At 44.5% G+C, this 144,179-nt stretch overlaps 1 long non-coding RNA gene across 1 annotated transcript; it reads right to left on the bottom strand.

Moving 5' to 3' along the window:
- Positions 1-23,075: 23,075 nt before the first annotated feature.
- On the bottom strand, positions 23,076-141,982 carry LOC140846351 (uncharacterized). Its single transcript, XR_012125348.1, has 3 exons — positions 141,848-141,982; positions 31,128-31,172; positions 23,076-23,187 (listed from the first exon to the last, which is right to left on the bottom strand). It is a non-coding gene; the product is annotated as an uncharacterized lncRNA (long non-coding RNA).
- Between the last annotated feature and the right edge of the window lie 2,197 nt (positions 141,983-144,179).

Raw genomic sequence — 144,179 nt, 5'->3', positions numbered from 1 at the left:
CAGGGCAGAGAGGGAGCATCTGGTCTCTCCTCCTCATCTTATAAGGATGTAAACCCGTCATGGGGACTGCACTGCACAGCCTTGTCTAATCATAATTAGCTCCCAAAGGCCCCACCTCCAGACACCATCACACTGAGAGTTAGGGCTTCAACATATGAATTTTGGAGGGACACAAACACTGAAAAATCACTACACAAGATCACAAACACAAAAAATACCCTTCAAGCAATCCCCTGGAGGTTATTTTTCACACCAGACCTTTGACAAGAGTTGGGCCACAAAAATCTCCAGTTACATTCTCTGCCAAACAGCGGGGGAGCAAATGCTGTCCCTTTAGGCAGAGATCTGTCCACTGACATCAAACGATGGGGCAGGTGGGCTTGGAGATATGAAGGAGAAGAGCTGCCCAGCCAAGAAAGGGCTCTCCTCAGAAGGAATTTCTCCAACACAAGAATGAACAGGCATCAAGGTCTTGACATATCCAGTCATGATATTCTATGTCACAATGAATCTTAGTGTAACAAAACAAGCTGCTAAACATAGACTCTTTTTAATGTGTAGAGCATCTGTGAAGCATCTACAACCCATAGAATGCTGAATTTTTAGCTCTAGAAATATATCCTTTGAAAAATCATCCTAAATGTCATAAAATGGTGCACACAAAGACATCCGCCACAGTCCTTTATAATAATGATAAGCTGGGAAAAACATGAATGGTCCTCAATAGAGGAACACCTAAGTAACTTGACCACATAATGAACAGTGATCAAGAATAGTCAATAAAAAATATTAATCACTAATTATGTTATAATGTCTAGTAAAGCAATTAATGATGAAAATAGCATTTCCAGCTATGTTTCAAAAGCCAGCCAAAACCTATGCATATAAAAAAGGACTGGAAGGATATATAGAGAAATTATGTATTTTTGGTAACAATAATTGCATCTGTATTTTCTTTATTTTTTTTAATTTACATTATCTTTCCTAAAGTTATATTATAAAAGCATTGTATATAAATAAATAAGCAAGGAAAGAAACAAAACAAGATGTGGAGAATATTGGAAGGCCTGATGGAGTTCGTAGAATTGGTGTCTAAAATGGACCCCAGCATCGAGTTCAGGAATGGACCTACTGATTGATTAAGGTCAGCACCAAAGCCTCGGGAGCCACCACCCCAGTGAGTGAACCCACACTCAAAGGAGCACCAGCATCCTGACCAGGTAGGGGATCTCCTTTTTCAACACAGCTACACCAAGATTTGATTCAAACCCTCCCAGCACCTGAGTCTTATTTCATTTCCTAAGCCAGTGTCTGAGTTGAACCACGGCTGCACTGCAGTCTCACCAAAGCCTCTGCTTTCAGAAAAAAAACACAGTAACGAAAGAAGAAGAAATAACAAATGAAAAGGGCAAGTCTCACTTTCCCTGCGTGAAATCTCACAGCAATTTCTGGAATGGAAGTAGTCCTGCTTCGAATTTCCCCCTGGGAGCCTGAAGCAGGGACGAAGTCCTTGTCCCTACAAAAATACCAGCTGCCTTCCAGCTATGGAGATACATTTTCTAAAGCAAAACTCAGAACCTATGGGTCTGACTGTTGGGAGAGGATATCTAAAGGTGGAGCTGCTCTGAACAAGCAGGACTTTGGATTCAGAGTGCAGCCACACGCCGCCGTACATCCAGAAACCCAACAGCTGGGTGTCTCAGAACTCCCTAGAACATAAACGGACAAATTGTGTTTAATTACTTCTAAGGATGAGAGTATGAGTAAAGGAGGATTGAGATGCCAAAATGGCAGAGCTTCTAGATTATGTTAACTGTTTGCATGGATGAGGAAACAAAATCTTTGAAGACGGAGCTCCTGAAGGAAATCCTCTCTGGGGAGCTGGTTACTCCCAGCTTAGCTGTGGTGCTGTGTGATGGCCAGGGAGTGGGGGACTCAGGGCATTCCTGACAGGCCTCTTCAGGGCTGCATTTCTGAGGCAATGTGCATTTGTGGGCAATATTTATCCCACAGGCCTCCACGTTTTACATCCCGGGTTCTCCTACAAACAAGTTACGCCCAGAAACGTCCCTCCTGACCACTGAGAAGCCAGCATTGGTGTTTGCTCCTCTGACTCAAGGCTTGGGTCTTTCCTCTGGTGTAAATCCCACGGACAGGGAGGGCATAAGCTTATGCTGCCATGGGCCCCTTTTGTCTAAGTTCCAGAAGCTTCCTGGCTCAAGTTTTGTGAGAGGAAAAGAGGAGGTACAATAAGGACACTGATTGCCTGAGAGGGTTGTGGAGAGTCAGGGAGCAGACTCCCAGGTCTCAGGTATAGAACATATAACTTGTAATATAAGAGCACTTGGTAAAGCTCAGTGCACCTACTGCAGTGGGGGACCCCAGCTTTCTCCACCTCCTCACTAGCAGGGGGAGGACAGCCAGGACTGTGTCCTCTGCCCATCCCTGCAAAGACTCTGCTGCTTCCTGCAAACCCTGGAACATGTATCTCTGGGGCTAAAGTCACCAGAGGACAAGTAAAAATCTCCAGTGATTCTGGAGAGGGTCAGAGGTGATGTGGCTCCCTCCCGGAAGGACAGAGCTCAGCAGGGCTAGGTGGGACCGCAGCTCTTCCCGTGGTCTAGTGATCACAGGCCCACATCCCCTCAGTCAAGTAGGAGGGCTCACAGGAACCAGGTGGCCACAGACACCACCTGAAGTGCTGTGAGGGCAGGCGCCACACCTACTATCTCACCATCCGGCTCTCTGTGGGATGGGGACCCTCTAGCGCATGGTTAGAGGAAAAAATCGGAGTGACTAGGGCTTCTCTATCCTCCCTGGTGGTCCCTGAACTCCCTCTAGAAGCTGCTGTTGAACAAAATATATGATCTTTGCAGAACACCAGCCTGCATATGTCTGCAAGGAGAGACCAAGTCTTCTAGAGGGAATCAGAGAAACTCAGTAGTGTGATAATAGAGTTATGGGGATAGCCTGATAGCAGACACCCCACCCCAAGCCCTGGATAGGACCTGCAGCCTCCAGAAGAGAGAGGCATTCCCTCCACACTCCAGCCATCAAGGCTGCCCCAGAAATGCTCCCAAGGCCCTAGTCTCCCACTGTCTGTAGGGTCGCCCCTACAGCCATCAACCAATATACTACACTCTGCTGAGCTCACTCAACAAGACTTTGCCTTTTCTGTGGTTTCCCAATTTTCCACATGAGGCCTACACTGGTTTTTATAATGGGAAAGGCCTACCCTGCTTTAAATTGTTTAAAATAAATTCAAGTTTTCTAAGGTGAAAGAGAAATTTCGCTCCCGCCTTCTTGCTCATGGCTGCCAATCCAGGGAGTTTATTTTGGCACAGTGAACACCCACTCCAAAGGCCCATATGGCCTGTGCATCAGTAAATGCATTCTACTTTTTTAAAGGGCCATATACAGTTCACCTCTGCATTTCAAATGCAAATAGAAACTTGTCCATTTTTGTGAGAAAAGAAGAAAACCTACCCAGGATCTATGGAAATTATTTTTTAAGGAATTGGCCATCGGTTCTCTGAACCACTTTGCCCTTCTCCTACAGAGCTATTCACAGATCTGTGAGGCACCCAGGGATTGCTCTCAGGGGTCTCCTTGTACATCTGTCTCCCTCAGGAGGCCCCTTCATTCTCACATTCATGCAACCAGGGAGTGAGGGGCAACTATTTGCTAGGCTAGGCCCTAGGGACAAGGTAAGGAACAAACAAACCCAAAAACACCCCCACACTGGTGGAGCCTATGGGACACACAAAGGGGCTTTCCCAGGGATAAACCCTCGGGATATTCAAACGGGACATCAGGCAACTGGGTAAAACCCAGGGTTGGGCGAGGGGTGGGCGGGGGGGAGGGGTGTTGGGTGAAATCCTTACCCAAAAAGCTGGGCTGCAAGGGAGGCATGCCAGGGCCAGTGGCTTCCAGCAGGGGACAGCGGGCCTGCATGCAGTGTCAGGCCCCCTCCAGGCCACACTCCAACTCAAGGCTCCGGCAAAGCAGGGCACCCAAACTTCATTTGTCAAAACATTCGTAACTTCGATTTCAAAAGAAGCATCAAAGGACTTAGGAACAATCAGAACCTTGCCTGATTTCTTAACACCGATTTTATAATTGTTTTCATTTTAATAAGTGACACAGGGGTAAGGGAGGAGCCATAAACATCTCTGTTCCTGGGGGCCCCAAAACCATGCCCACTGTGGCCTCCTGCTACCCTGGCTGTGTGTCTCCCTCTGCTCTCCGGCACACTGGTGACATCCCTGCCATGGACACCGAAGCTTAAGGCTCCCCTCTCTGCCTGGCCAGGCCTCCTCTGAGCCTAAGCGCTGTCCTTAGCCTGGTCAGGGCAGCTGTGTGTCTACCAGCCTGAAGTACTGACTGTACACCCTTCTCTCTCTCACAGACCCTCCTCTAAGGAGATCATATCCTGGTTGTTTCCATTTGCATGCAAATCTTAAGTAAATTTGCCTAGAATAAATTTGGCCTTTAAAAAACACACATACCCACACATTTTTCCCTCGGTCTCCCTGCCTCACCCCTCTTCCTCTCCCAAGCACCTTTCTCTCCTCCCTCTGGTCCTTCACACATGCATGTCTCCCCACTCCACGGCACCCACACCCCTGCACCATCCCACTGGGAGAACAGTCCTCTTACCCCTCGCTGCCCTCCCCTTGCCCACCCACAGCTGCTCTCATCTTTCCCTCTGTCCTGCAGCTGAACTTCTCCAGGCCACATGCCACCCTCCTGGAGTTACCACCAGCTCACACCTCACCTCTGACACACTGGCCACCCTTCCCCCACCATGGCTGCCGCCATCTCTGTAAATCCCCCAATGGTCTCCTGGCCACTGAATCACAGCACCTTCACTCAATCCCCGATTTCTCTCTGATAATTCTGACATTATCTCTGATAATGATAATAGCAACCATTTATTGAGCTCTTAAGATGTTCCAGGTGGCATGCTAAGCTTTCACATTCATTATCTTTTATAGCCCTCAACAACTCTATGAAATAGCAGCTAAAGAGGGCCATACAAGAGGACCACTCCATTGAGACGTGGGGGGTCTGTCTCCTTCCCCTGAATGATCAACAGAACACGGTAGAAGTACAGCCATGCCAGCTTCCAGCCTCAGCCTTGATAGACAGGCAGCCTCCACTTTCTGACTCTTAGAGACCTCACTCTTGGAACTCTGAGCTGCCACAATGGAGACACCACACAGAGAGGCTCTGAGACTCCATCTGAGAGGATGCCTGGCTTGCCCAGCCTAGCAAGCTGTTCTACCAGGCCCCAAGCCTCCTGCAGAAAAAGACATGTCACTCCCACCTCGCCCCACCCAAAGTGCAGATGAACAACAAGTGAGCCTTTTAACCCATTCAGTTGTGAGTGGTTTTTCGTGCAGCAACAGGACATCGGGGTTATTAACAGCTGAGGAAATGGCACGCCGAGAGGTCAGGTTAGTCATGGAGGCTGTGCAGCTCAGCCTCTCCGCCCCTTCACAAGGGCACGCCGCTTTGACACTCTCCCTCTCTTCAACCATTCCTCTTTCTTCACTGGTGAGCTGCTCTGGAGGGTGATGGTTTTGGTGAGGACAAAGCAAGGTCGTGCACGCGAAGTACTCAGCATCAGCAGGTGCATAATAAGCAATGAACAGTGGTCTGCAAATTCACACTGCCCTGGCCCCTTTTGATGGCACACTGTCACTTGGCAATCTGATCCTAGGGGCAGACAATCTAGGTGCCAGTTCGAGTGCCTGTACTGCCCATTCTGGTCCACTCTCAGCCAGATCTCAGCCCTCTACTACCAGCCGCCCCCTGGGCAGATCTCCTGAGAAGGGTTCATTCTCTGTGCATAGACCAGAAGCTCCAAGCTCCCATCCTAATCAGACGGGGCCCTCTCAGTGGCAGTACCTATCTTCCCATGTCCATGAATAACAAGAAGGCAAGTTGAGTTTTTACATCTTATTAAGCCCGGACATCCAGCTACCAGGTCCCTTTTGAGCTTCCATAGCAAAGTCTATCCTCCTGCCTCTCCATCTCGTGGGTACCACGCTGCTCGGGCCATCTTTACACCAACTGGGTACTGTGGTCTCCATACTCCTCTTTCAGCCTAGCTCAAATCCAATCCTACATGTGGCCACACAACTGGTTTTACTAAAATATAAGGTCCTTACCTTGCAGCGGTCCTCTGAAACCTTCAGCATGGCACTGAAAGGACCCGAATACCTGGGCCCCCTGACCTCACCCACACATCTTAGCCCCTACTACCACTCTGCATGCCCCCCTCTGCCCTCATGAACTCCCTCACTCTTTGGCAGTGTGCCCTCCCCCACATGAAATAGTCCATTCCTAGTCTTGTCCTCAACCCTATTTGCACTTATCTAGGAATGTGAAATAAGGAAATGGATACACATGCATCTGCTCCAGACACAGAGAACTGTGTATCTGGAAAATGTATCAGGAGTTTTGTTGGAGGTGTTAGGTTGATAATGGAGAACACTTGGAAAGAAGCATGGTGTGCTGTTCTTTTCAAAATTATTTTGTGATTCCCACATTTATTTATAAAAAAAGAAAACTACGTTATGATGTCTAGGATAAGGTGGTTATCACTATGAACCAAATGCATCCACAGGGATAGGAAACAGTAACCACGACAACTACAATAAGATGTGTTGTAGGTAAGAATTCTCAAAGGCAACTTTGGCCAAATCTCTCATGTCCAAAGAGGTACTTGGCTTCCAAGAGCTGGCTGCAAGCAACCAGGTGAAATTAATAATGGCACTTTCACACAGCAGAAGAAAAAATCATTTTTCAGTTGGTCAGGTCTCCCAAAGGGATAAGGGAAATCTCAGCTCAGGCCAGGAAGTCAGGGAAAGTGGAAAGTAGGTCTAAAGAAGAGGTTGCCGACATCAGAGCACATCACACATGTTCAATGAGTGATTGATGGTTGATTGATTTCCTCAATAGAAGGTCAAGAACAGAATTTGTAAATAGTGGGTGAGAGGTCTCCAAATGAAGAGTCCTTTTATGGAAAGATGAAGGTGACCATTACATGCTGGATGGTGCTGCAGGACTATCCCATTTCAAGGATACCAGTTTGGGGGTATTTGTGGGAACCCTACTCACCCAAAAGGGATTTGGGCCTGTACCTACTTCAAAGTATAGTCACCTGAGCCTTCCAAAAGGACCCTATCTTTCCATCCATGACTCTTTAATTTGACTTACTGATGTTAGTGTCTTATTTCCAAAATACTCACTTCCACAGGACACAGAATATGCAGCAATGGATTTGCTTCCCACCAGCAGGCATAATCCATGCAACCAAAAAGACCCTGACTGACAAAAGAGTAACCAGGGAATGGGTCTCTGAAGCCATGGGTCTCCCAGCTGTGGTGGTACCAAGTGGACTACTCCACTGGTTCTCAAAGCGTGGTTCCCCTGGGCAGGAGCACCTGCTCACACCTGGTCATACGCCAGACCTACCAGGCGGGTTCCAGCCATCTGTGTTTTAATAAGCCCCCAAGGTGATTCTGATGCACCTAATTGTAAGAGCACTTGGTGATGCTAAGTCATTACAAGGCAACTAGAATCTACCTGTTCTGTGTGGTTATACATGAGCATGGCAAGCAATTCCTCCCCAAGCTCCCAGAACCTGGTTGAGAAAAATCCTATGTAACCTTCTCATCAGGTGACCTCTTTCCTTGTCACCTGTGCTGCAGCCACAGGGCCCCAGCAGAAGCTGCTCTTCTCCCTGAAATTCCTCCCCAGTTCCAGCTCTACCTTTGTCTAGCTACCTCCTGCTCGAACATTTCATCTTGCCTCAGACATCATGTCTTTGTCATTGATGGTCTATGGTGCCTAGAATACAAGGGTGTGGGGGGCTATCTGATGGAGACTCCACTCATTGCAAGCATCTCTTCCCAATTCCATGTCCAGTGTCACAATGCTGATAGCTTGGAATTGGCCTTTATGGGAGTACTGATACCACAGAAACCGGCAAATGCTCAATGTCAGGACCATTCTATTCAGAAAGCTCGTTGGTGAACAACTGCCTACAGAACACCCAACAGCCTAGTACCTGGCACCCCATGGGGACTCCATAGTAATGACTGGGTGGGTGATTAGCAAATAGAATTAATGTATACATGAGGAAGGAGGAATTTCCCCATATATGAGGAAGGAGGAACATCCTTCCAAGGTCACGGCAATACCTCCAAGTGACTTTATGCCTAGTTGGTGTTTCAGAGCACTTGTCCCTTTTGAAAGCTACTATTTCATCAAAAGATCAAACTGTCAAAAATCTAAGCCCTTAATTCCATACAAAAATACAATAAAGTTAAATCCCATCCCTGGGAAACACAGTTCCCTGGCATCCTGTGGAATAGGCATTCTAGGTTGTCTTTAACAGTCCTTTGGATACTGAGCATGTCCTTGGGTGAAATCTCAAACACCACGGGGGCAGGCAAATAATGCAAATGTGTGAGTGGCCTGCTGATAGGCCCTGTGGGCTGCACATGGCCCACATACAGACATTCAAAGTAAGAGTGTTATTAAACTAATCACTGCATTTGACCCAGCAAAAAGTACCCATGGGCCTCACTGGGCCAGCAGCCTTGGAGGCTAGTTCAGCCTCTTGACATGGCATTCTCATTTCTTCCTCAGCCATCACAGCACTGCAGGTTTGCCACATCTCATCTCAGGGCTTTCCTCCCCTTCTCTCTCCCCTTTTCTCTTTGAAGTTCCTTTGTCCCTCTCATGTTTCCCAGAACTTAAGAAAATGAAGTCAGGTGGTCTTGGCTGGCCACAGAGCTCTCCCTACTAGTTGGGAACAAGGCCTGGATTCTTGCCACCCCATTTCAACATTGTACTGGAGATTTTAACTAGCTCAATAAGAGGAAGAAACAAAGATATAAATATTAGAATGAAAGGAATACAGTTGTCACTGTTCACTAGTGATATGATGTGTACCTGAAAAATAATCTATAAACTTTAGAATAAATGAATTTAGCAAGATTAATAAAGATCAATTAAAGACTAAAAGCTAATTGCATTTATTTATGCCAACAATTAGAATATAAAATTTTTAACCATCCCAATTTCAGTAGTATCAAAAAACATTAAATGTCTAGGAATAAATCTAAAATAATGTGTGTGAGACTTTTAACAGAAAAAGTACAAAACAGTATTGAGAAATTAAAGAAGGCCTAAGTCAGTGGAGGTATATACCATGCTCATGGATTGGAAGCTTCAATATTGTAAAGATTTCAATTTTCCCCACAATAATTTACAGATGTAAGACAATCCTTATCAAAATCTTAGTAGGTGTGTGTGTGTATGTGTGCATATGAAACTTGGCAAACTGTTTCTAAATTTATAGGAAAAATCAAAGGACCAAAAATAGCCAACAAGAACAAAGATGGAGAAGTTATACACTAGATATCAAGATTTATTACCATGCTACAGTTAATGGGGCCAGAGTGGCATTTGTGCAAGTTGGAAAAATAAACCAATGGAACAAAACAGACAGTCTAGAAGAATTCAACCATAGACAGTCTAGAAGCAGATCTATGACAAAGGTGTGAGAAGAGAGCAGTGGGAAAAAGACATTTTCAATAAATGATGCTGGGTCTGTTGGATATCCATATGGAGAAAAATAAATAATCTTGACACCTACTATAGGCAAAATCAATCCTAGCTACATTAGAGATCTAAATGTAAAAGGTGAAACAAATATATACATCCCTATATATTCCATACGAGATCCCCACACTGGCCTCCCTGAGTCATATGCTCCGCTTCAGTTTATTTTCTACACCACCAACCAAGTGATCTTAAACCATAAGTTGGATTGTTTTAGGCTAAGTTCAATGCTCTAAAAATAAAGACCAAAATACTTGGAATGGCTTATGAGGTTCTATGCAATCTAGCCTCTGCCACATTCTCCAGCCTCATCTGTCTATTTTCTTCTTTGCTCATTCACCTTTTAGCCACTCTGACTTCTTTCATCCCTCAAATACACAAAGCTCTTTCCTAGCTCAGGCCATTTGCACCTGCTGGCTCCTCTGCCTGGCACATTCTTGTTTCAAACATCCTCAACTCTTCGCCTGATTCTTTTTCCTTCTTTGAATGCCAATGAAGTACCATTTCCACAAAAAATACCAAAAACCTAAAATAATATTTCAAATAAGCAGGTCCTAATCTCTCCCTCATTTAAAAGAAATCAAATGTTAGGACTTCTCCAAATCATACAGCCATAAATGTGTATTTCTCATTCACATAATAGCAGATTGGTTGCTGTGATTCTGCCTTAGATGTTTTCTTCTTCCAGGACTGAGACTGGAAAATCAGCCCCTATTTGGGACATGCTGTCTTGTGACAAAGAGAAAAAACACAAGACTTGAAAAGGGCAGTGGCTTATAAAGCATCCTGGATGTGGCATACAGCTCTCTGCTCATATCTCACTGGCCAAACAAATCACATGGTTAGGCCTAAAAATAGAGAGGGAAGTCTTTAGGGAAGCACTGCTAATTACATGGCAATGGTTGAGAATAAATGTGTCTCCTACAGGGAAGAGAGAATGAATAATTAAGAACATTGACCACAGACAGTTTCATAAAGACATCAGGCACTCAAGATCCTTAAACTTGCTGCTACCCATGTGTGGTACCCTCAACATTGGTTTCTACACTATTTTCCATTATGGCTATACTATACCCGGCCAGCACATCTGCATCCCAACCAGTAGGAATGAGGAAGGGGAAAAAAGGAGCACACCCCCTCCCTTTCACTTACATCCCATTGACCAGAACTCATACAGATAGCTCTGAAAGAGGCCAGGAATCAGAGTCTTTATTGTAGGAAGGCACATGTCCAATGAAAAACAAAGGGTCTATAACTAAGGAAGAAAGTGAGAGCAGATTTTATGGAACAACTAGCATCTCTGCTATAGAACCCACTTCACTTCTATAGAAATCTCTTGGTTTGTGAGGGAAATAACAATCCTTCTATCTGTATCATCAGAAAAACCTCCAATGCAGAAAACCAAACAAATCACATTATACTCATAAATTCAATAAACACTTAAAAATTCACACCCTTTGTGTACTAGAACTCATAATACCTTTCCTCGGGAAGTTACTTTCTTGTGATCCTGTCTGTATCAGTTAGCTATTGCCACATAACAAACCAGTCCCAAACATAGCAATTTAAAACAAGCATTTGTTATTTCTCATGAGTTTATAGGTGAAATGAATGGTTATGCAAATCTGAGCCAGGCTTAGCTGACCTTGGCTATGCTCACTCATGTGTCTGCAGTCGGCTGCTAAGGAAAGCTTTGCTGATCATTGGTGGCCTTGTCTGAGACATTTTACTCTCTCATCCTCCAGCTAGCTTGGGCTTTATCACATTGATAGGATTGTAATAGAGATAACTGCAAGCAAAAAAGACCTCTAGAGTCCTCCATTCAAAACCAGCAACAGTCATTTCCACTAAATTCTAATGGCAAAATAAGTCCCAAGGCCGACCCAGATTCAGAAGTAGGGAAATGGGCTTCACCTCTTGATGAGAGGAATTGCAGTCACTTTGTGAAGGGCACAGACATAAAGAGAAGTGGGTAAGAGAGCATTTTTACAATCTACCACAGTACCATATTTCTTCATTTTAAAGGTCCTGCACCATAATAATATAATAGAATCAAAAGACTTGTCTGCTCCTCTAAGAACCAACCCAACAGTTCAGGTTTTTGTTGTTACTGTTGTTCTGTCCTATACATAAGAGTTACTAAAATTCTCAGGGGACTTGTAGAACAACAAAAAATATGGGATTATTGTTGTGTGTAGTGTGACCTCCTATGCAGGAACATGATACACTGGAGTGAAACTAACAATTTCTTTTGGAAGTTACTTATATATTTCATCCAAGACTGTTATGTTCCACCAGGGAAGAGTTTTCAAGTTCATATATTTTATGCATGCTTATTAAACATATTTTATTCATGTACTTATATATAAGTAACCATAATCAGTACAACAGTACAAATATACAATCAATATAAAAGCCAAAGGAATAAACTGAAAATCGATCTTTTGTGCTAAACCTTGGCCAAAATAGCTATTTGATAAACTGGAATAAAGAGGGAAGTTTGGGTTCAATATATATTTTTTTGCTATAAAAATACCATTAAAGTTGTCACCCCTAATAAAATATGCATTCCAGTTTCAAGGCTGAGATATGCCTAAACACTAAGATTAGCAGGCTCCACACAATGTCTATACAGACATTCCAGAGAAAATGCTGCCCTGTTTCATCCTAGGTCACATCAGTATCATTTTTGATAAATACCTCATTGAATTATAAAAGAAAAAGGACAATATATAAATTTTAAATCTGGAAGGGATGAAGTCTGTTTAAAGATGTGACTGGCTTCTGAACACAAGTATATTAGAATGCATTCTAGAAGGAAGAAACCAGCCCAGAGGAAGTCAAGGGAATCATAGTCTTTGCAGGCTGACCTCCAATAAAATGCCCAAAGTGCCCCAAATTGGAAGTCACTTAAACCATGGAGGAACAGAAGTTTGGAAAAAGACTTTAAAGTCACTTTCATCAGCCAGAACTGGGAACTCGGCTTGTCTCCCTTCTCCTAGCCTTTCTGATAGAGTGGAGTGCGCACTGCCTCCTAGGTCAGTTCTTCTTTACAAACATGAATAGAAAAGACGTGTGGTTGATTAATTGCAATAATGGCCTAATTTGTTCACCTCTTCCTGGTAGTACCTTCCCCTGCCCACACTGGTTCTGGGACTAGCCACGTGACCAGCAAGTGAGACAGGACCAAATGTGATCCAAGCAGAGCTTTGAAAAGCACTTTTCATAGAGCTGCTCACTTGTTGCCCTTGGATCTCTGCCACCATGTGAATAAGCCCAGGCAAGCCTACTAGAGGATGAAAGACACCCCATGCAGTCACCCCCAGTGCCCCAGCCAGGAGCCAGCCGATCGCCAGATGTGTGAGACCACGCAAGAACAACCAGGCCAAGCTGACCCACCAACTGACCACAGACTCATGAGCAAACCCAGCCAAGCCCATTGTAGATCAAAATAATGACTCCCACAAAACTATGAACTAAAAAAGTGGTTACTGTTTAAAGCTAAAAGGTTTTTGGAGTGGTCTGTTATACATCAAAGGCTGATACACATGATTAAGCTGTACCATAGGCCCTCCGTGAAGGGATACCCACCACCCCACTGCCCATTCAGAGCTGAGATAGAGACCTGTTCCGGCATGTGAAGGTGGCTGGTGGTTCTCCATGGGCCCAGTGGTTCTGGGGCTCCCTGCTCTTAGACACAGCTGCTCATCTGTGCTCCCTGGAGGTGGAACTGGACCAAGGGGTCACTTTAACCTTTCCAGCCACACCAGGGATCTCCAGGATGCATCCTATGTCCTCCATACTGATTGGACCTGAGAGGGGTTTCCTCCAGCTTCCTGGAGAATTTCATCTTCCAACCGACCCTAGACTCAAGCACCTGCGAGCAGTACCAGCTCTATCTATTCACCAGGGATACCGCAGGAACTTCCTCCTACTGGTGTCTGGCAGACTCAGACTTACTTTGCTTCTTTGTTGACTGTATTCGCCGCTCACTGGCCCCCACAACTGTGATGGTGCTCTCAGGTTCATGTCTCAGATTGGTTCCTCTCAGTGGCAGCGGGCCCCCCTATCATTCTTCTGCCCCCAATCTGACCACTCCTTCTTATTCCCAAGATTCCATCCCCTGCAAGTGCACCAGATGTTAGGATGACATTCTCCTAAACTGGTCCTGCTCAAGAACCCATGGACATCTTCTTTCACCATGAACTTTAAGTTCTTTTCCTTCCCCAGTGCAGAGCCTGCCTGAATTGACAAGGCCCGTGACCCTGACCCTGATCTTCATCTACCTGACCCTAATTTGAGCTTTACTCCTGACTGTCCTGTTTCTTTGATGTTGACTTAGTACCCTTGACCGTGAGCTGGTACTTTCATCCTAGTTATGTCTCCTATGCAGATGGACCCATAATATCACCCAACTGATTTTCACATTTATTTCACAAATAAAATGTGAAAACATGAGGCACACTGGAGTAAACTTGAGTTTGGTGATGGGGTACATCTAAATGGGACTATACAGAAAATCACCAGTTTTACTTTATTATGTAAAAATAAGAAAACTAAAACAGAAAGTGCCATGGAAGACACTAAGTATAATTGTTTATACAACTTGCAAATAAAATCTCTTTAAACAGTCTTCACAGGAAATTTGAGATCGTTTCCATAACTAAGACTTCTCAGGGTTGAGCTGGCTGTGCTCAATTTCTGATCCAGGCAATTTAATGAAGTTCTTGTCAAACTCATAATGGTCAATCGTGATACAAATCTTGATTCATGAAAGGATCCAGGTTCATACAAGTGATGAAAAAAGATATAAAATTATTTCTTAGAGTTCATCAAAAAATTACCACATTTGAAATTATGTTTTAACAATATTAAGATCCCTCCCTTTCCTTTCAGTAACCAATGTAATGTCAAAATTTCTTGTGACAACATGAATGGATTTCACATCCAGTTAAGCATTTTCATGCCAACCACAAAGGATCTATTTGCACCAGGCACTTACATTGTCAGAAGATCCATTTGGCAGTCTGAGCTCTACCAGAAGGGCTCATCAGCCACAGACAGGCAGAAGTGAGTGACATCCATGGAGGCAGAGAATCCGGGCCCTGCCTGGAGCTATACCGGGCCCTGCCTGGAGCTATACCTACCCCTGCCTGGCCATCCTAGGACTGCATACCATTGCTCCTTGGGCCTCCTGACCCCCATGGACAGGGAAGCCCTACAGCCACCTTCACCCTGACCACTGCACTGGGATAGGAGGTGTGCCAGCAGGCCCACTATGCTCTGAGCCCAGTACCCGTACAAACCCTACTCATGACAACTCACCCAGGAGAAGTCACTCTGGGCCCTCTGCCAGGCTATCATCCTTGACACCTCCCTGAGGCACAGTCAAATCCCCAGGTGGGCCTGACTTAAATCTCTGCTGTGATGGAGCACCACAGTCCAAAGGCCAAATCCTGGCAGCCCCTAGCCAAGTTAGTGAACATCCCTGAATCTCCATTTCTGCATCTTGAGGATGGGCTACATGATATCTATCTTGCAATGTGTTTGCAAGAATCATTAATTCCAGAGAGGATTGGTCATGGCTTTGTGAAGACCAAAAGATATTCCTGTGTCTAATGCACTCTGCATACAGCAGACACTATGTGTTTATGCTTTCCCTCTTCCCGATTCCCTTTCAATGGGAGCTGTAGGATCTAAACCTTCTCTATTAACATACTGACACCATTGATTTATCAAATTAGCCTAGAGGTTAACAGCAAAGACTGCAGACAGGTTTGTGTCCAGATCCTAGCACCACCATTAAATTAGATATTTGACCTTGGAGAAAGTACTTAATCTCCACCCTTAGTTTTCTCTTCTGTAAAATCAACTTAATGATAGTCTCCACGTTTTGAAGATTGAGCAAGCTAAAAAACCACACAGCAATTTGCACAACACCAGGCATACGGTAAGAATTCATCTTATAAAAGTTTGCTATTATTGCCTTTTCACTGCTGTTATTATGCTCACTTTTATTATTTTATTATTAGCGGGACCACAAGGAGCTAAAACGTAGCATGAGCAACTCAGGAAAAGCTGAAGAAGGGAAAGCCACAGACCCCAGCTATGGCCGCTTTACCGTTGTTCCCCGGGGCCCACCGTGAAGGCAGCGGAAGTTTCTAGGCACAGACGCAGGAACCGCTACTGGTCCCACAATCACGCAGACCAGTGACCTCAGATCCTGCTTTGGGGAACAAGGAAAGATAAGGATTATTCAGATCATTTCACTCCTTTGATAAAAACCCTCCAATTACATTTATTGCAATTAGGATAAAATCCAAGCTCCTAACCCTAGCCCATTTACCCTGCTTTATTCTCTTCACTGACCTTGTTCCTATTTTAAATTATCTTATTCATATGCTTCCAGCTTAAGGATCTGTCTCTCCCCACTAGAATCCACGTTATGTGAGGGAAACAATCACCATGCCTTATGCATGGCTCTGTCCTAGCACCTAGAACAGAATTAGCTCACCGCTACAGTGTGTACTCAGCACACAAATGTTGAAGGAATGAATATTAATTAATATAAGCAGCAATTCAGTAAGAGCTCTGGAAATTTCGTTTACAGGCTGCCTGGTGTGTGTTGTCTCAAAAGAACTTGGTATTATCCCATTCTCTCTAAGGAATGTTTGTTACGTGAATGACTGCATGGATTTGCAGGACAACACACAAAGGGAAGTTGTCGCAGTCGGAGTGAGTTCTTATGCAGTGTGCTCAGCTGCATCCCTGGGTATTAAAGGACCTGAGAAAGGACCAGGATGACCAAGCCAGTGGGGGTCCAGCCAGTGGCCTTAGCAAAGAGTGCTCAGTGAGACCCTGACAGCTGAGACCTGGTTCAAGACCAGCCACCTGCCAGCTCTGAAACCTCAAGCAAGTTGCATCTCTCCGTGATTCCCACTCCTCCCTCTAACACTAGGACATTTTAACCAGATTATTTCTGAAGCCCCTTCTACCGCTGAAAAGAAATTTGGCGATTCCAGCCACTCATAAAATTCCAAACGTTGATTGAAAACCGCTCGCTGTTCTTTGAAGGAAGCCCACACTCAGCCACCTGCCCCTCCCACAGCTGGAGGCTTAGTGCCCCAGCTCCCTGCCTAACACTGCAGCAGGGGTGCCCCAGATGTGCAGAGCCCCCCCCACTCAGAAGCGTGGCACCTGTCATCTAAGCCTGCTGCCACCCAGGTAATTTGTATGACTTTGTATTCCCTTTTTATGACTCTAAATAGCACTTAAAAGAAAAAAGTCGAACTTGATGACAAAGTTTTCTTTCTCTAGTAGAAGAAGCCTGTCTCCCTGTTTTTTGGCTGACCCAGAATTGCTAATTTTGCTGATTTCCCACTGTAACTGCCTCCTCATTTACCACACAGTGGAGATCTGATTCCTTCCAACTGAGACAAGTAGTTTTGCCTGCTCCTTTGGGTTTTTAGTATTCTTCCAAATTATTCTGATTGATATAGACCTCCATCCATGCTAATTATGCATAGCTTCACTTATAAAGTGTGGTTTCCATGGCAACAGCAAAGGGAGAACAGGTGTGTGGAAAGCTGTGCTATATTAAATGACAGTTACCCTCTGCCTTTCCTATGCAGATTGCTTTTCTCTGCGTTTATTTATAGCAGGCAGTAATTAATCTGTGTGAATCTCATTCTGGGGGGTGGGGCAGAGAGAGAGATACAGAATGATTAACAAGAGTCCTAATTATCCTCATACCTTTGAATCTGAGAATTTCATCACCATCGGATAATTCCAAAGTAGCATTGTTGAACTTTCACTTGTACAGAGATGCTGTTGCATAATACTGGAGGCTGTCCTCTGTGAAAGGAATGTTCTACCTGCTATAGAGCTGATGTGGGCAGCTGTGCTGTGGAATTTTGCAGAAGGCTCCAAAAGTGGACCCCTGGGCTCCCTCAAATGACCTGTCAAGGTATAAAATTAGAGCAGGCCAGTAACCCAGACTCCAGGGACAGCCCAGCCCACACACTCTGCAACAGAAATGCTGCCACACAGCAGAGAGGAAAATCAGGGCAGCATTGTGCAAGGCTGGCGACATGCAGAGCCCAGGATACTGCTGAATGGAGAAAAGTGGTTCACAAGACGGTGGACCTGGGCTCCAGCCAAGTTCCAGTACTGACAGGCCATTGCCCCTCTCTGAGCCTTAGTTTCTCTATCTGTAAAGTGATGGTGTAAAACCAGAGAATCACTCACATTTTCTCTAACTCCCAACAGTTGCAATCTACATCTCAGATTAAGCTAAGGTTTCCTGCAGTAACAGATAAACCCAAAATTTTAATGGCATACAATAAAGCTTTGTTTTCTCACTCCACACCGTGTCCCTCAGGGGTCTTGCGGGGTCTCCTCTGTGCCATTACCTCACTCAAGGACCAAGGTTGCTGACATAGCCATGAGCAGAGTGCTCTGGGGCAGGAATGAGTAATTGACAATTGGCCAGAACGGGTTACATGTCCTTGCTTCACTGCAGGGACCTAGGAAGTACAATTCCTGCCAGGAAGGCAGACAGCTGAAAATACTTGGTGAACAACATTAATGGCTATGATGCAGGCCTTTGCATTACTGCTGAGAAACTGTGTGGTCTGGGTGGACTTCTGGGGTAACAATGACAACTTTGTAAACCACATATAAAACAAGAAGCAGGAAAACCAGTGAGAAGATGTACCAAAGTCACTGAGACAGTGCACTGGGTGGTAGATTTATGTGTGAAATTTTTCTTTCTTCTGTGTACTACACTTGTAGCAATGGGGCCCGATTGTACCTACTAGAGGATGAAAGAGACCCCATGCAGTCACCCCCAGTGCCCCAGTCAAGAGCCAGCCAATCGCCAGATGTGTGAGACCACGCAAGAACAACCAGGCCAAGCTGACCCACCAACTGACCACAGACTCATGAGCAAACCCAGCCAAGCCCATTGTAGATCAAAATAATGACTCCCACAAAACTATGAACTAAAAAAGTGGTTACTGTTTAAAGCTAAAAGGTTTTTGGAGTGGTCTGTTATACATCAAAGGCTGATACACATGATTAAGCTGTACCATAGGCCCTCCGTGAAGGGATACCCACCACCCCACTGCCCATTCGGAGCTGAGATAGAGACCTGTTCCGGCATGTGAAGGGGGCTGGTGGTTCTCCATGGGCCCAGTGGTTCTGGGGCTCCCTGCTCTTAGACACAGCTGCTCACCTGTGCTCCTTGGAGGTGGAACTGGACCAAGAGGTCACTTTAACCTTAATTTCTTTCAACTGAACATGTATGTACTGAAGGCCTATTTAACATACGCACAGTGTCAGTCGCTGTGAGAAATGCAAAAATGATTAAGTCATGTTCACCAATGACTATTTTCAATGATGTGTGAATGCGTGGCACCAGCAGAGGGGTAGAGAAAAGTTAGAACTCAGCAAGAAACAGCCAGGGTGAGGGTCTAAACTAGACAACAGGAAATGCTATAGAGGTGGACAGAGGCAAAAACATTGAAGACAGCAGTTGCAGAGAGAAATAAGAGGAAAAGAAGGTGATCTGGGGAAAACAGTGACAATTTTGGTTCAGGTCATATTGATGCACAGAGGCCAGAGGGAAACTCAAGGCCTGGAGCACATGTCAGAACTGGAAACAGAGACATGTGACCATCTGTTCCCGAATGGGAGGTGACATGCTTAAGGTTCCCAAGAGAGAGAATGTCCGTGGGCAGGACAGGCATTTAGAGGCAGGGATGGGCAGGAGCTAGTCACAGGGCCAGGAGGGTTCTCCGTCACTGGAGCCATGGAAGAGGAGAGCTTCCAAATGGAGTCACCACGGTGTTTTCATGCTGCAGGAAGGCCAGCAAAGACAAAGAGCAGGAACATTGTTTGGTGGCTACAGATCTAGAACTGTTTCAAAACCACCCAAGCAGCCGCAGGAGAGTGGGGAGAAGGAGTGTCAGACAGCATGATCCCGGAGCATCAGGGGGTGGCATGGACGTGGGACAGTGAATGTTGGCAGCTCTTCCAGGAAGATTGGGACTCAAGGGGAGGTGGTGTCAGAGTAAGGAGATGCACTTAAGGTAGGTAGGGCAACCCTGGGTGGGCATAGGTGCCCCGGGAGAGGGGCAGAATGACAATATACACAGGAATAGGAAAATGTACATCTGAAATGCTCATATTCAAGCAATTTTGACTTATGAAAACAGTTATTTCAAATGGTCTAATCTAATAAAACAGCAATGAAAGCTAACTATTCCCTTAGAAAAGAGAGCATTATCCGAATTTGTTTGGGCCTAGCATTATGCCAAACCGGTATCAGAGATCTTCCTGCCAGCCTCTGGAGATGCTAGATGAATGGTACCCAGTCCTTGTTCTAGAGGAGTTTAAGAAACAGACATGAAATAAATCATTTTGACTTGCCATGGTAAAGATCCCATGTGTGCCATTCTAGACGGAGAGTAAGGACTTCCAGGAACCAAGGAAACCCTGGAAGAATGTCAAGAGAACACCCAGAGGGGTCATGTAATCCATCTTGAGAGCACAGAATGGCCCCACGTGAAGGATGGTGAGGGAGGCGCGCACCCCAGGCAGCAGGAAAGCGTGTGAACTCAGGGCATGGCAGATTTTTGACAATGGTGAAGTCAGTACAAGGGGAGATTGTTAAGAATTTAAGGTGGAGGTCCGTCAGAGGCAGAAGAGGGCAGTCCTATGGGTAACAGAGGAATGTTGCGCTACACATGCTCCAACACTATGCACTCAGGGTGCCTCCAGTGATTCTGCTATCAAAGCGTCTGCAGCCGCATGACCCAGACATCACAGCTCTACCCATTGCCACCTGAATAGGGTCTAGACTAGTGGCCAGAATATGAACTGGGTGGATGTGTTTGAATCCTGTGATTGTGGTGGCCAGACACAGGTGGCCACATGCATTTGCGGTGAGAGCATAGCACAACCTTTACGAGAAAGACTCCAGAGGTTAGCTGGCTTGCTGCAAATTACATTTCTACCACTGACCAGCTCAGGAAGGAAGACAAAAGAAATCCGGTGCCTCAGTTTCCACACTGGCCAAATGAGGATAATGATGCTACTGACAGCAAAGGGTTGTTTTCTATATTAAGTGAAATGATAAATGTAGACGTACATTGCCTGGCACCTAGCAAGTGTTGAATAAATTTTAGTTAGTGGTTATCATAGTATCAGTAGTAAGGGCGAGAGCATGTGACATAATGCCTCCTGAACTTTTGGCACAAGTTCTGATCTCCCTCCATGGATGAGCTGAGACATTTCCAGCATCAGCAACATAGGAGGGTGTGGGGTCCAACCACAGCATGGCCTGCCCATATTCATCTTCCAGAATTCTCCCAGAAAGTACGCTAATGGTGTTCCTCCCTCACCAGCTAAGTAAAAGAACTATAATTAATTGCCTGCTTCCCCTGTTTATACCTCTGATACCTCAGGTTTTGGATGGGGCAAAAAAGTAGGCTGAGTAGAGATGGAATGTCTCACCTCAAAACTCAGAGCATGTCCCTAAATGGGGTAATGCCACTTGGTGTCACCAATATGCAAGTCAGAAAATCTGGACCTCAGGAAAAATTAATTTACTACTAACACCCAACAGACACATTCAGACCCCAGAAAGAGTCAAAACTGGAGTTTAAAGGCTGCTAAGGTTGAAAGGCAGCTTTGAACTCTGCTCTCTCACCATACCCCAGATCTCCTGCTGGTTCCATAAGACCGTTCTAGCCACTGTCAGTCATGCCTTGTGAAAATCACAACAGTGAGAGCAAGGCTAGACCTCAACAGCCCCCAGCCTGGGATCCCGGTACCTGGAGGTTCATCAGAGGAAGAACTGGGCTTCATGGGAGGAGAAGGCGTGTGTTATTTTCAACCTTCTCAAAACCTTTATACAAATAGTATTTATTGATGAGAGGACCCCACAGAACCCTACATAATTCCTGACCTAAGAACCATGAAGCAAGGAAGGAAAGATTCCTTTTAGGTCTAAAATGAAAACATTTTGTTGTGACTGATTAAAAAGCCTCATCTTAAGGTGCAGAGAGCAAGGCCCAGAGAGGTGAAACGGGTTTTGCAAGACTACCCAGTGCCTTCATTGTAGAACTGAGCCTGGTGTCCAGAAGTCTTCCTGCCCTTTCCAAAAGTTCCCACTCCTTTTCACTGCTTCCCTAGAAGATGAAGTTGGAACTTAGGACATGACAGCAGCACTATTTGTTATTCCTCTACTGCTCTCAAGCTTCTAGGAGTCAGTGCAAGAGAGTTGATAGAGTTTTGATGACCCAGTAATCAAATAATATCAGGTTGAAAAAGAAACAACACTCGCATCCCACAACAGCCACAAGTATAATTCTCATGGGGAGATGAGACTCACGTTGTTTGAATCTCTGACTCTGGTGGTTTATTCCCATGCCTTTTTTATTTCTAAAATGACTTGGGAAGAAGTAATAAAGAACACTGTGGCAATAAAAACAAAAGGAGAAAATAAGGAACCAAGACATGCACCCTCTGAAAACGAAACTTGAATTCAAAGTTAGCCTGCTTTCTGCTTTAAAAAAAGTAGAAAGAAAAGGAGAAAATAAATTTCATGTATAGTTTTAGCACAGAGTTTTAGCACAGAATAGGGAAACACTGAAAAATATGTATATCATTCTCAGTGGATCTCCCAAGTACCACCAGAAACATCAAAAAATTATTAAATTCCCAATTATTGCCATCCATACATATGTTTTTGCAGCTGGAAAACAGTTGAGAATCAGTGAGAACAAGTGAGCAGACTATAGATGCACTTGACAGCATTATCAACCCATGTCCCCCAAAGGGGTCAAGCAATTCAAATGCTGAGCTAATGAGGGAAGAGTTCCCACAGGGAAATGCCAGCCTAGGAGTGCAGGAAACTGTTTGTCTGCCAATACTCAGAGCCCCTTCAGAACAGCAGTCCAACAAGCCAGGCTCAAAGGACTGAACAGTAAGAAAGGGCCCAGTGGATTTTAAACAAAAGGACACTTTATGGACAGAAGTAGCTGGTATTTTCCCTCCCTCCCCAAATCACCGATTTATGCAAGTACAGAAATGCACAAAGATCACCTCTTCCTTCTCTCTGTGGCTCCAAGTGCCTAGAGTAGAACAGGCTTAATAAAAGTTTGGGGAACCTTAGTATGAAAAACTGAGTCCCAACAGGTTAAGTATTTTGTCCAAGCCACACAACTGGAAGGTTTTGATTCCTCATGCACTGTTCTCGCTGCTGTTTCCACCTGCCTCTCCTCTTAGCTAACGTGATGCACAGGCAGACCACATGCTCCAATCACCACATTATATTAATCATTTGTCCTTGAAAATTCCAGGATGAAAACTCCCCCAGTGTAGACAGCTTAGGAAAATTCCTTTCTCTCTTTCCTTACCTCTTCAAACTGCCGTTTTCCTTCTTCTCCAATTGGGCTGGCCTGGCCACTTGCTGTGACCGATGAAAAGTGACAGAACACACACTGAGACCGTGCTCCTTCCACATGCTGTCTTGGAACCCTGCCATGTGAACAGCCCAAGTTAGCCCAGGAGCACACCAAATTCAGATTTGGTGACTCAACTTTCAGAGTCAGAGAGGTTAAGTAACTTGCCCAAAGGTGCACAGCAAGTGTAAAGGTAAAACTCAGCATAAAACACTTGTCTTTACTCCCCTTTAGTGCTTCATCCTCTGCAACTTACAAAAAAATGCCATTTAATGAAGTTAAGCAATGAGTATTGGACTTAAAAAAAAATGAAGCCCCAAACAGGAGACTCTCCTAATGAATCTCTACTCTGCATTTGTCACGCAAGTTCCAGGCCCAAATTGCTGATCATTCGCTGAATGTCACCACTGTAATGACCCACCGTGCCTCAAACCCAAGTCAAACCTTATGTCCAAAATCAAGCACCTCCATTTTGCTGCTATGGCTGTTTTGTTGTTGTTTTTCATTTTCCTTTTATTTCCTGGAATATACGGTGACAAAAAGACCAGGGTTCAAATCCCAACTCAGCCCCTTAATTGTCTGTTGTAACAGTCCAAAGCCAAGGGCAGAGTCTGCCACACAAAGAAATACAAATCTCTTTGACCCGAACTTCCCCACAATTAATTTGCTACCTAAAAATAGTCTCCATGAAGGAAAAAAAAAAAAAAGGAGAGGGTGTTAGCCTAACCAGCATCTCTGGAGAAACAGCCAGCGCAACTTCACAGAGACAGTGCCTAAAAATGTATCTGCAAGTTACAGATGTGGCTTTTTCCGCTGTGACACGCCACAGGAAAAGCACTGAGAGCCGTTGTGTTTCTGCAACTTATTATACTGTTTAATTAGAATTTGTCTGTCAGAGAAGCAGCTTAAGCAGCAGTTATCAAAAGGGCATAAATATCTCCACATCAACCCTGCTGCCCCAGAATTTAAATAGAACTTTTAAAAAGGCCCAGGAAAATGCCAGCATGGGGTGGCTACCTTGTCATCTGGGCAGGTGGCCCCAGTCAGCCGGGATGAGGGCATGAGCTGACGTATGTCTGTCTGGGGAGCTTTATCCCCCATCAGCAAGGCAGTTCGTTTAAGGTTTCACTCTACTGGCCCCTCCTTTTCCTTAAAACTCACTATCTGATATATTCAGATTTGATCTGTTCTCTCTGGCCAAGAAAATTTGCAGGTAACCATAAGAGATGAGTCTTTGCCTACAGCAACTTTTTGCCTATTGTAGCTATAGCAGCAAGAAAACAACATGCCATGGAAGGTTCGATGGTGTTGTATTGTTGCTGCCCCTTAACCAGGGAAGTGGGCCTTCCTTGTCTCACAGTGCACCATGCAGATACTGTCTAACAACATCCTGCTTTTTAGTAGCTCTGCAAAAGCTGCCACTTTCCTGGGTTTGCAGTGCTGGCCCCTAAAGGCCAAGTTTAAATACAAAATTTGGGACATTCTAGGTAAGAGAGAACCAAGACCCCAGCCCCTGATGCTCCAGCCTCAGAGGCAGGACAGTTCATTAGGGTGTCTTCAGGGCCTCCACCCAAGGCCCAAAGCAGGGCCCATCAATGAGACCAGATAAAATTCCCTCTGGAAAGGGAGACACCAATCTAGTGTAAGAGCCAGAGCACACTCAGGAACACCCTGGTCCCAGCACAGTTAATCCACACAGCCGTGTTCTGTGCTTCTGCACTACAAGACAGAGTTGGATAGTCACAGCACAGGCTGTGTGCTCTGCAAAGCCTGAAATGGTCGCTGCTTGGCTTATTGCCGGTCAAGTGCACTGTGCCCTGCTTTAGGCCATCGCGGCCGAGCCTAAGATACAATGGGGAAAGCTGTGACTTTGGAAGCCAACCCTGGAGCACCACTAGGCACACTGGTGTCGGAACTACCGAGGACGTCACTGCAGTGTCAACATCACACAGCTGGTGAGTGGCAGGGCTGGCCTCAAACCCATGTCCCTGTGTTTCCAAGTCTTAAGCCAAATGGATATATGTTGCCATTCAGCAGGGAAGGACTGAGTCCAGATGATTGCTACCAGCCCAGGCTTGCCTCCCAGCTTCCACCTGGGAGGGCCAGCCACGGAGCCATCCTCTCTGAAGGATTTGCACTCTGGAACCCTTCATATAACTTTCCAGCATCTCAGTGCATGAAGCTTCTTTGGGGATGGCTGTGAAAGTCAGATGTTTTCAATGATTTTATGAGATAAGCCACAACCAAGATGGTGGGCCAGTTACTGACATTGCCTTTCAGCTCCAAATTCACCCTTCAGTACCTGCTCTGTGGTACAGATTGGACCCTTCCAGCATTTCTCCTAACAGGAAGCACCAATGTTAAGGTTTGTCCTCCTCCTGATGCAGCTTCTCTGGTTTGCTTTTCTAGCTCCATCTGCACATTCCTTCCATGGTGCATGTGGTTGGGGACACGCAATGGTACTCTGCCCCAGGTGCATGCTGAAAGCACGCAGTCCCCCAGTGGCTCCACAGCCTCTGCCTAGGCCCAGAGACCACCTTACTGGAGCCCCCTCCTTTCAGATACCCCTCTCCTTGCAGACACCCCATGACCCACAGTGATACCTTCCCACCCCCTCTGCACTCCCAACCCCAAGCCTCGGGGCATTCACTCCCTATAGGATTGTTGCTATTTCTCTAGCACTGTTCATGGACTTCTGCCTTCTACAACCAGCAAACTTCTCCATATCCAGAGCACCCGCTGTAGCCAGACTTTCATGAGATCCTAACACCCCTTCCATGTCTGTCATTCCATGGACACCTTTTAGAGTTCTGTTTCCACCTTTACCCTTGCTATCCTATCTCAGCCTAATAATTCTTTGTATTAAACTTCCCCCGTGCTGAAGTCACTGAATGCAGTGACTGACTGCAAACTCATTCCAGGGGGAAGCCAACCAGTGACAAGGACGTGCCCCTGTTACCATGAGACCACCCTGAGAGACCACATGTCTTACGACTTTGAATATCCCTCAGAATGTGGATGCATATGCTATCAAGAGCTTGTTATTGATGAATCAATGAATGAATAAAAAAACTCAACTATAATTGAGAAACAAAACAGAATGGGGATTAAACAGGCAACCTAGAAAACAGAGGTAGGACTGACACAGAAACTCAGGAAATTTTATCAACGCCATAAAACACTCTACACAACACCTCAAGCCTGTTTCTAAACGCAGTATTTTTTCTCAGCCTGTCTATAAGCTGTGTCTGTCCGTGTTAGAAGTGCTTCAATTCTCTTCAAATTCAGCACTGTCATGTCACCGTAGCAACCCAAACCGCAACAAACAATCAGCTTTTATTAAGAGTATTATGAAAAAGGAAGCTTTTGATATTTTTCTTTAATACTCTTATTTTTCCATTATGAAAATCTGGTACTTCATAATGCACACCTCCATGAATTAGGCCACATGAGTTCTAGATGCATCCAAGCATCTGGTATTTTGGTGTCAAAATCTACAACTTCAGTCCAATTGCCTCCTCCCCCAAGATCCAGCAACTCCACATCAAAAGTCTCCATTCTATAAATGCTACACAGCAAATAAGGGGAAATGAGAAATGCATTGTGGCCTCACTGTGTGCTAATTACAATCCCCAGGGGTCACTGTCCTAAGAACCTCCTTCCAGGTCTTAGATAAGGAAGTATAGTGTCAAGGGAGAGTGAAAGGCTCTGCCAGGCTTAGAGCTGCCTCCAGCCAGCCAGCCACACTGCCCATGTGCATTAAGACTCCACCCTAGTAACAAGTATTTCATTTTCTTCCCTTGAAATGAAGAAAACTGATATTTGTTGGGCTCTCACTAGACCCTAGGCACTGTATTTTAGGTACAGGTATTTTACATGATTACTTCTAATCTTCACAATAGTTTTTCAAAATAGGTATTATTTTCCCATCTTGCAATGGGAAAACAGATTCAGAGATTAAAGAACTCTCCTGTTGAGAGACAAATTTGAACAGCCCTGAGGCATATTTTCTCCCCCATTCTTGACTCTTGCTTAATGAAGAGCAAAGTCAACAGGACTGAGTTATCTCACCGGAAAAAGAGGTGGCTATTCGCCCACCCCCTGGGCTCCTGATGGCACCAAGGGGCTCCCACTGCTGTGTAGCTGCGTAGACATTCTCTCTCCCTGAAACCTGTCAATGTAAGGAGTCTCATGGAGGTGGAGCCCCTTTCTTCTGGAACTTCAGCCCAAGCTGCAAGAATATGAGATTACTGAGTGTCCTCTGCTTCTCTGCTTATGAACTTCCCCCCAGTAAACTCTATTTAATTCTGACTTTCGTGGGGCTAGTCGTGTGTAATTTTGCCCCTTTATGTATTTCCCATGTTCCTAGAACTAGAACTCAATTTTTCTGCTCTTTGAGCTCATCTTCCTTCCACAGGGCTGTGTATGTGTGTGTGTGAAATTCTCAGTTTATTATCAGAGTTATCCCTACCACTTACACCTCTTTGTTCTAAATAAAGCAAGTGATGACATCCTTAAAGCTTTCCGCCCACTCATGGGTTATAATATACCCTGGGAAGAAGGTGACAATCATACCAACTGTTTCCACCACTGTCCTTGATGACTCTCTCTTATTCAGCACTTTTTCTGTCTGTATTCTGCAACCCATTCCCTAATAACATTTTTATTAATACATCCTACCAATATAAAATCAGAAATCTTAAGTTGGCAAAATATTAAAACAGATGTTTCGCCAAAATAAAAGGTATAGGAATAATCAGTAAACATAAATCAAAGTGCTCAGCATCATTGTTCATCAGGAAAATACAACTTAACTACATTGCAGTACCACCAGACACCTTCCAGAGGGCCTGAACTTTAAAGACTGAAAACATTGTGCATAACTGTTTGTCAGTTTCCGATGAAGTTGAAGACATGCCTATCCTATGACATGACAGTCCCATTTCTAAGTATTCACTGAAGAGAAATGAAAACATAAGTCCACAAAAAGATCAGTACAAGAATTGCTATAGCAGCTATCTTCATAATAGACAAAGTTTGGAAACAGCCCAGGTGTCCATGAACAGAATGGACAAACAAACTGTGACCCATCCAAACAATGGGCTGCTACTCAGCAGTGAAAAAAGAACAAATTATTCGTATACACAAGACCATGGATAAATGCTGAGCCAAAGAGCCAGACACAAAAGAGTGTGCATCATTTGATTCCTTGTACATGAAATTCTAGAACAGATACAAGTTAACCCATGGTGTCCAAAGTCAAAACAGTGGTTACTTTAAGGGGTCATTGATTGGGAAGGGGCACAAGGAGGCCTTCTGGGGTGGTAACAGTGTTTTGCCTTAAGACACTTAAGGTAATACATTTTACTACATAAATATATAAGTACAAAGTATAGGAAGGTCTGTGAAGAACAGCTGAAAAGACAGAACTCACAGCAAGTGGTGGAGATGAGATAGAAGCCCTCATTCTCTATGCACACCACACTTCTGCTGCAACAGCAAGTGGGGTTTTCTCAGCACACACAGCAAGCTTGTCCCCCTAAAGGAGTCCAGAATCCCTGCTCAGCAGCTGCGTGGAATTTGGGGTGTTCATTTGGACAGTGAGTCATAGCTCATGGGAATGAGAGTCCTTCAGCAGCTCAGGATTTAAATAATGATGTGTCAATATCTGCCTCAGATGACTCAGATTTAATCTTAACAGTGACCTTGTAAGCTTGCAAGAGTATTAGAGCCAGCAAATAGACACAAGGAATATTAAAGTTGTTTGTCAAAAACCTCTCTGCTTCTGTCAAGAAAAACTTCCAGAACAGAGGAACACACATGCTCAAAACAGAAGAATCTCCAACTGGAAACGGAAGGAAAAAGATGGCATTTAAGCCTATTTTGCCAAGAATGATCAACTGGAAAAAGTAAACTTCTGGTGTTTGCAGCTTTAAAGGAATTTGATATTTTTCACATCTTTCAAAGAGTCACTTCATTGCAATGTTATAAGATGAAAATTATATGCTTCTTATATACTCTCTGATCTTCTCCACCTTTTGCTGAAGCCAAAATTTCTAAGTAATTGCCTCAAATCATACTGGACTTGGTGTCCAGAAACCTGATTTCCTATCCTAGCTCCGTCATTGCTGGCACAGGTCCTCAGGCAAGGCACATCAGCTTGTCTGAGCCTCAGTTTCCCCATATTTAAAACGGAAGTAAGTATTAAGGGGGGGTACTTTTAAAGGCGATAACAGGTTATTGAGAGATCAAGAACAGGTAGGAGGTCCTCAGCATTCACAAGCTACACTCGAAACCTCCATACTATGCAGCCTTTCTCCTACCCACCCTGAAAGTGGGCCCCAGAATTTATCAACCTCAAGTACTGCTGGGAACCAGCCACCAGGGCTGCAGGATTGACTGGCAGGTGTCCCACAGAGCCTCCAAAGGCTCTTAGATTCCCGCCCGATGCTGACAGTGCACTAAGGGCTGGACACACTGCAAGGCCCTTCCCAATGCACCGGCTCCTTGCAGCCTTACCCCTCTGGGAGGCCCGAGCAGGCCCTGTGATAGGTAAGAAAGCTGGAGTTCAAAGTGTCATGTGAACACACAGCAAATAGATGGCTGAGTCAAGACTCACACAGCAGATTACCTGGGCTGGCAAAACCTGAGCTTTTCTCGATTCAACACAATTAGCAAGACCTTGGGGAAAAGACACCAACTTGGCAGAGGGACAAAGAGCCATGTCATTTTCTGTTGCTGAGCTACCCACCACCCCCCAAAACTGAGTATTTTATCATAACCATTATTTGTTTCACAGATGAACAGACTGGGAATTCGGGGATTCAGTTGGGAACTCAGGAAGCTGGGCTGGAAAATCCACTACAAGATGGCTTCTTCCTCCGATGTCTAGTGTATCTTCCTGCCCCTCAAGCTCTCCTCTCTCTCTCCATGGGGCCGTCGCCTCGCAGTCACAGAACAGTCACACTTTTCACATGAGAAGCTAACTCCAAGAGACAGGAAGCAGACCTCAGAGGCTGACCGATGGCCACACTGGCACTAACAGGGTCCTCTGCCATATTCCACTGGTCACAGCAGTCAGGGGCCAGGCCAGGTCACACTTCTTGACGGGGGAGTGGTAAGGCCACACTGAGGAGGTCCATGTGAGATGGGAAATGCTGGGCCATCTTTGGAAGATGTGATCTGCCACAAATCCCCCAAGTGTTCTATATGTGCAGGAGGGAGGGCCAAGGACTTCCTGACTGCTGTCACCAAGAGCATCAATAAGCTACGCAGCTTGCTGATTATAAAATACTTTTTATGAGGCATGTATCATTAAGGGCTCGTAAAGCCCTGTGAGATCTGCATTGTTTACAGAGGGAAAAAACAGGGGCCTTGAGCCTGCCATTGGCTATGAAGGGTGGGGAGCACGAGCATGGCTCCTAGAGGCCTTCTGCTGTTACCCCGGGGTGTTTGGGAGGAGCTGTGGGTGTCCAGGTTAAATCACTGTGCCATAGACATCAAAGAATCCATAATCTTTGTGGCTTTTGCTACATTACTTCTGACATAAAACAACAAAATCCTGTCTCAGCAGGTATAGGACTGGAGCCACTGGGAACAGCAAAAACTGAAATCAAGGAGTGTGAGTCTCAACTGTTGCTGCAATTCCCTGTCCCCCAGTTGGCCTCTGGTGTTCCAACAACACAGCCTTGAAGAGCCCCACTTACATAGCACATTAAATCTTCCCCCAGCTGCCCCCCACTGACCCCTTCGGTCCTGTTGGTGATAAGGAAGAGGGGCTAACAAGGGTATAAGATGCTAACTTGAAATTTGTGTTTCCCACAGGAAGGTGCCCCCTCTGGAGAAGTGGAGGACACACACGCTCTCCTTGCTAAACACGCTCATCCACAGCTATGTGAATACATACATGTGCGTCTCCATAGTCCAAGGTGGAACAGATTCAGGGAACTTGAGCCAGCGAGGAAAGAGACCCAGGTGAACTGGACCACTAAGCATCTTTCAAGCTAGTATTTTTACCTTATGAACGTCTTGGCTTGGCATCTCTCCCAACCCCATCATAACCTGCACAAAGGCAAAAGCAACATGCTCAGGCCCATATTCTCAACACGCAGCACATAGACTATCAAATATCAGCTACCACATGAATGTTTATTGAACAGATGCATGAATGAATGCAACTTCCCAGCTCCTACCATATCTGTGCTGGATAGATGTGGACTGTCTTGGTTATCTGTGCAATGTTTGATGAATGAATGAGGAATGGTGTGAGGGGAAACAAAGGAACTTGGACTAAGATGGAAGCATTGCCCTCACATACGCAGCCGAGTCACATTTTGATGAAATCACCCACTCATGCTCTTGAATTTCCTAGGTTTTGAGAAGCCCAACAGCCACGGCCACTCTGCAGGCTATTTGCTAGCCTGACTGGAAGTATGGTCACATCAACTGACAAACGTTATTACTAGAGAATTTAGTCTCATTTGCAAAATTCTTCAGCAAGGACAAATATAACCAATGAGACAATTAGAGCCAGATGCTTGTGAGTTTCAAATAAAATGTGGTTTTAAGAAAATGGCACGAAACTATTTGCATGTTATTTAGACTTTAATAACTGTCTCTCTGCCTCCCTGTCTCTCTCTCCAGGGTTTCATTTTAGGCCCCGCTCTCCTCTGCCATCCTCCACCCCAACCCCAGCAAGTCTAGTGAAATCTGGGGTTTTCCCTCCCCCAGTTTCCCTTGGCACTCTCTCCTTGCCATTTCTGTAGCATCACTGCAGCACAACCATGTCACACACCTTCCACCTCCTCCGCCAACTGCCTCTCAGGGGAAGAGGCTATGATCCAGTAAAGTTCCCTGCTCTGCTTAACGCGGGAAAGGGCTTCCAGGGCCATGGGGCCTGTTCTAAGTGAGTTACCAGCCCAAGACCCTGCCCCATGCTGGAGAAAGCTGGCGTTGACCCAGCTCTAAGCCACCAGCCCAACTCCCCACTGCACAGACCCGGCCCCCGGGTCCAGCACGCAGCAGGTGTCCATGCCCGGAGGCTGAGTGGAGATCAGGGCAGGGAAGCCCATGTGAAGCAGCCAAGTGGGTGACACGACCCGAAACCGGGAGGTGTCCCCATGCCCAAGCTGGGCCCCCAGTGCGGTGAGGGAAGCAAGCACAGCACGGGCCCAGCTGGCCTAGCCCTCCACCCCAGCCAGTTCCTGGGATCTGCTAAGCACCAGGGTGCACAGAGGGACCTGGGCACACAACACGGAGCAGGAAGGTCTAGGCCATGCCTTCCCTGTCTTCACGGTCTTGGATGGTGGGGGCACAAGATCTGCCAGGGATGCCAGGAGCACCGAGCAGGGCCAGGAAAGCTTCCTGGAGTGAGAAGCATGCTGAGCTGCCTGGATTGGAAATTGAGCACTTCCCCCAGAAGCACAAGGCCTTTGAGGGGTAAGGAGTGAGGTCGAACTGTGCACCTGGAACCAGAAATTACTTCACAGGCACATGCTCTACTCTCCAGCAAACAGCGGCTGGGCCAATGCAGGGACACAGGACAAAGGGCCAACTCCCCGCTCTGCCACCCACCAGCTGTGAGGTCCTGGGCAAGCCACCTTGGCTTGCTAGGCCTCCTGTACCCCATCTGCTTCACCTGGGAACTGCACAGCACGGGCCCAGGCGCTCCTTCCTGCCACAGCACTCAGGTGTCTGGGAGCCTCACACACTGCCACAGTGGGCTGGCTTCCCCGGCCAAGTATCCCTGGACCCAGACCACAGCATGGAGTCACTCCAGAGAGGAAGAGGGCAGTTCTCACCTCTCTTTCCAAAAGCCAGAGCATTCCACCAGCAAAACAAGGGAAGAAATGGATGTTCATGGAGACTCCACTGTGTCTGGGAGCTTCACCCACACGGTCATTCATTTAATCTTTACCAAAATCCTGTAAGGTAGACATGGCTGGCCCCATCTACTAGACAAGGAAACTGAGGTACAGGGAGGCTAACAGACATGTTCCCAAGAAGCTTAAGGGTGGTGGGGCCTGAGTGGAACTCAACAAGTCCAGGCTCCAAAGCCACCTACCCCTGCCCCTGCTGTGAGGAGGCACAGCAGGAAGCCCTGTGACGGGGGCTCAAGGTCAGCTCCAGATGGGTCAGAGAGCCCGGGCTGCCCGGTGGGGTCTGCCAGGGGTCCCCCTGCTACCAGAGCGCCAACACTAAGAGCCCTTGCAGAACAGACCGTGTCTGTCAGAGCCCAGCAAGCTGCCCCCCTGCCCACTCTAAATGCCACGAGGGTCTCTCTCCTCCCTCTGACATCCTCAGCTTGGAAGAGCCCGGGAGAGGCAAGGGTCATACCGACACACTCTCCAGTTTCCTTCCTAATGAAACGGACGGCCAGTGTGAATCCACCAAGAGATGCGGTACTGGGGACTCCTCTGGGAGCTGGGCCTGTCTTCTTATAACATCCCGACCTCAAGGAACTAAAAATAACACTCGAATCAAAACCAAAAGACCAACTATTTCCATTCACTCATTCAGAGGGTGTTTGTGGGCTGCCTGCTCACCCTTCTTCAAAGGGAGAAATACAAAAATCTCAGGCTCTGTCGTGTGTTCAAAGAGCTTCCTCCCACACTGGCTGGTCAAAGCTCAGCCGAGGGGAGGACAGCACGTCCAGCACCAGCCTGGGGCCCCCGGGACAGCAGGTGCCTGCTCTGACTCCCCAGTCTGTCCTCCATGGCCTCCTGTGGGCTCAGCCAGCCTTCCTACAGAGGGGCACGTGAACAAGTGGAGCAGGGTGTAAGACACGGAGGCTCCACGGTGCAGAGGAGGTGGGAGGGTGCCTGCAGAATTTAGAAAAGAAATAGCCAAAACCAACACTGTAGGACCCTCGTGTGAAAGGCTGAGGAGCTGACTGCAGGGGGAGAGTTTGAAGATTCCTCCGAGAATGTGGCCTGTGACTCGCCAAGATGTCTGTGCTTCTGGGCCACCCAGGAACTGCACAGGTAAGAGGGCATCTGATCCTGTCCAGGAGAGAGGCGCAGCAGTCTAAAGCCCTCAGGGGAGAGAAACAGGAGTATCTGTCAGATGCCTGGAGAGCTGGGGGGCCCATCACCAGCAAGCTGGGAATTGCAAGTGGGAGGTCCTTAAGGAAGGGGGTGCAGGAGATGCTGTCACAATCTCTACAGGCCTGGGGCCTCCCTGCGTCTGTCAGCCCCTCTCCAGCTGCCTCCGGCATTCTCCTCTAACACCTGCAGCTCTCTCTGGAGGGAGGCCGGCCCTGCAGGGGCTGGAGAGCTCCGCAAACTGCAGCCAGGGTCTGAGAGTTTATGGCCCTGCGCACCCCACCACCATGCCAGCCCCTAACCAGTGTCTGCCAAGTAGAAAAGTGGGACAGAGGGGCAAGCTGAAATGTCATTTACATTCCAGAGCTCCCCTTTGGGTCAGCTCACGGGAACCTCCATGGGATTTTGCCTGAAGCCACAGCTTTGCTTGGGTCTCCCCTTCCCTGTGGCTTCCCCTCCCAACCTTGCACCCAGTCTAAGACAGAGCATCTCTACAGAACCCGACGACAAAGAGTCAGAAAGAATGCCAGCCAGTCCACGTGGTGCCAGCCCAGCAAGCCACTCCTGGGCCCCATACCCGCGCCCCTTTACCCTAGACCCACAGAAACTGTGAGCAACATGCTGGGGCAGTGAAAGCAGACACTGAAGAGTCGCAGGAGGCAGGAACCGGCAAGCCCCCTCCCTTTCCCAGCCTCAGGCTGTCTTGGCCTCCGCAGCCCTTAGCTGGCCACATGGAAAATGCAGATTGGAAGAGACAGCACAGTAAACCAAGTTTGAAGTTGTGGCTCCTGGCTAGGCAACGCACATTAAATTATTAACCAGAGCACCTTGCACACTCAGGAGTGACCATGGAAGTCATGGAGTCCCCTGCGTCGGCAACCAAGAGTGGAAGAACTGGTCCCACCAAACATATTTAACAAATCAGTGAGGAACAAAAAACTGTTAAATTTCTTTGTAAGTCCACCCCATAAGGCATGCTGGCTCAACGCAGCAATTTTAGAGGAAAGATTCCTACAGACATGAGATCCAACTTTAGAAGCAGAGCCCTATTTTAACACATGGCACTTTTTTCCATCCTCGACACTGATTCCATTATCAGACTTCCCTTAAAGAGGAGCACATGTTAGCTGTCCACTGACTTTTCCACACCTCAGCTGCTGAAGGCAATTCCCAACCTGGGCCTGGTTTACTTTCCAGACTTCCCTGCCATATACCCTCCTCCAGCCACTCCAGCTATACCCCAACACCCCTGTAGCTCCCCTTCCTCTGAGCTTCTGCTCTTCCCATTCCCCCACCTTCCTCTCCTGAAGTCCCGCCCTGGCTCCCAACCAAGGTCCACAGGGCTTCCCTGGAGGTTCTGGTCACACATGTCCTTTCCCTCTGTGAGTCACAGTACACAGGGCTCACTGATGGTAGAGAAGTCCTTGTGGAGCCCAGGAAACAGGACAGGGGGCATCTGGGGCACAGGCAGCCCAGGCAGCCAGTAATCTGGAGTCTGCTGCTCCTTGCTTAGGTCCAGCTATTTGCAAACTTCACTGAATATATGCATATCCTGGGAAACTGCCTAAAGTGCAAATGTGCTGATCCCCAGAGATTTAGAAGGTGGAGGACTGAGGCGTGCTGCCGTAGATCGAGTACATTTGCAGCCTGCTCACAGCCTGCCCTTTGCCAGGTGATTTTGCAGTCCCTCCCACTAAAGAGGCAGAATCTATCCCACCACTTCCCTCAGGAGGCCTCACAGATTGCCCTCTCACTTCCACACCTCTGCAAGGTCTTAAGGTTGACCACTCAGGCTAACCACTTGGAGGATGAGGGCCAGGAGCTGCTTATAGGATGCAAAGTCCCTCTTGTATCTCTTCCAAGGATTGCCTACATTGGCCAGGAGGTGGGTAACCCCCAGACACAAGAGCACACCCAGCTGAGCCAAGTCTGAACTTCCAACATGCAGCCTCTTAAATCACTTAGATGCTTATGTTAAGCCATGGAGTTTTAGGTCAGTTTGTCACACGGCACTATCACAGCAGTTGCTCACTGATACACAGAGGAGCCTGTAGTGTCTCAGTTGCCCAGCAGATTACTAGGTGGCTCCTTGAGAACACCACAGCCTTGCCCTCACCAAGCTTGTCACACTCTGCCTTGAACAGTGGTTACCTGTACAGGAGGGGGGCTGGCCTCTCCCGTTCCCACATGGACAAAGAGCCCCTGCACGGTGGTTATTTGGGTAACCTCTGCAGCTCCTGCCCAGTGAGCACTGAAATGCCCTTTGCTAGCTCAGGGGCAGAGTGTCAGGCTCACACAGACTGCACTAAGGGTGGGGAGCGTCAGAAGGTGCCAATCTCTACTGACCACTGAGCAGTCAGCAACTCTCAACAACACAGTGGAGAAAGGAGAGGAGAGGGTCACAGACAGAGAGATTAATGGAAATTTAAAAGTGAATTCTTCCCCTTTTCTTTGGCAGCATAGTTAACCAGAAGAGCCCCAGCGGATGCTGTTAGGATTCTGATATGAAACAGAAAGGGAGTCAGGGAGAATCAGATGGAAAACAGTAACACATAGCGTTTACACGACTTTTCACACACGGTGCTCTCTGTTCCTTTTGCACCTCACACAGATTAACTAATGAATTGCCATCGCACCTCAGAGCAGGCAGGAGCTTTTCCTGCCTCCACCTAACAAGGAATAAAAACAGGCGCTCCCTAAACTCCCTGAGAAGTCAACCCTAAGCTCCAGGTCCTCTGCATCTTGTCACAACCTGGGGGCTCACGCTTTTTTGTATCTTTGAGTCTAGAGATTCCTATTATAGACTTAAGATATTAGGATATTTGAACCAGAAGAGACATGAGAGAAATGTTGATCTAAATCTCTTACTTTACAGATGCTGAAAAGAGGCTTATTTCTGCCAAGGACTGTCTAAGGTCACAAAACAATTCAGAAAAGAAGCCAAATCAGATCTGCTTTACTCAGCCTGGGTCAGCCCTCACATCTCCAAATTCCAGAAGACACAGTTAGTAATGTTAGACCCACAAGTGACACTTACTCCCTGTGTCCACAGATGATGTTGTAAATACTAGTCATTCAGCCATCAGACCTCTATTGAGCACATGCCATGGGATCTCTGCAGCCCTGTGGGTTTAGGAATGAATGAATTCAGCAATGAATTTGGGTCGTGTAAAGCCATGTGTGGTAGGGATTCAGTCCTGGCAGTGGGCAGAGCAGAGAGGCTCTGTCCCAGTGGCACAGAACCCCATGACCCAGAGCACTTTGGCATTTCAGCCACACAGAATTTTCTAAGCACATAACAGGGTTCAATAGATACAAGAGGGCTAGCCAGAGTTGGTACACTCCAGAGCTAGTTCAGAATCAGCCTAGAATAGGAGCTAAGAAACATTTTTGTCCAAGGAAAACCTCACACACCAGCACTGTGACCACTGCAATCCTGCCACGGGAGTTTTAATTCATTGTCATCCCCACTCCTGGCAGTTACAATAGAGACCACCCCCCATGTTAAGCCTCGCTGCACCCCAGCCACTTCATATGGGTGATCATCCCAAGGCCTTCCTGACGGGGTCTCTGCCAAGCTCTTCAGCATGTCCCACACCTCCAGCCAAGTCTGTGCACCCTGACTCCACTCCCAGCACATCAGCGTCTTGGACAGCCCTGGGCTCTGATGCTATCCTAGCCTTTGCACAAGCTGCTCCCTCTGCCCAGAGAGCCTTCACCCTGCCTGTTTGCCTGTCAAGTTCACAGGACTCTCCTGCTCCCCAGTGTGCCAAAGAGCTCCTTCTCCCTAGTGTCATGCCACATGCGAGCGTCGACTATTAATGGGTCTGCCTCCATCCAAAACTGTGATCTCTGATGCCCCAGCAATTAGCCAAGGGCCTCACACATGGACATGCTTAACACATTTCATTTCACTTAAAAATTGAATCCTAGTTTAAAAGTCAACCTTAGGATGAGATTGGGTGTAGACAGCAGACACTGTGCGCATTGACAAAAGGGGCAGAGAACACACAGGGAGTTGGGGGGTCCTGGAAGAGTCAGATTACTTCCCTGCTTACCCTGAAGTGTGAGTTATATGTAACTGACACATGGCCCCCCAGACATCCTAGACCCTCATCTGCTCTTTGCTGAGCATACTCACTCTTCTGCACTTTACAGCTGCAGAGCCCTCAGAGGCAGCTGGGGAAAAGCCCCCCCCCCACCTACATTGCTTTTCTCATAGACAAGGAGACCTGTGCACCTGGGGAGGTGGAGGCTCAACTGTCAGTCACTCCAGGAAGAGATGATAGTGTGTCCTCAAAAGGCTGGTGTATCCTCTGTGTCTCAGAAGCCACGCGGGGACAGCTGTGTGCATCTCTGGACTCCCAAGTGGTTGCTAATAAACACTGAAAATTCTGTCTTAAATATCACCGTTGTCCAGCCCTCCAAGCGCCCCCTTTCTCTCCACTGCTGTCTCCTTCACTTCCAAATTCCTAAAATGAGCCTCCTCGCCCTGAATACATGCAAATGGCATTAAAGCAAATTAAACAGGTTCTCCCAGAAGCTGTTGAGTCAGACACAGCATACTGATTTCCTACCAATGGAAATAACTGCTCAGCTTCAACATCTCCAAGGTTTCTTTCTCCAAGAGGGGCATGGCAAGGCAAAATTGACTTCCACTGTGCTGTTTGGAGAGTAAGGAGAAGGAATTTACCATGCAATTTGTCTTAAATAAACTTTATAAAGGCATATATAGCCAAAAAACAAGGCTGAAAATTCTCAGTTCCGCTATCTGTTGCCTGATTTTCACACATGGCTCATCAAAGTCTCCCAAGGTCATGACTGAGTCAGTGACTTTGACTTAAGTCTGTGGAATGAGCAGAGGGCAGTAGTGAGAGCACACAGAACAAAGGCCATTGAGACAGGGGACCGATGCCTCCCCCATGCCCAGAATGGTACCAGCTTCTGGGGCTCAGAGGGACAACAAGGGGCAAGGCCTGGTTCTTGCCCCAAGGAGTTATGCCTGGTGGGGGAGACAGGCAACTAACAAGTCCATGCCAAGGGGATGCCAATCGTTGGCTAAGGGGAAGGGAGTCGCCAGCTCAGCTGGACAGCCCAGAAAGGCCTTCACACAAGAAGGAAAGGTGGGACTGGCTTTTAGGGACATCCCTCGCAGGACAAGAGCTATCATGGATATGTCGGTACCCCACCCAGATCCTTTTCTCTATATGGGTGCCCCCGTGACCCTATTGGCTGCTTACTGCTCATGACTACCCCTCCTTCAGGGAATTGCTCTCAGCCAAAGGACTGGGGTGTTGTCCAGGAATTTACCCTCTTTAGCGACCTCTCAGGACAACCTGTAGCCAATGGCTGACTGACAGAGGGGTACAAAATGCCACCTCAAGAGCTGTACAGAACACTATACCCCACTTCCTTCCTGTCACCCCCTGCTGGCTCGGCACCTCCTAAGACATTTTCCTCTTCCTCCCTATGAAGATTATTAAAACTTTGCTTCAGAGAAGAAGGGAAAGAATGAATGAGTCCCTGTCTGCTGGTCTTGTTTTCCCTGACATCCCAAAACAGAGATGCTCATAGAGTTACTTCCTCCAAAATCCTGCTGGAGACAAAGCATGCACACTGTTCTGTTCTGATGCCAGAAGAGGATGAGGACAGCCAGGGTCCAAATATACCCACCATGTGGCTGTCTGGAAATCAACTCAGTCTCCCAACCAGTGACCTACCTTAGCGGTTTCCAGCAAAAGTTGCCACTTGGCCAGAAATCCTAGGATTGGGTCCCTATTTCCCTCCCCACCCTCTGGGGACCCTTGCAGATACCCTTTAGCTACAGACTTCAAAGAAGAGGAACAAGGTTATTGATTCACTGTTATTAAAAATCAGAGTGGGGAGTCACAAGACATTGGTTCAGTAATATGCCCCATAAATCCAAGACAAAAGACTGAATCTTTGAAAGGATCTAACATTATTAAATAAATCTCTAATGGGTTCAGATGGAAAAGTTCAAAAATGATTATTCTGGAGTTCCAAGAGTCAGTGTGGTCTCTGGTGTCTCTCCTGTTATTTTCTTTCCCTGAGTTGCTGAGAGTTACTGAACTCTTCTAAGAAGCAAATTCCTGGCCTTTACAATGGAGCTGAAGCCATGATGGGAACCACCTTTCACCTAAGAGCCTGTAGCAAATATAAGACCCTTTCTACTGTGCAATCAGAGAATACTTAGAAATAGTTTTATATAGTGACTCCAAATTTTTATATACGCTGTGAACCCCCCAAAAAGGTCAAAAAGTCAAGCAAAATCAAGAGCTGAGCAAGCGAATACCACATGGCAAACTGATGTGAGGTGAACTAGGTGGAGATACCTGGCTGAAAAAATGACATTTAAGCTGAGATTTAGGAAGCAAGTAGCTGGCCAAACAGTGAGCAGTGAGGAGAAGGTCTAAAGTAGAGTAAGCAGTGTGTTCAAGAGACTAACAGAAGACAGTAGCACTAGATTGAGGTGAGCCAGGATGAGGGTCACATACAACAAGGCAGAAGAAATCGCAGGGGCCGGAGCATGAGGGGCCTTACAGGTCAAGGGAAGGGGCCTGGATTTGGTTATAGAGACAAAAGCTGTTGGAGGATTTAAAGCTGGAAGAGCAACATGATCTATATTGTGTTTTCTTAGGAGAGCAGTCTAACTGCCGGATGGGGGACTACAAGGGTGGGAACAGGGCCAGCTGGAGGCTTTGGCGGCCAGGCAGGCAAGAGATGTCAGAGCTGTGGGCCAGGAAGACGGCCTTGGACAAGGAGTGAAGACAAGAGCCCGCTTATACTGGCAGACTGAATCAGTAGAACTTCCTGATGGATTAGAGACAGAGTGAGGGAACCAGGAGAATGAAGGGCGACACCTCAGTCTGCGGCTCAAGCAGCCGGGTGAGTGGTGGTCCTGTGATCTGAGAAGGAGAGAGCTGAGAGAAGGGAGCGAGGCGGGCGGGGGTCGGGGCAGGTCACGACCCCTGCTCTGAGCAGGTCAGATCCAGCACATCTAGGAAACAGTCAACTGGAGATGTCAGGTGAGCAGTTGGATATGTGCACCTGGGATGTAGAGAGAGATCTGGGTGGGAAAAATCAGTCTGGGGCAACACCAGAATAAAATGACATTTAGACCTATGAGAAGAATGTAAAGAGAAAGAAACCCAGACTAAGCTGAGAACCCCACACTTTGCAGTCCGGTAGAGAAAGAAGACAAAGGAAATAAAGAAAGAGACAAAGAAAAAAATAAAAAAGCAATAGTGGGGGCGATGCCAGAAGCCACACTAACCTGGTGTGTACCACCACCACTCCACAGAAAATAACCCGTCAGGGACACCTGTGGCCTTTGTGTAGCCAAATCCTAGGACAGCTGACAGTGCTCATCACCTACAGAGTCTGTCACTCGGGCTTCTTGAAACCCTCTCTACTTTCGGCTTCTATTGGGTTTTCAGCCGCTATTAACCACCACCTCGAACCAAAGAAAATAATTATCTCCCAGAACAGGAAGCCCCTCCAGAGATAGATCAGACTCCAGGGCTGGTTGATTCATCGGTTTAACAATGTCTCCAGGGACACAGACTGTCTGTCTCTCTGCTTTGCTGCCTATGGTACAGAAACATCTGAAAGGAAGGGATTAAAGAAAAAAGAGAAGCAAATGGACTGTATGTTCACAAAGACGTCAGAATCCTCAGATTTCTCCCCAGTTTCACCTGACCATTCTCTAGAGTAGCAGTTCTCCCATGTTTTGTCTCAGGACCACTTTATAGTCTTCAAAATCATTGAATAGCCCAAAGAGATTATATGAAAATTATATATGTTGATATTTACTATTTATTATTATCAAACCTGAGTCATTTTAAAGCATTTATTAATTTTTTAAATAATGGTAATAAACGGTAATTCTACTTTAATCTACATAATATTTTATGAAACGTAACTTTATTTTCTAAATCAAAAAAATTTAGTGAGAAGAGTGGCATTATTTTCATTGTTCAGATCTCATTAACATCCGGCCTGATATAAGACAGTTGGTCTTCCTCGTGCTTCTGCGCTCGGCCCCTTGCAATATCATGTAGCCCCTGGAAAACTTCGCTGTACGCTAATGAGAAAATGAGAGTGAGAAAAGCATATGAAGTCTTGACATCATTGTGAAAATAGTGTTAACCTTGCTGATCCCCTGACAGGGTCTCAGTGAGTCCTGAGGGCCACAGATCAAACCTTGAGAAACAATGCTTTAAGGAGAGTAAGAGACGGGGGATCTCTAGATTGGGGCACACCAGGGCCAACTGAGGGATGAATTTACTGTACCAAAAACATGAGCATTAATAAAAAGACCCACGCTGACTGTTGAAATTCCACCCCCCTTCCCCTCCTTTCTCCTTCTCAGCCTGCCTCAGCTCCCAGGATATTGCTAGTCAGCTAAATCTCACAGGAAACCAAGACATATTCTCTCAGCAATGTAACCAGCCTAATAGAAAAGATCTACAAATACTGACATTAGGAGTTCCCTAGTGAACAGTACAGTCTTTACCCTATGTTAGAGGCCATAAATGACAAAACAGAGCTTCAAATGAGCTTTTTGATATTCCCCTTAATTACCAACAGACAATCAAAGAGAACAAGATATTTGAAGAAAGCTTCCAAAATGAATAGTAAAAAGTAAACATATGGGGGAAATTAGAGAAAGCAGAGACTCTACAGGAAGAAGTAAACTTTTAAAAACTATCATTAATATCTTCAGAGAAAATATTGTTATCTATAAAACAAGAACAGAATGCATTTAAAATATTCAGAGAACAACAAAAAAAGAGCCCTTTGGAAATTAAAAACATGACAATAGGAAAGAAAAGCCCACTAGAAATGCTGGCAGATAAAGCTAAGGAAACCTCCCCAGAAGTAGAGCAGGAAGACAAAGATGTGGAAAAGATAAGAGGTCCAACTATAAACAGCATGCACCCTGGAAAGAAAACTGAGAACATGGATGGAAAGAAATCATCAAGAAAATAATTCAAGAAAATGCCCCAGCCCTGAAAGATTTGCATTTCCAAATTGATGTCTCACAAAGTACTGGCACTAGAGATAAAAACAGACCCTCACCAAGACCCCTCACTTTAAATTTCAGAATACAGGAGATAAAAAGAAGATGCTAAAGTTCCTGAGCAGAAAAAAAAAAAAAGCATATATATATATATATATGTATATATATATATAAAGCATCAAAAATCAGAAAAGCATGGACCTTTTCAACAGCAACACTAGAAGCTAGAATTAAATAAGCAATGCCATCAGAATCATCAGGGAAAATGATTTCTAACCAAGAATTGTATAGCCAACCTTTTAATTAAATATGAAAGTAAAAATAAATTTTCAGATGTGTAGTATCCTTGGTAAAATTTCCACCATCTTTCATAAAGCTACCAGAGGATATGCTCCACAAAAACAAGAGAATATGCCAAGAAAGAAGAAGATATAAAAACCCAGAAACACAAGATAAAAGGGAAGGAAATCCTCCGGGTGATGGTGAAGGAAGTTCCCAAGACGACAGGCAGGTGGCAGTCCTGACAGTGACCGGTTCAGTTTGGAGTAGGTCAGAAGACTCAGGAAGATACTTCTTCAGGAAGCGAAAATTCATCAAATGGCTAATGTGGCTGAGCATTCTGAGAATAAACTTACACAACTGTAGGAGAGTTTTAAGTTGAACTGGGGATAAATGTATAGAAAACTATGCACTGCTAATGAGAGTGTACACTGGTGTAGAATTTTGGAGACCAAACTTAGAGTATTCAGTAAAATTAAACAGTGCTCACATTTTATGACCCAAGATTCCCACTTTTGGGGACACATCCCAGAGAAGCTCTCACTGGGAAGCACATGTACAGTGTTGTTTATGATGATAAATAACTGGAAGTTACTTAGGTAGCCACAGATTGGGAAATGAATGGTTGAAGGTTTGGGTACGTATGATGGAATATTATAGAATGAGCAGACGATATGAACTAGATATGTACAGCCATACGGAGAGCAAAAACTTAAGCTGAATGAAAAATGTAAAGAACAGAGAAAAACTACTGCACAATACCATTAATTAAAATACCTTAACATGTAGCATACATGGATGCATGGATGTTAACAGATGTATAGGAAATAGAATGGAAGAATAAATACAAAAATAAATAACAAAAATGGGAGTATATGGGAGATAGGGGAATTTAATTAGAAATTGGAGATAAAGGGGAAAAAATACTATATCGAAAAATTAAAAAGACCACAGCCACAGACCAGCATTGATAGGGCATAATCAGCTGAGGAGAATGATCCACTCTATGTTGTGCAAAAAGAGACAAACAAAGCAACAAAGGTACACACTCAGGCCTCACAGACTCATGTCACCCAGCAGCACCTGTACACCTGCTACTCCAGCCTCTCCTGCCTATTTCCATTCCTTGAACATCCCATGCTCACTACCACCCTAAAGCCTTCCTTTGGGGACTTCTGGTGTCTTCCTCCTGAATTGTTCTTCCCTTGTCTCTGCATGGTCAACCTCTGTTAATCTTTCAAGTCTCAGCACTTCACCATCTCAAAGAGGACTTCCCTCACCCTGCTATGGTGAGGGAATTCACCCCTCAGCCCTATTACTCCCTATTCTGCAACAGTCTTTTATTCCTTTAATAGCAACTAACAAAATGACATTTTTTTGTTTGCTTGCTTAGGTTTGCACCTTTCCACCCTCACCACGTAAATTCCATGAGGGCAGAGGTCATGTCTATTCTATTACTCCTGTAGCTCTTGGATCAAGAATAGTGTCTGGCAAGTCATCCATGTCCCATCATTTATCTGGAAAATTAAAAGGCCAAGCATGATGAGATTGGGAACAGAGCAGCCATCATGTTGGGTGAGTCAGCAGTATGGATGCTCAAGACAGTTAGAATGATGACAGTGTTTAGAAGAATAAGAGAGTAAGCCGGGGACTGAATTCTCCCATGAATGAGAGAGATGGATGGCCAGTGGATGACGCACCAAGGGGTTAGGAAGAATGGCATTTCCAGACGACATGAGCGTCCAAGGAACAGATTTTTGTGGGCAGGACAGAAAATGTCTGTTCCAAAGCAGCACTGGGGAGCAAAGAGGACACCTCCTAGCTTTTAGGTAGGCAACATGTGGGAGAAGAAACTATCTCCGTGTAAGACAGCCAAGGGAAAGCCAAGTTCCAACTACACAAAGGAGACAGGGAAATTCAGAGAAGGTAGAGATGAGTTCCTAAATGACATTTCCAGAGCACATAATGCAAGATGTAGGTTATATTAGGGCAGCAGTTCTCAACCAGGGACAATTCCCCCACCCAGAAACATTTGGAAATGTCTAGAGATATTTTTGGTTATCATAACTGAGGGGGTATAACTAGTATCCAGTGGATAGAGGCCAGAGATGCTGCTAAACATGCACAAAACATCCCCCATAACAAAGACTTACCCAGGCCAAAATGTCAGTGGTGCCAGAAGCCCTGGGCTGAGAAACATTGGAATATAGAATAAACAGAACCAGAGGAGACAAAGGTCCAGGGGAGGACAGAATGCCAAGGAGCTCAAGCATCAGCTGTCACTGAGGTAAACCTGGTTGGGTGGGATGGTGAGATTTGTCCTGATAGATTCTGGGATGGAATGGGAAACCACACCTGCTGCTGAAAGTGAAGTTCATGTACCTACTGGGATGGCAGCTCCCCAAGGCAGCTCCATCTAGCATGCTGGAAATTGGGCACAGCAGCTCCCCAAGACCAGCTCAGTATAGTGGAATGCGTGGGTGGCATCTCAGAGATGTTCGGCTTGGCCAAGTTCATAGGATGCTACAGGTCTAAATGCTTGACTGTTGTCTTCTGAGGGACTGAAAAATCCTCGAAAACCATTAACATTCAAGATGCCTTGGGCCCTCATATTTGCCATATTGTTTACTGTAATTTTTTTTGACTACTTCTCTTAACAAAATGGCAAGATGGGAAGATTATAGCAAGCTCTATTTTAAAGTAATTTTCTTAATGATGCTTATCAGCTAATCTGGAATTACATAAGGAAAAGTGAAACAAGGGAAACAACTAATATTTACGGAACCTTTAGGTACCAGGTATTGTTCCAGGCACATACAGCCCTATGAGGAGGGATTTGGAAATGTGTTGTACAGATGAGCAGCAGGAAGCTGCAGAGATCATGAGTTTTATCGACCATACAACCAGCGTAAATTTGGTACTAGGATTATAATTCAGGTCAGTGTGGCTTTAAAACTTGAGGGATTTCTCTTCTGATATGCAGCTCCCAGAATCATGCCTTGCATATGTAGTCATGCTAAATACTAGATGGATGGACGGATGGATGGATGGATGGATGGATGGATGGATGGATGGATGGATGGATGGATGGATGGATGGAAGGATAAGCTAATGATGGATTAAGCACATATAAGGGTCATTCACATTTTTTTCCTCCTACCTTATCCCCTAGTTATGGTTTTTATTTGCTCTGTTTTAGCTTGGCTTTTTTGAAAATATGATCACCTTCTGATTATCCATGATAAAACAAGAGATAGATTATAGAAATAATTGAAAACAGAAGACAACCCAGAAATTTCTATTTAGTCTGAAGAGTTTGCTCCTGCCCTTTTAAACAGCAGATGTACCAACCTAATTATAGTTTACCTTGGCAAATATTAAAATTATTTTTCATTCCTTAAATATACACCAACTGGTGGTAGGTGAGGTAAAGCTAGACACAAGATGGATGGCAGAAAAAAAGCAAGCTGGGACATAAAATTTCAAAGTAGAAAATTTACAAGCTTTATTACCTTCGAGCAAGTGATGAAGAATTTATTTATAACCCCAGGAAGAGTCATTTACATTTAATAAGAAATAGTGAGTCATTTCTCTCTGGATGCTTTTCTATAGTACAATCTGTAAAGAGACACTATTCAGAATCTCTGTAGAAAGATTCTGACTTACCCGGTTCCTTAATCATAGGTCCCGTCTCAGTCTTTGGCTGGGCACATGGGATTATGAAAGAAGCCATTTTGGCTCCAGCTGACTTCATAGGTCCTCTGGTCATCCTGACTCAAGCCAGGCCCTGGTAACACTTTCCGTTTCCCCTCCCTTCAAAGTGTAAGTCATTACCCCAGGAGTCTTCACCGTTCCTGTCCCAGCACCTCTGCTCAGGACACCAACAATTTCCACATCACATCACCACCTCTAGACCACGATTTCCTCAGAACCCGGGAGGGACAACCGGAGCGGGCCCCACTTGGAGCCTGCTGAAGTCCAGATCCAAGGCTTGAGTGCTTGACTTCATGCTTTTATTGCCCCGTGAACCTGACCATGTATAGACTCAAGTGAAGATTTGCCAAATGGCTCTTATAAATTTGGGTCTTGGCCAAGTGAAATTAACTTCTACTTTTGCGGTGGTCGCTTTGAAAGTTATGTACAGCAGGCATGAGCTAGCCAGACCCTGAGCAGGTATGAGATGATGCCTGTCTCTCCCCTTCTGCTATTTGGAGAGGAGAACTTGCCAGGGCCACAGCAGACAGTGATGAACACTCCAGTAGAGCAAGCCTTTGGGGATCCAAAGAGGCCATCTGTAGGGTGCTGGGAGCTCCACAAAGGCCCTGGGGCATGAGCAGAGGTGGAAAGAGACCATAGAGAGTGTGCAGAGGATGCTCTAGCTAAATGTTATACATTCCATTCCTGGTTGAATTTTTAATCGAGTAATCAAGCTGGATTTTTAGACTGAAAATGATCAGGGCGCACACCATTGGAGGAGCTGCTCCTACTTGCATTCCAGACCTCTGGGGGTGGCAGCCACCTCCTGCCGAGCCCCTCATCTCTAAATGTTGTTGATGGCAGAACAGTCTCTGTCAACCAGATGAGCAGCCATTCGTCAGCAAGAGGGATGCTCCATGAAAAGGTGATGGCCAAAGGTGGGACTGACCTCACCTGGGGATGGAGCCAGGGAGAGGGACTAGGCATGGCACCAGCTAGTTCTGCACCTGTGTTTTTCCCCATGATGGGAGGAGGGACCCAGCACCTCCATGCTCCCGCTTTTGTTGTTCTTCCTTTCTGCTTACCTCTTCTTCATTTGGCTTCTCAGGCTCCCCCTTCATCCTGGCCCAACCTTCCCAAACGACCCAGCACACCCCAGATGTGACCTTACCATAAGGGGAAATACAGTGGGAGCCCCTGACTGTGGCTCTGTGGGAACCAGCATGCAGGCAGGAGTGGCATAAAAGGACTCAGCATTTGGAGTCGGAAAACCTGCCTTAGAGTCTCCCATCACCGGCTGTGCAGCTCTAGGAAGTGCCCTGTACTGACTTCTCAAAGCCTCCTTCCCTTATTTATAAACTGGAAATAGCAATGCCCATGAGCAGGTCAATCCCATGGGCATCTGAAAGGCTGGGTTAAATTATAAAACCAGTAAATAATGTATGAGGTCAGTTGTATAAATGGCACCTCAGAGACAAAACGTTTCCTGCGCCAGCTGCAAAGAGAGAAACAAATCAGCTTCATTTGTATCCATGGTATTCATGCAGAACACCAACATCAACAAAAGGAGTGTCCATCAGCAGAGGACTGGACTCGGCTGGACTCCAGAAAAGCAACACAGAGAGGCAACAGTTAACGGCCCACACCTCAGGAGAAGACCCCAGCCTTAAGAGTCTGCCAGACCAATAGCCACCCAACTATTAGCTTGATGCCATTAAACACTGGAATTGTGGTCTGGTAAAAGTTATGGTGACTCTCTACCTATGGTTCCCCCATAGAAAAGGAAGGCTTTCGCCAAGCAATAGGTCTGTCGGTCTTCTTGACCATTTCACTTCAGAGGTTCCTTACAAAGGACACCCCATGAGAAGCACTTGAGCAGCCGCCCAGTGCTGTTTCCTGCATCTTTCGGGGCCCAGTTTCCCTGGGCCATAGGACAGGTTTTCCTATCAGCCATGACCTCTGGGTTCACCCGGCCTGTTCCTATGGGAGCCCAAGCACCCTGATGAATCCTGAAAGTGGAGAAACACAAAGCGGAGTTGTTGCTTCCAGATCTGCTGGATGTGGAAGAGCCACGCCCATGTCCCCAGTCCCTGCTGGCCCACGCTCTCTTAATCCACCCTCACAAACACACCATCAGTTCATCTCCAGTTCCACTAGTCAGTTGCCAGACAGCTTTAACCCCATTCTTCTGTAAGAGAAGGAAGTCTGGCTAAAAACCCCTGCCAACAGTTAGCTATTTATTCCACCTTCCCAATACTATTCTAATATTCCTCAAATCTGTGGCATCTCTTACAACTCCCTAATCTCTCTTCCTGGGTCTGTCATTCTCATTTCCTGGATATCCTTTGGAACCTCTTGGTAGCTATGAAGTCTGCTTTGTCCCACATGAGAACAATTTACAAAGCTGAACCTCCTCTCTTGGACTCTGTGCCTGAAATTCAGGGCCATCCTCAAGGATTAAATATAATCCAACTTTACTTAACCACAGGGTAATTTATGTATTTAAATTGGATCAAAGCCAAAGAGGAGAATTGGGGCAAATGTGTGACCCGGGTCTGTTTTCATCCATCGGTTCATTGAGCTGTCACTCAGAATCTACTAGGCTCCTAGATCACAGACCCTAGGCTCCTGTCCCAAGGCTTTGGAGCTTGGCAACCAGGACTCAAATCCTGTCACTTCCACATGCTTATTATTTAACCTTTCTGAGCCCTAGAGTGGGAATGAAAACATTATCTGCTCAAATGAATTTCTGTGAGGACTGTAGGGGAAAGGTCTTAGCAATTCCTGCTACATGATATGTGCCAAATAAATGTTAATCATAAACACTTGTGGGCAGCAGCTTCTGACATGCCTCCCAATGATCCTCCACTCATGGTGTTCATGTCCTTGCCTAAACCCTTCCTCACAGGCATGTGCTCATCCCAGCGACTTGCTTCTAACCAACACAAACTGCAAGAAGGTGATGGGATGTCACATCTGTGATTAGGCTACGTAAGACCATGACTTCTGTCTTGTTGGTATCCTCTCTGTCTCTCCCTGGCTCTCGGTCTCTTGCTCGTATTGCATGCTCTCTTCGAGGAGAGGACCACTTGGCAAGGACCTGAAGACAATCCCAGCCAACTGCCAACATAGAACCAAGGCCAGGAGGAACTGAATCCTGCCAACAAACACATGTGTGGGTGTGGAAGCAGATCCTGGCCCAGATGAACCTAGAGACAAATGCAGCCCCAGCCGACTCCTTGATTAAGACCTCAGGAGAGGACAGACCCTAAAGCAGCTAAAGACCCAGCTAAGTCATGCCCAAATCCCTGACCCACCAAAACCATGAAATTAACTTTTGGGGTAACTTGTTACACAGCAATAGATAACTAATACATTATTGTGATTAAGGTTTGTGATCTACTTAAGGGACAAGGAACAAAGAGTGTGCAGCGCAAGCAATAAGAAGGGATACAGAAAAGGATGTACATTGGCACCCAGAAAATCAAGAGCTGAGAATCCCATGCTAAATATTTGGGGCTTTTCAGGGAGGCACTGAGAAGGTATCAAGTGTTCTTTAAGCAAAGTAGGGACTTCATTTCTTCTTAAATAAGGCAACTATGGAATTACAAAGAAAACATCCTTCAAGAGAAGGATCCAGAATGACTTCTGGAACTGGTGTATTACCTAAGATATAAAATTGGAAAACTCCCAGAAAACTGAGATCTCTCATTTTTCTCCCTGTCAGCTGTCAAGCGAATCAGTTTGGGGATTTATATCACAAAGTTGAATGGCAAAGAAAGGAAAGCGAAGTTACTGAAATAAGCAATTTCATTAACTTCAAAATCAGTGAGTTCAAAATCAATTAAATTTATAATACCCTTATTGAGGACACAAGTAGTGAATTAATAACAGTGAAAATGAGTTTTTAGGAATGCAAAAGGAGTGAGACTTGTGCAACTAACTTTTGACATTACAGTTTCCTAAATCCATATAGATACATCATTTTTTTATTTGCACACCTCTATTTTAAATCTCAAATCAAGACTTTTTACCTGCTCTTGTACTTGTCCCATAAATCAGTTTTAAAGTGACCCAGATTTTGTACATGAGCCATAATACCCATGTACAAAGGTCTTGTCATTATAAGACAAAGGGACTGAAATAAGAATATACTCCATGAGGTAAATAAAAGGAAAATATGTCTGAAGTCCTTACTGAAAGAGGGTCAAAGGAGAGGACATGGGGATGAAGAATTTGATGAGGAAGAATGATTGCTAACTTGGAATCCATAAAACAAACCCTAGATCTTACTGTTGGGAAGGCCTGGGACAGCTGTCTCAAAGAACTCCACACATTCATTTCTTTGATCAGCATTTCTTGAGCACTTACTATGTGCTGGGCACTGTAGAAGTGTGATTTGGTTTTCTCCTTGAAGGTATTTGTAGGCCTGGTATAGGAGAAACTCTCAATTAAAAGTGACCAGAGTCTGAACCTACCTATTAACGTACTAAAGTCTTGTTCTGTTCCCCCCTCGGGCTCGTGAGAAGAATGAAGGCATGAGCCCAAATACCTATAAAGTTGCCTCCGATCGCATACAACTCAGAAGTCAAGAGACCCCTGAATGCCAAATTTTGGCTTATTCTCAAGCTTCAGTGAGATCTACAGAGTTCATGACTGAAAAGGAGGCAGCCCCACCCCACCCCCTCAGCAGCCCAGTCCGGCAAACGCGAGTTCCCACATCCCCAAGACCGTGGCCAGTTTCCCTGGACTCAGGGCTGGAAACCGTTGGAAGCGGAGCACCTACAGCCAGAAGAGCAGCCACCTCCTTGTATTCTAGAGACGGGTCAAGTGTGGTCCAGAGAGGGCCGCCGGCCCCTCCCAGGGCACTCGGGGCATCTACCTCCAGTCTGTGCCAGCACACAGCACTGACCTGGCCTTGGTTTAAAGCAGCTCTAGATACCGCCACATCTGGTGACTACAGTTCTGATTCCTCCAAAACACAGTAATGTCCCAGAACCACGGAATGCCCAGGATCCCCAGCCTACCACTTCCCCTCCGTTTCACAGAAAAGGAAGTCAAACCATGGGAGTGAAGTGACGGCAAGACAGCAACAGATTCAGAGCTAGAACTCAGGCCGACATTCAGTCCAAGTTCCCCGCTGCTTCCCAAACACCCCCACCCCCACCCCACCTCTCACTCCACAGTCATCTACTCTGTGTCCCCTGTGTGCCTAGTGCTGTCACCAGACTCAACCCAAGGCACTGAGCTGCTGCCTCTCACTCCCTACGACTGAGCTGGCCAGGCAGAGCCCAGCGGCAAGGCTGGCTCCCCGAGAAGCCCCAGGGAGAAATCACAACCGAGGAAGTGACAGTGACAAAACAGCAAACGCTATTCCTTTAATAACACAGACAGTCCTGCCCCTGCGCTGAGGACCCCTCACTCCAGTTTTCACCCTTCTCCTTTTCACAGTGTTTTCCACAGCAGCAGGTCAAATCTCATCTTTGCAGATTCCTCAGAGGGAAGTAGTTGGAGAAGAGAGCAATATTAACTGATGAGCCAGAATTAGTTACACTGAATCCTTGGGTGTATAACGCACTTTACTAAATCAGAGATAATGAATTCCACAGAGAGAACATGAGGGGAAGGAAAAAAATAAGCACACAGTCTAAATACACTGCATTTCAAGGGAAACAAGGGGAAAGTCCCAGAAAGTTCAGCTTAGAAAGGGCCTGGTCTCCTGCCTGGACAAGGGGGCACTGGCCTCCCTGACAGATCTCTCCTGGCCACTTGCTCCATTCAAATCTTCTTTGTCCTTCCAAAAGTGTTTTTGCTTTTCAGAGACATCCTTCTGTCTTGCTAGGATAAGCATTACCCACAGCCAGCATGCACAGAAAACTTCCTTACCAAGGGGAACAAGGCCTTGGTCACTGAGAAATCATCTGTCCTCTGCATTCCCTGGAGTAACTCATCATCATGAGGGGACTGACCCTGCCTCAGAAATTACTGAAGGGGGAGAGAACGTGCTGAGTAATCTCAGGAAGAACCCTTGACATACAGATGCAGTGGTTTTAAAGTCCTTCAAATTCTTTGACACTAATTCTCCACCATGGCCATAGTTGAGGCTTTGCCTCTAACAAACATCACGGGACAGAAGTGATGCTATGTGACTTCTGAGGGTAGCTCATACAAAGGACCCCTTCTACCTGGCTCTTACTCTGTTGGCTGGCTTGCTCTGAGAGAAGCCTCCAGGGCAGAGGCCCTCCTGGAGAGGGGTGGCCTCCTACCAGCAGCTGGCACCAGCTCACCAGCCAGCTGAGTAGCCACCTTGGGAGTGGATCCTCCAGCCCCAGTCAAGCCCTCAGATGAGCTCAGCCCCAGATGATACCTTGATGGCTCCATCATGAGAGACCTGACCCAGGACTGCCCAGCTCAGCCACTCCTCAATTCCTGACCCATAGAAATCATGAAAGATAATAAATATTTACTGTTCTTGTAAGGCACAAAGTTTTAGGGTAATTCACAACTCAGCAGTAGATGAACCTGATTCACCGTCATCTTAGGAAGATCCCAAGCCCACAATGAGGAGTGAACCAGAAGAACTGGGTATAGAATATGAGAATAGCAAACAGGAAGGAGAAAAGAAGGAAGGAGGGCAAAGGGGAGCACTTGAACAACAAGGCTTGGAACACCCCCTTGCAACCCTGCGAGAGGCCTGTCTATGGGGCGTGTCCCTGTACTCAGGTGCCTCTGCCATGACCAGACTCCATTCCTCTGCTCCCCACTAGGACCAGGGAACAAGGCAGTTGCAACTCTAGATGAAATGATACTTGAAGTTCTTTTGTGAATTGAGATTATGGGAGCCATCCTGGACCCTGTCCCCTTTCTGGAAAAAAATAGTTATGTCCATTTTCCATAACCTCAGAATACAAGTAAACAGGACTCTCTGTTCACTCAGAAGATACAAAGCATTTTGTGACAAAACATTAACAGGGTAGGAGGAGAAAGAGATGCAACTAATAAGAAATATATTCACAACAATCTATATTATGAATATATATGTATATTTATATCTCAGCAGGCCCTGCAGAGTTACAGATGAGCTAATTAAAATGCTTATGCTTTTAGCAATGATGTTTATTGAAATCATTTTATACCCATTCAAATCGAGGTTTGTTTTCAGCTATAATGTAATGCTACCTGGAATATTCTGACCTAAATTATTTATGTGCCTAAAAATAGATTGTCTTCCCCCATTACTGATTTTGTGGCTCTATCTCAGGATATGGAAATATTTGGTGAGCTCAAGTGGCTCTTACAGTCTTCCCCTGAATCTTCTGTGCCTGCTAATAAGGGACCTAGCATACTGGTGCAACAGGAAGCTTATGAAAGGCCAAGACTTGAAATAACCTTCCGGGAAAGGCTCGGCCTGGCTAGCTGGTCCCAAATACAGAAGAATGATGGGCAACTAAAGACAATTGGGATCTAAATGGGTAACGTTCTGTCTGGGTTCAGGTCTCCATGCTGCTTGAGCTCTGTTCAGCATGGAGGAAGAGGGTATGGCCACAAAAGAACAACCCTAGGGAAGTTTTGGGGAATGATGGAACTGTTCTGAATCCTGATCATGGTGCTAATTACATGAATCTGTGTTAAAAGTCCTAGAACCGTATACCCAAAAGAGCCAATCTTATTGGAAAGATTAATTGAAATTTTCTAAAAATTTTAAAGGAAAAATAAATAACACCTAGCAGGTTCACTATACCTAGTCACCCTCCCTCCAGATTTTATGGTGAATCGGTCCCCATCCCTCCACCTCTGTTGTGAACAGCATCTCTCAGCTAGACATTTACAGCAGCCTCCTGGCAGTCTTCCTACCTCCACATTTGCCCCTGTCATCCACTCTCTCTGTGGCAACTAGAGAGTTCATATCATTTCAGGGCATAACACTTCCAAAGACTTCCCATTGTGTTTTGGTCTAAACTCAACACCCTTCCCCAGCCTGCAGGGCTCAGCATGAAGGGCCTCTGCTGCCCTGTCCAGTTTCATCTACCCACGATCCCACCGACCTCACTACGTTCCTTTAAACAGAACTCATTCTGGTCACCAGGCCTGCACACATACTGTTTCTTCCTCCCAGAATGCTCTTCCTGCCCCTGCTTCCTCCTTCTCATCACCTAAACCCTCTTCATTCTCTAGGTCTTAGCTTAAATGTCACATCTTCCTTATGCAGCCACCTAAATTAGCTTCATTAATGTCACTTTCTCATGATGTCCTGTTCTTAGCCTTTATCGAACTTATTCCAATGTGTTTTCCGGCGATTACCTATTTGATAGCTGGCTCTGCCCCTCTGTGTTATAATCTTCAAACCAGGCCAGGCTGTGTGTCCGCTGTGTGCTAGAGCTGGCTCACAGAGCACATCGTGTAGCATTCAGCGAGGTCACTAGCTTGAAATCAGCCATGGTGGGAGTATTTATACCACAGAAATGGGCAAATGCTACGAATCAGGGCTTTTCATTTTGGAAAGCTGGTTTACCAACATGCCACTGTTCACTGTCTGCTGTGTTCCTAGTGCTTGACATGGAGCTGGGAGCATAGACAATTCCCAGATTCCCAGACATCCCACAGCCATGCAGCTAAAGAGATACGTTCGAGCTTAGGTTCTCTGACTCCCAGTTCAGTGGCCTTTGTGCTGCACCCTACGAAAATGAAGAGCCCTGGGCATTACAGAAGCAAATGTTTAAAGGAAGCAGAATCCTTGAATCCAGCTCATAAAGTTGGAAATTAATTATTCTGATTCTCCATTCCTCCAGAGAAAGGAGTCTCTAAGCTATGCCTAAAAACAAAAATACAAGAAATAGAAAGCACTCTAGGTATTTCAAACTAAAAGGTATTTAATATATTCGGTATTGGGTACTTACCAAACATCAGAAGGTTTGGAAGGGCTGGAGAAATAAGGTAACAGCATGCCATAAGACTACTGAGTCCAAAGACACTCCACTGAAGCTGTGGCCCAGAGGTCAGGAAGCCACTCTGCAGCCATAATGGCCTTGAGGTACCCATGGAACTGATGAGTAGGCACTGAACTGCAGGGGGCAGCTGCCACAGAAGCCTCTAACCATGCACGTTCATGACCTTCCTTGCCAGAAGCAACAGCAGGACCAAATGGACTCTGAATCACCTGCACCTTTCATTTGCTCATGAGAGCATTTATGTGGCAAAACCTGATTTATCACAGAACACTGGCTGCAAAGGAGTCTTGGGAATGTAGTACATTAACTTTCCAACCTCTACATCTGAAAAGAAAATAAATGGCACTTGGGGAAACCAACTCACCATGTCTAGCACAGCCCAGCCCTTCAGCAGTCACTGTCCAAACACACCCTTCTACATGGACTTAACCCTCCCCACAGGCAGCAACAGTGCTGGCACAGACACCCAGCTCTCACAGGGCACCCAGACAGTTCTCAGTATCTGCTAAGTACAGTCCAGTATTGTGGTTATCCCTGACAGGGGAGATGCAAAGTCCTAGCAGTCACTATGTGATTTTTATTCACCTTTCTAACTCTATCACATTCCCACCTTGGTATCCTGTAATCTAAGCATTAAATTGTACAGTTAATCACCAACAAGGCATCTTAAAATAGTAAAGGAAAGAAAGAGGTGAAGAAGTAAATTTATTGGTACAGATAAACACATACAAAACAGAGCAAGAAAGAAAACATCAGAAGCTGCTATTATCCTTGTATCTGCAACTGGTCATGAGGCCAGAATATGGACTTTTAACTTCTTTCCTATACTATTTATTCCACATTCCCTTAACTTTCAGCCAACACCTTTGCTTTATCTGATGATTGCTCTATTGAGATACACATACACACACATACATACATGCACATACATACAAGAAATATGTGAACATGTACATAATACACATACATATATATACATATAATATATATCTCTTCATAAATTTATTTCCTTTCTCTATTATATATATATTTCAGTGTACTGATTAACCTCAGGGCCAAAGTACTGCAAGGCTCCTACAAGGAGACCGTAGTTGACAGACACAATCTGTCCTGCCCCCTATCATGCGATTCTAGTTCCCTTGAATGACAGCCCCATCACACAGCCTGCCTACCTGCCCAATCACTGAAAGGTTGAGGGAAGGATAAAGTAAAGCTACCCTCCCCCAGCTAGGTATGTGGGGGCAAAGGTAGAGGTCGAGGGCACTTTGAGAATAGGTCCTCTGCCTCCAAATACTTGCCCTACAGCCTTCGCAATACCTAAAGCTCTACCATTAGGAAAGAGCTACTTTTTCAAAGCCTCTGTTCATAGACTTTCCAACAGAAACAGCTTCTAAAAAGGAGCTGCTTTGTTGCCACAGAGATCCTTTACCCAAAAAATTAAAACTACAAAATGATCAGGTCAAAACTCAGGAACAGCTTTACACTTGGAAACAGAAGAATAGAGAGGTGTGGCCACATGCCCCTCAGAACAGGAGCCCGGGATAATAAATGTCAAGAGTTTGTAAGGGCAGGAAAGAAATCCTTTCCTTTATTTCCCTGGAGACAGAGGCTCAGAAGCCTGGAATTAAAGGTGACAAGCCCAGGTGTCGCATGGCAGATTAGCTTTGCTTGAGGGATGCAGCAGGACTAAGGGATTTCCACAGAGTGACAGCCTATGGGCAGTGGCTGGGACCAAATACCATTAGAGTTCTTGCTATCTTAAAAGCAGGCTCCAGGGAGGAACCTTCGGTGAGAAGCTTTAGCATCAATAACAACCACAGTCATGGATTAGATAAGGCCCCGGTCCTCTGTGAGCCCCTCATGTTTGGAAAGCTTAGCATTCATCCAGAATTTGATGAGAAACTCCAATTCTGCTGGCCTCAGACACTTCTCCAGCTAGTCCTGATAACCTGGGAAGTTTATTTCCTGATTAACATTTTGTTTGGCAGATGCAAGACAGTGACATGTCTTTCTATGGGCAAGGTGGCCATCCTGGTCAAGTGACCCACACATAAGAAATAGAGAACTTGCACCAACAGGTTTCAGTCCCTTGCCCACTGTTTCATTTCCAGGGGAAACCGAGACCGCTCCCAGTGTAAGGCTACGGGACGACTCACAGCTCCTACAAAACCCTCCTATTTTGTAACTCCAGGTTCTGCTCAACTCTCTGCCCTAAATCAACTCTGTACCTTTAGATTCACAACACTGCCTCCCTGGATTATTATGTATAAAGTATGGAGCAGGGCATACTTGATTCACTACAAGGGCCCAGCCACCTGCACATTTCCAAAATCCAAGGTTTTATTGAAGTGTCGCCACTCCCACACCCTGTGCTCCACCCCCTCAAAGTACAGGCAGTCACTCTCTTCTAGAAATGTAAATCTGACCCTTTAAGAAACAGACCTTAGGAGAAGACCCATCCCACAATCTGGTTTGTCTCTTACCTTTGGCAAAGTTAATATGAGAAACAGTCCATGGCAGCAAATTAGGCCATTACTTAATGGCCTGGAATTCCAATTAAAGGAAGGTTCTTTATGAGGCTGCCTGACAGTAGGGAGGAGCATCTGACCTAATCTTGCATCCAAGAAAGGCCACCGTAAGAGGAAAAGCAATTGCCCATCAGATTTGCCGTGGGTGAAAGGAAGCCATAAACTACAGGCAGACTGGGCTTGTTAAAATGGTAATGCCCCTGTCTCCCGCAGGAAAGCACTCCCGGGACACCTCCAGAAATGAAATTTGGAACAATGGGAGAACCAAGCATCTCCTCCCTTCCAGTCTGATTACTGTCATTGCGTGTACTGATGCGCAGAAACTCTCATCACTCCTGAGTGGCCCCCACTTCAGACGCCTGCAGGAAAACAAGAGACCCAGAACCTCAACTGTAGGCTATTAGACGATGTCAAGGAGGAGCCAGCAGGCCTCATGTGCGCTGGCACTGTCTCACAACTCATTTGAAACTCCCTTGTACTCGGAAGGGATGGAGAGAATGTGTGGTCAGGGGTGGGGAATAGGGCACGGGATCAGGACTGAGAAGAAAGTGTAGGATCAGTCAATAAACATAAATCACAGAACCTGTAATACCTAGATTCATCATATTGTCCCCAGTGGCCCATTGTCTAGTCAATATCCAAAGCCAGAACGGTGGCAGTTTTCCCTCTGTCAGATCCATACAGGTATTTGCCCACCACTTGTTATGTGCCAGGCACTGTGCTCAGCAGCATGGGTAAAGCAACGAATATTCCGATCTGTTCTGTCCACAGGCCCCACTGATGTCTGTTAGCTCGGGCTCTCTAGAATCAGATTGTTAGGTAAGGAATTGCATGCAGGACTTTAATTGGGAAGAACTCCCAGATCTGGGGGAAGAAACTGACCCCAGACTGAGGCCCCAGCCGATTCTACACAGGGCTCTCTAGCTCAGATGGTCCTTCACCTTCCCAAATAGAGAGATCTTTGCATCCCCACCTTGGCTGGTCACTGGCTATGAAAGGATCCTTAGGACAGATGTAACCTTGGGCAGGGCAGTTTGCTGTTACTGAGGGTAATTCCCAGAGGCCCCTGTTGCGAGCCATGACCACCAGGTATCCCCAGCAGCTGCTTGGGCCTCGAGAAGGGATGTGGGTGGTGACAGTAATCACTGCAATGTTCCCGTATCCGTCCCTGCCAGCCCAAGCACAGTCACCACCAGCCTATGTCTTGTCTCGGACTCCCTCCCTCCCCATGATCTTCCAGTTTGTCACTTGAAGTATCATAAAAGCCTGAATCATCTTTGGAATAGTCTTAAGGTAGGACTTCAAAATCTCTGCAAGAGTATTTTCCTCTTTTTATGTCATATTTAAATTTCTTAAATATAATTATATTCTGGATCATTTGGATTTCTACTTCAAAACAAAGTACTACCTTGAAATATTAGTGCCCACATTTGCATTTGCTAACAGCCACATGGGCTCCAGGTAGCACTATTTTAATTTCCACAGGCTAATGAAGGAAGATACAGAGACAAACACTGAATAAATGGTGCCTTGGGGCCAAATGAAGGTTAAAGTCTTTCACATCACTGCCGAAATCAAGCTTTTGCCATGTTTAAATAGAAGAAAATGGTGAATGGTTGGGTCATTTTTGACATACAATACAGATAGGTCAAACTCAAAACTCTGCTTACCTGACAGAACTCTCATTGTCATATTGAGAGTGGCCACTTTAGTGCCCTTGAAACAGTTTGATCTGACACATTGAATTTTTTATTTTATTTCTGTATAGTTTGCAGTTTTATTTTAATACGATGTATAAATTTGCTTTGGTTTCATAGTTGCATAAGAGCTATAAATATGATGACACTAAGCCTGGTTTTATAGTTGTATATATTTAAGAAAATTGCAGTGAAATCATTTAAGTCAACACTGGGAGATATTGAGAACTTTTTACCAAAAGATAAAGTTGGAGGGTGTCATAAATTCCTCAAGTGGAAAACACGGATCTGAGCTCCATCACGTGGTCTCTGTGGGCCCTCATGGTCTGGTCCCAGCCAACCCACCCTGCTTCTCACACCGCTTTCCGCAGACAGAACGCTAAGAAGGTTGTTATGTAACATCTAAACTGACTATAGCCAAATTTTGCCTTCCATGGGGAAGGAATCTGCATTATTTGTAAAAGAAGGAATTAGGTATTTGTTCTACTCCATGTCACTTACAAAAACAAAGGCTGGGAAGATTAAAATTTCAAAGCCCCTCCCGCCTCTTTCTGTGTTTCCCTGGGGTGAAGGCAGAGCATAGAGTGCTTTGGTTGAGCTCAGTTAAGTGGGGCTCTTAGAACAGGCCTCTTGCCCAAGAGGAGGGGTGATGATGCAGTAACTCTAGGAACAGGGAGAACCTGACCCATAATAATCCAGAAGCTGAGAGCTTTTACACTCTCTGGGAATAGTAGCAGACAAGACTTGTGCAAGGTATTGAGTTAGATCAGGCTCTTTGCACCCAAGATCCTCTAAATGTCACATGCACAGTGGGGAAGAAAAAAATCCCACTAGCACATAAAACAACGAGGAAGCTTGTTTCTGCTCAAGGTGAAAGTTTTCATTAGGTACCAAAGCTGAAGAAGTTGTGCTTTACATAGTCTGAAAAGCCCTACTTTCACTACCTACACTGGCTTTTTCAGAGTCTATATATAAGGGATATCATAGGTATTTGTCTTTCTCTGACTTAGTTCACTTAGCACAATACCCTCAGGTTCATCCATGTGGTTGCAAATTGCAGGGTTTCCTTCTTTCTTGTGGTGAGTAACATCCTACTGTATATATCCATTCATTCGATGAAGAACACTTAGGTTGTTTCTGTATCTTGCCTATTGTGAATAATGCTACAATGAACATGGGAGTACAGACATCTCTTTGAGATCCTGTTTTCTTTTCCTTGGGAAAATACCCAGAAGTGGAATTGCTGGATCATATCATAGTTCTATTTTTAATTTCTTGAGTAACCTCCATACTGTCTTCCAAAGCGACAGTATCAGTTTACATTCCCACCAACAGTGCACAAGTGTTCGTTTATATCCACATCCTCACCAACACTTACGTCATGTCTTTTTGATTAATAGCCATCCTAAAAGGTGTGAGGGAATAGTTCATTTTGGTTTGAGTTGCATTTCCCTGCTGATTAGCGATGTTAAGCATTTTCTCATGTACCCGTTGGCCATCTGTATGTCATCTTTAGAAAAATGTCTGTTCAGTACCTCTGCTTATTGCATAATCACATTGTTTATTTTTTTGCTATTGAGTTGCATGAGTTCCTTATAAACTTTGGGTATTAACTTCTTATCAGGTATATGATTTACAAATATTTTCCCCCATTTTATAGGTTGCCTTTTCATTTTGTTGATCATTTCCTGTGTTGTGCAGAAGCTTTTGTGGTTTCATGCAGTCACACTTATTTATTTTTGCTTTTGTTGCTTTTGCTTTTTGGTGTCATACCAAAAAAATCATTGCCACAACCAATGTCAAGGAGCTTTTTCCCTGTTTTCTTCTAGGAGTTTTATGGTTTCAGGTGTTATGTTTAAGTCTTAAATATATCTCAAGTTAATATTTGTGAGTGCTATAAGATAGGGGCCCAATTTCATTCTTCTGCATATGATTATCCAGTTTTCCCAACACCATTTGTTGAACAGACTATCCTTTCCCCATTAAGTATTCTTGAACCCCTGGTCAAATATTAGTTGATTATATATGCATGGGTTGATTTCTAGGCTCTTGATTCTGTCCCATTGGTCTATGTGTCTAGCTTTATACCACTACCACACTGCTTTGATGACTATAGTTTGTAGTATAGTTTGAAATCAGAAAGTTTGATGCCTCCATCTTTGTTCTTCTTTATCAGAACTGCTTTAGCTATTTGGCATCTCTGACAGTTCCATATGAATTTTAGGATTATTTTTTCTATTTTTATGGAAAATATCATTGGAATTTTGATAGGCATTGCATGGAATCTATAGATGTCTTAGGGTAGTATGGATATTTAACAATATTAATTCTACCAGTGCATAAACACAGGATCTATTTCCATTTATTTCTATCTTGTACAATTTCTTTCATCAATATCACATATGTCAGTGCACAGATCTCTCACATTTTGGGTTAAATTTTTCCTATTTTATTGTTTTTGGTGCTAATGGAATTATTTTTATTTCTTTTTCAGATGTTTCATTGTTAGTGTAATGAAACTGATTTCTGTATGCTCATTTTGTATCCTGCAATTTATAGAATGTGTTCATTAGTACTAACAGTTTTTGGGTGGAGACTAGGATTTTCTACATATGAGACCATATCATCGGCAAACAAAGATGATTTTACCCCTTCCTTTCTGATTTGGATGCCATTTTTCTTTTTCTCTCCTAATTGCTCTGGCTAAAACTTCCAGTACTATGTTGAACAGTAGTGGTGAAAGTGGGTACACTTGTCTTGTTCCTGATCTTAGGGGAAGTTCTCAACCTTTCATTATTGAGCATTATGTTAGCTGTGAGCTTCTAATATACGGTCTTTATTGTTTTGAGATTCATTCCTTCCACAACAAATTTGGTGAGAATTTTTATCATGAAAGGATGCTGTGTTTTGACAAATATTTTTACTGCATATATTAAGATGATCTTACAGTTTTTATCTTTCAGTCTATTACTGTGGCATATCACATTTATTGATTTGTTAATGTTGAATCATCCTTGCATGCCATGGATGAATCCCACTTGATCATGGTATATGATTCTTTTAAGGTGCTGTTTATTTGATTTGTGAACTTTTTTTGAGAATTTTACATCTACTATTTATCAGTGATATCAGCCTATAATTTTCTTTTCTTGTTCAGTCTTTGTCTGTTTTAGTATCAAAGTAATTCCAGCCCTATAAAATGAGTTTGGGAATGTGCCTTCCTCTCCAATTTTTTGGAATAGTTTGAGAAGGACTGACATTAATTCTCCTTTAAATATTTGGTAGAATTCACCACTGAAACTATCTTGCCTTGGGATTTTCTTTTTTGGGAGATTTTTGATTAATGACTTAATCTCTTCACTCATTATTAGTCTTTTCAAATATCTAATTCTTTGTGATTCAGTCTTTGTAGGTTATGTTTCTAGAAATTTATCCATGTTTTCTGGGTTGTCCAATTTGGTGGTATGTAATTGTCTATAGTCATCTCTTATGATCCTTTCTATTTCTATGATGTATTTCTAGCAATGTCTCCTCTTTCATTTACAATTTTATTTATTTGGGTCCTGCCTTCTTCTTGGTTAGTATAGCTAAAGGTTTATTGGTTTCGTTTATCTTTTCAAAAAAAACAATTCTTAGTTCTGTTGATCTTTTCTATTGCTTCCTATTCTCCATTTCATTTGTTTCTGCTCTAATCTTCATTATTTCCTTCCTTTTCTACCTTGGGCTGTATTCCTCTTTCTCTAGTTCTCTGAGGTTTAAAGTTATGCTGCTTGAAATCATTTTTTGTTGTTGTTAATGTAAGTATTTATCACTATAAACTTCCCCCTTAGAACTACCTATTTATTATTTTCAGTGTCTCTTTTCACTACGAAAAATGTCTCCATTTGGGTGATAAATTATATAGTCACCTTAATTATAAAAGATGAAGAGGAATTTTATATAATATCAAAAGAGTAATCTATAAGGAAAACTTAATCCCAAACCCATATGTACCTAACAACATAGACTCAAAATATATAAATAATTACAAGGAGGATTGAATAAATACAGTCAAGTGGAAGAGTTTCACATGCCTCTCTTGGCAATCTATAGATTAAACAGACTGAAAATTGCAAAGGTTTAAACGACATAATCAACAAACTTGATACAATATGTATATACAGAACCCTACATCTAATAATTACAGGATAGACACCATTTGAAACACATGGAACATTTATAAAAATTGACCACAGCTATGGCCCCAGAAGATGACTGGTTAGCCAGAGACGGGTAAGATTCCTCAAGGGAGGAACAACCTAAGACAGGCACAGTCGCAGGGGGGCCATCCAGTGAGAAATTGGGGATCAACAGAGGTGAGGCTTAGAACCTCACCCCCGTTTTGAGAGAAATCTTCTGCATCCATGGATGTTTTGTTGCCCTTGTCTAGCTTGGATTAATACTTAGTCTATAGGCACACACCTGATCATCTACATTTGCCCTCTTACAGCACTAAATTATGTTTTCTACCTTTATCTTGCATCTACCTACCACTTCAGCATTTTATTAATAATAATAATGATGATAATAAGGGAGAAATGTGGGATTCACATTTAAATCAAGTATAAAAATCAAACGAATAATCATAGTTGACCTGATTGTTTATAGTTCATGATGCGTGATCAAAACCGAAAGTTTCTGTGATGACTGCCCTTGCACTGTTCACCATGTAAGAACTTATTCACTATGTAAGAACTTGTATACCATGTAAGACCTTGTTCATTATGCTTCAGAAGATTGGAGACTATTGAGAATTAGGCTTGGGGTTGATTAATGATTGTGCATTGAGTCCCCTATACAGAATTTTATTGTTGTTAACAACCATTTGATCAATAAATATGAGAGATGCCCTCTCAAAAAAAAAATTGAACACAGCTAAGTTATAAAGCAAACCTTAATGCATACCAAACAATCATAATCTCAATATAGTTTCTGACAGCAGAATAATAAAACTAGAATACATAAACCAAAGATGAAAAAAGGCTTCTGGAAATTTGAAAACACACTGTTAAACACTGTACCAATAAAAGAACTCATAATGGAAATTATGAAATATTTAGAAATGAACAATGTAAATATTACATATCCAAATTAACGGTTTGCAACTAAAGCAATAGGTAGAGATAAATGTATAGCCATGAATGCATCTGTCAAAAGGTAAGGTGACTTCACTCACATCTGAGTTATATGTGGTTCCATTACATATTACAGAGACCTTCACATTTCATTCAAATTCCCTGTTTGCTGTGTGCCTCTCCCACTAAAGTATAAAGGACTTGAGATCCAAAATGTTTCTTTTCATATTTGTTCCCCAACATACAATACAGTTACTAACACATAGTTGGCAATTCCTATTTGTTAATTGAATAGTAATATTTAAAAGAAAAATAGATCATCTTAAAAACAACAAACTCTACCAAATAATTCATGAGAAGTCTATTATCAATAAGCAGGAAAACCCTCAACAGAAGCACTACCATCACATTGACCTAAGCAGATTCAGTGTGCAAGCCAAAAGCAAATTCTTCTTCCCCTCATTTCCCTCTAAATTCACTTAATGGTGAGTTGTTCCTCTACAGTGGGGAGGGGAGCATGCCAAGTGGCTAACTGATATTCAAAACCAACTCTTTCTCACTTGGGATTCTCACCTGTTTCAAGGAAATTTCCCCCACTTGGACACTGGACTTGCTTAGTGCAGGCAATGCCCCTTCTGTTCCTAGTTGCTTACGACTCCTTCCTCCAACCCTGGGCACCAGGCAGTATGTCCACACCCTACCCATGGTTCCATCACCCATATATGAGCCCATTCATCCTCTTGTTTGAAATGCAGAATTTCACTCCCAAGGCAGGGCACCTTTGATTACCATTGACATTGATGGAAAAGTCACTTTCTGCCAATACCACTATCTTTCTTGATGCCAATGCCAGGTAGACTGGTCCACCAACCTCTCTTCTATTGACCTTTCAGGCCTGAGTTAGCCCACTGGAGCTCCTAAACTCCAGAAAACACATATGAAGGCTCTAAGAGGGCTCCTTAGGCTACCTCTCACTAAACATTACCATCCTCTCCCTTGACTTCATGGGGATGTAGCGGGAAAATACCAGAGCACTTTCTTCAAAGATATTCTCTCACTCAGCCTTTTCAAACTTAATCATGTTTTATCCTCAAACCAGAGGTTAATTAAGGATCACAACACTGGTTCCAAATTACCCCTTTCACAGCCCTGCATGGGTGGTCTAGAACCTCATTTTAGAAAGTAGGTGCCACATCTATTATTTTGTGATTATATTTTTGCAGCCTCTGCTGAAACTAAGATAGAAAGAGTTCTATTTTAACACCCTGTTAACAGGAGTGTACATTCTCCAAAACTTGAGAATAAATTGAGCAACAGAAGGCTGTCCTCTATAATTAAATAGCAGATGATTTCATAAGGTTTAGGTTCCTTTCTTCAATTCAAGAAGAGAACTCTGTTTCTGTTAAGACATGAGATCCTGCCATGAACCATCAGCCCAAGGACTCCATCAGATCATCTGAAAAGAGAAAATTACACTAAAATGATGGTGGGGTAAGGGAAGGAATGGGAATCATTTGAGCAGAAGGTAATTTCCTGCTGGGCTGAGGAGGAGGCGACAAATGTGGCATATAAGCAACACAAGCTCAACAGACAAGCAGCACTTCTACACACAGAGTGGCTTCTAATGATGCACCAAACAGAGTAGAGAAGGATTTATGGATGGCTTTGGGATGACAGCAAGCAAAATAGGCTTAGGAAAGTATGTGCACAACGGCCCAAAGAAATGTCTGAACAACAGATGGTCTTCTGCACAACAAATAAAGAAACTGAACTTTATATGATCTCTAACATGCAACTACACCCATTGGGATAAACAAGACCTCTGGCTTTCCTAGAATATTCATCTGAGCTGTAAACATGTTCATTAATGAAAACTTTTCACAGTTCCTAGGCAGCATTCAGGCTTTGGTTTTTTTGAGAAGGCAAATTACTCTATGGTTAGGGTCTAAATTTCTGAATTTTGCAATAGGAGCAAAGGATATTTAACTTTACTTTTCTTATTTCTGATTGATGTTTTTTGTCTGTTGACGTTACAAGGAACCCTTTGTTTTCAGTAGGAGACACTCCATTCTACCACTTCTTTGTGTTTCCAAGAAGAGACAAGAGCCTTACTAAACTTACATGCAGGCCCTTCATCATAGAATCAACTGGGCCAGATGGAATCTGAAAGTTGCAACCCGATTCCCAATATCTTGTAATCACATTATCACATCAGATTTTGTAAATCACAGGTCAAGTGACTTATCCAGGGACATAACATAGATGCTTGCTAAGTATTTTCTGAAAAGAGGGGCATGCTTCAAACAGAGCCTCCATCTCTACATGTGTTTCCATGATGGCAGCACTGAAAGGAAAGGAGATAGAGAGCCATACACTGGCTCTGAAAATGTGTGCCCAGAAGTGACACATGTCCCCTCACATATTATTGGCCAAAACAAGTAACATGGCTATGCCCAGAATAGGGGAGTTCAGTTTTATTATATGCCCTCCTTTGTGGGTGCTTTACAACGAAGGGGATGTTGCATTTCACCTTATTGTTCCTGTGTGCTAGGAAATGCTGCTGGCAGGCAGGGTCACAGTCTTTTCCAGCCTTGGGCCAATGGTGTCTCCTTAGCAGAATCCTCTACTCATTCTCCTAAGGGCAATTCAAATCCACTCACCAAAATGTCTTCCTTGCTAAACTCAACCCAAAGTGATTTCTCAAGCCTCTAAACTCATATCCTACATACATGCTGCAGGCACTTTCACCCACCAGTTTCTGCAGACTTCCTCATTTTGCTGTGTTTGTCGCAGTTCCCATTTAGACAGCAGGCTCCTTGGAGGCAAGATGCCTTCTTATGCCTGGGAAAGCCTTCCAGGGGACAGAGACAGTGAGTCACAGTGTGAGATGCACATGGGAGATAGAGCTCCTTGGAAATACCAATTCACATTTACTGCAGACAACCTTAGGATTTAGATCAAAGTTTCAATCAAGTACATTATGCATAAAATTAACAGTCATCAAAGACCAAAGACGTTGCAATTGTCCCCAAGCATAGATTTAAACTGAACTTTAGGACCACATGGAATAAACTATAGCCCCTTCAACCTGAGAACAAATAACTCCCTACAAGATCTTTGAATCAGCTCAAGATGGACCTGGTGAATTAGGTTTCACACATGCAGACACTGGAAGGGATTTGTGTCCAAGTGATTTATTGAGGGTGTGCTCTCAGAAGAAATCTATAAGGGAGTAGGAGAGCAGAATAGAGAAGAGGCAGAAACTAGGTATGAATGAGGCCTTCAGGTGATTTCTAGCCTTAACTCAGTCCCATGGGGGAGCTCTGGAGCATATACTGTAACTTGAAGTCTGTCCTGTCTTGAGACTAGAAGGGTTTTATAAACTCCCTCTCTTCAACCCCCACCCTCAGCCATTACTCTGTGCTGCTCCTGCAAAAGGCAGGGGGGCATAAGTGCTGGACATCACCAGGTGAGGTGGGTCCAGTCCCCAAAGGAGAAGGCTGCTACCGTGAGCCACCGGCACAGCACGGACAGTGGCTGGAGGCGCGCCGAGCAAAAGGGAACCTGAAAGGATACCGCCATGTACTTGTGTCCTCAAACCCAGACTGCACACAGAGGCCTTCACATTATCCTTCAGACACAGGGGGACAGCAGGGTGAGGAAGGGACCTCGCTGAGGACCACGAGCATGTGCACAGCTCACTCCACTACAAAGAGATCCTCAAAAAGTGTTATGTGGATGCTAATGTTCATTATTAAGAGAGTCACTGAATTGAAATCACTGTGTCAGACTCTCTGCTCTTCTTCATATCCAGGTAACTATACCTGGATAAGGTCATTGTGACCCCATTGCTGAGGTGACCACAGAGGTCCTGAGATGGGAAACTCAGTGAAAAGTGGAATGAATTTTGCCTTTGGGCAGCCACAGAGGATTAGTTTCCATCACAGGGCTGTGCTGAGGGATGATATTTTGAGCGAATGCCTTGAATTGATACCTCAAAGGGCTTCTTTCAAAAGGATGATTTATACATCACAAGACAAAGAGGATTTATATTAAAGAAAATGGATTCCTTTTCTGAACTCTTTTGAGGAAGACGGATAGCTTCCTGTAAACGACAGTGCCGTGCCTGTGAGCTGAGTGTTTCTAGAAAATCACTAAGGTGATGCTGCCTCTAGGACCCATCACATCATCCCTGCCCCCACCCATGCTGTGTGTGTGTGTGTGTGTGTGTGTGTGTGTGTGTGTAAAAGGCCACAGAAACAGTTACCTAATCAGACTGCCCTCGACCAGAAAGTCCTCTGGAGAAAAATTCATACTATTCAAACTACACAGACATAGAAGTTGATGATAACGATGACAAAGGAAATTTCCAGCTTACTGAGTAGTTGTAGCAGTTGTTGTTTACCTATGTGCCCATCTAATTCCTCCTGCAAAAGTACTGCTCTCATCTACTAACAATCTCATTGTAAGGGTCATTCTCTACATTGTAAAGAGCTCTGATGGATTCCCACATAATCTATACCAGCTTTCATGTACACATAATGGAGAAAAACCCAATAGTCTAAGATTTGTCAAAATGTAAGTAAAGACTTACCATTGCTTATAGAGCTTCTGCTCCCTGACCACTGGGGTGACTGAGGTATCAGAGATGAAAGGGATCATGGAGCTAGTGAAAAAGTTTCCCTGAGAAATATAAGAACAACTTCCATTGAGCAATCTAGAAGGCTGTTTGAGGGCACCTGGAAGCCATAGCATCAATCTTGAGAAACCAAGAGCTACAACTCCCCTCCACTGAGAAACCTACTAGTGAGCCCTGGATTTAATGTCAGCCTTACAGAAACTGTCACCCAGTATTGTGCTGGTAACCCTGTTCAGGAGATGAAATAAACACTCTGATGTGCAGTGTTTGCCAACTTCTGTGGTGTAATTCCTTCTTTATTATGGCCAATTACATGTTATGGCCACCAATGAGATGTCACCCAAAAGGGATTGAGAAGAGGTGCATGTGATCAGCTCTCACAAGCCAGGATTAAGCTGGCTCTAGATGAGCATAAGAGCAGAACACAAAGATGGAAGCTGCCACGGTGTGGAAAAACATCTGCTCCTGCCTTTGGGCCATCTGCCTGCAGATATGTAGGTCACCACAAGGAAACCCTTTCAAGTCACTTGCCCTGAGTGCAAAAAAGTTGTATCACTGCAGGTGTGAGACTTTGTAAGACACACTAAGCCCATCTTTGTCCAACAGGGAAAAGCTTGAGAACCGGGGAATTTTGTGTAACTCACATGCTTAGCATAGTGCTTTTCCCACAGTCATTATCCATCAACAGTCACTGAGGGAAAAGACTGAGTGACCTTTGTTCAGAAGGCCTCAGAAATGCTGATCACCAAATCCAGCTTTCCCAAACCAGATGATTTTTTTTCCAAAGTTCTATGAGAAAAAGACCCTGAAAATTGAAAGAGACAATAAGCCCTGAAACTCCATTGAGCATAGCCCTCTACCCAGCGAACAATCTCTTCTACAATCCCTCTGAGAAGTGGTTACCCAGTCTTGAATTGAGTGTATCTAATGACAAGGAACTCATCAGCCTAAGTCATTGCAATTCACAGGCCAAAGACAACTATTGCTGCTAAATACTGTGGATTGCCATGTGCCAAGAGCTCAAACAATAAGGACATGATCAACAATGACGCCTACAAGAATGAAAGATTGCTCAAGATGCTTTTGTAGGCTCACTCCTCCCATCACTTCTAACAACATCCCTGCCACTTATATTGAAAGGTGAGTTTTTATGCTGATAGGGGATGAGTGGAGTGGAGACTGAAATGAAAACACATGGTGAGATGCCCAAGTAAAAGTATATTCCCTAATACACAAAAATCAACTGTTTCTTTATATTGCCAGTAAATTCCTTAAAAAGGAAATTAAGAAAATAATTTCATTGATAATAGCAACAAAGAGAATGAGATATTTAGGAATAAATTTATCTGAGGAGGAAAAAGACTTGTACATTGGAGAATATAAAACATTCTTGAAAAAAATCAAAGACAACATAAATGGGAAAATATTCCACACTCATGAATTAGAAGACTGAATATTGTTAAGATGTTGATACTACCCAAAATGATCTACAGATTCAGTGCAATCCCTATCAAAATCCCAAAGACATTTTTTTACAGAAACAGAAAAACCCACCCAAAAATTCATATGGAATCTCAAGAGAACCTGAATAGCCAAAACAATCTTGAAAAAGAACAGTAAGAAGAAAAATCTCTACAGATCTGCTGTACAACTGTACCTACAGCATAAATGCATGAAAATTTGTTGAGAGTAGACCTCATGTTAAACGTTCTTTCAACAATAAAGAACAAAAATCACCAACAATAGCAAATTGGAATTCTCACTTCCTAATTTCAAAACTTATTACAACACTGTAGTAATCAAAACAATGTGGTCCTGGCATAGAGACAGACATATAAACTAATGGAATAGAACAGAAAGCCCAGAAATAAACCCTCACATATAGGTTCAAATTATTTTTGACAAGAGTGCCAAGATCACATAATGGGGGAAAAACAGTCTTTTCAGCAATTGGTACTGGGAAACTGGATATCCATATTCAAAAGAATGAAATTGGACCCCTATCTTATACTATATACAAAAATTAAAATAAGAGCTAAAACTATAAAACTTTTAGAAGAAAACAGGGGGGAGTTTTCATGGCATTGGTTTTACCAACAATTTCTTGGCTATGACAACAAAAGGATAGACAACAAAAAAAAATAGATGAATTGAACTTCATCAAAATTAAAAACTTTTATGCTTTAAACAACATTATCAACAAAGTCAAAAGGTAACTCACAGAATGGGACATAAGGGATTAGTATCCAGAATATATAAAGAACCCCTATAACTAAACAACAACAAAATTTTTTTTAATAAGCAAAGGACTTGAATAGACATTTCTCCAAAAATATATATAATATCCAGTAAACACATGAAAACATGCTCAACATCACTAATAATTAGTAAATGCAACCCAAAGCCATGAGATACTCCTTCATGCTTATTAGGATGGCTACCATAAAAAAAATAATAAAATAAAAAAACAAAAAATCGGTGTTGGTGAGGATATAGAGAAATTGGAACACTTGTTCACTGATAGTTGTAGCCATTGTGGACAACAGTGTGGCAGTTCTTCAAAAAATTAAACATAGAATTACAATATGATCCAGAAATTCCATTTCTGAATATATACCCAAAAGAACTGAAGGCAAGGACTCAAACAGATACATCCACACTAACATTCCTAGCAGCACTGTTATTCACAATAGCCAAAATGTGAAAATAACCTAAACATCCATCAATGAATGAATAAACAAAATGGGGCATGTGCATACAATGAAATATTATTCAACCTTAAAAAGAAAGGAAATTCTGATACATTGTTCATGGATGAACCTTAAAAGCATTATGTTAGGTAAAATAAGCCAAAAGGAGAAATGTTGGAGAATTCCACTTGTATGAGATACATAGTCAGATTTATGAGATATCAAATAGAACAGTTACCAGACCCTGGCAGGGAAAGTGTAGTGAGGGGTTTGGTGGTTACATAGTTTCAGTTTGGGATGATGAAAAAGCCCTGAAAATGGATAGTGGTGATGGTTGCATAACCTCATGCCAATAAATTGGACATTTAAAACATTTAAAATGGTAACATTTGTGTTATTTATATTTTACCACAATAAAAAAATAGTAAGAAAAAGTGTATTTCTTGGAACTGGGTTGAGCCCTCTCAAGTCTTCTCCCATGATTGCCAAAAGCATCATGAAGTTTAGATGCTTCCCTAAGATTCTGTAAGCAGCAATCACTCATCAAGTACTCAACCAAGATCATTTTCTTTCCCCACTGTGATGCACTCTCCATTCTGCTTTATGACAGAGAACAGAACAATTGTTTTCCATTTAGCTCATTTATGTCTGTCACCCCCACTTGCATCAAAATTCAGTGATATTCTACAAAAGTTGCTTCTGAAAGCTTACCTGTCACCATTATGTTTCAAAACTGCAGTCTGAGCTCTGAAAGTAGCATATTTCTATGAATCTCTCTGTGAGTGCCCTAGTAAGACTAGTAGAAACTTTGTGCATTACCCAGGGGAAAGGAACAAGCATGCATTACCATATCATCATGAAAACAAAGTTAAAAGACAAAAGTGTCTTACATAAGAACACTTTTAAGCAGGACAATTCATTTGGGGTTAAACCAAAAAAGGGGTATTTCTTTTTTAGCTTGCAATAACCCCAATGTAATTATTTTTTAGCTTGTTCTTTTTTAATACTATGATCCTTTCTTACATCCAAAATATGATGGAATAGCCACGTGCAAGCATGCTCACAGCAATTCTAGCAAAATCTAGTCTAACTAAAGTAACTTTCTAAAAGAAAAATCCAACCGAACTTACTGTCAAATACTTTGCTGAAATGTTCTATTTAGTTCACCTGGCTTTTCTCCATCTCTCATGTGTTACCAAAACTTCAAATATATTAAATTTGTTTTTCCCTTCATCCACTAATTTTATAATTCCATCAGTGAAAAGCTATCAGATTTTTTGGCATGATCGTTTGTTTACAGACCTGAACTGCTCATTCCTAATGATTCTATTGTTCTCCATATGGCTACAGATTTCTTTTCTCCTGATAATTGCTCCATTATTTTACAAAGAAATTAAAGTCTATTCTAAGAGATACTCTTTTTGTTTTCAATATCTTTCCCATTTTTCAAAAAGTGACATTACATAAACTGTGATTCCATCTTCTGGCATCTTCTCCATTTCATAACCACTTCCATCATGAGTGGAGCAGTTGGTGAGCTACACCCAGAAAAACTGAAACTGGTCAGAAATGGACTCAGTGACCCTGTCCACACCTTCTCAGCTGAATCCACAGAATTCTGGGTACAATGTTTTATAGTTTTTTGGTTGTTTTATTATTTTTCATTCATTGTTCTTAAGGGAAGAGGTGTCCAATAAGCATGAAGCTCAGTCCTTGGACATTCTAATACACTCATTTACTTCTTTTCCTCCATTTTAATATACCTATTTCTTTTTGTAATTTTCCCTTGAAGAGGAAGAGGGGGAAACTTACTAGAATTCTGTTTTTCATGGGGTTTGCAATTAGACCTAGGTTTAAATGCCACTTTCTACTTTTTTAGGCAATGATCAACAAAATTACTATGGTGGGTCTTCTGGCCATGAAATATCTTAAAATATATTCAAGGGGACCTGAGAATTATGATTTGAAGAAGAGATCACTACAGTTACAGTGAGGAACTAATTGAGGAGAGCAGCATAGTTTATTAAGTTAGGCAAATACCACTGGACTAATTCCAGCTTGGAAATAATTACATCCCCATCCCCTAATATCCAGTGGGTACTTACAATGTCTGGGCATCTTACATGTACTGCCTTATTCTAGCCTCACAAAACCCTTATGATCTAACTCTTATTGTTACAGATTTTTACAGATTGGGAAACTAAACACTTAAAAGGCAAAAAAGCTTGCCCAGTGTCACACAACAAATAAGTGATGGGCCCAGGATTCAATTCAAATCAATCTGACTACACAATCCCTCAAGCCCAGTATGTATCCCCAGATAACCCAAACCATTTCATAATGATATTCAGGGATTTCATGGAAATCTATTTAACATTGTGTACTGATAACAACACAACTCTCACTTATAGAGAAAAAGAATAACTTCTTAGTTTACCAATGCAAGAGTCCACAAAGCAACTTTAAAGGCCTGGAAATGAATTCTAGGATGCCCTTGAAAGAGTGATTGAGTTATGAAACGTGATCGCCTCATTTGATGGGTTGAAAATAAAACAAAGATCCAACAGAGGACACTTTAGCACAAGAATCCAGAAGATTCTTTTCATCACTTTTTTAAATGACCCTTCCAGGAAAAAAAAGAAGCAGTTGGTTTGTGATCCAGACCAACTGAAATGCAACATGACAAACATCACAAGTGTTTCTTCAGGCAATGTAAAGTCTTAAGGCAAAAGAACCAAACTTATTACTGAATACACAACATTTTCAATTCATCTGAGCAGGTGTGAGATTAGGAGGCAGTGGCAGGACTAGCCATTGTGTCCATTCTCCACCAGGAATTCCTGAGGACAAGCAACAAGTCCAGACAGAGTCACAAACAGCATCAAGATCAAAGGTGGGTCACAATCAGCCAGTTGGGAAGTCCTTGTATGAAGAGCCATCAAGGACATAGAACTGAAGGGAGAATATCAGCCTCATACCCTTTTCTAGGTCTCTCCAAACAAGAAGTTATATTGGCAATGGTACTAAATATAGGACACGTATCTCATTGCCCATCTTGCAATAAAGTTTCAGCTTTGTAATAAAGTTCCTAAAGTGTTCTTTATGGAAAATTTCCTCTTCAGTTGCTTTTATTTTGTCTTCATAATCTCAGTGGTGACATGATATGAAAGGGCTGTTTGCACGGCTAATAAAAGCATTGCTTCTCTGGCGTTTGAGTGACTGCGGTTGCATCCAGGCTGCTGGCGGGTGAATGTGGCACAGTTCCAACAGAGCCTCGGAAAATAACAATAATGTTATTTGGGTCTAGTGTCATCAAACTTGATAAGCCAAGCGAGAGCCTGAAAATCCATAATTAACTAGATAAACAAGAAGACAGATGTTTTTCCCAGGATATTAAGAGAACCTGGTCTTCTGTTGGGCTGCTTTTCTTCCTAAGGGCCTAAACAATGGCACACCTCTCTTCCTATTTATCCGCAACTGGCAAACAGTATCTCCAGGTATAACTCATCTCGTACCTAATCATCACCACTTTTAATGGGGAGGTGGGAGAAGAGGAAATGCAATTCCTTCCAATGTGTTGAAGCTCACCAGATAAGTTGATAAATGCCCTGCAAAATGTGAATATCCAGCCAGACCAGCCCCTCATGCCCATTCTGAAGTCCTTGGGCCCAGTGGTTCTCAACTAGGAGTGACTTTTGTCCCCCTGGGGAACATCTGACAATGGCTGGAGACATTTTTGGTTGCTACAACCAGAGTGAGTGCTATTGGCCTCTCATGGGTACAGTCCAGGGATGTTGCTGAACAGCCTGGCATGCACAGGACAGCCTCCACAGCAAAGAATCTGACTCCAAAGTCAGCAGTACTGATGTCAGGTCAGCCTGCCTGGGCTCCAGGCGAGCCCAGTGTGGGAACATCCTCTGAGGCAGACCAGCTAAGCCCCTCCCAGGGGAGTCCCAACTGCACATGTTGGCAATTCTGGGAAACAGAAGCACAAGTAACCAGGATGCAGTGGCCCTGCAGATATTCACACAGATCCTAAGTCATTGTTTTAGGGGCACCTCAGCTCCAGAAAGCATGCTTAACATGAAAACCACTCCTTGCAATGGTATTTCTCACAGAGGCTGTGACCTCTCATATTATACTCTGCTCAGTTCCTGGGGAAAGTGACTTTCTATCACATTCCTTCTCCAGTTTCTATTTCCAGTCCAGGCCCTTAAAGAGCAGGGCAAGGTCAAGAAACCCCAGACTGAGTGATGGGGAAACGGGTTCCCCTCACGGATTTTTATACACTTGTTATGAGTAAACTTTGAAACCTACATCTCCCCAGGCACTAAAATGAAGTTGGTTATAAACTTTCTGTCTCACAGGGGCAATTCAGAGAACTAAAAAGAAAAAGACTTTCAACACCTTGTATTAATAATATTAGGTTGAAACCACATGAAATGGCCATTTTTATAGGACAAGATTGTTTGACATTGGCATTTTCATTTGGTTCAACCTAATTACATCAGTCAAGGTTCTCCAGAGAAACAGATCCAAGAAGATATATAGAGATACAGAGAAAGGGGTTTATTATAGGAATTGGCTTATGCAATTACGGACTCTCCGAGGTCCCTCCATGTGCCACCTGCAAGCTGGAGGCCCAAAAAAGCCTGTGATGTAGTTCCATCCCAGCCCAAAGGCCTGAGAACCAGGTGCGCCATCGCTCTAAGCCCTGGTCCTAGTCTGAGGGCCTGAGAAGCAGAGCATCCATGCCCAAGGGCAGAGGAGATGGGTGTCCCAGTCCAGGCAGGGAGAGAAAATTCCTCCTTCCTCCACCTTTTCTGTTCGAGCTCTCAAGGAACTGAGTGACGCCCACCCACAGTGGTGGAGGGGATCTTCTTTCCTCAGCCTGGCAACCCAAATGCTAATCTCTTCCAGTAACACTCTCCCAGACACATCCAGAACTCATGTTTTACTGGCTACCTGGACACGCCTAGCCCAGTCATCTTGACACATAAAATAAACCATCACACTAATACTACACATAATTGGGAAACTCTCTGGACTTTTACATTTCCCTAAATGCTCTATTCTACCCCATCTGAATTCATACCGCCCTGTGAGACAGGTATTCATTTCAATTGATATTCTTCTTTTCTAAATGGGGAAACTGAGGCTGGGTGAGGTTCAATAACTAGCCTGAAACAGCACAGTTACCATGCAGTAGAACTAGGACTCACACACGGAAGTTAAGACTTCAGATCCTAAATTTTGCCTCCCAGATGTTCAGCCCTAAGTACAACATGCTGCCATCCACTTCTTGATGAGACCTTCCCACTATGTAGGAGGAAAAATACACAGCTGTGGCTGGGATCAAAGTCAAAGTAAGTAAGTGTTGGCTTTGTTCTCAACTAAGAACCCTTGCCAAGAGGACAGACAGATCCAGTCCAGGCTCACACAAGAGCTGCATTAATGCAGGAGTAAAGGGAGCCCCAGCTTGGAAAGAAAAGACCTCCACGACTGTCAACAGCATCCTGACTTCTGCAGGCCCCCAGGCCTAAGGCACTCCTCTCCTGCCTGCCTCGCAAGCCCACAGATGCACAAACACATCCTTAATGAGCCTGGTGTCAGACAGCAAGTGTCATGGGAGCAGGGCCTGCATTCTGATCAATGTGAGCAATATTTAGCCTTCCCCCAGCTCTGCTGGTCGGCCTCCCCTATTCAGCAGTTCTGCTGAGTTATTTTTAGTGTGTTAAGTTAATAGAGATCCCTGGAGTGATGTGTAAAGAAGAAAGTCACTGGAGGCATGTGGCTAAATCCGTAACCTGAGAGAGGCCCGCAGCTACTGGGTTTCACGAGGTTGCCCGCCAGGGAGCTAGGTGAACGGGGCTCCATCGGGTCAGATCCTCGCAGAGAAACATTGCCGAAGGCTGCCCTGTGCCTGTGTGGGAGTTAGGGAGGCCAGCACAGTTCTCCTTCTGCCTCAATGATTAATTAAATAAAATGATAAAATAAAATAAAAATAATGACAGTATTTAGGGAGGAAACTAAGCCAGTAAATTTATGTTACATTAGAATATATGTTAGGAAATAAAAATCATTCACTTGTAACTGATGTCAGAACTTTGGTTTCATATTTAAATAGCCTCTAACATTCCCTCTGAAAAGCTGTCAGTATGATTAGAGCTGTAACAAAGGACATACAGACTTACCCAGGAAAGAAAATTATAACGGGCTTTATCAAAATTCCCCTATAAATATCACATTACTGTTTTAACTACCACATTTTAGTTCTAGGGCCACAAAAATGAGTCCTATGCTACCAAAACTCAGCAGAGAGCTGAATTTTGATTCATGCCTTTTATGGCAGCCACTTGTACAGATGCATGCCCACCAGGAGACTCAACCATAATTAAATCATAGAAGGTCCCCAGTGGGCATGGTCCACAAACGGAAGTTATATGAAAGGAAGCAGAGGGAACAAGAAAAAGAAAATCAAGAACCTTTCTTCCACTTTCTGCTGCTAACCCATGAACATCCAAGGTGAGGTTTCCTGAGTCCCATAGCTGGAGTCTCCTGACGGAGTAACCGTTGGCCAAAGAGAACACCATCGTGCCACCATCTAACTGCTCAACTCTGCCTGTCATTCTGGATTTTTATTCCTTGACACTTTCAAAGGTGACAGGTATTCACCAAACTTGGAAACTACACTAAGGACCACAAAGGTAATTTGGGGAGAAGAAAAAAGACAAAAAAAAAAGATGATTATAGCTGCCCCCCTTGAAGCAATAGGTTGACTAATGAACATTTTCAAAGGATGATAGTTTTCTATTATTTTTGATGCTGCTTTTTGAACATCAGTATGAAAATTGAAGTTACAAAGGAAAATGTCTTCTGCAGGGGAGAAAAATAACTTATTTCCTTCATAAAACAAAATGAAGACATATCTACACCATTTAGATTTTTCATATAATGTTTTACCTTGTTTCTAAACAAGGGCCCTGCTATAGATCACTTCCTCTAGAAGTACAAATCAGAAGCTTTGAAACCTGTTCATGGACACAGAATTTGATTCTAACTGGCTTGCCAAAAGAAATTGTGATTTTTATCACTCTGAGACAAGGAGAATAAAAAGGCTTGACTCTCTTTCAGAAAGGCTTTACATGAAATATTAAATATATTAATTAAATTGAGCAAGACGATTATTAAAAGAAAGATTTGGAGTTTCCAGAACCACCGGTTCAAAATATTCAGAGCATCTCAAAGTTTTAATTTACTTTTAGACAATATTTTCCAGATTTCTTTTAATTCTACAAAGACCCACTAGCCATCTACTCTATTTCTCTTTATTATGTGGAATTTGGGGAGTAAGAAGGCATGGGTGAGCAGGAGTCATCCCAGAATGCATTTGTCCTGGGCATTCAGCCCCATCATCTCAGGGGGCACTGCTGTTCCTACTGGGTGCCCTAAGGAGAAACCACCAGTAGGGGGGATAGAAGGAAAACAGGACGCAAGGTGTGCACGGCATGAGGACAGTCTCAGGGGCAGAAGGATCATCAAGGTCGAATGAGCTGGACTTGCCCAACCACTCAGAGACTACAGGGGGGGGCAGGGTTTATGACCCATATGCCACCATCTGTTGGAATTGCCCCCACATTTTGCCTTTATCACAGGGCATCCAGCTGTTTTGCAAGTGTCACTAGGGTTGCTGTCGGTCTGTCCTACTGAGGAATTGCTGGTTTGCCACCAGACTGAATTCACTGTTTCCATCATAGGTTTGGCCTGTTGGTTATAATAGCTAATGAAAAAATTCAATAACATCCATTTTTTTAAGCCAGGTATTGTTAATGTCCATCAGAAGCATATGATAATCCCTACATCTGATGAGCACTGTTTTTTACAGTGAAAAGTTTGGAGATTGTCATTGTATCTGAGTACCCAGTGAAGCCCTTTGCCCCCACTGAAGCCATCTGAAAAAGAAAACCTTTCAAAGCACTGCTCTAGGCTTTTTCCAGCTTCTCAAGCCTCCACTATCTTAGCACATCTTGGGGGACTAACCTGGTCTGAAAATCCACCAGCAGAGATTTCAAACCTTCTGGGTTCCACTCATATAATGAGAAGGTCCTTTCTAACAGATGATTTGAATTCCCCCAGCTGCAGTTTCAACCTATTCCCTTTTGTCCTCTCCCACTTAGGCACTGAACCCCAAAACTAGGCAATACAACCTGAACTGGCCAAACTATTGTCTGACCTTTGGCATTTCATTTCATATTTCTGTCTGAATCTCAAAATCTAACTGAGGGTGGAGGAGAAGCAAGCATTAGATTAATAAGATTCACAGGGAAATAATGATTACCTAATTTAGCAGTGGAGAGAGAATGGGAACAACCTTCAAATGTCATCATCGGAGGCAGTGTTGAAATGCCTCCTTTTTCTGACACAATTCTGTCAATTAGCTGAGCAGAGCAATTACCATTTCTTTCTTTTTTATTTGCCAAGAACCAAAACTTTCTAAGGATGATAAATGACTCCCTGGAAAATTCAACGTTGGTTCTGCTATATTTGCACTTTCCATATTGTAAGGGTTTGGGTGGGCTTTTTTTATTTTCCAGTTATTTTTCATAATCAATTGGGCGAGCAGCTTAAAAATACACCCTATGTAGAATTCAGAGATGGGGATTTACAAGAAACCAGACACACTCAGATTTGTCCAAATGACCAGCCAATGAATACATATCTCGGTGTAATTAGTACAGTCGAGGACATTGTTAGCCAAATGATGAAATAAATTTCATTTTAATTGTTTTGAATCCTATCCCCATTCCCCTGAAAAGAAGAAAAGAAAATGTATTCAGATTATGACCTTTGAGAATTCTGGACTCATTAGCATTACATAGAACAGAGCATAGAATTAAAACGGGAAGTGGATCCAAAATGTTCCCCTAACTGCCACATGTACATCATTAATGGCACATAATTAAGGATGTGTCATGTTGGGCCCAGGTCCCAGGTTGACAATGGCTCACAAAAAGCATTTTCAGTCCAGTAGCACAGCCAGCTTACAGTGGCTAACCCTGCTCATTAAAAAGAGACAAAGGAGATCTTATTTTGCTCCATTGCTAGGATGGGGTCAACAGGGACTGAGGCGGGCAATGGTGTGTAACCTGAAGCAGGTTTCAGAAGTTTCTGTACCCTTGAGGGTTCCCCACAGCAAGAGGAGAAAGGCTCAGGAAGCAAGTAAGGAAAACCAGGCACAGACTCGGGCCAAGGAAGGTATGGTGAAGGGAATAATTGGAAAGAAGGAAAACGGGAGAGACGGCGGTCCAGCCGGTAACTGCCCTCTGGTGCCCCTTTGCACTCCTGAGATGAATGTCGTCCCCAAGGCTGCAGCTGAAGCCAAGGGACAGGGAGAGGTAGCACAGGAGGCCCAGTAGGAAGACAGGCCTAAGTGATATCAATTTTGGAGACTTTACCCAGAGGAGCCCAACAACAGCCAGATTTTAAATTAATGACATTAATTAACATAACTTAATTCTTTAAATCCCCCCATTTTAATCTGTCTGAAGAGGGCTGTTTCAGTTATCTATTGCTGTATCACAAACCACTCGGGACCTAGTGGCTTCCAATAGCCACAGTCTATTCTTGGTGACTCACGCGGTGCCCCTGGGGTGGCTAGAGCAGCTGCTCAGGGCGGGGCGGGGGAGCTCGGCTGTAATCCGGACTTCCAGGACGGTTTCTCATCGCACAGGGTGTCTCTCCACATGGCTTCTCATGGCTCACTGCTCTACCGGAGCCTGTTTACAGCATGGCAGCCAGCTGCTAAGAGGACAGGGCTCAGCCTATGCTGCTTTCTGTTTGCAGATGTCCCATTGACCAGAGTAAGTTACCTGGCCATGACCAGGGGCAGCACGAGTGGCTCCCCAGGGCATGCATGCCAAGACCCAGGTCCCGGGTGACAAGGGCTCACAAACAGCATTTTCAGTCCAGTAGCACAGCCAGTTTACAGTGGCTAACCCTGCTCCAGGGTTCCCTGGAGAACACCAACCTGCCAACCTACCACAAGGGCACAGGACTCCAGAAGCTTCACCTCTTGTTTCCACTGAGGCTAGCAGAAGGTGGCCAACCGAGCAGGGCTGCAGAAACTGTCCCAGATTCCAGGTTGGTTCCCAAGCCCTACACACACGACCCCACCCTGCCTTTGCTTTGTGATGGTACCACAATCTGCTCTATTGTGCATGTCAGACACAAGATACCCACTTAACGCCACCTTCTCTTCTTCACACTCTAACTGCAACCCATCACCATATTCTGTCCATTCTGAGTCCTGAATAGCTCTTGATCTGGCCACTGACCATCTCCAGACAACTGCAACAGCCTCCTCCTCAGTCACCCCAAGACACTCACCACACTGGGGCCAGAGCTTTGCAAAACATGAATCAGGTCACGTCGTGCTTCCCTGCCTCTCCTCCATGCTCAGCCCCTTCCCAGTCTTCCCAGCACTCAAGCACTAGGACCCTTTCATAGCCTACCAGGCCCTGGATGTCCTGCCTTCCCCCCCAGCTCTCAGCTGCACAGGCTTCTCACTTTCTTGAATACATCCTGCCCCCTCCCACCACACAGCCTTGCACACGCCCTGCCTGGTGAGCTCCAGCTCCACAAGCCAATCTCAAGCATCCTTTGCTCACAAACCCAGAAGATCCTTCCCTGGCCTCCCAAATCAGGTAAATCCCCCCTTAGAAGCACTCTCCTCCTGTTAGCCAGTTGTTCTTAACATCTGAGTGTGTCAGTTACTAATACAAGTCCCAAGAGCACAGGAACTAGGTTTCATTCTGACTACCTAACACAGTGTAACAGTAACAATAAATATTTATTGAGCGCTTACTATTTGCCCAGTTCTACAGAGCTGGAGACAGGACAAAGGCCCTGCCCTCCTAGAGCCTATAGTCAGGCTGGGAAGCAGGCAATAAAGAAATGCACATACACTCACCACGATGCCTGCTGGTGGCACAGGCCAGGAAGAAAAGTGAAGCAGAGTAGAGGAGCTGAGATTTATTTAGAGCAGATTTTAGGTAAGATATCCAGAGCAGGTCCTTGGAAGGTGACATCTGAGCAGAGAACTGAGTATGAGAAGAAGTCATGGGACTTTCTGGGAAGACTGTTCCAGGCAGAGGGAACTGCAAGTGCAAAGGCCCCGATGGCCAAGTTGTCTGCCATGTATGATGAGCAGTCAGGAGGCCTGGGGAGCCGAGTGCAGAGTGGTAAGAAATGATGCAGAGAAGCAGCCAGGCGCATTGCAGGCCACAGTGAGTGGATTTGTTCCCTAGGGCTGTCGAAACAAGGTACCATGAACTGGGTGGCTTAAAACAGGAGAACTTTATTCTTTCACAGTTTAGGAAGCCGGAAGTACAAAACCAAGTTCTTATCAGGATCAGTTCCGTCTTAGGGGTTAGGAAGGACAGACTGCTCCATGCCCTCCTCACTCTGGTCATCAGCACAAGGCCCGGCGGCCCTGGCTTGTCGATGCAGCCCACTAGTCCCTGCCTCCAGCACACACTGCTCTGCTTCCTCTGCATATGTCTTCCTTCGAGTCTCTCATCCTACTCTAGGAAGGACATAAGTCATTTTGGATGAAGGGCCACTGAGCTTAAGTGACCTCATCTTAACTCTCCTAGTCACATCTGCTATGACCCTGTTTCCAAGTAAGTTCTCATTCTGTGGTTCAGTGGAAGACGTCAGTTTTAGCAGGACACTATCCAACCTCATATGATTAGGACTTGGGGTTTAAGGCTAAGTGTGTGACAGCAAAGAACAAGCACATGAGCAGACAGACAAATGCAGGAGTGAGTCTCAGTCAACCAGGAGGAACAAGCAGCCGTCACTGGCCAAGACAACCAGGTGCGCCTTTGGGAGTCACTGGCAGACACGGGTCTGTGAAGGGACAAGGCACTTGCTACCTCTGGCCTCTCTTTCTGAATCGATATTCAAAATATTGCATTTTCTCAAGACTTCCCAGAAAGTACAAAGACACCTCTCAAGTAAAAAGGCAACAACGCTCACGGTGGTAGTTTCCAGACTCCACTGAGGGGGACTTTCAGAGCTCGCAGATTTCTGACAGGGGGCCACCCCCTCCCCTGTCTCTCACACCCCCAAACTCAGCTCTCCCAGTCTCTCATTATTCATAATTAGGCCTGAATTTGGGTCCATCCAACATAATGACAAGTGCCCAGAGAGGGCCAGTCTTATTTCCCAGCTCAGCCCTCATTAGAAGTCTCAGCTGATAAGCTGCTGTGTCCTGACACTGCACATTTATTTAGAATTGCAAACACCTGTGCGCTGGAAAACCAGGCCAGCAGAAAGCCATGGCTCCTCATCCCCACCCGCATCCTCAGCAGGCTCTATGCCCAGGGGCAGCCTGTCCTTCCACCCTCTCGCTGCCGGAAGCCCCAAACCACAGCAATTCATGCAGCTAGTGTCACAGACCTCGCCTGCCTGAGCCCTCGCGATGGCCTCCGCGGCCTCGTTAAGCTTCCTTGGCAGGGCAGTCCCATCTCATGCTAAGGTAGCTGTGCCACCAAGGGTTAAAGAAATCATCATCATGGGCCTGGAAGACTGGGCGAATAGCATTAGCCTGAGGAGGAAGCAGGTTTCCTGAGCCCAGCTGAGAAATACAATTAAGTTGTAATGTTTGTCAGGGCTTTTCCTCCTGCTCACTGTTTATCAGTGTTAAGAGACAATTTATACTTTGCAATTCTCTGCGATGGCAAGGGTACCTCACAGCAGGCAGGTAAGAGTAATCTCTGTCACGAGGCACTGGCCTTCCCATGTTACTACATATACAAAACCGGGTGATGAGAGCCCTGGGCTCTGCAGGATCTGCTGACTTCTAGCTCTGGGTCTGGGAGCAGGACACACCATCGCCTCCTCTGCTTAACTGTGGTTTGGAAACTGGAGTCAGGATGGATAGGAGGATTCAAGAGCCCCCTTCCCAGCAGGAGTGGGGCAGCCCATGGGCTCCTGTTCAACACAAAAGCTGAACTCTCTTAGCTTCACTCCATGGAACTCTGGTTCCCCAACAAGTCAAAAGTGGGGTCCACTGGGAGCCTCCCTTTCCCCAGGGAGATCTGTGACTAAGCTGAGAGCACTATGACTAATCTGCTTCCTCACACATTCAGATCAGATGCTGCATCTCAGAGCAGACACCTTAGTCACGTCAGAGTCCACGCAGCCTTGGCTTTCTCCCTCTGTTGCAAAGAGTTTCATCACCTCGAATGACTGAAATCTCTTGTCTCTTCTTACCATCCTATGTTTCACACACTTTAAAATGAGTGCTTGTATCCACAAAAAGACTTGCACATGAACACCCATAGCACCTTTATTCAAAATAGCCAAAAATGAGAAACACCCAACTATCCATCAACAGGAAAAGGGATGAACAAACTGTGGTACATTCGGACAATGGGGTCCTGCTCATCGGTGAAAGAGGACAAGCCACTGGCATGTCCAACAACATGGATGAATGTCACCTCTCAACACTGTGTTGAGAGGAAGAGACCAAAAAAAGCATGTGATGCCATTTCTATGATGTACATGATCAGGCAAAACTGATATTGTTAACAAGTCATGATAGTGATTATCTCCAGAGCCAGAGACCAACTGCAGGGGCATCTCCCAGGATGACAGCAATGTCCTGGTGGCCACGTGGGTGTGCACACTAATAAAAAGGCATCAAGCTGTTCATTTAAGATTTGTTCATTTTACTATATGTAAATTCAACCTCAATAAAGAAGTTCTAAACTTCACTAATGGTGTGATTTAACTTAAATTATATACTCCCCTCCAAAGTTGCAGGATACAAAACTAATACACAGAAATCTGTTGCATTCCTATACACTAATGCTGAACTAGCAGAAAGAGAAATCAGAAAAACAATTCCATTCACAAATGCATCAAAAAGAATAAAATACCTAGGAATAAACCCAACCATGGAAGTGAAAGACCTATATTCTAATAACTACAAGACACTCATGAGAGAAATTAAAGAAGTTACCAATAAATGGAAACACATACCGTGCTCATGGATAGGAAGAATTAATATTGTCAAAATGGCCATCCTGCCTAAAGCAATCTACAGATTCAATGCAATTCCTATCAAAATACCAATAGCATTCTTCAACAAACTAGAGCAAATAGTTCTGAAATTCATATGGAACCACAAAAGACCCCAAATAGCCAAAGCAATCTTGAGAAGGAAGAATAAAGCTGGGGGGATTATGCTCCCCAACTTCAAGCTCTACTACAAAGCCACAGGAATAAAAACAATTTGGTACTGGCACAAGAACAGACCCATAGACCAATGGAACAGACTAGAGAGTCCATATATAAACCCAAGCATATATGGTCAATTAATATACGATAAAGGAGCCATGGATACACAATTGGAAAATGACAGCCCCCTCAACAACTGTGTTGGCAAAACTGGACAGCTACATGTAAGAGAATGAAACTGGATTATTGTCTAAGCCCATACACAAAAGTAAACTCAAAATGGGTCAAAGACCTGAATGTAAGTCCTGAAACTATAAAACTCTTAGAAGAAAACATAGGCAAAAATCTCTTGAATATAAACATGGGCAACTTTTTCCTAAATGCATCTCCTTGGAGAAGGGAAACAAAATAAAAATGAACAAATGGAACTACATCATGCTAAAAAGCTTCTGGTCAGCAAAGGACATGATCAGCAGAACAAAAGGCATCCTACAGTATGAGAGAATATATTTCTAAATGACATATCCAACAAGGGGTTAACATCCAAAATATATAAAGAACTCACATGCCTCAAAACCCAAAAAGCAAATAACCCTATTAAAAAATGGGCAGAGGATATGAACAGACACTTCTCCAAAGAAGAAATTCAGATGGCCAGCAGACACATGAAAAGATGTTCCACATCACTAATCATCAGAGAAATGCAAATTAAAACCACAATGAGATACCACCTCACACCAGTTAGAATGGCCAACATCGAAAAGACTAGGAACAGCAAATGCTGGCAAAGATGCAGAGAAAGGAGAACCCTCCTGCACTGCTGGTGGGAATGTAAACTAGTTCAACCATTGTGGAAAGCAGTATGGAGGTTCCTCAAAAAACTCAAAAAAGAAATACCATTTGACCCATAAATTCCTAGGGATTTACCCTAAGAATACAGGAGCCCACTTTCAAAAAGACATATGCACCCTTATGTTTATCACAGCACTATTTCAATAGCCAAGAAATGGAAGCAACCTAAGTGTCCTTCAGTAGATGAATGGATAAAGAAGATGTGGTACATATACAGAATGGAATATTATTCAGCCATAAAAAGAAAACAAATCCTACCATTTGCAACAACATGGACAGAGCTAGAGGGTGTTATGCTCAGTGAAATAAGCCAGGCAGAGAAAAGCAAGTATCAAATGATTTCACTCATATGTGGAGTATAAGAACAAAGAAAAAAACTGAAGGAACAAAACAGCAGCAGACTCACAGAACCCAAGAATGGACTAACAGTTGCCAAAGAGAAAGGGCCTGGGGTGTGTGGGTGGGAAGGGAGGGATATGGGGGGGAAAGGGGCATTACAATTAGCACATATAAAGTAGGGGGTGTGCGCAGGGAAGGCAGTATAGCACAGAGAAGACAAGTAGTGATTCTATAGCATCTTACTACACTGATCGACAGTGACTGTAATGGGGTATGTTGAGGGGCCTTGAGAATGGGGGAAATCTAGTAATCACAATGTTGCTCATGTGATTGTATATTAATGATACCAAAGTTTTTAAAATGTAAAACAATTGTATAAAACAAAAACAAAAAATATTATATCCTCCCCTCCAGCGTACCAGAGTGTCCCAAGACTCCAGTGGTCTGCTTGAAATAAACTTCTTCCAACACTCAGGGACTGTTGGCTCCTCCACCAGGCTGGACTCCCAACTCTCTGTGGGGCCCTTAGATGTTTGCTAGATGGGTGGGTGGGTGGGAGGGTGGACGATGGAAGAATAGATGAGTGAGAGAATAGAAGGATGGATAGGTGAAGGATGGATGGGTGGGAGGATGGATGGATGGATGGATGGATGGATGGATGGATGGATGGATGGATGGATGGATGGATGGATGGATGGATGGGAGGATGAATGGATGAGAGAATAGAAGGATGGATAGGTGAATGGATGGGTGAGTGAGAGAATGGCTGGATGGATGGCTGGGAGGATGGCTGGATGGCTGGGCAAACAGATGCATCAGGCACTTCAACATACAGAAAGAGAATGAGCTACCCTACAATGCTAAATTGCTCTCCCAGAAGAGGGACTGGATATGAGACCACCCACCCTCACCTGGTCCTCCATGTGCCAGCAACACGCAGCTGGAAGATGACCTACCAGAGCTAGGCTGTGTGATCAGATGATGGACTTAAGTTAATGGGTCCACAAAGTGATAAACCATAACATTCCACTCCTCTGAGCTACCAGTTACCATGTTTACAAGCTGGGATGAAGGAAAAGCATGAACTTTGATAACACAAACTTAGCCCAAAAATGACTTAAATGTGTCTTGAAAATCGTTCGTGCTGCCTAAATTGTTTCAGTTCAAGATTCTTACCTGCTTAGTGGCTACAATGGGCAGGCAGTACACCAACTTAGCTAAGGAGATGACAGGCGGGGGGGAAAGCTTTCCTAGGCAATTAAAAATCAAAGAATCTAGTTCCGGTGCAGATGCAGTTCATCTTTGGGTCTCTATTGGGAGTATCTTGTTTAGACTGAAAGCTGTCCATGTCAGGTTCCGTGTTTCCGCTTTGTGCCAGATTTCAGAGTCTTTATCCTTTTAACTCTGAGTGTATGCACAGGATTCTTTCCTCAGAGGGACAAGAAAAAAAATCTTGGCTATAAAATGCATTATCAGTTACTTTACAGAAAGAGAGAGAGAGAGAGAGAGAGAGAGAGAGAGAGAGAGAGAGAGAGAGAGAGAGAGAGAGAGAGAGGGAGCGCGAGCGAGCGCCCAGTTCCCAAGGGAAAGCACAAATAGAAGAGGAGCACTCCCTTGCTTGAAAAAGGGGTCCCTTGAGGTGGAGCTGATGCAAATATTTGAGCAGAAGAAAGAAGGTTACATAAGTGAAAATTTACAGTTAATTGTTTAAAGTGATACATGATACAGGGCATTTACCTTTTAGAGATAAATACTGAATCAAATTTGCCACCCATTTCTTTCTAAGTACTGGGTGTGTGATATTTCAGGTACAACTGGCTAGGCTTTCAAAAATGAAGGTGATGTTGTCTTTAAACCAATGAAGCACATGGCCATAATGGGCTATTCAGCCTCCAGAAACCCAACCCTGGTGAGCCACCCTGTATTTGCAAAGCTACCTTATGCAGGATACTGTCCTCAAAGGTCCAGGGGCTCAGGGCCTGAGCCTGCACAGCCAGTCAGGGACTCACCTTAGCAATCCCCCGAAGCAAGTGCACACCCACTCCCTGGGCCCTGAGGGCATGCCATCGCCAGGGACGAGGAAGCTGCCACCTCTGGCAAGTCCCCTGGGCCTGGATGTCCCACAGAGAGTTAGGTGAGACTGCCAAAGCTCACATCCCACAGCTCCAATCCACAAACCCAGCTTCTCACAAAGCCTTCTTCTCCCGGACCTGAAAGGCCCCAAGTCTGGTCTATCATGGCCGCACCCTGGGACTGTCAGTGGGAGGGTGGCCACCAGAGGCATGGACTTCTCCCCATTCTTCTTCCTGGGTTTCACAAGTTTCTGACCTGTGCAGCCACAGAATGCCTGCATGGCACACTTCACTCCTGTCCCCTTAAAAAAAAGGCACCCTCTCCAAAGGGGGAGCTGAGAAGTCTGAGCCAGGGAGGAAGACACAAAGAAAAGCGACAAATTGGAAAAGCCCAGACCCAACTCCCAAATCTCTGTCTCACATTCCTGTCTGAAATACGGGGCGCTGACTTGCCTCCCCACCCAGCCTTGACAGAAAGCCCTTCAGAAGTGTGCGCTCTGCAGAAGTGATTGTTGGAATACAGGCTTCACCTTGGCCAGGCCTCCTCCTCACCTCCTGCCTTTCTTCATGAACTGCCTCTAATTACATAAAGGGTGGTTTTGTTCCCCAGAAAAACCCATTTTGAGCACCCTGAGTGTTCAAGGATTGATGACATGCCTTCAGTTTTCATCCTGAAAGAAATGTTTTTGCCAAACATTTGTGAAAGGCAGACAACATAAAAAGGGAAAATGCTGAAGGCAGAGACTGAGGGAATAAAGGAGGTGGGTGAGTAAAACAGCTTCTACCTCCTCGTTTGTCAGCTAAAGTTTAGAGGCTGACTCATCCCCCAGTGCTCAGAATGCTGCTTATTGGCATCCATGGGCTTATGCTCCATACATTCCAGGAAGTGACAGCCCGTGCAGAGGTTGCTGGAAAGTGCTAGAAGGCACTGGAAGGTGGGAGTAGCCCCTGTGACTGCAAGACACTGAGTTTCTGAAGGACCCTCAGGATTCTCCCTTCCCATCTTTGTGATTCCACTTCTGGGACTACCCACTTCATACCCGCTGCTGCACGAATCTTGTCTGCACCTTCATCCTCACAGCCTGTCACTGGGTACACACCTCTGAGCTTAGGCATTTTGGGGGCACCTTTTTCGGAAATGGGGATTAAGGGACTCAGTTTCTCACACACTGTAGGTAACTGATGTAGGCAGTGTGGATATTGTTTGACCCAGCAACTTACAGTTCATCCTGTGTTATAACAGCAGAAGCGTTGCAAAGAGCAGAGACAGTGAACAAGTAATCTGAAAAGAGAGCAAATGGGGAGCACAAAGGGCAGTAGGAAAACATAACAGTCTGGAGGCATTTGCTATCAGAGTGCAATTCCCAAAAATGGCTCCTGAGCGAAGCCAGACGAGATGGCGCTGAGCCTGAAAACAAGACGAGCTCTGTCGCGTTCATGCAACAAACGATGTGTTGATTGCACTCATTTATGTCTCAAAATCTTCTCAAAAATGAATATTTTTCCGTTTCTTTACCTCTATTACTAATGGCTTCATTTTCAAAGACAAAAATAGGCAGGACCACAGCCCAATAAAACATGCCCAGTTTTAAGAGCTGTAAGTCTTAAAGCCTCTGTCCCCCAGAAGCAGTCTGAATGCCCATGATCAACCCATTTCTACTTTCCAGGTAGGAAAGTCTCTCTCAAATCCTGTGTGTTTTACTTCACACACAACTTCAACTATCTTATCACTCTACCTTTCCAGGCTGGATTACAAGAGACAAAGCAGGTAGAGCCCTCATAAGGGCCAGGGCACAGAGGTGACAAGTGCCCTGTGGGGCGGGTGCTACATGCCCTATACAAATACTGTGGTAGTGATGGCCTCTGGCGACACTAGCAGGGTGAACTTAAATCATCAGGGTAGAAGGACGTAGGGAATATACATGAAACAAGGCTGGTCATGAACTGGTCATCGCTGAGACTGGCCATTGGGCTCACAGAGATTATTGTATGATTCTCTCACTTTTATAGATGCTTGAAAATTTCCATAATAAAAGAGATATTTTCAGGATGAATTGATCTTAGGGTACTATGCTTTTAAAAGATGGAAATAGAGCATACATTTTAAAACCATTTTTTTCCAAAACAATTCAACTAAACTATGAAGGTACTTTGAAAGATGTACTTTAAAAAATACACATTTATCTAAAAATACCCCATCCTTGGCAGTAATTTCTTTATGTGGGGGGAGGGATGTCTGTGCCTTTCAAACCTCTCTCTCTCTGTCTGCCAGGGCCTAGGTCTGTCCTTTCTGCACTGATAATCTTATCTCTACATGGACAGCCAACCCTGAAACGTGCAGCCCAGGCCCTGGTAGCCTTGGCCATGGAGGTGAAGATATCAGGCCTTCCACCAGCTCCTGCCTGAGGGATGAGCCTTCCCGGGCTGCCTATTGGCACTCAGAAGCCGAATTTTTACCTGTTGCTTGGGCCCTTAGGTAGCCTAGTAGGGGCCAGGCTAGATTCAGGTCCTGAGATTTGGGCTCTGGCACACATGTGTCACCAGGGACCTGTTCCCAGAGCCTGAAGGGTTTCTCCTCACTCCTAGGGTATTTGCCATAGAGAAAAGGTGCTGCAGAGCAATGCCCTCTCTCTGAGCAAAAATAAATTTGAGTTTTCAGGAAACACAAGCAATCGAGTCTGAAGGGGATCCAATCATTCATTCCAAGGCATGTTAATTTATTCTTCCTTTGTTCACCTCAATGAAATCTCAATGGTTTGAACTCAACAGCCCAGGACTGGGGACAGCAGCCAGCCTTGGCATTCCAGGGGGTGTCCTTTAGAGGCTCCACATTATTTCCTGTTTATGAACACCTAGAGCTGCCAGCCCTCTCTGCAGGCTCCTGTTAAGGACCATTTGAGTTGATTATTCTTGAGGAAACAGTGTGTCAAGTTGGTTATTGACGTATGCATAGACGGTCACTCAAGTCGGTAGTGGCCATCCACCACTTTTACAGCAGTCACCATCTCACAGAAGGGCATCATCATCTGCCATCTTATCACTCAAAGCACACCTGGGCACTAGCCCAGAGGTTACCTCTACCACCCTCATATCTAATACAGTCCACTTTCATTCCTAAATATCACTCAGATCTATTCAACACTCCATTTCTACCTTCAAAACCCTCATCCACTCAAATTTCTTTGAGTTTATGGATTTCTGTGAGAAAGTTCACAAGGAGGCCAAGGAAGGGAGGAACACCTGTGCACCCCAGGAAGAGGTGCCATCCCTGCAGGGGCACTTGGCATCACAGAATGCCAAATCCTCCCTGTGTCTCAGCACCTGGCTCAACCTACCACCCAAATATGGAGCCAATTGGGCCCAGAGCCCATGCAGGGAATTTGCTTGACAGATTGTCCCTAAAAGCCACTCCAAGTGGGGAGCAGAATATCCAAAGAAGAATGAGAGTGGGGGTCAGGGACCCATTAAGAGTTTGTGGTGAGGTTACTAGGATAAAAAGTTGATGCTTGCATCTTCCACCAAGACAGGCTGGGTGTATGTGAAGCTCATGCTAATCCTTGAGAGACTCAAAGAGGTTGCCTATTGACTTGAAAAAAAAGCAGATTTTGCTCCTGTCATTTTGCAAAAGCCAACTTTAAAGGCCTTTAGCTGGAACAGACCATCTCCATTTCTCCCCAGGCCCCACCAAACCTGACATCAGGAACCTGGCCAGATTCACCTATTTCTGCAACCTTTTGAACCCTCAAAGTATGTCACCATTTCACATCAGAACTTGAGGATAAATGGCAGCAGAAAGCCCCAGGGGAGCAACCATACTGTATGTGACACGTTTCTCCCTAGAGTTTGAGCACTCCTCCTGAGGCCACCACTTGCATGGCTATGGCCTCCTCCATGGACACTGCTCCGGCCTGTGTCTTTTTGCCAAAGGCAGAGCAGCCCTGGGTGAAAGGGCAGCTGAAGGGTTCAGGCTGCAGCCAGCCAGCCATCCCGCTGTGCTCCCACTGGAGGACACACCACTCCCACTGTTCCTCAAAGGGCAGGAGCCCTCAGTCGAGACCTCCCCACCCCAAATGGCATTCCTCTCACCCAGTAAGGTCCTGGCATTTCCACCTCCTGCCTTCATAATAAATGGAGCTCAATCCAACTATTTTGTATTTTTGAAACCTTCTTTAGAAATCTAAATTATCCAGAAGCCCAGATAGAACAAACCTATGGCTGGGTGGTTCTGGAGGAGGTAATGACCCCACCCCAGGCAGATGTGGGGCTACCTAGCCAGCCCAAAGGAACCAGTATAGCCTTGAGTACCAGAAGGCAGCTCTCATATTACACATAAACAAACTGAAGTCCAGAAAAGTGAAGTGTCTTGTTCAAGATCTCACCTCTGTTTTACAACAAACCGAGACTACAAGGTATGTTTCTTACACGGACGTACTTGGTGGTCTCTCCCCAGGCATCGTGTTTCCTTTTAACTTTGAACAACCCCCTTACCCTACAAGAAGGGCTATAGTCTTATACCATAGGGACTGTCTGAGACTCAAATATAAATATGAATTTAATCATGGCATACCTATGCTCAAGTGGATAATGTTAAGTATGTTAAAAGGGTAGAAAAATTATTTGGCAAATTATATATGATCACAGTATGTCATACTTTCCAAAGAAAGTTATTTCTGAAAATATATACCTGTAATTTCAATTGTACATAATATGCACAGATAAAATCTTAAAGCTTTATGTCAGCCACACAAAGTAGCATAGCCCCCCTGGGCTGGAAGAAATTATGCAAGTATAAGAACCTATCAGTTTCTCAAAAGAAAGTGTCTGGGTTAAAAATTTAAAAAAACATAGCTACTCTTTCCCTCTATATGATAGCTGTATGCAAAATGGGCACAATTCTTTGCCATGTGATTTTAAAGCTCCTCCCACCAAGATTTAGAATCTACACCCCCACTCCTTGAATCTGGACTGGCCTTGAGACATTAAAATAACAAGCATAAGGTAAGCAGAGGCTGGAAAAGCACTTGCCCAGTGGTGTCTGCCCTCTCTTACTGCACAAGGGAACATGTGAACACAACCACCATGTGAATGAGCCCAGGCTAACCCCCTGGAGGATAGGAATCCACGTGCCCCAGCTGCCAGCCTGCCAGCCATGAGCCTGTGTAAGTGACCCCATCCTAGATTAGCCTCAAGCCAACACACAGCCTGCCTGCGGCCTGTATGAAGCCCAGCTGAGATCATTCACACCATCCCAGGTCAGCAGAATCATGAGCCATTATATTTTTAGGTGGTTTGTTACAGAGCAAAAACTACCTGATTCATTCTCCAGCATTGGCAATTTCATATCACCCAAGGCCAGCAATTTTGGGAATATCTTTTGCTTTGTTGGGTAAAGGAAAGAACTCTGCTGAGAGGGCCAGCAGAGATTTGGATATGCAGCTGATCATTTCTCTGAGTTTTCTTCCCCACTAGCCCAAGAAGCCCTGTGGCATAAGGCCTCTCATTTATTTTTGTTTACAGATAACGACCACCTCACTGTGGTTGAGCCTTCGGTGCAGGTATCAGAAATCAATCATCAATATCCAAACTAATCTAATGTCCACTGAGGATCCCGAACCAGGAAAGAAAGCCAGAGAGGGCAGGTTATACCAGGCCCACGGTTTGGTCTCTGTCAGCTCTGTTCATTGTGAGCTGAACCTGTCCTGGAGCAACATGGATTTTATTCTTTGAGTTTCAAATCCCAGACGAGTTACCCAGGCCAGCAATGGCTGCATTTTACCGGTCAGGAACCATGTGCTTTTATTTCCCCAGTTGGCCATTTGCTGCTGTTTGGGTCTGTTTGCCTGTTTGTTCCTTGGCTATTACACTCTAACAATAAAACTCTAGTCCTCACCCTGACTCACAAGGCTCCTGGCTTCTTCTTAGCCTCATTTCTTACCACTGTCCCCTCAGTCTGGCCTTCTGACTGCTCTTCAGATACCTCAGACAGCCTTGGTCCTCGGGGCCTTTGCACTGCCTAGGCCAACTCCTCTGCTCTGGTCTCTCACCTTCGAGAAGGCCAGTCCAGGCTTGCTTACGTGGCAATCACAAGCTTCTGAAATGAAGTTCACAGGCCCCCCAAGGCCTAGGCTGGGAGCTGCCTCCTGAGTACACCTGCCACATTCTACTGGCCACAGCAGGTCACAGGGCAAGCCCACATTCAAGGGGTGAGGAAACAGACTCCACCTCTTGATAGGAGAAACATCAAGGTCACTGAGCAAAGAGGATGGACAGAAAGAGGAGCTGTGACCATTTCTGTGATGCACAGATTAGCTTTGCTTTCCTCTGAGGAGGCCTGAGGGGTCCCCTGGGGAGGCTGGACTCTTCCTTATAAAGCTTTCTTATCCCTTTTTTTTTTGAAACCATAGAAAAATAAATACATAATTTCAACTAAATCCTTTTTTTAATGTGTAGTAAGGAAGAAGATGGGAACTTTTGGCTAAAGGAAATATGGGGTTCCATGTTCCCTATAGGAGTTAAGATGGAGAACCACATGCTGGCTGGACCTGCATTTCCAATAGTCCAGTTTACTAAAGGTTTTGTATCTTGTTTCTTTCTGAAATTGCATCTGTCCTTAAAGCATGAGTTGGCTTTGTCATTCCAGAGGGACAGTATCATGTAATGTGATGCATGTGTGCTCTGAGGTCACGTGTCTTGGGTTCAAATCCAAGTAATGTCATTTCCTGCCCATGGAATCTCAGGCAACTCATTCATCCTATTTAAGTTCCAGTTTCCTTCTCTGTAAAATGGCGATAGTAACATCTATTCTAGAGGATTTAGGTAAGAATTAGAGGAAATATATACAGAATACCTACAGAAGTGTCCAGTACTTAATTGATGCAACAGATGGTATTATTTAGAAAGTAGAAATTTGCATTTTCTTTCCACAAAACATTTCCTACATTACTTTCAAAATAGACCCTTTCAGATCAGATAACTGCTTGGTTCTCCCACAAAAAGCCCTTGCTAGTCAACCCTTAAAAAAAGACATGACACTGGTTATGATTTTCAAAACCCATGTCTATTTAAGTAAAACCATGCCAGTGTTAATCACTGTCACTCAGAGAGCAAATTTATCACCCAATCCATAAAACACATCATCAAAAGACCCTGGGTATTTTATACTAGAGGTGAGGCAAGCCTCCAGGAACCCACAAAGAAGCAACACCTTTCCAAATAAAGTGTGGAGTCTAGAGAAAATTAGACTCTAAATCAGAATGTAGATGGCTAATAAAAGAAGGGTATGATGCCATCTGCTCCAGGAAGTGTACCTGTAAACCCCAGAGATATGAGGCCTAGATCGACAAGATGCCCTCTGGGATTTGGACAGATGACTGGGATGGATCAAGTGGATTACCAAGGCTTTAACTAGGCTGATTGCATCCTTGCCAGCTTAATCACAAAGGCACTTGTCTGAAAGGGTAGGGCTCTACCCTTGCTAGGAGCTTAAAAACAAAGCTATGGCATCCAACTGGCAAGGATTTGGCACAGGTGCCTGCTAGGTGGCTGCAGATTGAAGGCCATTGCTTTCCAAAGATAAGCTGCAGCTCACACTTGCTCACACATACAGATTTATTACCCAGTCTGAGAAGCAAAACTGTATGTGTTCGACAAAGAGCATTTTGAACTAGGGACCCACAATGACCAAGAAACAAAAGAAAGATAGAGTCCTTTGCCTCCAAGCAGTGCAGCAGTCTGAGAAACAATCCTCACTACATTCCTTGGGGGTTTCATCAGAATTACAGTGAGAAACTGGGAACTTCCCCGTGAAGGAACAGCGCTGGCAGAAGCAAGAAGGGGTCTGAAGTGCTCCTCCAAAGCTGGCCCAGATAGGAAATATTTTCGGCTTTCCAGGCCATGCAGTCTCTGGTGCAACCACTCAACTGTGCCACTGTAGTGCAAAAGTAACCAAAGACAATAACACATAAACAAATGGCGTAACTGCGTTCCAGTCACACTTTCATTTAGGACCACAGAACGTTGGATCTCAGACTCTTTGTGTGTCACCAGATAGTTCTATTTTGATTTTTTTTCCAACCATTTAAAAATGTAAGAGCCATTCTTAGCTCACAGGTCACACAAAAACTGGTTGGCAGGCAGAAGATGGCCCTGGGGCAGTAATTTGCAGAATCCTGATCTAATCAATTCACGCTTACTGAGGAGTAAATAACTACTGAAGCTGAAAGCATTGCCTCTCCCAGGGCAGACTCAAGTTCAAGGTTGTCATCAGAATCCACTGATTCAGCCACTATGTACTGAACACCTTCCAAGTGCCACGTCCATGCCTGATACTGAGATAGAGTGGAGGACTCTAAAAAAGCCTGGTCCCTGAATTCCTGTAGCCTAGGAGTCAGCAGGGAGCTTCTCCAATTGTATTGTGTGAAGACATCTGAGCAGGGGGAGAGGATGCCTCAGAAGGACTGGGAGGCTCCTCACAATGCCAGGTCCACAGCCCGCGCCCAAAGTGGACCTCAGGCAAACCCAAAGGCTGCTCCGGCCACAGCTTGGCCCTGTCATTCCAGACGGGTGTCCTCTGGCTCCAGAATCCCCTGAGGCAGCCACAACGGCTGTCTCCCTGCAACGCTGGGGGTTCCATTCCAGGTCAGGTTTGACCAAAGGTGCGTTGGGAAGACAGGCTTTTTCGGTTTGTGGGTCAGAGCGCAGTTACAAGGTGAGGCCAGGGCAACGACAGAATGATATTCAAGCTCAAACCACAGGGCCTGGGATTAACATCTGTTCCCAAGCAAATTTACTGAGGATAATTCGGAACTTCACAATTTCCGGGGAACAAGACTCATTTACACAGAGCGTTTGAAAATTCTGTTGTTCTGTCTTCCCAGCCTGTGAAGGGCACAGAACGAAATCTGCACTTGCTTATTTTGTATCTAAGCAACTGTCAGATTCCATATCTACTAATAAGAAAGGGTATAATTATACCCTGATACTTTAATTAGTAGCAGATGCCTGTGTTTGTGAATAAAATGTAGGATTTTTGGACCCCTGGAAGTTCAATTACATGCAAACTTCAGGTGCCTGATAGTCAGGCCCCAAATTCTTCCTGTTGGGCAGCAAAGACAGAGGCCTGGACAGTGGCCTTTACCAGATTTGGCCACAGTGAGGAAGGTTGGGGCCAATTTGCATTTCATTTTCATATCATTGAATATCACTGTATAATATATATTCAGATATTCACTAGCAATTTCCCAGTTACAGTTGGTAACATCTTTATTTTTAATTCACCATTTCTTCCTACCCGCAATATCCACTCAAGTAATATATCATTCCCTAAAAGAGAAGGAGAGGTGAGGATCTGGAGAATTAGGGCAGCCTACCATAAACTATCACTGGATTACAGTTTGGACCGTATCATCCAGAGGGTATTTTTGAGTTTATCTATTATAGAAGGTGTATCTCCTCAGGCAAAAAAAAAAAAAAGAAGAAGCCTTAAAGTTTACTAGCTTGGTTTTATTTTCCCCTCTCAGAATTCAAGACAAGTTCCTACAAATAAAAAAAAAAACTGGTTCCTCAGGTCTGAAAGCACTATGCCTTGTATTGAGGCCTTCAGGAAAGGACAGGAGTGATCAAACATGTCCTTGGAATTGCTTATATTACTGCTTACGCACTTCCACCTGGTAAGTACAAAGCCCCCTAGGCTTAAAAAATCATCAGAATTCAAAAAGAGGGGGAATGCAGGGGAAAAGGAAAATTAATATAAAGAAAGAAAGAGAGAGAGAGAAAGAGAGGGATGGAGGGACAGAAGGAGAAAGCCATTCTTGGACCTGTATTCACCATTCGCTGGCAGGGTGACCTGGGCTATAAACTGATCCATAAACTGGATGGATAAGCTGATCTCTGATCTATAAACTGAGAGAGACTGTGTTTCCTGCTCCTTTCATGGCCTCAGTCCCTGGCACAGGGCCTGGCACTCATTTAAAGTTTGCTAAAATGAACCACATGGAATTCTCTGGGCCTCAGTTTTCCCATCTGAACAAGACAGAAAAGGGACAGGACAATCTCGAACACCCAGTCTGTAATTTTACAGCCAGATTACCGATAGGCTTGCAGACTTCTGCAAGGGTCAGCTATTCAACTGGGCCTACATTCTGGTTAGAGATAGTGATTTGAGAAAGCCCAGGCCCTGAACTAAACACAGAAATCTCTAAAAATAATGTGTCTCCACCTGCCTGACATGACTTCAAGGTGTTTTCAGATGGCACTCCCACTAAATAGTCAGGAAAACATTACTGTTTCTTGACTGGATGTCCAACAAAGTTGTCCAATTTTGGGAGTCCTGCTGGCACCACGTAGCATTAAAGGCCACATTCCCTAGGTGACCACACTATTCAGGAGATGTCAGGAAACCTTCCTTTGCCTTGTTTTCTTAGAAGCCAAGTTCCTCAAGTCCAAAGATGAACTCCAGCCTGTCCAACATGGGCACCACAGGGCTCTACCCTAAAGTTTAGTCCCAGGGAACCCACCGAGGATGAAGAAGAGAGAATCTTATGAGCATATTCTTTTCCAAGTCTGGATTCAGCCAAACTGCCGGACACAGGAGGGTAACAGAGATGGGAGCTGAACACTTCTGCAAGCCCTGCTCTGTCCCCTTCAGATCTGAGAGGGTGTTTACCAGAGCACCTGGGCTGCATGGGGGCCTGTCTGTGAGCCCAGAGCATGGGGGGAAAGGAAGTCCTCATTCCCTGCAAGCCAGCTTTGACTGACCCCGTGCTGCAGACCGGCTGCTGCTGCCTCCCTGGACCTCAGAGAGCAGAACAAAGTGGGACTGGGAACTTTTTACCTGCACTTAATTCCCTTCAGCTTCACCAAGCCCAGCTGCTGACATCCCTCCCCTGTGGGGAGACTGTGTGTGTTTAACATAGCTCGAGGCAAAAAGGAAGCAATTACACCTGCCCAGATCTCTCCTGCCACAGAACAGCCTTCCACACTTGCCGGTGAAGACTTAGTTTCTTTAATATCATCCTAACAATCCTTTCACGACCCCAGAGGGCTCAGCGCCCCCGCCCCACGCCTTTATCATTGTGTCTTGACCCTTGGCAGTGCAGAGCCTTGCCTGTTTCTGCCAATGCCCCATTGCCATCTAGCGTCCGCTCGCTGTCAGGTCGCCTAACTCTCAGGCAGTTGCTTCGAGTTTTCCTTGAGCTGTTTTGCTTATCCCCCTGGAAATACATTTCAGGAGTGGGTTTGGCGTTGCCCACCACATGCAGGGAATTTCTGACATGGGGGACACACCAGCGTGGAGCTTCCTGGCATTAAGGCTGCCCCAGGCCTGCTCCTGAAAGAAGCCCCTGAACGGGCTTTCAGGAGCTTTTGGTTCAAGACACAGGGCCTCTAGAGCAGAGTTCCCACAAGTTCATATGTATTTGAACCATGAGAGGGACTTGCTAAAGGCAGATTCTGAGGCAGCAGATCTGGGCTGGGGCCCGAGACTCTGCATTTCTAACAAGCTCCCAGGCAATGCATGCGTATACTGTTGGTCCAGAGACACACTGAGCACCAAAGAGCTAGAAGGACCGCAGAGAGTCATCAGGCATTAATCAGTCACTGGGTCCTCAGAGGGAGCCTCGGCCCTGTCATTGCACCCCGCCCACACTCTGCAGGACACCCTGATTCGCGGGCTCAGAGCATGGCGGAAGCTGCCCTGGCGGGCGGCAGGGGGAAGGATCACGTGCTTAAGCCTTAAAATCTGAGTCCACCACTGACAGTGTAGCCTTGGGGAAGACACTGTGCCTCTCTCATCCTCGGAGATTGAGGATGATGCACATGAAGCAGTAATTAGCCCCATGGTCTATGACGAATGGTCAATACTATTCTCATTCATTGTTAAGAAAGCCTTAAGTTTCTATCCTGCTGCCCTTGACTGTCACTTTGTTCTAAGAAAGATGAGTATTGAATAGACAGAGGCTTCTACATTTGAATGGCAATTCTAAGTAAAATTATTATTTTTTTTTTATAAAGGGCAGCAAATCTTTGGAAGGCCAGTAGCATTTTACAATAAATCTCCAGAAGAGCCTTGGAAAAAATGACATGAGGGTGACAGAGGACACGGAGGCCAGTCCTTCAAAGCACCTGGTGCCAAAACCTCCAGGTGAAGTGAGCTCAGAGCCGGCCAGTCTCATCTCACTTCAAGGAGATGCCAATGGGTGGTCCACTACTGGTGATCTTTTGAGATGCCCTAGAGATTTCCCCCCACCCATTTCCTCCCTATCTGCTTGTCTCTTATTGAACTTAGTCTATGTTCCCACTGACTCCAAGGTACCTTCCTCCATCCTTACCACCACTGACACCCTCCTAAAGACACTGCACTGGAGGACAGTTCCATTTGTCCCTCCATGCGTGGCCTCATCCTGAGGCCAACGTGAGTACTGCCCTTGGAGAGACCTGGGCTCCCTCAGAAGAAATGGAGGAATTTGCCCAAGAGGGAAGGAACCAAGAGAAGAAATGGCCCATCAAGAACATTACTAAACCCCAGAACACGTGTTCTGGAATTTTCCTCCCAGCAGCCGCCACCCCACACACACAGTGAAGCCTCCTGGAATTTCCACCCACTTGGAATACGGGCACCATGTTTGGTGTCAGGACAGGAGCCTTCATCTCCCAGGTTTCCCTCTTGCCCTTGCATCTGAGAAAAGCTGCGCCTCGGGTGACTCTCAGGACTAAGTTACGGCTCATGCTGGCAGAGCAGGCCTGTCTTTTCACCTCCTGCTTCACTTTCACTCCTCCACTGATAAGTTACCCTCCCCCTCACCACCAGGCCCAACAGGCCGCAGCTTGGCAGGGCTCCCCTGGGTGGGACGCCTGCAGGTGTGAACAGGTGCCATGCTCAGACAGGGGGAAGGCAATTAGCTATGGAGTGTGCAGCCACCAAAAGAGCAGAGCAGTGGGTCACTGAGAATGTCACCCCTGGGGAATGTGACAGTGGTATCATGATAAGAGGAAACAATAAGCAGGAATGAGAAGAAATGCTCTCCGATTCATCTTCTCCTTCAAAGAGTTGGAATACAAAATGGAGAAAAGAGAGTAACACATGGCTCTCAGCATAACCGTGCAGCCCCCTGGCTTCCAGCAGCCCTTCCACACCCCCTCCTGGAAAGGGGGCCCTTGCTGCCCCCAGGGAAATTCTTGAGATGATTCATTCAACAGACATTTTCTGAGTACCTACATCATGCCAGGTTCTGTGCTCAAATAAATCTGGTGAGCATCTTTAAGAGAGCAGTTGGGTCTTGTCTGCAAGGTACTCAAGTGTGATTTCAAAATTCCTACTCATGATCTCATCTTCTGACCATTTTTATCCTAAACCTGCCTGAGAAAGAGCTTCCATCTAAAAATCAATCCTACTGGACTCTGTTTCCACAGAGAGCAGCCTCTTCTGTCTCCTGGGAGAACCTATCACCTCCCATAGGTGACAACAGAACCATGAGGGAGAGAGGGTGTTCCTTTAAGATCCAGCACCAGAGAGGTTGTCTGCTGTGCAGCCTTTGCACCACCTCCATCAGCTGCCTCTCCCCAGAGGGTCAAGACAGCAAAAGACAAAAGCTGCAGCGACACTGAGGAGCCTCCCAGAGCCCAGGAGGACCCTCTCTCCAGAAGAGTTTCACGCCCTCTTGGGAACAGCCCTAACATCCTGCTGATTCTCTCATTAGGTAATGAGTTAAATAAATCTTTGACACACTTTCATTCTGTGTTTGCATGAGTGGTGTTTTTATCATTTTGAAAATTATATTGTCCAAAGCATTAGCACATCAATTCCGGTTCAGGTTTGAACCCATTCCTTTGAAAGTTTGGGAAGAGTTTTGTTTTGTTTTGGGTGGGGAGGGGTGTGGTGCCATGGCTGGAATGCATGGTTGAAACATGGGGGACTTGATTGTAGCAGCTACTCATTCTAGTTTGGGGTTCACTTGTCAGGGCCTTCCAAGGCCCTTGTAGTCACAATCCTATTTTTATTCCTCCCTACCCTGCAAACATCTCAATTCATCCTCTTTCAACAAAGAAAACTTATTGTGAGGTGCTGCCCCCTTTTCACTGAGAAGAAAGGAAAAATATATTGCTTCCTGCTTGGAGATTTATCAGGAAATCCCAGAAGAGAAAATTAAATCTGAGATCAGTCAAAACCTCAAACAAAGAGAAGAAGCAGGTAGCGGAGCTATGTAAGGTCTGGAGAGAGCCCTCCCACCCTTCTGGGGAGAAGGCCACGGGACGGAGGGGGTGCCGCGGCCAGGCAGCCCTGCCAGAGACCCACCCCTGGCCCTGCAGGGGAGCCCTGACTGCTCTTTCTTGTCCAGGACCTTTTCCTCACAATGATGTTCATTTTTCTTAAGCTTGCTCTGATTCATGGTTTCTGCCTGGTCTTTTCTCAACACCTTCCTCTCAGCAGGGATGCTGGTGATGAGCAAGTGAGGACTTGAGAATGTGCTTGTTTTAAACAAGGTGAGAAGCTCCATGGTGGGTCATCAAAGAGTCGCAACAGCAGCTAAGCGTTGAGCCCCTCCTCTGACACTTTCCTTCACTCCATATAGGACAAGTTAGGCAGGGCTGGATTTTCTTTTTTCATTGTCAACTGCAAGTAGCTAAAGCCTGAAATGTCACAAATACAAAAATAACATCTCTTTACATTTTGCAGCTTACAGGCAATTCCCAGGGAGAACTATATGTTCTGTTTCTCTACATTTGTTTGGCTTACAACACTTACCCATCTGCGTCCTGCAGATAAAATCACTGATTTCTTTCCTGTCCCTCTGGTTTTGCTTACTTCCCGTCTCCTGCACGACTTCCCCTCTCTCCTCCAGTTCTGACCCTGCCCATCAGGGGTCCACAGCCTCTGGTCTCCAGCGCACCCTCAGCCCAGGAATGGCCACCACCCTGTATGCAGAATCCAGTTTCCTTCGATTACAGGGTCTTTTTTCCTGCTCCCAGACCTGCGGTCACGAGGCTGGTACTGCACTTGATGTACCTCAGCTGGAGCTGGGGTTTTGGTGACTAAAGACCCAGGCCCAGTTCCAGTGTCATGAGAGGATAGGAGCAGACCAATGTCTTGGACCCTGTCACCTTGACTATGCGATGTGAGTGGTGACAATAGCAACATCTGGGTGCTGCAGACCAGGAAATGCTTTGTGAGAAAGCATATCACAGCGTGTGGGAAGCATTACACAGATGCCGACTCTGTCCACAAAATGCCTGCCCACGATTTCCCTCACTCAGAGATTCCCTGCCAGCTTTCCTTAAGACAAGCCAACAGGACACCTGCCCCCGAATAAGGAGGACAGTTCTGGCTGATACCTGGTGGACTTCAGCCCTGGTGGCCTTGGTGAGGCCTTGAGCAAATGTCAAATTTCCCAGAGCCTCTGCTTCCGCACCATGAGTGGGGATAACAAACATCTGCCTGGTCTTTCTCACAAGTTGGCAAGAGGGTCAAAGGAGTGTTTTTTGTAATCATATATTTTATAGAAAGGCATTATTGTTTCTTAATTTGGAAAGAGGGGAGCAGCGCTTAGCTTCTGTTCCAAAATTTCTCCCATGTCCTCCTGTCTCCCCTTATGGAAAACTGGACTCTTAGAATATTTCTCCCAAGAAATCTGATTCATTCATTTACTCCATCAATCAATCCATCCACCAACAAATTTTCCTGAGTACTGCAATGCGCCGATACCTTCTGCCAGGCGCTGGGCGTCAGGATGGAATCAGGAAGAGTCCCTGCGGTCAAGATAGTCACAGGCTGTCTGTCACAGGAGAGACAAATGCCAGGTGGGATATGGGCCGCGATGGAGCCAGGATGGAGCCGCAGGAACAGGGGAGGGCCAATGAACAGGGAGAGCAGGCCACCTGTGCCCGCTTCCTTGGCTATCCGGCGCATGTCGGTATCCAGATATCACTGATCTCTGCACCGCGGAAACTTCTAGCATGGAAACTGAGGAGCTTGAAGTGGACAAGCCCTAAGGCTCATAAATGAATCTACCATGTCCTGTTACCCAAAATCCTACTACCCAAAAAAATTGCAGATCAAAGAAAAAAGGTTCTAAGGTCAGGGAGGGGAGCCTACATGCTCTACTCAAATTGAGACACCACACACGGATTCTCCCTCCTTCCCTCTATCTGTCTTTCTCTTTCTCATACACACAACACACACACACACACAAACACTCACAGCCCCTCAGGGCTGGTCATGGCTGAAGGTATAGCAGGGGGCTGTGGGGGCAGCTGGAATGCACTCCCAGCCTGGCACCCAGCCATGGATTAGTACAGAGGGCAGCACAACTTCAGGAGCCAGTGCTGGACTTGGAGCTATTTATAGGGTCTATAACCTGCAGAGCCAATGCTTTCCAATCTACATTCACCCCCTCTGAGGTTTTAGCTGTCAGATTCATTTCCCAGTACCCCAAGAAATCTGAACTTCATTAACCCCATCAGACATTTTCCTCTGGGGTTTGTTTCTCTGTATGGGAAAAACACTCAACATCTTCATAGACCTGCTCCTTGTTACCTGCTACTTCTTAAACCAGTGAAGTCAAAAGGAGTTTCCAAATTTTGAGAATGCTAAGCACCCATCCCTGAATGCCTTTCAGAGCAAACACTCATCATGGGATGCATGATTAGAAGAAAGTAGCATGATCCATGTGTAAGCACAGCGTATTACCTACACACAGAAGTAGCAATGTGCGTGACTTGGTAAGTATTTATTTACTCACACCATTGAACTGACTGTATGGCCTGGGTTCTAGTCTTAGTTCTGCTACCAACTACCTATAGGACCTTGGGCACAGATTTCTCCTTCTCTGGGTTTAAGTCGCCTTTTGTGTAAAATCAGAGAGTTGGATACCTCAGTGATTTTCAGACTGGAGCACCTGAATTCTTTCTTCAAATGATATTGTAGAGCTGCTCAATATGTAAGAGATGCTCCAGTACAGAGGGGAGACACTTCAGGGGGCATGTGGGTCCTGAATCCCCCCTATTAGCCACTCTCCTCCCCATCCTGGAGCCCTGAGGGCATCTTGTGGCACCTTTTGGGATTGCTGGAGCACGAGCTGAAACCCCTTGAACAGAGCGAGTTTTAAATCCTCCCTAAATCCCAAGCTATGCTATTCTCATGCCCAAGTTCTTGCCTCCATTGGCCCAACCATCATCATAGGATCTTCTGCTGTTTTAAACAGTTCAAACTTATACGAGAGAAACCCACGTGACATGAACTCATCACAGACACTTCCCTTGGGGTAATCACACGTGGCTCAGTTCTCTCATGCCACAGCACTGAGACATGGGCAGGGGGCAGCCAGCAGACGTGACCCAGCTTTTCAGAAAGACACCATAGAGTAGGGAGATTGGACAGATGGCTTGAGATCTAAAGAGAAAAGCCAGACCTCCCCGCACACAACACTGCACTTCTCAAATACGTGCGTCCACCCACCAGCTGCCAGGCACTGGAGAGAATGTAAACGTGAAGGCGAATCCTCAGGGGCAGTCACCTCCCCTGGAAGACATCGGCCCTGGGCGCGAGGAACCCACCGTGAAACCAGCATGAACCCAGGCAGCTGGAAGCAGAGCAGAGTGAGTGCTGTCCTGAGGCCCAGGGCTTCAAACCCAGCCCTCCCGGATGGGGAGGACCCACTTTAACTTCCAACCCCTGGCAGGGCACACAAATGAGAGCCCCCAAAACGCTGGAGGCTGTTACTCCCCACAGTCTCTCCATGGCCTCAGTCAAGAAATCAGTGTAATGACGTGTCTGCAGGCTGCACAGACTGCTGCCCCCAAGCGATTTCCCACCCATCTAATAAGAAAAGATGGCAAGTCATCCCTTCCCTCAACAGATACTGGATGCCTACTCTGTGCCCTGAAATGCTCCAGGAATAAGCAATAAATAAGAAAAATATATTCCCTGCAAAGCCTCCACAGCCAGCAGACACCTACCAGTCTTCATGCTGCAGAGCTTTCCCGCATTTGACAAAACTGACCACCTCTTCCTGCATCACTTGATTCCCACAGCTTTTGCAGACAAAACACTCCTGTCCCCTACCTCTCAAGCCCCTCTTCTGCCACTTTGCAGCTCTCTCCTCCTCTGCTTGGTCCACGGCTCTATTCCAGCATGCTAAGCACTCTCCTCTCACTCCAGGCCAAGACTCTTAACCTGGGGTCCCCAGGCCCTTGGGGGTCAGTGAACTTGGATGTGAAAAAAAATTGCATCTTTATTTTCGCTCACCTCTTATTGAAATTTAGCGATTCCTTAGAGTATGAATGCAGACAAGAAACCACAGCAGTATTACCAGGACTAATGACCCCATAAAAATCCTAGGTATCTTCGCCCCACACAACAGTGGTTATAAAAATCTATATTCATCAGTGCTTTGAAATTACACTGATTATTAGAACTGCCATGTTATTTAAGGAGTTAACAGAAGCATATATACTTCTTTATTATTTTTAATAATTTGATATATTTCAGTGCAATTGGTTTCTGTTGTTAGCTTATGCATTTTATTTCATATATCTAAAACCACAGGCATTCCCAGACTGCCAAAGGAATCCAAGGCACAAAAAAAAAAAAAAATGAAGAATGAAGACTCCCTGCGGGTGGGGGAATGTTGCGTTTGAGAGTGGCTCTAGTTAGCACCCACTCACATCTACGTGTCTATAGCTTAGACTCCTCCTCTGAACTCCTGACTTGTATATTCAACTGTCTATTCAAGAGCAACCTGAGGGCTCACAGTTTACATATTCAAACTCAACATGTAAATTCATGGCAGTCCCCCTCCCAAACTCCTCAACCCAGCAGAGAATGCCCTGCATGATCTGGTGCCATCCAACTCCCCAGCCTAGTGCAGGACCAGTGTTTAGCCCCTCCTTCTCTGCCCTCCAGCCTCACCTTTCAGGCCTGGATACCCCACCTTGTCCCACCCACCAGAAGTCTGGCCATAGCTGCCTCACTCCAACCCTCTGCCCTCAGGCCACCTAGTTAACATCTACCTTCCCTATCTCAGCTCTTAGCAAAGCCTTCCCTGACCACCTATCAGTCAAATAGTCCCACCAGAGAGACTCACCCTTCTTTGCAAAACTACCTGGTCTGCTGCAATTTTATTTTTTGTTTTGGTGGTCATTTCTTAATGTTGGTGACCCCACCTGATTATAAATTCCTGAGTAAAGGAACTGGGTTTATTTTCATCACCACCATATCTCCAGCACCTCAGCACAATGCCTAGCACATAACTGGCGTTCAGTAAACATTTGTTAAACAGATAACTCAATTAATTAAAGCCCATGGAGTCTATACTCTAGGAGGAGACAGATATTAAATAAACATTCAACATAATTATTTAATTTCAACTGTTATAAGTGCTAAGAAAAGAATTATGTGCACTGCAAATTTATTACGGGAGAACCTGATGTAGTTAGTCCAGATTAGTCGATGAAGATTTTCCAAAGAAGCAACATTTGAGCTGAGACCTGAAAGATGAGGACCAATCATCCAGCTGAATGAGGGAACAGCATTTTAGGCAAAAGGATCAGCATGTGTATAGTCACAGGAGCATGGGGAGCTTGGCAGATTCAAGGGACTCAGAGAATCCTTTGAGGCTGATGTGCAAGAATGAGAGGACAGGTAGCACAGGGTGAACCTGGAGAGGGTGCCAGGGACCAAATCATAGGAATGTTAAAGGCCAGGGTAAGGGTTTGGGGCTGCGGTAGTTTGCAGAAATGGCTGCAGTTGCCCTGCCTACCTGAATCAAGGCCCTTTGCAATGTAGTTTTACAACTCTTCCCATCAAGAAATAGAGTCCATTTCCCTACCCCTTGAAGCTATGCAGGACTTTTCTCTTCCTGGGATCAAGCATGTGCCAGTTTTCCAGATGCCTTGAAGCCTCTGCTCTCTGTCTTAGAACCCTCCCCAAATCCTGAAGCATGAGAGATTATTTAGAGCAACAGCCAGGATTCCAAACTGAGTCCCTCCTGGTCCAGTCCTCACCTACTCTGCCAGCTGACCCAGCTTGATGAGCAAGCCCAGACAAGTCCAGAAGAACCCAGGTGAGTCCAGACTAAGCCCAAGTTGCCACTCATAAGCCATAAATGCTTGTCAGTTTTGGCCAAGTTTTGGTCAGTTTTATAAATTTGACATGATTTGTTATGCAGCAAAAGCTGTCTGATACCATGGCTTATCCTGAGATCCACGGGAAGCCACTGAAGGGATATAGTTAGCTGAGTGACGGGGCAAGATGAGCTATTGTAAAAATTACTCTGAATATATATATGAAAAGAGCCTTATTATAAGGAGTTGGCTCATGTGATTTTAGAGGCTGGCAGGTCCAGATCTGCCGTGTCGGCCAGCAGGCCTGAGACGCAGGAGAGCTGATGGCACAGCTGACGTCCCAAAGTGGTCTACTGGAGAATTCTTTTACTTGTGGGAGGGCCCGTCTTTGTGTTCTACTCTGACCTTCAACTGCTTGGATGAGGCCCATCGACATTACAGAGGGCAACCTGCTCTACCAATTGAATGTTATTCACATTCAAAAACACCCTGGCAGGAACCCCCCAAATAACATTTGACCAATATCTGGGCATCCATGACCCAATCAATTTGGCACATATAACTAACTGTCACCATGATCTACCAGTTACTGAGATGGGGTGGCCGGGAGCAGAGGGCCTGTGGGCCAAGATGGTGGCTCAGGAGGCACAGAGCTCAGTGGAAAGGGCACTCTGGCCACCGAGCCTGATGCCCCCCAGGAAATCCTGAGCAGTGGGGGTGCTTTAGAGTTGTTCCTTCATTAGCTCATGGCATGACCCTAACTCCACGGCAGCCACTGAGACCAAGGAGAAGACGATGGCACAGCCCCCACCCCAAGAGACCTCAACAGCGTAGAGAAAAAAGTGGAATTCAAGGGGAATGGACCCCAACTAGACTAAGGGAGGGGACCCTGGCACTGCTCTTCCCAAGCAGCCTCCCACTAGCCTTGGGGCTTCACAGGGGGCCACCCAACCCCGTGGCTGCCCTCCTAACAGCCCAGGGGCCTTTCCACTGCCTCCAAGGCCCTTCAGGGCCTGGGTCTACCCACCCCCCTCTCTAGACTGGCCTTCCCTTGCACCACCCTTCCAGGAAAGGTCACCAGGGAAAGGACAGTGGTTAGAGCACATGCTTCACCTCAGGGCTGCCTGGGAGCAAAGCCCACCCTGCTGGTTCTGGGCTTCTCATCCTGGGCAAGTCACTTAACCACTCCCCAGCTTCCTCATCTGTGAGGTGGGGGCAAAACAGGACAGGCCTGCATGTGGTGAGGATTGGCAGAAACGATGCTTAGCGCAGTGCCTGGGAGTAGTGAGCATGTGGTTTGTTTACTACCATTACTACGTTATTGCCGTCATCCCCACCCTTACTGTGGGCTGCCAAGTCCACCAGACCTGGCCTGGTCCTTATGAACTACTGATTAACTGTGAGCCCTGGGGAAGTCATTTAACCTCCTGTACCCCAGTTCCTGAAATGTGAAATGGAACGTGTGGGACTAAAAGACATGAAGGTGGAAAGGCTTAGAACATTCCCTAGCACTTAAATCTTAAGCACTATGTCTTAACCAGAGGTAGCATAGCACTATTTTATAGTAGTTTTCAAAACGCACCATGCTGTTTGGCACCCATCACTTTTCTATTTGGAATGCCCTTGTCCACCTGCCAAGCATTCATCCTGTGAAGACTGCTCATACCCTTATTCCCCTAGAAGCCTCCGTGATACCCACTTCGGCCCAACCGCTCTCTCCTGGATATACCTGCTATCAAGGGTCAGCCTCTAGCATTGCCTATGTCTCTTTACATGACAGATACCTGCTCCCATGTCTGATACCCATGCATGTCCTGGACACCCCTGGGCCTTCAGAGCCCAGCACAAAGCCTGCAACAACGGCAGAGATTCAGTAAATGCTAGCAACACTGAGCCAACCTGGCAAGAGAACAGCCTGGACTCGGAGGTCTGCAGCTGCAAGAGGACACAGCCCCTCAGACATGTGGGCCCCTGAGAAAGTTGGGGAGACACTGAGACTTCAGGGAGGCAGCCTCAGTGCCCTGTTTCCTCCCTATCAACCCACACCCCTTTCCTCCAGCCTCCCCTGTAGCCCACAGAACTGAGGACCTGCAGGTGAGGTCCTCGGGGCCTTCTCTCCTGTTTAGTGGCCCAATGCTGGTTTCCTGAGGCTCTGGCCCAATCTTTAGTGAGCTGGCCACAAAATATTTCTCAGCCCAGTTCACTGTTCCTGACAGAGTCAAAAAATGCTAAATGGAATCTCTGCTTCAAAAGGCAGGAGGGTCATGGGGGACCCACTGTGTTAGGTAACATAGCAGAAGGCTGGGCCTTGTATGAACCTGTGCACACCTTCCTGCCACCTGCACTCCAGTAACTGACCAAGTACTGCAAGCAGGCCCTGTCCCCTGTGCCAATGGCTTCACAGCCTGGTATGGGCACCAGCTTTGTGCACTTTATGCAGAGCTGTCTACAAAGCTCTAGGGCTCTCCTCCACCATTAATTTAAAGTTCCTTGTGTCCAGACAGACCCCAGGAGGGGGGCCAGGAAGCTGCAGCTGGCACACTCAGAAGCCACCCACCAGTCCTATTAACTGTCTGGTCAGAACTGCTTCATGTGGGCGGAAGGGGCAGAAAGATGATAACAATTTTCCTCTAGAAACCTTACAAAACCCAGATCTGCTCATTCATTCACTTATTCCTTAGAAACATACTGAGCACCTACCATAGGCTGATCTCTATATTACATGCTAGCCTTACTGTGGTGAGCAGAACAGACATGGTCCCTGTCCTTGCTGCTGGGGTTTACATGCTGGTAGAGGGCCAGACTTGATCAAGAAATCACAAAACTGAAGGCTTAATTATGGTCTGCCATAGTAACTCTGAAGTTCTGAGTGACAGTGTGTCCTGCTCTATAGGACGACAGACCCAGACTGAGTCGGGGGCTGGGAGTTAATCATCTCCAGAGATGCTTAAAAGGCATTTAATGAAATTACATGCCTTTTATTTTACAGGCTATTTTATAAACCTTCAGAAATTCATCCTTTCCCTCTACGGTACTTGAACAACCAAATATTATCTGGGTACTTGGCTGCCTAGAATAAAAACTACATTCTCCCAGCCAGGTATGCCTAGATATGACCAGGTGTGACTATACCAAGGTATGACTAGGCAGGTAAGTTCTCAACAATGGGATATGGGCAGAAATGGCATGGCATATGCCAGCAGGGCAGGAGGATACCAATTTCATTCCCTTCCCCTCTTCTTGCTGGTGGAAAAGCAGTTGTGGTTCCTGGTGCTGGAGCAGCCACCCTGGACCACAAATGTAAAAGCAACTTTGAAGATGACAGAACAATTAATCTGGAACAGAATTTGGTGCCCACAGGTGGGGAGCATCACGTAGCAAAGGCTAAAAGGCAACGTTGTCCCAGGGAAATTGGTAGGAGAGCAGACAGCAGGGACACAGAAGTGTATTTCCTCACATCTAAGATGCACATTTTTTGCCCATTTTAACATTTCTTAAGTTGCTGTGCATCTTACAGTTGAGAGCCTGTTACAGTGGCCATGGGCCATTTTTTGCATTTTAACTGCACTGAGTGAGCTCTACAGAGAAATCCCTGACAGCTCACAAGAGATGGCATCGAGGGCTGGTAGGGGTGACTTCCGTTATTCCACACAAAGCTCTTTGCTAGACCATCACTGGTGGTATCTTGGAAGATAAACAACCTGCCAATGGAGACACGGCATTGGGGAAAACTCCAAATTTTGGTGGACACTCACTGAGCTTTTTTTTTTCCTTTCACTCAATGTTACAAGACAGATTGTCTCAGTCTAGAGCCAGCCAGTCACAAACAGAAATGGAAGAGGACCTAATTCTGCTAGAAGTACTTTCTGTCTGGGGCTGGCAATACAAGTAAGCTGAGAGTCCAGGACTATTATGGCCTTGAAGAATAAGACAAGAAAGTTTCCCATAGGCAGAGCTGGGGACTTTAGAGGACAATGAACATTTTTCCCAGAGACCAGAAACAAGTGACCCAAATGGACTAACCATGAAATGTGTTCTACAGCCAGAAAAGGGAATCTCTGCCCTGGACTGATGTCTGCAGCATTTCACATTTTCCCTTTTTAGTGTGCAGTTCCTGTTGTGATTATCCTGTGTTTAAAGACCACCAGATCAAGGGAAGCCTATTTTGATCTGATGACAAAGCATCACCAAGATAACCTGACCTTTATCCCAGATGCAAGACCCAGAAGGGTCTCTGTTCCACTTATGGGATGGGTGAGTGTGCTCTACATGGCGAAAAGGTACACGCAGATGCTTTGCTAGCTGAAGGAATCCGCTATGGCAAAGGCTTCTAATGATGGTTACTTCCCTAATGTGAGAGCTCTAGCTATCTCAATTTTTAAACCAACCCCATGTTTAACGGAAACACAAGAACCACCCCACCCTGCCCTTAAAGCCAGGAACAAAACAAGAATGTCCACCATTCCCTGTGTGATGTAACACAAAACAGTTTTAAGAGGAGGCGAATTCCACTATTTGTAGTTGGTATGATTACCAGCTAATAAAAGTCCAAAATTCAATAACAAATCTATTGCAAACAATAAAATGTGTGTAGGTTCAATGGATACAAAATTAACATAGAGAATTTAATAGCCAGTTAGAAGGTATCACGGAAGGCAATATTTCACTTGTAATAGTCAAAGAGAATAAAACATATGGAAATAACCTAAGATGTACAAGATCTATGTGAAAAAAATTTAAATATTTACCAGTGAGGGATGCACACAAAAAAAGGACTTAAATTAATGAGAAGGTATACCAATATGCTTAAAGAGGAAATCCCTCATGTGGAAAAAACAAGCAAAATTTTTCAAAAAAAAATTATTTTAAAAGTAACGCGAGAAGACTGCCAGATATTAATAATACATATTAGAATACTAGAGTAATTAAAATAATAAGTTACTGGCACATAGATTAAAGGACAGATAGATTAAAGGAACAATTTAAAGGCCAAAGAAGATCCATGAATAAATGCGAGTATATATAAATAGATAAACATTTAGCATATGGTAAAGACAATGTTTTGAATCATAAGAAAAAGATTTTTTAACAAAATAATGTTAGGAAAACTAAATAACCAGAGAGCAGGGCTGCCACATGGCAAATATTTTTTCCTAATTTGTCATTGGTTCTCCTGTGTTGCATATGGCGATTTCTGTGATACAGGTGTTTTTTACTTCTGTTTTTGTTCTATGTAGTCAAATGCACTGATCTCTTTGCCTTCGACTTCTGTGTTTGTATCATTTTTACAAAAGTCTTGTCCATTTTGAGAGTGGAATCATTCTTAGATTTTCTACCAATATTTTATGACTTTATTTTTTTAATACTTAAGTCTTTGATCCATTTGGGCCTTATTTTTTTAATACTTAAGTCTTTGATCCATTTTGATGGAAGATGTGCAGTAAAGCCAAGTTTATGTCTCCTAATATGATTTCACGGAGAACAAGGTGTGTTCAGAGAAGGAAAGCGATTCTTCCTCTGGTTCTAGAACAAGAGCCAGTTCCAAGTTGCAGGGAATCATACAGCCTGTAATGGTCAGAGCCACCCTTTTCGGATCCACTCTCAGAATCTTCACATTAAAACATGTTCGCATCACCGTCCCTGCATTGCCTCCTCATTATTAAAGGGCAAAGGCAGACGAAGTTCCTTAGGACCCCACCCTGCTGTCGCCCCATCTCGTTCTGCTTGCCCCCTGCCCCAGAGCACCCTCATTACCTGAGATGACATGCCGTGTGCTTACTGGAATTCACCCTTTACCACATTAGTTGCCTGGCTAACTCATTTTGCAAATCTAAACCCAGCTATTCATTACCCCTGGGCTGTCTTGCCCTACACAAGACATGCACGCACACACACACACGCCCCTCCCTCTGGGCCACAGGCACATGCCCTGAGACCCCTCACACACATCCCGCCCAAAGCAAAAGCCACATTCCACATCGTGCTGCTCACTTATGTGGATCTTTCCTCCTGGACTCCAAACAAATACATCTGCTATTTCTGCTCTCCCTCCACCTAGCACAGAGGGAGGCTAAATAAATGACTCTTCAATGAGTGAAGATCTCCCAAACCAGCCAATTAGTATTTTTGTAACCCTACGAATGGTAAAATCATCAGGAAGAATGTGATGTTCAGAAGAGCAGTTGGTGGACGTCTCAAAAAATGCAAGTCATATGCTTAATTTCTAACAGCTGATATGCAGCCAGCCACTCTTAATATACAATGGCATAGTCATTTTCCCCAAAAACGGCCCAAATTGTCCTCTCCCCTGCATCTATACCTCTTCATTGTTCTCCTGCAGCCCTTTCTATCCAGAGGCAGAGTATATTTCCTTGTCCTTGAGCCTGACCTTGGGATTTGCTCAGGCCAGTTGAGAGTGGCCAAGACACACTGGGTCTGTTCAACGACAGGCCCCAGGAGTTCTTGCATGTTTTTGTTTGTTGTCCTGTTTTTAAGAAGATTCCCTTAAAGAGAGAAATAACAATTTTTAAAGGGTGAAAACTTTTACTTTTAGGACCTATGAGGCATCTTCTTGTCATAGTTTTGTTCCTCCCTCGATTTTAGCTGTCTCATGGTCACCATTTGAGTTTTCCTCAACAATTTGAGGCTAATTTTTCTCTTAGTTTCATTTTTATATAATTCTGTTTATTCCTCATTACCCCACCAAGTGGATGGATGATCCCAGGTGAATAAATACAGGTGTCAGGGCCCTCCAGCTCTGTGCCTAGAGCTTCTATTAGAATCACCAGACATGTTTAGATTCCCCAGTGTCCTCGGATTCAGGGAGTAACATCTGGTATATCTTATATTTGGTTGATCCAAGAAACCAAAGACCTGTCATGGGTTGATGCCTCTGTGTGAGAGTTCTGTGCTCTGTTCTCAAGCCTCAAAAATACCACAGCCAGCACTGTGAGAACAGTTACCTGACACAGATCTGATAGGTGTGTGTGTCTAAGAGGATTTCTCCATCTAGTTAACACATACATCCATCATCTCACATATTTACCTTTTTTTTTTTTGGTAAGACCATTCAAGTTCTACTGTCTTAGAAAATTTCAATGATACAATGCAGTGTTGTCAACTATAGTCACCATGGTATACATTAGATCCTCAGAAATTAATCATCTTGTAGCTGAAAGTTGTACCCTTTTCCCAACTTTTCTTTATTTCTCTCATGCTCCAGTCCTTGGAAACACTTTTCTACCCTCTGTTTCTATGAGTTTGACTCTTTTTAGATATAATATGTAAGTGACATTGTTCAGTATTTTTCTTTTTCTGTCTGGCTTATGACCTGAAGTTTCATCCATATTATTACAAATGTCAGGATGTCCTTTTCATGACTGAATAATATTCCATTATATATACCACATCTCCTACATCCATTCATCCATGGGTGTAAATTTAAGTTGTTTCCATATCTTGACTACTATACATAATGCCACAGTGAACATGGGAATGCAGATATCTCTTCAAGATCCTGTGTCCATTTCTTCAGGATATATACTCAGAAGTCAGATCACTGGATCATATGGTACATGTTTTTAATTTTTTGAGGACTCTCCATATTATTTTCCATAGTGGCTATGCCAGTTTATAGTCCCACCAACAATGTGGAGGGTTTCCTTTTCTCCACATCCTCGCCAACACTTGTTATCTCATCCTCTGATAATAGCCATTCTAAAGGGTGTACGGTGATATCTCATTGTGGTTTGGATTTGCATTTCCCCGATGATTAGTGATGTTGAATACCTTTTCATGTACCTGTTGGCAATTTGAATGTCTTCTTTGTAAAAATTTCTATTCAAGTCCTCTATTTTTTAATCAGATTATTCATTTGTTTTTGCCATTGAGTTGTATGAGTTTTTCATTTATTTCAGATACTAGCCCCTTATTATATATAAGATTTGCAAATACTTTCTCCCATTCTGTAGGCTGCCTTTTCATTTTGTTGATGGTGTCCTTTACTTTGCAGAAGCTTTTTAGTTTGATGTAGTCCCACTTATTTATTTTTGCTTTTGTTGCCTTTTGCTATTCAAATCAAAAAAAAAAAATCATTGCCAAATAATCTGAGCAGGCCAGGAAGTGATTCTGCAGGGCAGTGGAGTAATGAACTTACCCTTAATATTGCACAAATCACATGGTTTATTTTACACCTTCCTTTCATACAACACTCAAGTGGGGGAATCACACTTATTACAGATCAATATAATCATATTGGTCATGGCAGATGGTTCACATCAGGCTGTCCCAATCAGCCTCTCGTCTGTCCCAAGGGGTGTCGTATGAGCTCCACCTTGTGGGAAGGCAATGCAGCGGAGACAGTTCCAGTGGAGTGACGAATCAGTGGTAGGGCAGGAGCATGGACAGATGAGCAGGAGTGAGCCTCAGAGCACGCTTGTCGTCCAGTGTAGGGACCTCTGGAATGAGCTTGCCACAGGCACTCTGTGTCCAATCCCTTACATATTCCAGTCCATCCATCCAGGGGTTGGAGATAAGAGGGGACAGTCCATATGTGATTCGGACATCCACCAGCACACTGTTTAAGGTGGCGTATGTCTAAGCACATATGGTGTTATCTGGTTCTGGTGTTCACCAGCACACACTGTAAGGTGGGGTATGTTTACAGAGGCAGTCAATGTGAAAGCAGGCAAACCTGACATAAGCAACTCCATATTGGATGCTGATATCAGCAAGACTGATATCAAGGAGCTTACAGCCTATTTTTTCTTCTAAGAGTTTTATGGGCTTACATTCAAGTCTTTAATCCATTGCACATGGTTGTCCAGTTTTCTGTCCATTTATTTAGGAAACTATCCTTGTTATATGTGTATAGATGCAAGAGTATGCACACAGACACACACACACACACACACACACACACATCTACTGGTTCTATTTCTCTAGAGAACTCTAATAAAAGGATATTTTTGCTAGAACTATAATTCTGTCTTTATTTTTTTAAGCAACTTAAATGTGTCACTCCACTTTCTTTTTGCTTCTGTGGTTTTGGAGAGACAATTGCTGTCATTCTTATCCTTTTTCTTCTTCTGATAATGTGATTTTTTTCCACCTCCCTCTGGCTTCCTCCATAGCTTGACCTTTGTCTTTGGTTCCTACAGTTTATATGTGAAATGCCTAGCTTGTGCATGTGTGGGTGTGTATTCATCCTGCTAGGCATTTTCTGATATTCCTTGACCATTTGTTTAACACCAAACAGAATTTTGAAAAATTCTCAGCCATTACTTTTTCCAATATTTCTTCTGCTCTTTCTCTTTTTCTTCTTTTGGGATTCTAATTATTTGTCTATTAGAGTGTTGACTATCACCCTACCTCTTGGAAATCTATTTGTTCACTTTTTTTCTCTATGTGTTTCACCTTGAATAATTTGCATTAACCAAATCAAGCTCTATTTCTTCCTTCAACTGTGTCAAGCCTACTGATGAGCCTGTGGAAGGCATTCTATTTTATAGTTCTGTGCTTTTGATTTCTAGGATGTTTTATTGTTTCTACATCTCTGCTGAAATTACCTCACTGATCATGCATATTGCCTGCAATTTACCTTAAAGCCTGTAAAATATCTAGCACTTTTTAAATCATGTATTGTTAGTCAAACATGTATCATCTCAGAGTCTGCTTCTGAGGCTTGTTTTTACTCCTGAAAATATGGTTATCCTGATATTTTATTATTATAATTTTTTGTTCTTATTAAAAATAGTGATGTAGGAACTCACCCAAGTGTGCACTGAGTCTACAGCTACTTATGGAACAATTTCCTCTTTTAAAAAACCTAAAGGTAAGGAGAGGGGGCTCAAGATGTCAGCATCAGTAGGGTGGTGGAAATCTCCTCCCAAAACCATATACATTTTTGAAAATAAAACAAGTACAACTATTCCTAAAAGAGAGACCAGAAGATATAATACAACAGCCAAGCTACATCTACATCTGAGAGAACTCAGCATCTCATGAAAAGGGTAAGATACAAAGCCATGACCCAGCGGGACCCGAGCACTCCCCCCACCCCAGTTCACCAGTGAGAGGAAAAGAATAAAGCATGGGACTACAAAATAACCAGCCCTAGTAATCTGCACCAGGAGCACAGACACACATTTCATGGTGTACTGAATATTAGAGAAATGTAAAAGTAAAATCTGAGATGGAGACTGCAAGCAGGTCCCCACAACCGGCTCCCTGGGACAAAAGAAAAGCGGGTGCTTTTTTAAAGTCTTAAAGGGACAAGGGCTTAACAGCTAGACAAAATCGTCCTGGCACACTTAGCCCAGGAGGCTAGGAATCTTAAGGAACTTCAGGCACCCTAAGCCCCTGGAAGGTAATGCAGCTCCAAAGCCCCTCACAGCAATAAGCAGTCTGCCATTCGTTCCCCTCCCCCCCCCCCCCCCACCGATGCTGAAGCAAACTGCCTGACCCACCACTGGTGCAGAGCAGCCAGAGAACAGCCCTGCCCACAGCAACCACACAGAGCCTTCTCCCAGAGCGCAGCTAACAGGGACAGACCCAGAGGCTACCACCAGTACACAACCACCCAGAAGAGACAGAGGAGCCGGAGCAAGGTCCAGAAGGCACAAAGGAGTGTTGCTCTCTCAAGAGAACACACCCAGCACATCTGAGATCCCCCTTAGTGCCCTAGGCTATCCCAAGAACCACCTCACTCAAGGCAGTTCAGCGGACTAAACCAGAGGCAACCCCCTGCACCAGTTGACCAGCACAGGCAGGAGAAGCCAGAGCAAGGACCAAAAGGCACAAATGGGTGCCATTCTCACAGGAGAGCACACATAGCATGGCTGCAACACCCCACAGTGCGCTAGGCTATCCTAAGGGCCGCCCCACCCATGGCAGCTCAGGAGATTATCCCAGAGACTGCTCCCAGTGTGCAGGTAACTGACACAGGCAACAGAGAATGGCAATGTGACCAGCAAGCAGGAAGGAACTTTGTTCTCCCAGCTGACACACGTGCCAGCTGCCAGCAACTGCTTATATCGCTATTAAAAGGCAAAAGAATCTGGTCCAGTCAAAAATCACTCCTACAAACTGAGAGAGAGGGCATGGTGAGATAGATATAACCAATCTTTCTGAAAAAGAATTCAAAATAAAACCATGCTGATGGACCTGTAGAGAAATATGCAAGAGGTAAGGAATGAAGTCTGGAGGGAGATAACAGAAATGAAACAATCAATAGAAGGACATAAGAGCAGACTGGACAAGGTGCAAGAGACTGTTACTGGAACAGAAATCAGAGAACAGGAATACAGAGAAGCTGAGGCAGAGAGAGATAAAAGGATCTCTAGGAATGAAAGAATATAAAGAGAACTGTGTGACCAATCCAAATGGAACAATATTTGCATTATAGGGGTACCAGAAGAAGAAGAGAGAGAAAAAGGGATAGAAGGTGTCTTGAAGAAATAATTGCTGAGAACTTCCCAAAGCTGTGGAAGGAAATAGTCTCTCAGACCATGAAAGCCCACAGATCTCCCAACACAAGCGACCAAGGAGGATAACACCAAGACATAATAATTAAAATGGAAATGATTAAAGACAAGGGCAGAGTATTAAAGACAGCCAGAGAGAGAAAAAAGATCACCTACAAAGGAGAACCCATAAGGCTATCATCAGACTTCTCAACAGTAACTTTACAGGCCAGAAGAGAATGGCATGATATATTTAATGCAATGAAACAGAAGGGCCTTGAACCAAGAACACAGTATCCAGCACGATTATCATTTAAATTTGAAGGAGGGATTAAACAATTTCCAGACAAATAAAAGTAGAGGAAATTTGCCTCCCACAAACCACCTCTACAGGATATTTAAAAGGGACTGCTATAGATGGAAGCACTCCTAAGGCTAAATAGATGTCAACAGAGAAAATAAAATCACAGCAAAGAAAGCAGACCAACCAAATACTAACAAAAGGCAAAAAATAAAATCAACTATTCACAAAAGGAGTCAAAGGAAACACAAAAGAGTACAGAATAAAACACCTAACATATAAAGAATTGAGGAGGAAGAATAAGAAGGGAGAGAAATAAAGAATCATCAGACTGTGTTTATAATAGTGTAATAAGAAAGTTAATTTATATGGTTAGATAGTAAAGAAGCTACCCTTGAACCTTTGGTAACCATGAATCCAAAGCCTGCAATGGCAATAAGTAGATATTGATCGATAATCACCCTAAATGTAAATGGACTGAATGCACCAATCAAAATTCAAAGAGTAATAGAATGGATAAAAAAGCAAGATGCATCTATATGCTGCTTACAATAGACTCACATCAAACCCAAAGACATACACAGACTAAAAGTGAAGGGATGGAAAAAGATATTTCATGCAAACAACAGGGAGAAAAAAGCAGGTGTTGCAGTACTAGTATCAGACCAAACAGACTGAAAACAAAGAAAGTAACAAGAGATAAAGAAGAACATTACATAATGATAAAGGGGTCAGTACAACAAGAGTATATAACCATTATAAATATATATGCACCCAACACAGGAGCACTGACATATGTGAAACAAATACTAACAGAATTAAAGGAGGAAATAGAATGCAATGCATTCATTTTAGGAGACTTCAACACATTACTCACTCCAAAGGACAGATCCACCAGACAGAAAATCAGGAAGGACACAGAGGCACTGAACAACACACTAGAACAGATGGACCTAACAGACATCTACAGAACTTCACACCCAAACGCAGCAGGATACACATTCTTCTCAAGCGCACCTGGAACATTTTCCAGAATAGACCACATACAAGGCCACAAAAAGACCTTCAGTAAATTCAAAAAGATTGAAATCCTACCAACCAACTTCTCAGATCACAAAGGTATAAAACTAGAAATAAATAGTACAAAGAAAACAAAAAGACTCACAAACACATGGAGACTTAACAACATGCTCCTAAATAATCAATGGATCAATGACCATATGAAACAGAGATCAAGCAATATATGGAAAAAATGACACAACAGCACAAAGCCCCAACTTCTGTGGGACACAGTGAAGGCACTTCTAAGAGGAAAGTATATACCAACCCAGGCCAATTTAAAGAAGGAAGAACAATCCCAAATGAATAGTCTGAAGTCACAATTATTGAAACTGTAAAAAGAGGAAAAAATGAGGCCCAAAGTCAGCAGAAGGAGGGACATAATAAAGATCAGAGAAGAAATAAATGAAATTGAGGAGAATAAAACAAAAGAAAAAATCAATGAAACCAAGAGCTTATTCTTTGAGAAAATAAACAAAATATATAAACCCCTAGCCAGACTTGCTAAGAGAAAAGGAGAATCTATCCACATAAACAAAATCAGATGTGAGAAAGGAAAAATCACGATGGACCCCACATAAACACAAAGAATTATTAGGGAATACTATGAAAATCTATATGCTAACAAGCTGGAAAACCTAGAAGAAATGGACAACTTTCTAGAAAAATACAACCTTCCAAGATTGACCAAGTAAGAAACAGAAAATCTAAACAGACCAATTACCAGCAATGAAATTGAATCAGTAATCAAAAAACTACCCAAGAACAAAACCCCTGGGCCAGATGGATTCACCGCTGAAATTTATCAGACATACAGAGAAGACATAATACCTATTCTCCTTAAAGTTTTCCAAAAAGTAGAATAGGAGGGAATACTTCCAAACTCATTCTATGAAGCCAGCATCACTCTAATACCAAACCCAGGCAAAGACCCCAACAAAAAATAAAATTAGAGACCAATACCCCTGATGAACATAGATGCAAAAATACTCAATAAAATACTAGCAAACCGAATTGAAAAATACTTCAAGAAGATCATACACCATGATGAAGTGGGATTCATCTCAGGGATGCGAGGATGGTACACAATTTGAAAATCCATCAACATCATCCACCACATCAACAGAAAGAAGGACAAAAATCACATGATCATCTCCATAGGTGCTGAAAAAGCATTCAACAAAATTCAACATCCATTCATGATAAAAACTCTCAACAAAATGGGTATAGAGGGCAAGTACCTCAACATAATAAAGGCCATCTATGACAAACCCACAGCCAACATCATACTTAACAACAAGAAGTTGAAAGCTTTTCACCTAAAACTGGGAACAAGACAGGGATGCCCCCTCTCCCCACTGTTATTCAACATAGTCCTGGAGGTCCTAGCCATGGCAATCATACAAAACAAAGTAATACAAGGCTTCCAGATTGGTAAAGAAAAAATCAAACTGTCACTATTTGCAGAAGACATGATATTGTACATTAAAAACCCCTAAGACTCCACTCTAAAACTACTAGAACTAATATCTGAATTCAGCAAAGTTGCAGGATACAAAATTAATACACAGAAATCTGTTGCTTTCCTATATGCTAATGATGAGCTAGGAGAAAGAGAAATCAGGAAAACAATTCCATTCACAATTGCATCAAAAAGAATAAAATACCTAGGAATAAACCTAACCAAGAAAGAGAAAGACCTATACCCTGAAAAATACAAGACACTCTGAAGAGAAATTAAAGAGGACACTAACAAATGGAAACTCATCCCATGCTCTTGGCTAGGAAGAATTAATATTGTCAAAATGGCCATCCTGCCTAAAGCAATCTACAGATTCAATGCAATACCTATCAAAATACCAACAGAATTCTTCAGCGAACTGGAACAAACAGTTCTAAAATTCATATGGAACCACAAGAGACCCTGAATAGCCAAAGCAATCCTGAGAAGGAAGAATAAAGCAGGGGTGATCTCGCTTCCCAACTTCAAGCTCTACTACAAAGCCACAGTAATCAAGACAATTTGGTACTGGCACAAGAACAGAGCCACAGACCAGTGGAACAGATTAGAGACTCCAGAAATTAACCCAAACATATATGGTCAATTAATATTTGATAAAGGAGCCATGGAGATACAATGGCAAAACGACAGTCTCTTCAACAGATGGTGCTGGCAAAACTGGACAGCTACATGTAGGAGAATGAAACTGAACCACTGTCTAACCCCATACACAAAAGTAAATTCAAAATGGATCAAAGACCTGAATGTAAGTTATGAAAACATAAATCTCTCAGAAAAAAACATAGGCAAAAATCTCGTGGACATAAACATGAGCAACTTCTTCATGAACATGTCTCCCTAGGCAAGGTAAACAAAAGCAAAAATGAACAAGTGGGACTATATCAAGCTGAAAAGCTTCTGTAGAGCAAAGGACACCATCAACAGAACAAAAAGGCATCCTACAGTATGGGAGAATATATTCATAAATGACATATCCGATAAAGGGTTGACAGCCAAAATGTATAAAGAGCTCACACACCTCAAAAACAAAATGCAAATTATCCAATTTAAAAAATGGGCAGAGGATCTGAACAGACACTTCTCCAAAGAAGAAATTCAGATGGCCAATGGGCACATGAAAAGATGCTCCACAATGCTAATCATCAGGGAAATGCAAATTAAAACCACAATGAGATATCACCTCACACTACTAAGGATGGCCACCATCCAAAAGACAAACAACAAATGTTGGCGAGGATGTGGAGAAAGGGGAACCCTCCTACACTGCTGGTGGGAATGTAAATTAGTTCAACCATTGTGGAAATCAGTATAGAGTTTCCTCAAACAACTCAAAATAGAAATACCATTTGACCCAGGAATTCCACTCCTAGGAATTTACCCAAAGAAAACAAGTTCTCAGATTCAAAAAGACATATGCACCCCTATGTTTATTGCAGCACTATTTACAATAGCCAGGATAGGGAAGCAACCTAAGTGTCCATCAGTAGATGAATGGATAAAGAAGAGGTGGTACATATACACAATGGAACATTATTCAGCCATAAGAAGAGAACAAATCCTACCATTTGCAATGCAACAACATGGATGGAGCTAGAGGGTATTATGCTCAGTGAAATAAGCTAGGTGGAGAAAGACAAGTATCAAATGATCTCACTCATTTGTGGAGTATAAGAACAAAGAAAAAACTGAAGGAGCAAACAGCAGACTCATAGAACCCAAGAATGGACTAACAGTTACCAAAGGGAAAGTAACTGGGGAGGGTGGGTGGGAAGGTAGGGATAAGGGTGGGGGAAGAAAGGGGGGATTATGATTAGCATGCATAATTTGGGGGGGCACTGGGAAGGCTGTACAGCATGGAGAGGATAGGTCATGATTCTTCAGCATCTTACTACGCTGATGGACAGTGACTGCAATGGGGTATGTGGGGGGAACTTGTTAATGGGGGGAGTCAAGTAAACATAATGTTCCCCATGTAATTATAGATTAATGATACCAAAATAAAAATAAAAAATAAAAAAAAGAATGCAGCAGACCATTTTTAAAAAGACATATGCACCCCTATGTTTATTGCAGCACTATTTACAATAGCCAAGAAATGGAAGCAACCTAAGTGTCCATTACTAGATGAATGGATAAAAATGTGGTACATATACGCAATGGAATATTATTCAGCCATAAGAAGAAAACAAATCCTACCATTTGCAACAAGATAGATGGAGCTAGAGGGTATTATGCTCAGTGAAATAAGCCAGGTGGAAAAATACAAGTATCAAATGATTTCATTCATATGTGGAGTGTAAGAACAAAGAAAAAACTGAAGGAACAAAACAGCAGACTCACAGAACCCAAGAATAGACTAACAGTTACCAAAGGGAAAGGGACCGGGGAGTATAATGTGGGGGGCAGGGGACACGGGAAAGGCAGTATAGCACAGAGAAGACAAGTAGTGATTCTGCAGCATCTTACTATGCTGATGGGCAGTGACTGTAATGGGATATGTGGTGGGGACGATGATGGGGGGAGTCTAGTGACCATAATGTTGCTCATGTAATTGTAGATTAATGATACCAAAAATTTTTTTTTAACTAAAATAAAAATCCTAAAGGCTTGCTGAGTGGTAACTATACACTGGGCAAGAAGGGAACCATACTGAAGTGGGTAGGAGAGGCTAGGACACAATCTCGCTGTAAACCCTATCCCTGTCCAGCATCGGCAGCTAAGAGGGAACTCAATCTGGAGCTTCTCCCTGAGGAGCAAAAGATTTGAACCCTACATTGTGCATTCCAATTTTTAAAACATGCACTTGAGAGACAAGTTTCCAATTCATCTAAGCTTGAAAACCAACAGGGCTTGCATCCCTAGACCTGCAAGACTATAGCAATCTGAGTAACTGCTTTTAAAAGGTTCATGTGCTTGGACTCACCTACCTCAAGTCCCAGCTCAGAAGCAGCTTATCATATACAGATTTAAAGTGAACAGCTTATATTAAAGCATCAGCCTGAGGGGAAGGCATATAATTTAACAGATGCACCTAGGAGCCTGCTGAAACACTACCCAAGAATGGAGACTGCTAGGCACTATCTACCCACACTCCCTTCACCATGCTCTAGAACACCAGAATCTACTGGAAGGCAGCTTTAACATGCATCTGTTTCCCTAGTTGTTGCAGCTGCTGCCAGGGAATGTCTCTTGATCACCTCATTCTGGAGGACAGGGGAGCTTGCCTTTCTGGTCCCATGGGGCTGTAATAATTGGCAATACCAAGAAAGGAGCTCATATCCCCGTCTGGTGCCCCAATTTTTGCAAATGCTACCAGGGGACAGTTCTGTGTCTTCAGCTCTGGTGTCCAGCAAAGTTTAGACTCGTGCATCCCACAGGAGTATAACCTAAAAAGAAAGAGTACTTACACAGCTACCACCACCCCCTACCCAGGGCACAGCAAGAGGCGACAGACCCAGGAGCTCAGTCTTTCTGTGAAGGAGGCCTATTAGCTAATCATCATAACTGCAGCCTGGGGGGAAGGCTTCTAATTAAACACAGCTTGGAGCTAACATAATCCTTTTCAGAGACTTTGGAGGATGGACTTTATCTTTCAGCTAACCCTCTGTCTCACTCCCGAGCACCACTGTCTCCTGGAGGGGAGCTTTACATGAATCTGGTGTCCAGTCTCTGTGGCTGCTGCCCAAGAGATGCCAGTTGATAGCCTTGCTCGAATGGCTTGGTGGGGGCAGAGGAGTGACAGTGGCAATAGGAGAGATGGTCCTTGGCAGGCTGCCACCACTGAGGCACTGCACAGACAGCAGACTGAGGTACACTCCCCTGTCTTTCTATGAAGGAGGCCTCTTTACTTATCCTGGAGTATCAGTCTGAGGGGAAGGCTTCAAATTTGGCCTATATCCAGTGGCCTACAGAGCGGCTGTCAAGGAACATGAATACCAGCTTGGCACATTCCCTCTGCCTTGCTCCAGTTCACTGGTATCACCCAGAAAAGAGCTTATACACTTTCCTGAGCCCTGATCTCTGTGACATCCACCCAGAGGACATTTGAAGATCACCTGGTTCTGGTGGGCCATGAGGCCTATGCTTACAAAACTGTATATATTTGCATCCTTTTAAATGCTGCTGATGCCTAAGGGTCTGGTTACCACTCAGCCTGTATCTAGGTGCTGATCCTCCCCTTTGGGACACTTCAGGTCTTGTCACATCCCCAACTACCAGGACCTATTAAAAATATAACATGCTACTTGGACAAGCACAGAGGTTTGAGAGACAAACAAGAGCTGGAGCAAGGCTGAATGACAAGGTCCATCTCCAACAGCAGGCCACTCCTTCCAAGACTGAGAGAAGTGGTTGTTTCATCTACTGTATAGAAACCAACAAAATGAAGAAACAGAGGAATATGTTCCAAATGAAAGAACAAGATAAAACCTCAGGAAAAAAACCTTAGTGAAATGGAGATAAGTAATTTATCTTATAAAGAGGTCAAAATAATGGTCATAAAGATCCTCCTGGAACTGAGAAGAAGAGATGATCACAGTGAGAATGTCAACAAAGAGAATGGAGACTATAAGGAAGTACCAAATAGAAGTCACAGAACTGAAGAACACAGTAAATGTGCAAAATACACCAGAGGGGTTCAACAGGAGAATAGATAAAGCAGAAGAAAGGACCAGTGAACCTGAGGACCAGGCAGTGGAACTTACCCAATCAGAACAGCAAAAAGAAAAAAGAAAAATAGTGAAATATCTTAAGGGACCTAAAGGACAACATCAAACAGACTAACATTTGCATCATAGGGCTCCCAGGAGAAGAGAGAAGGGGTAAGAAATCCTATTTGAAGAAATACTGGCTAGGAATTTCCCTAGCCTGGGGAAGGAACAGACATTCAGATCCAGGAAACCCAGAGAGCACCAATAAGAGGAACCCAAAGAGACTGACATCAAGACATATTATAATTAAGATGTCAAAAGTTAAAGACAAAAAGAATATTAAAAGCAGCAAGAGAAACACAACTTTTTATGTACAAGGGAACCCCCATAAGATTATCAACAGATTTCTCAGCAGAAACTTTGCAGACCAGAACAGAGTGTGCAATATATTCAAAGTGCTGAAAGAGAAAAAAACAGCCAACCAAAGCTATGTTACCAAGCAAAGTTATCATTCAGAAGTTAAGGAGAAAAAAATAATTTTTCCAGATGAACAAAAACTAAAGGAGTTCATTACCACTAAACCGGCCTTATAAGAAATGTTAAATAGACTTCTTTAGGCTGAAAAGAGAAGATGCTAATTAGTAACAAGAACACATATGAAAGAATACATCTCATTGGAAAGGTAAATGTACAGTAAAGGTAGTGGATTAGTCATTTGTAAAGCTAGCATTAAAGTTAAAAGACAAAAGTAATAAAAGTAACTATGATTACAAACTTAGCTAAGGAAAACACAGGATAAAAAAGTAAAATGAGACATCAAAAACATAAAATGTTGGGGAAGAGTAGTAATGTTGAGCATTACAAAGGGATCAAACTTAAGCTGTTATCAATTTAAAGTAGACTGCTATAGATATAAGTTGTGATTTTTAAGTCTTAGGTCTCCACAAAGCAAATGCCTATAGTAAATAAACAAAAAATACAGATAAAGGGATATAAGCATAGCAGTAAAAAAAAAAGTCATCAAACTACAAAAGAAGAAAGAGAAAAATAAACAGAGAAACACTACAAAACAGCCCAAAAACAATTAACAAAATGACAATAAGCACATACTTATCAATAATTACTTTAAATGTAAATGAACTAAATTCTCTAATCAAATGACATAGAATGACTAAATGGATAAAATACAAGACCCGTCTATATGCTGCCTGCAAGAGACTCACTTTAGATATAAGGACTAACAGTCTGAAAGTGAAGTGATGGGAAAAAACATGTCATACAAATGCAAACCAAAAGAAAGCTGGATTAGCTATCCTTATACCAGATAAACAGAATTTAAACAAGAACTATAATAAAAGACAAGGGCATTACATAATGGTAAAGGGGTCAATACAACAAGAAGATACATCATTTGTAAATATTTATGTACCCAACATGCAAGCACCTTTTAAATATATAAAGCAAATATTAACAGACCTAAATGGAGGAATAGACAGCATTGCAATAATAATAAAAGACTTTAATACCCAACTTACATCAACAGATAGATCATCCAGACAGAAAATTAATAAGGAAACATTGGCCTTAAATGGCACATTAGATCAGATGGATTTAACTGATATTTTACAGAATTTTCCATCCAAAAGCAACAGAATACACATTCTTCTCAAAAGCACCAGGAACATTTTCCAAGACAAATTACATTTTAGGCCACAAAAAATGTCTTAATAAATTTAAGAAAACTGAAATGATATCAACCATCTTTCTGACCACAATGATATGAAACCAGAAATTAATTACATGAGGAAAACTGGAAAATTTACAAATATGTGGATATTAAGCAACATGCTACTTGGCCAAGAGGCCAAGGAAGAAATCAAAAGAGAAATAAAAAAAAATTTTGAGACAAATAAAAAAGGAAATGTAAAATACCAGTATTTATGGAATGCAGCAAAAGCAGTTCTAAGAGGCAAGTCCATAGTAATAAATGCTTACCTCGAGAAATAAGAAACCTCAAATAAATAACCTATCTTTACAATTCCATGATTTAGAAAGACAACAAAGCCCAAAATTAGAAGAAAAACGCTATAACAAAATCAGAGCATAAATAAATGAAATAGAAACTATGAAGAATAGAAAAAGAAAAGATTAATGAAATTAAGAGCTTATTTTTCAAAAGATAAATAAAATTGGCAAGCCTTTAGCTAGACTCACCAAGAAAAAAAAGGGAGGACTCAAAATAAAGTCAGAAGTGAAAAAGGTGTTATAACTGATACCACAACAATACAAAGGATCCTATAAGACTACTATGAACAATTATATAGAAGCAAATTGAACAATCTAGAAGAAATTGATAAATTCCTAGAAATATACAACTTGCCAAGACTAAATAATGAAATACACAATCTGAACAGATCAATTACTAGTAAGTAGATTGAATCAGTAATTCAAACTTCCCAAGAAACAAAAGTCTAAGACCAGACAGCTTCATTGGTGAATCCCACCAAACATTAAAAGAATAATTAATACCAATCCTTATAAAACTCTTCCAAAAACTGAAGAAAGGAAATTCCAAACTTCATTTTATGAGGCCAGCATTACGTTGATGCCAAAACCAGGCAAGGTTGCCAAAAGAAAAGAAAATTACGGGCCAATATCCCTGATGAACAAAGATGCAAAAATCCTCAACAAAGTATTAGCAAATCAAATTCAACAATACATTGAAAGGATCATACACCATGACCAAGTGACATTTATTCCAAGGATACAAGGATGGTTCGATATGCACAAATCAATCATTGTGATTAGCCACATTAACTAAATGAAGGATAAAATCATATCCCAATAGATGCAGCAAAAGCATTCAACAAATTTCAATATCCATTTATGATTAAGAACTCTCAATAAAGTGAGTATGAAAGGAACACATCTCAACATAATAAAGGTCATATATAACAAGCCCACAGCTAACATCATATTCAGTAGTGAAAAGCTGAAAACTTTTCCTCTAAGATCAGTAGCAAGACAAGGATGCCCACTCTCACCACTTTTATTCAACGTAGTATTAGAATTCCTAGTCAGAGCAATTAGACAAGAAGAAGAAATAAAAGGCATCCAAATTAGAAAGAAGTAAAATTGCCACTATTTGCATATGACATGATATTACATAAAGAAAACCCTAAATAGTCCACCAGAAACCTGTTAAAACTAATAAAGTAATTCAGTAAAGTTGCAGGATGCAAACTTAATACACAAAAATCTATTGCATTTCTATGCACTAATAATGAACTGTCAGAAAGAGAAATTAAGAAAATCCCATTTACAACTACATCAAAAAGAATAAAATATCTTAGGAAAAAATTTAACTAAAAAGAGAAAACTACATATTGAAAGATACAAAACATTAATGAAATAAATTGAAGAAGATACAAGTGGAAAGCTATTCCTTGCTCATGTGTTAGAAGGATTAATATTGTTTAAATGTCCATACTACTGAAAGCAATCTACAGATTCAATGGTATTTAAATGTTTCACATCTTTAATCTCCATGGAAATGAAAATAAAAACTAATCAGATATCATCTCACACCTGTTATAGTGACTATACCAAAAAGACCAGAAATAACAAGTAATAGCAAGGATGTGCACAAAAAGGAGCCATTATGCACTATTGGAGGGATTGTAAATTAGAATGGCCACTGTGGAAAACAGTATAGGGTGTCCTAAAAAGTTTAAAAATAGAACTGCCACATGATCCAGCATTTCTGCTTTTGGGTATTTAAGAAAAACAAAAACATTAATTCAAAAAGATATTTGCATGTCCATGTTTACTTCAGCCTTATTTACGATAGTCATGATATGGAAAAAACCTAAGTGCCCATTGGTGGATGAATAAAGAAATTGTGGTACATACACACACAACACACACACACTGGAATATTATTCAGCCACAAAAAAAAGAATGAAATCTTGCCATTTCTGACCACAGGGATGGACCTTTAGGGCATTTGCTAAGTGTAATAGGTCAGACAAAGAAAGACAAATACCTTATGATCTCTCTTATATGTGGAATTTATATGTAAAAAAACCAATGTCATAGATACAGAGAACAGATTAGTGGTTGCCAGAGGTGGGGTGGGCATGAGAGAAATAGGTGGTTTGGGGGAATCTAATAAAAACAACCTGATTTTTAAAAAAAAAACTCTCTCAGAGAAACCACAAAAACAGAAAGTTAATAAACAAAACCCAAGTCAAAAACTTGCTTGTTTTCTTGGAATGCATCCAATCACGTGAAAAGCCCAGGCTAGCTTTCATAGCCAAGTCATCCCCATCACACCAGCTGACCCTGCAACAGCCAGAAGCATATTATCTAAGTGTCCAGCAGGAGACCATAGATAAATCATTGGCCCTAGTGAAGACTAGAAGAACCACTCACGTGACCCCCACACAAACTGCCAACCCACAGAATGAGCTAAATGCATTTTTTAAGTCACTAAGTTTGAGAATGGTTTGATACACAGCAAAATAAATTGGTAAGTTATTAAGCTGTTGCAGTTCTTCCATATCAGCAAATATTTACTACCCAACTCCCCACCACCAACAAATGGATCCACTGACCACTCTACAAACAGGCAACAAGACTGATACTTCGTCCAGCAGGGGTCTCCAGGGCATGCTCAGATTCTATAACCTGGTGTATTCTGATTGATCAATGTTAATGACCTATCAGTTGTTGAATATTTTTAAATGCTTCTGATCAAAGGAAAAGGGCCAAGTTACCCATAGCATATTGGAATAATATATTGTCACAAAAAATAACTATGTTAACTGCCAATCCATAAAATCATGTCTATAAAATAATGTTAAATGAAAAAGAACAGATCACTAACAACTGGAATGTACCCATTGCAGTAACCTCAAATGCCTGTGTGAGCCTTAACAGAGAGGAGGATTGAAATTATAGTATCAAGAGCTTGGTGTTTTTATTCTCTGTAATTGTTTTATTTTAGTGCATAATAAGAGAAAAACAACTCTAATCTTTCCAGTCGAATGTCTTTGAAAACTTATCTTCTTGTTATTTATATATCTCTGAGCAAAGCCCTGAGGGTGCATATAAAGCATTAAGAAAAAAATGCTTAGCTCCCTATAGGCAAGATATCCTAAACGTTTTTTAAATTTCTAATCTATTTTTAAAGGCTCAACATTTGCAAAATGAAACAAAATCAGTGTGTTCTAGAATGGATCATACTTGTTTAAACAAATATTAATTCACTTGTGAATAACTTTGCTTCACCTGCTTTTCTCCCCCAACCCAACATGGAGAAGAGCCCTGTTTTTGCCAGATCACCCCCCAAAATTTTTGTGATGCAAAATCTAGAGGATGTATACCAAACAATGCCAGCTTTTACCCAATAGCTACCCTCTCCCTTCTTTATTAGCGTGACACTGCTTTTCTTCCAGGGTTGCAAGGTGACCAGTTAGACTTACTCTGCACACTCCTTTGCAGCTAGTAATGGCCTTGTGACTCTCTGACCAATGAGATGTGAGTGTAAATCTACTAGATGGGGCCTCCAGGAAGGCAATTGTTTTCCTGATAGAAAGAAGTCATTCAGCAGGCACATGTCTTTTGCCTTTGGCCATTCCTCTTGTGGCCTACAGCAGCCACCTGTTAGAATGATGAAGAAACTCTGTATCATAAACAGTAGGGAGAAAAGTAGAAGGAGCTGATGGACCAGCCATGGAACAGTTCCTATGGACTTATTTGGGGGAGAAAAAGACACCTCTTGTTTGCATTAGCCACTGTAGTGGGGTTTTTGTAACAGGCAACCAGACACAACCCTGACTAACATAAGAGAAGGGGTGGGGGTCCCAAGGGACAGGAAGAAGGGAGGGAGGGGATGGGCCAAGAGGCCAGTTTTCTTACTAAAGAACTGGACAAGGAGAAAGGAGCAAGAGAGGATTCTGCTCCAGGCTGTGGTTGGAGAAGCAGTTTGGGTGTTGACACAAGAGAACATCTGGGGAAGCTGAGAGAAGAATGGAGCAAGGGACCTTTGAAGGGTGTTACTCCAGCTCATGAATCATATCCCCTTAAAGTTCTTCAGTAGAGGCATGTAACAGATGGGTTCCTTTTCAATGATTTCTGGCTGCCGTAGTTGGCTTTTAGGAGGGGTCTAGGCAGCGACTGAGCCACGTGGAGCCCCAGGAATGACTAGGGTCACATAAGCATCACTTTAGGAAAGTTCTGAAGGGTTAATTGGGTGGAAAGCACAGAGGTCAGGAAGCAGGAGAGATAAATTCAAGTCTCCATTCTTTCACGATTTGCTGTGGACCTTTCAGGAAGTACTTTGCTGTATCTGGTTTCAGATCCCCTGTGAAATGTGAGGCAAATCAGATGTGCCCTGAGAACCCTTTCAGTTCTGTGACTATGTATTCTAAGAGTTTCCATAAGAGAAGGCTATCTGGACTCCTAGAAGGATATCCCTCCTTCAGGGAGCTTTGCTTTTTGGCTTTGATGGTTAACACGTGGTGTGAAAGAGAGAAGAGGGTGCGAGGAAAATGAAGTCCATCACAATTGACAGACATATGTTGATCAGCCTCTCTGAGCTGAGCTCTCAGATGAAGACAGCCAAAGGATGCAGTCTAAGCTCCTCAGACCCACAAGCCCTCTACTAAGTGCCTTGTCTGGCTCCTCAGCCTTTGTGCCCCTGCATATCCCCACACACCCTCGCTCCTGGCATCCTGAGCTACTCCCAGTGTCCTCCGCCGCTGGTGATGCTTGATGTCTTCCTCTCTGCTCCAGCTATGTCCTCTCCCATCTCCCAGGGATGCCATCTCTTTTTGCTCAGAAAAATTCCTACCCATCCTAAGCACTTTGAGAAAAACAAAACCAGCCTTAAGAATTGTAGCTGACCTCAATGCTACCACAGCTAGGCTGTGATGTTCCCCTAATGAAATAAACAATTTCATAGAAGAATATCAAATCAGTTGAGAATTCCAACAAGACAAAAAAAATACCCCTCCATAATCATACCTGAACAGAAATGAAAACACAGACACTGTGAACCACAAGAATGAGCAAACATCCCCCCCGCCCCAGGCTAACGGGAGTTGCTATGGCTTCTTTTCCAGTGATATCTCTAATTTCACACATTCCTCCCATCTCCTAGATCAAAAGCATGAAGAGGCCAGGTCACCAAATGGACCCACTTTCTTAACAAGGCCAATCCAGCGCAGACCCCTACTCCTGTATTCAAATCACCAAACACAAGTGCAAATGTTCTATTAAGCCTCTCCAAACTCTCTCTTACCCACACACCCCATGCTTCTCTCTGGTGTGTGTTCTTTTGTACAGCAAATCATGAACCCAACTTTGACTACATGCATGTTCCCAGTGGTGTTTGGCAGGGGTCACTGACAATGTCGTCCTCTCCCACCTTCTCCAATCCAGCAGAGCAAAACTTATCTCTTGTGTATTTCTACATCACCTGCTCATACTTCCAACTTCCTTGAATCCTATTTGCAGCAACAGGGTTCAACTCTCGCAACATGTCTTCCTCTGTACGGCTCTTCCTAGTTTAGCTGTCTCTTTACCTGTCTCCCACAAGACTGTTCCCTGGTGACAGGTCCATGTCTTCCTCAGCACTGAGCACCTAGGATGAGGAATAAATACCGCAGGACTCCACACCACAAAGCAACATTGATAAGCCTCTGAGAATCGCAATACCGAGCAAGAGATTGTTGAAAGCTCTTCCTCCCCTGCAGCCTACATCTCATATGGGGCCACACACTGGGAATATTAGAGTTGCTCTCCATCAGCACTTCACATTCTGCATCTCAGTTTTGCTTTCTGTGCTGTTCTTAAATTTGCAAAGTTGCCATCACTGTTGATCATCCACCGAGGCCACCTCTGTGGCTTTAACATCCCCTGATGGTGCTGTGCCACGTTATTGAAAGCAGAGGCCTGCAACTGCGGGCAATAACGGGAACACAAGTTAATGAGTTGATAACGCCGAGCTCCTTCACCAGAGGGAAGAAAGGAAGAGCGCTGAGGTTTAAATCACCTCCATAAAACATCTGCAAATAGGAGTGAAAGAGGCTGCCGGAGCCCACAGTTCCTGTCCAACATGCACAATTAGCAGTTTTAGGAAGCAGCCTTTTGGAGACAAGTGCATCCTGAAGTGCATCCCTTTTATTTCTTCTCCAGTTTAAACACTTTGGCTGGAAGGTGAGCTGCATCCGTACTGGCTCAGACGCCAGGTGCACCACAGCAGACAGGACTGGCCGCAGCCCATTGTCACAGGCATTCTGGAAGGAACTGCGGCCGCCTTGACTAAGGAAAATGGGATTTTTCTCTGCTTCACTGAATGTGGAGCAAATATTTTTCTAAGTGGTCAAAAATGACAGGTTTTGTTGGGGGCTTTTTTTCTTTTCTCTCCAAAATGGTTTCTTGGATGACAAGGGCGGTGCCAACCCCACTTACGCCAAAGGTTAAAGAACAGGGCACATCTGCTCCAGTCTCCTCGCTCAGGCCCTCGGCCCCAGCCCAGCACCCGCTCTCTTCGGAAGGACAGAGGGTCACTGACACACATACAGAGCCAAGCACCCAGCAGGACGCCCTAGGGGAGGAAGGAAAGAGCTCTCTGCGCTCTCTGCTTCCTAGCTGCGGGGAGCGGGAAACCTAACAAAGGGCCTTGTCTTCCCAGAAACACTCACTTGGCCGGCCACAGGGATGGCCGAGTGACCAGATGCCACTTCCCAACAGTTTAAGAGACCCATGGCCTGGAGAATCACCTCAATTTTGTCACCCTAATGTAGACTTCTTTTATCTGACCCCAACAACAAAGGGATGGAGGAAACACTTTACAGTATCTTCAAAATGCTTGTGATTTCTCAGGAAATGAAAGGTGCATGAGGTGAAACAATAAAAGCACAGAATTGTCCCAAAAGGAACAAAATGCATCGTCAGACCACATGCCCATGACAACCTGGTTGCTGGGAAGCCCGGGCTCCCCCAGGACCCAAGGGCACCATCAGGCCTGCGGCTCTGCGTCACCCCGTGCTGCCGCCAGGGACACGGCTAGCTCCTGGGGTGAGTCACAGCCCCCCACAGCCTCCCTAGTGTCAGGGAGGCTGCCTTCCCCCCACCACCCACCCTCCCAGTGCCCCCACTGCTCCTTCATCCTCACCACTGCTCACCCTCACTCCCCGCCTAGACCACCCGCCACCACACCTCCCACCTCCCACCCCCCACCCCATCCCACTCACCCATCACCCCCACCTCCATGTGCTGGGTCACAAACTGGCCCAACACAAGGCAGGCAGGGAGCAACCAAAGAAAGGGGCAGTCCCCCAGGCTGGGCAGGCAGCAGCTTCACCAAGCCAGGGAACTAACTTAGGAGGCTGGCCCCAGGATGTCAAGCCAAGCAGATGTCTGCGTCTGCCCCTGAATCTCAAGTTTATAAGGCCTTCCTGGGCTCAGTATGCTGTCCAGGTGGGCTCTGCCCCTGACCCTCAAGGCTATGACCTTGACCCCTGCTCCCAGTGCCAGAACAGTGGGCAGAGCAAATGTCCCAGGGACAGGGGAGGTGAGGAGGCTCTGTTTGTCCAGGCACAGCTCATGGGTCAAGCCCGGGTCACACCCTCGATGACCTCCCCCAGCACCACACCACCATCACTCATCCACCCCCATGCCTTCGTCACCACAGCCAGCTGAGAAAACAGTCCAGTGACAGGAAACCTCTGATTTAGACTGTCTACTAGATTCACATGACCCTCTAAATCCATCACCAGAGGACATGGAACAAGTTGCCTCAAGCAATAACAATAATAATAATAGCTCACAGTCCTGAGCCCTTGCTGTGTGCCAGGAGCCATTGTAAGCACCTGTCATGCATTAATTCCTAACAGCCTTGTCCCGTTTTAAATATGGGGAAGCTGAAACACAGCTCAGAGACCATGTAGGCTGCTCCAAGTCCTGCAGCTATTAAGTGTCAGTCCTGGGACACAGCCGACGCCATCCAGCTCAGAGCCCAGGCTCTTGACCACCTTGTCACACTGTCATGTCCCGAAACAGATCCATGGCACTTTAATGAAGAGCATTTGTGAAGTCCACCCGAGGTTCCCAGAGGTGCCAATGCCACAAAATGAAGTGGGAATTCGTTGACTGCATTGCCCTCCACATACTCTGGCACTGGGCCAGCTGTGCACACGCCGGGTTCTGTCATTCTCACGTAATCCCATGACACAGTCAATCTTAGTCCCATTTTATACAGGAGGAATCCGAGGCTCAGGAGAATCATGCAGAGGGCATGCCTGAAAGGACCCTACTCCAAGGACTCACGGTTACCAACATGTGCCAAGCATTCTGAGGCCCTGAAGCACGTGGGTCGGCCTCTGTGGCCCCAGCACCCAGGACAGAGCCTGAAAAGACAGCTCTCAGTAACAAGCAAGTGAATGAATGAACAAGTGAACAAATGGTCAAAACAGTGTTGCTCTTATTGAAACTGAGAAAATAAGAGCTGAAGGATCCATAAAGGTCAGAGGGGCAGGTACTGTAACAAATGGAAATTTTGACCTTGGACCACAGCACAGCTGCTGAGCTTCTGCCCACCCTGCTGCACTTCCTCAGCCTGACCCATCAGGGTGATGGGGTTTGCACAACTCTTCCTGGGCTCCATGCTGACTGCAGCAGCTGCTTCCCTTTGCAATTAGACACTCTAAGCCCTCTATTCTGAGCCCTTATATATATACAGTGACCTATGTGCTGACGTGGCCGACAAGGAATGTGTGAAATTGTTCCCATTAAAATCAGCCCTGAGGGGCAAGCCCTGCATAACCAAGTGGCAGGCCTGGTTAGGGCCCTAGGTTTGGGTTTTAGGATCATGGCCTTTCTCTTCCTCTGTCTGAAAGTTCTGTTTTCTGCCCCTCTCACCCTCTCCTGCCTCTGCCCACTCTCTGCTCCCAACACAAAGCAACACCTTCTAACAGCCATTGCATTCATGGAAAGTCTTCAGCTCCATTTCTGCCCTGATAGGGTCTGTGCTACCAGAATACCAAACCAGATAAACTCTCTGCCTTACAAGGTTGGGTATCTTCTTTTTTTGTTGGGTAGTGGGACACACAGCAAAGACGCTGTGAGCATTGAACTTCAGTTCTTATCTGGAGTGCCTGGGAGACCCACTTTTTCATTTCACATCAGCCAGGATTCACAATACAAGGGTGCCTCAGCTCTTGGCCAGGTATCAGCTACAAAGACCCGTGACAGGGCCCCAGTTACACTGCTAATGGTAAAGAAAACTTGAACCATTTTTAGAACAAGAGTTAAAAGGGAATTAAAAAAAAAAAAAAAAAAAAAACCTGCTGTGCTCTTTTAAAACATTAGTTGGGAAATAGTTCCCTCTGGTGATTGAGCTGGAAATTGCCTCTCTTACTGAGAAAGTTTTCCAACATCTGGAAGTTAGTAATTTGGCAATCAGGTGAAGCCTAGAGACCTCTTCCCAAATTCATAAGGTAAAATACATGTCATTTCAAGGAAAGCCAAATATACTGAGATTTATTTATCCAGTTATTAAACAAATGGGGGCTATATAAATATCCATACTTAACAGTAGATAACAAGACCCAGTGGCAGGCCTCGTCACCATAAATAAAAAGTATTTTCATAATAATCAGCATATATGATCACCATGACATTTTGAGAAATGAGTGGCAACTGTACTCATACACAAACACTAGGATTTCTAGAAGTGAGGAAGTCGTATGTTCTGGTAATATTACAGTGCTCAGACCCTTTATTGCCACTTATCATTGAAGGAAATTCTGTATTTCAGTGCATGAGCCTCCTGAACTCCATCCACCGACCCTTGGAGTTGGTGGAGCCCAGCTATTCTAATCCAGTTTAATCTATTCATCGAGCACTTTTCTCTACATGAGGCAAGAGGTTCCCAATTTTATAGTGTTATCAGGGGAAGCGCTATTATTTCCAGGGCGTGTGAGAACCAGAGAATCTGAATTAAGCATTTCAACACATGTAATTTAACTATAGCAACACCTAAAAATCAGGAGCACTGACTTCCGTCCCATCCTGGCCAAATGTGACGGAAATGCAAGTGAATTTCAGCGAGATAAAGTACGGATAAACCTGAAGACATAGAAGGGCCAGCTACCCACCAAATTCTCCCCAAGTAAGGGGAAAGATTGCCTGTAAAAACTAAAACAGCCAGCGGTGTTGGAGGGCTTACCAGGGGCCAGTCTACCAGGCACTCTGCCCTCAAGGGCGCATCGCCACCTGTGACTTGCCCAGGATCCCACAGTCAGTCAGGGGCGAGGTCGGGACCGGAGTCCAGGCCAGCCTGCTTCTAACAGGGCCTTGAAGCCCCTGTGGACTGGACATTTCAGAAGCTTCTGGGTTGGGCTCTGAAACACCGGTACCCAGAGGCTAGAGGGCAGGAGGAGGCCCAAGAAAGGCCGGCAAGGGGCTTCACCAAGCTGGGGCACAGACTTACCAGGCTTGTCTCCTGGGCAGATCTCCGGGCCCCTACAGTCTCCTATACATGTGGACACCTTCCTGGGCTTGGTCACCTGCACCATCCACATGGGCTCAGCCCCTGACTCTCAAGGCCACACTGCTGACACCAGCTCCCAGTGCGGGAACGGTGGGAGGAGCGAACATTCCAGGAACAATCACTGTCTGTGATTGAGTGGTTTCAGCTTGCAGGACAACCGGGGTCACGTCCTCTTGATGACCTCCTTCACCATGTTACCCTTCATGATGGGCTCTTAGGATCTTACCACCCAGCCCCTCTTGCGCAGTGTGCCGTGAGTGTGCAAGAGGGCTTGTTAGCTAGGAGGTGGCTTATTTGGTGGTTATCTGGCTACATTGGAGGCACATGCTACAGCAACAATAAGCACATATAAAAACACAGATGAAGATAATTACTCCCAAAATAAGTAACAATTTTTTCCATCAAGAGCCCATGACCCAAACCACTGACTCATTAACACCCCTGGGCGGGGGTCAGATCACTCAGCACATGCAGTTGTGTCCCCAGGTGACTTTAATAAAGAGCATGCATTAGCAGACTGATTAGAGACAGCTTTCTCACTGGAGACATTTCAGCGTTCAGAAAGGACAGGCTGCCGGCTCTCATTTAAGGCTTGCTGGGTACATTTAGTAAGGGTGCTGTACCAGTGGAAAACATGTGCCCATCTGGCCTTGGGGAGAGGGAGGCTGGCAGCTTTAGGAACTTGACCTGGTGGCACACACCATACCCACTGGCCAAGGGAGCTAGCGCTGTCAGTTATAAGGAGACGCACCGGGGGCGGGAGTGCTTGAACAGGCCCCACCTTCTCCCATCTTCGGTGGTTTGTGCTCCATCCCAGGTGTGGTGCATCTCAACAGCCCAGGGGCAGCAGGACGAGGGGACCCTGTGGGGACTGGGTACTTCCCCCTCACCCAGGAGTGGGAAGTAACTCACTCATCCTGGTGGAACATCCCACTGCAAATTCCAGGGGGTCCCACATTTCCCAGGTGTGATGGGGCCATGGCTGCCTCCTCCACGTCCATACTTCTGTGGACGGGTGTCTCAGCAAGATCCTCTGTCTGGCATGTGGGGCTGCAGGCCCTACTGGTTGGACATTCCAATGTATTAAAGCCTGTACTTGAGTCCGCCCAGTCAACATGGTTTTGCTGTTGTAATTAAATCAGCCTCTTCAATATTCCACTCTTCCTATTAACCCTGCTGCTTTAGGGTTATAGGGGAGATGGAACCTCCATTCAATGTCATGCTCTTTTGCCCAGTCTTGCATATCATGACCCTTAAACTGTGACCCCCATCGCTGTCTATTTGATGAGGACATCTGCACATGGTACTCAACTTCTCTAATCCCCTAACTGTGACAGCCTGGTTTTTGCGACCACTAGGGAAAGCTTGGGATAGGCAGAAGGGGGGGCCACACAGGCCAAGTCATATTTAGAGCCCTTGCTGGAAGGGAGGGGAGAAACACACTCAATCTGCTGCCTCAATAGGAAGAGCCCCTACCCCAGAAGACCCCAGTGATACCCACCACTTGGAATGGCAAGTTGAAGGGGAAGCCAGTCCATGGGGCCAACCTCAGTCCCATCAGTGGTGCTGGAAGGGCAGCATGTGAGCAGGACCGGTCAGCGGAGGGCCCCGCAGCAAAGGAGTGCAATGCCCCCAGCATGGCAGTGGGGCCCCCCAGCCAGGGGGCTGGCCCACCTTCCCACAAGCCTCCGATCTAGCAAACCACCCCACAGCAAGCCCAGCTATGTCCCTTGTCCCTGCTGGGCTATCATCTGGCCACATCGCACCTGCCTACATATAGCCCTCTAGGGGCCTTTGCCAACTGCCTACCTGCCACCCCTCTCACCTGGGGGACTCCCACACATCACCTTTGTCTGAAATAACTCATCCCCCTCTCCCACCACAGACACACACACACAAGGGGAGGGAAGTCACCCTCACTCTTCTGGGCACAAATGGGAAGAACACAGTGGATTCCCACAGGCTATACTTTGTGCCCACCCAGATTCCTGATCCACCCCAAGCCCTCCTCAGTCAGTGTCACCAGCTGCCAGTTCTCTCTGTAGCTGGAGACACTGTGAAATGCCCCCCGCCTTCCTATAGGCACCTGGTGGCCTCCTGGGGACCATGCTTTCTGAGGCAGGGCACACACTCACTGTCCCTCCAGGCAGGTCTCTCCCCAGGGCACCCCAGGCCCCACCCATGGGACCCCGGCTCCATGACCATTCCCAGGAAAACATCTATAAAACTTCTATAACACATCCAGGAGCCTGAATGGCAGGCCTGGGCTAAA

The sequence above is a fragment of the Manis javanica genome, chromosome 15 (assembly GCF_040802235.1).
Source record: "Manis javanica isolate MJ-LG chromosome 15, MJ_LKY, whole genome shotgun sequence".
NCBI classification, from domain to species: domain Eukaryota; kingdom Metazoa; phylum Chordata; class Mammalia; order Pholidota; family Manidae; genus Manis; species Manis javanica.
This window is presented reverse-complemented; position numbering and strand designations above follow the sequence as displayed.